Source organism: Gasterosteus aculeatus, chromosome X (assembly GCF_964276395.1).
Source record: "Gasterosteus aculeatus chromosome X, fGasAcu3.hap1.1, whole genome shotgun sequence".
In the NCBI taxonomy this organism is placed as follows: Eukaryota; Metazoa; Chordata; class Actinopteri; order Perciformes; family Gasterosteidae; genus Gasterosteus; species Gasterosteus aculeatus.
In genome coordinates, this window is record NC_135698.1 from 20,168,251 (window position 1) to 20,292,144 (window position 123,894).

General features: G+C 43.8%; 5 protein-coding genes across 15 annotated transcripts; 2 read left to right on the forward strand and 3 right to left on the reverse strand.

Annotated features, from left to right (window-relative positions):
* Positions 1 to 3,968: 3,968 nt before the first annotated feature.
* Positions 3,969 to 31,961, reverse strand: gxylt1a (glucoside xylosyltransferase 1a). 4 transcript variants are annotated; one of them, XR_013451280.1, is made up of 10 exons: positions 31,041 to 31,563; positions 30,425 to 30,517; positions 29,915 to 30,098; positions 29,552 to 29,683; positions 29,201 to 29,452; positions 28,114 to 28,237; positions 27,679 to 27,851; positions 22,519 to 22,631; positions 5,167 to 5,321; positions 3,969 to 4,504 (listed from the first exon to the last, which is right to left on the reverse strand). XR_013451280.1 is itself a non-coding variant. In XM_040163230.2 (8 exons), exons 1-8 carry the CDS (start codon positions 31,247 to 31,249, stop codon positions 22,620 to 22,622), a joined length of 1,179 nt encoding a protein of 392 aa, XP_040019164.2. In that variant the 5' UTR covers positions 31,250 to 31,776; the 3' UTR covers positions 21,524 to 22,619. The 4 variants fall into 4 exon arrangements, 3 of the variants coding, with proteins under 3 accessions (XP_040019164.2, XP_040019163.2, XP_040019165.1); XM_040163230.2 differs by lacking the exons at positions 3,969 to 4,504; positions 5,167 to 5,321 and having other exon boundaries at positions 21,524 to 22,631; positions 31,041 to 31,776; XM_040163229.2 differs by lacking the exons at positions 3,969 to 4,504; positions 5,167 to 5,321; positions 22,519 to 22,631 and adding an exon at positions 23,030 to 24,777 and having other exon boundaries at positions 31,041 to 31,961.
* Positions 31,962 to 32,292: 331 nt separating this feature from the next.
* On the reverse strand, positions 32,293 to 35,058 carry LOC120809432 (YY1-associated factor 2). The gene is made up of 4 exons (XM_040163232.2): positions 34,858 to 35,058; positions 34,407 to 34,532; positions 33,235 to 33,387; positions 32,293 to 33,119 (listed from the first exon to the last, which is right to left on the reverse strand). Exons 1-4 carry the CDS (start codon positions 34,881 to 34,883, stop codon positions 32,879 to 32,881), a joined length of 546 nt encoding a protein of 181 aa, XP_040019166.1. The 5' UTR covers positions 34,884 to 35,058; the 3' UTR covers positions 32,293 to 32,878.
* Positions 35,059 to 35,616: 558 nt separating this feature from the next.
* LOC120809214 (uncharacterized) lies at positions 35,617 to 52,525 on the forward strand. 6 transcript variants are annotated; one of them, XM_078083497.1, is made up of 12 exons: positions 35,617 to 35,809; positions 39,150 to 39,209; positions 39,544 to 39,617; positions 40,056 to 40,280; positions 40,434 to 40,495; positions 44,954 to 45,016; positions 45,113 to 45,258; positions 46,645 to 46,706; positions 47,161 to 47,511; positions 47,554 to 47,582; positions 47,673 to 47,826; positions 51,833 to 52,525. In XM_078083497.1, coding segments are annotated over exons 2-12 (1,344 nt in total). In that variant the 5' UTR covers positions 35,617 to 35,809; positions 39,150 to 39,208; the 3' UTR covers positions 52,010 to 52,525. The 6 variants fall into 6 exon arrangements, with proteins under 6 accessions (XP_077939623.1, XP_077939624.1, XP_077939619.1 ...); XM_078083498.1 differs by having other exon boundaries at positions 47,554 to 47,569; positions 47,690 to 47,826; XM_078083493.1 differs by having other exon boundaries at positions 47,554 to 47,826.
* Positions 52,526 to 52,672: 147 nt separating this feature from the next.
* Positions 52,673 to 74,504, reverse strand: prickle1a (prickle homolog 1a). 3 transcript variants are annotated; one of them, XM_040162890.2, is made up of 9 exons: positions 74,202 to 74,457; positions 67,043 to 67,079; positions 59,066 to 59,270; positions 57,350 to 57,463; positions 56,421 to 56,558; positions 55,574 to 55,777; positions 55,161 to 55,347; positions 54,198 to 55,067; positions 52,673 to 54,100 (listed from the first exon to the last, which is right to left on the reverse strand). In XM_040162890.2, exons 3-9 carry the CDS (start codon positions 59,252 to 59,254, stop codon positions 53,241 to 53,243), a joined length of 2,562 nt encoding a protein of 853 aa, XP_040018824.2. In that variant the 5' UTR covers positions 59,255 to 59,270; positions 67,043 to 67,079; positions 74,202 to 74,457; the 3' UTR covers positions 52,673 to 53,240. The 3 variants fall into 3 exon arrangements, with proteins under 3 accessions (XP_040018824.2, XP_040018825.2, XP_040018826.2); XM_040162891.2 differs by lacking the exon at positions 67,043 to 67,079 and having other exon boundaries at positions 74,202 to 74,504; XM_040162892.2 differs by lacking the exons at positions 67,043 to 67,079; positions 74,202 to 74,457 and adding an exon at positions 63,537 to 63,819.
* Positions 74,505 to 111,441: 36,937 nt separating this feature from the next.
* Positions 111,442 to 112,989, forward strand: LOC120809778 (T-cell surface antigen CD2-like). The gene has a single exon (XM_040163820.2). The coding sequence runs from the start codon at positions 111,593 to 111,595 to the stop codon at positions 112,586 to 112,588; it is 996 nt and encodes a 331-aa protein (XP_040019754.2). The 5' UTR covers positions 111,442 to 111,592; the 3' UTR covers positions 112,589 to 112,989.
* The last annotated feature ends 10,905 nt before the right edge of the window (positions 112,990 to 123,894 follow it).

A 123,894-nucleotide genomic window follows, 5' to 3' on the forward strand; every position in this document is an offset into this window, starting at 1 on the left:
TGTTCACTGGGCACACAGTCGCTACAGACATCTCCTGAAGAGGGACTTTGTTCTCCCCCCTGCGAGTGCGCTAAGTGCTTCAACAGAAGGAGATTTCAATTAAAATCACCTTACACTTGGATGGCTTTGTGTTCATTAAAATGTAGCGACCACTTAATCATTACTATGGCCCCTCGTATGCAGGGGAGAGCTTCTGGGATGCTCTGGTCTGCGGATTATCTCAAGTTGTCAGGGTGCTGTAGCTGAAATTGGAGTGTCATGGATACGTCGCCGCCAGAAGACTCGTCGGTGTTTCCGAGTGACTGAAAACTTGCCCCCTTTTTATGTTTCGAGCAGTTTCTTAAGCCGTCCTGAGACTTTCATACATGTTTTCTTTCCAGTGTAAAATGTTCCTGGTTACCCATCAGCGTAACGTCTTGTGTCTTTGTAGCCGAGCGTTTATTTTCACTGTAATATTGTCAAACTCAATGCAACTCCTGAGAAGATGCTTCGGCCTGGTGGGGTGCATTGGGATACGGGCCCATCGGGTGAGGGGGACGTGACACAAGACCAATAGGCCATCGCTCAGCGTCTCGTATAACTATGAACCACTACTTCATCTGCACGCAGCACTGTTTGCTAATGCCAAGGAGTCACATGCAGCTGTTTCACTGTCTTCCCCTTCCAGTAAAGTTAGCCACCAAACGTTAACGTCCGGGTTGCTAATGAAAAGGTAGACTCCTGCCTTCACCCGAGCCCATTGGCTGGCCCCTCATTTATTAATTCTCTCCCTCCTTATAGACAGAGACCATTTAAATGCCAATGAAAAGCCATCCAATAAAAAGCGGTTCGAGTGGTTCCAAATAACGCCTGAACTTGCCTGAGCACTCGCCAACTAATTAAGTTCATCCCTGAGCCCCTGAAAGACTTAGCCAGGTGTAATTAAAATCACGCCTGTGACAGCCGTGGCATTTGTCAGAGCGACCGAGCAGTTCAAATACCAGCACTGACAGAAATGTCAAATAGATAGTGGCGGCTCATCTCCTCTTCGGCGTTCCACGCAAACACAAGCACGGCCATTGTCTTGGTCATAAATGCTCTCTGATAACCTTTAGGATTCCCCCCGAACAGCAAAACTACAAATTCTCTCCTATTATTCATCCAAGGAGGATCATATTTATTGACGCGCTGATCCACTTGACGTGTGACGGTGTAATCTACTTCATAGTGCCTCCTGATCTCAGAGGCTTGTCACGAACTGCCGATAGCCTCGGATCCTGCGTCTCTCTCCACGTCACTTTAGAAATTGATGGCAGCGTTGATCTTCGATATGGTACCAACCGTTTTGTGATAATCGGCCCCATCATGCTACATGTAGCGGTGTGTCTGCGGGTGATAGACGGCTTCTGCTTTGCCAGCTGCTCTGAATTGATGTGTCCTAATCAAGCAGAAGACGACAACTAGTCCATTGAAAGGGAATTATGGGGCATGGGATCACTCGACGCCGCTTCCCAAAGTCACTACGCTGCTTTCTTGACGACATGTTGCGTCCAATCGGTGAGATATTCCTGTTCAGGACCAAAGCAGGGAACCAACAGACCGACTACCGTTCACGCAGCCGTGCTGCTTCCATTGTGAGGGAGAGACCTTTGGGCTTAAATGTCACACACACATTAAAAATGCACAGTGGTGACATTTTTGTTCGGACATTCTTTCTTTACATGTACTGTGAACTTTGGAGATTGTCGGCCGAGGAAAAAAGTGGAAAGCAAAGGTGTGTGTTGATCACTTCCGCCTCCTCTTGTTCGAAGACTTTCAGCGGCGTAGAAAGATACAGGGAAACACACTCTGCACTTTTGGTTATGCTGAGTTTCACTCTCCATTTGCATCATCGGAAAACTGTGCAGAAAAGCTGGTTTACAGCCAAGTCATTACAGCCGGCTCATAATGTGATACAAGAGTTATCCCAGTCAATAGTTTCATGGATTAGTTCACAACATCACAACTATGTGCAACTCTGGATGTCTTTGTGTGTCATTATTGGCAGACGTATTTTACTGCTTGTCTGAACCATTTTTTTTTTACACACCTCCTGCTTTATGTCATTCTTTGTTTCATTTTCACGTCGACCAAACACATTGAGGCACCTATTGAGCAAAAACCTGTCAATGTTTCAGAGCATAATTAGAGCTCGAATTACAAATCATTATTTGTTAGAGGGCAGACCAAACGGCAATCTACAGCAATGGTTTAAAACATTTACTATTAGGATCACATTTACAATATGATATTCCCAAAATCATATTATATTACTGTTAGAGATATGTTAGTATATTGTTTTAATAGATTTTAGGAGCTGTGTAAAACATGCAGATTTACTTCAGCGTATTCATACAAATGAACTAAATTCTAGCACGGCTTCAAACTACGACTTCCCCAACTCATTAAAATACTTTGGAACACTACGAGTCGTCTCTGCCCACTCAGCCCTGCATAGTCATTTCCTGCCACAGTTCTATTTAGTAAGAATTCAAAATAACGTGTTTAGAGGTAAACGGACTCACACCCTGATGTTTTTTCACTAACCTCCAAGATGGAAATGATTGACATGGGTGGTGAACCATGCAGAAATGTTGGATACAAATGTAAAACTTGCCCCTTTGCACATTTATTGTGAATGCCATTAGCATTCCTGTAAAGTTCCTATGTTCCTTATTCATGAGCTGTGGATCAGAGTCCGCATCCAATAGAAATACATATGTGATTGTGAGTCTCTGATTGCCTCGCTGGGCTCCAGAATTAATAAATGATGGCAGTCAGTGCATAGGCTCTGTTTTACTTTTATTGCACACCCCTTCCCATATAATCTCAGTGTTAGCACAGCTCCTGAAAAGAAACTATTTCATTAGTCACGGTAAACTCATCGGTTCCCATTTCAGATTCATGTGTATTACACTATGTAGTGCTGTCATTAAGGAATTAACTGCTTCTATCTTCACACAGATTTAATTGGCTCCTGGTGTGCTTCCTAATGAAATTGCAGCTTGTAGAGTGTGAAGCAAACTCATATCTGCACTGTCTGATGCTTCTAAAAACGTCGATGCAGTGCAGTGTCAAGCGGGAGGATACTTTGCTTGTTCAGTTGCATTGCGAGTAGAAGAACACCTGCACGGTGAGTAATGAGATTCTTGCGCCCTGCTGATCAGAGGTCAGCTCTTCTCTGCTTGCAGGCTCAGCCACAGGCCAGTCAAGATGGATAAGTTCCAGCTCGCCGCTGAACAAGGACCTCACTATATGTGCAAAGCATTCGACATGTCGCTAATAAGTAAAGCCGCATTGACTACGTTTGAACATTTACAACTCCCCAAGTAACTGATTGGATCCCCGAAGTCCCCGAATTAAATAATCATTAGACATCAGTAAACAGCAGCATTTTTTACCAGCCAACTGGTGTGTGTGATCATTTATATATAAAACAGGTTTGGGTAATTTCCCTGGCACATTTAATCTCTAATGCAGCTCCAGTTTATCATCATGTGTAAGTGAGTTCAAAGAATGCCAACCCAGTGCAGCTTCATTTAAATGTTATTGTGACTGAGAATGCATTATGTCCTTAGTAATGGCCAATATTGTCCAACATTAAATCCTACCTTTACAAATGGGGATGGCCTTGTGTGATTTACTTATGTGGAACTGGTAATGGACCCATCTCATCTTGTGCTTTTGGGACTGGGAAAATTACCCACATCAAAGCTAAAAAGGGCATTTTCTATATTAGCCACCAAAATTCAACAACTCAAAAGTTCCTCCTCGTTATGCGTTCTCCTCCAGTATGAAGTGCATTTACTATTCCATCACTGAAAATCCTTTGTCCGTATGGAAAAGATGGTGTCTGCGTCGCCTTTGAAGTGAGCCGAACCCTAGTGCTGCAGTCCAGAGGGAGGCTGTTTGCACTTGACTGCACAACAGTGAGACTTTGCACAGTGACTGACCTCGGGGCCGGAGTGCACCATTATACTTTATTACATTAGATTACAGACGTCTGTGCAGGCCTAATGATTCATGGCTATGTATCCTAACAATGAGACACCCCTTTGGTGTCGTTTGGTAAGAGAAGGTCACATTTTGAAGGAATGTGGAGCAATGCATACAACACGAATGTTATTAGTTTTAAAATAAACACGTTTTCTCACTGAAGGTAAAAAGTGGAGCAGTAGAATATTAATTGGGATCAACATACGCCACAAAATGTCCTGATGCTCCCGATGGCAAATAGGCCATTCGTCATTGTCACTTCTATGCTCTTTTTTGGAATATTCTCTCGGCGTGGCACACTGGTTGTGAAGGATTTGTCTACTTTGGATTGCTTCACCTCCCCAGGGTAGCTTAAGTATGTGTGCCAGTGTTGGATCATTTCCTGTTTTATTTTGTCGTTTCCTGCCTTTGGTGTTTGCGGGTTAATCTTCACTTCCTTCCCTGGTGTGTTTTCCCCCTGTGAGTGTGATTGTCTGCTGTGTCCAATCACCTGCAACACAGATAGCACAAAAATAAAGACATATTTAACTACTCAAAAAAGTCCACAAGCAAACGGGGACCAAAATTCCAAGCAACCAAAAAACTCTCTGTAACACGACACCAACATAGACAAAGAAAATGAACTTGCATGGGCAATATGCTTTTGGGGATTTCAATCTTTTATTAAAGCAATATTGATTCTAGTTTTGAATTGTTGGCTTCATATCTTCTGCCGCAATAGTTTTTTTTTTTTTTACTCTAAGAATAACTATCTCGGATACCCTTGAGCTCAAAACCCCTCAGGGTGCCTTGTGGTCTTCAGCCCTTTGGGAATATGAGCAGAAAGAGAAGAACAATCTCTCATGAAGTATGTGGCGTTATGAGCAATGTGCTGCACTGCAATGAATTAAAATAGCTAGTGGGGGGGGGGGGGGGGGGTTAAGGAGATTGGTGCGCACAGCCATGACAGAGTAGGTGTTTCCATTATCTAAAGTGCATGTGATTTTGTTTAGGCCTGCATTTTAAGGAAACTACAGATACCATTTGGGTTTCGCAGAACCTGCTTGATGCCAACGAAGGTCCTTGTCCACAGTCTACCTGCACTCCCCGACGATACCAACACAACGACTCAGAAGCAGTCCAATGCGCGCAGTGGAGTCCAACTATAAATACCTGTTTCCTCTCCGTCTCCGATTCCTTCCCCAGCAGAGAGGTGACATTCCACGTCCCCAGAGACAGGGACCTGACCCAATTCCTGTCCCAACGAGTGGTGGGCCCACACTCGGTAGATTCCTCTGGTGCGCAGTTTACATCCACATTTCACAGCTCTGAAAACAATTGAAACAATATTTTACACTAAAAGACCAGGGATTCTTTGAACCGTTAGACGGTTTGACTCTTGTCAAAGATAAGACACGGATGTGTCAACGGCCCGACCTGTTCATCATTTTAAAAGATTTGTTTACTGTCTTTTATTCATTTAATCTTACTCATACACACAATTTGGCGCTTTGTCTAAACCAGCAGCTGGGTTTTGAGTTTTTAATGCATTTTGTTTGTGTCTTGTTGAAAATCATCACAGCCTGTTGGGTTTTCTGTTTGTATTGAAGCACAATGAGCATCTACTCCTGTGCTGTATTTAAATTTACTGTGGCTTCGAGCTAAATCTAATAAGATGAAATACAATTATGTTATTCTATTATCTGCCAGGTATTCATCATTGACAGAACATGCTGCTGCTCAGACAAAAGACAAGTGGGTGTGCCGCAGCAGGCTTTATGGAGCAGCTCCATTCATCTTATTATTTGATCAAATGAGCACAGTGTATTATATTCTTCAAACAAATGGTAGCCCTCTCTAATATTATCTTTTATACTATTGCCTAGTTCTGGTTCTCACACATGAACATGCTCAACACATTCTATAAAAAGGGTCTTCTCATATTGCAAATTAGATTCCATTCAACAGGGACTGTTTTGATGATCAGAAGCACAGAGGGACCTGCTGGCCATTCACTGGCTCCATGTTGTTGGTCGAATTCATTGCATTAATTCTACCAATGATCCTTTTTTCATTTCCCATATTTTTGGAGGTTTTGGATGTGAATCAGAAAACTGTGCACACAAAACTGCTGCACGTAATGGTAGTGCTGTTAAAATAAGAAATATTACATACAAAATATGAGAAATCTACATATGTTTAAGCTTCTTTTTCAAAAAAGGAAAACAATTTTTTGCAGCTTACAGTTTACGGCTTAAGACAGACTAACACGTGTGAACACACTTCGCATGCACCTTCTTCTAGTCCTCGGATGTTGTGAGGAATATTGCAGTAGACTGACAGTCAGACAGGACAACACACACGTGGATTGACACATGCAATTTTTTCCCGCCTCATTTCGGGTGTTGGTTTTGCTTTCTGACACACACATCAGTTTTCACTCCCTGTTCCACTCCTCCCAAAAAGATGCGAAAGTCGCGGCTGATCGACGTCTCATGGACCAGTTTTATCTTTCCTCTGAAACAGACAATGCGTTTGCTTGAGCGAGGCCCCGAAGGTATCATGCTGGAGCAGTGTTGGGGGACAGGATGCGTGTTTGACATAGCGTATCCGCATACCCGGCTAAACAGTCGCTGCAGAGAAATAATTGCCTCTTTTGCAGATGACAGGAACATTAAGGCGGCATGGCGTTCCCTGGCGTTTCAATGTGACGGCCAATGTAAATTACAGGCGATGGCTGGTGATCCAGTCGTGTCAGACTCCATCTCAGTGTAACCAAAGGTCACACAGCTTTGGGAGAATTGTTCGCATTGTTCATCCCCTGTCATGTTGGTGTCGTTTCAAAGACAGGTCAAAGCCATTTCATTTCACCAGTTTTTTCTTTAATGTATCACAGTTCGGAATATTTTTAATACCAATAGCGATATTTGAGTGAATGGGGCATGAGATGTAAAAATGTCCATCATTCTCTGAAAAGACACTAGATGTCTGTTCATGCACGTCTAGAGGATGTGGGAGCTGAATGATGCCGTTATTGATGTTTGCTTCATCGGCCCCATCTCACCTGTCACCAGATTGCTTTCATTACACACACTCCCCACTGTGGGAATTGCCAGAGTTGTGCTTATCTACATAGCCATATTTCATATTTTCATATTACGAGGTTTCACTGATACGGCTGTCGGTAAACTCCAGTATGTACTTTTGATAAATGTATGTTTGTAGATCAAAGCCCATGAACAGTATTGGGATTTCTTTTCTTTTTTTTCACATTGTTGTGTAGATACCAATACAATGTGTCCCAGCATCTGTAGTGCAGAAAGGTTTGGAACAAAAGGGTGAAACACATCGAGGAGCAAGTAACAACAAGTAAGATGAGAACATTTTTTGATTTAATAGTTGTATGTATAAAAGTTACTTTATCACCAGTATTTCGAAGTTACATAGGATGGTAATAGCCTTAGAATGCCCCGATTATTAACATTAATAGAGGTGATCAGTTAAATTTGATTTCCTAGAAATTGTACCGTTGAATTAGCGAACTACACTGTAGCTATCGATGAACGCAGCTGTGAGATTAGATACATATTATAAATCTGCGGAGATGTCTGACCTCCACTTGCTCCCTTGCATGGCTCCTCCGATGTTGCTGCGTTGCTTCCTTACTTCCTTTGGAAAGGCTTGTGTCTGCCATGTTTGAGCTTTAACAAAAAACAATGTAACTCTTTGTATTCTACATGAGTTACGTCACCCGCTCACGTAGTGAGAAGGACGAGTGTCACAAATGCCCCTCAGTTTATAAAATCAACCACGGCGTGAATGGCAACACACCTCCATGCTGTCTTTAATGGAAGGCCGTGAAGTATTAATTTCACAACAGCGGTGTGGCGGACACCTGTTATTTGACGTGGGCTGTCAGCCTTCTAATAATCTTCCTGGGTTTTGTCTCATTTGTGTGTCCCTATCGAGGTGCCTGTAATCTCCTTCATTATTAATCTCACAGAGCAGAAATGTCATGCCTGCAGGCTGGGTGTACACTGCGCATCATTCAATTCCGGTTTACTACCCCCCCCCCCCCCCCCCCCCCGTCCCACCCGCCCCCGCTACAGCGCCATGCTTTCCCTAAAGAATTGGCTTTTCATTCTGTCAGGAGACGGAGAATTTGCATTGAGATCTACGGTCTTCATCCTGCCACACGCCCCCCCCCCCTCGTGTCGTTCCCCTAATGGATCACAACAATCATGGTGCCTCTGTTTGTGTGAGCGTGTGTGGCAACTGTCTGTGTGAAGATACCTTCAGAGCGCCCGAGGAACATTCCTAAGCTGATTTTTGTTTTCGCGTCGCACTTCCTGTTCCCGTACGTCTCTCGCAGCTTTAATGTGACATCACAGAGATGTGTACCTGGCCGGGACCCCCGTTGGAGTGAATGCAGATGGAGCTTGGCGGATTCGTTTTTTTTTGTCATTTATCTGGGTATTACGGATTGAGGCTGCAAAAAACTGGAGCAGGAGGTGATCGATGGAGATCTAAGGTTCAAGCAACAGTTTTTCCTGTGCTGATGTGAGGGTTTCGGGACAGAGGATGTCGTATGGGTACAGACTGTAAAGCCCTCTGAGGCAAATTAGTAATTTGCGATATTGGGCTACACAAAATAAAATGAATTGAATTGAATTGAAACAAGGGCCGATACTGTGTCCTTCTGGATTTGAGGCTGGTTTTGCCCTAAAAAAAAAATATATATATATATATATATAATCTTAAAGTTAAGGTTTCTCATGTGTTAGTCATGTCCATTATAGTCCATATTTAAGATGGACTAGCTGGTCTTCAGCCTCTGTACGGTTGCGTGTTCCTCAGTGAGACGGAATATTTCAGTTCAGTCGCAGGAGGGATTTAAATCAAATCCTTTGCATTTGATGGGGCCTTTAAATAATGGCGGGCTTACAATGTAGCATGAAACAGAGCGACAGCGGACTGCAGCATGAATGTAAAGAGAGAACTGAATGCCGGGATGGAGCCTTTAATTCCTATGAAAGCTACTCGGTGGCACATGAGGTAAAAAAAAAGGCTGATTTCTGAGTATTGAATTTAAATAAAAAAAACACTGAATCTTCCACATTCCACCCGTATTTCTTTTAAAGCCATCTCCCATGCATGATATAAAGGAAATAAAATGTCAATGTTATTTACATCTCATCCCTTTGCACTTTAGAAGGGTTTACAAAAACAAAGATACTGCCAAAAAGACGTTACTGCACATGATGAGTAGCTCAACTTTCTACTTCAAAAATCTCAATCCACCGTTTCTGTGTCCAACGTCTCTGCTCACTGCAATACATGTAGCTCATCATGTCTTTTTCCAATTACATAGCAGCTGTGCCTGTATGTTTGGCCTTAATCGGCGTTTGGATAAAAGTATGCCGACACAGATGTTGAATGTTTGAACCGAGACTTTAGATGAAGACGGGAAGCCTGTCTGGATGTCCTGAAGGGCTGAAATCTAAGGTTGAGCATGTCGCAGTGAGCTCCTTCGTGTACCACAGAGACCTTGGCACTTCAGTGGGCCCGTATATTAGCACTCACCAGCTGTTTCTTTCTTTGTTTGCTGACAGACTCACTGGCAGCTGCGAGTGGGATGAGGAAAGGCACCTGTCAGAATTATACACGGGGCTTCAGAAGCTCCACAAACAACCTAACAACAGATGGAGAATGCTGAAAATGTGCCCTGTGTGTTTTGAAGCTCTTATTTTGAAATGTGTTCTGCACACAGCGCTTTGGCACGTGCCACATGGATCAGGGAAATGAAGTTTGCACAGAGGTTCAGTGAGATTGATCTTTATAGTCAAACATCTGTTACTTAGTATATTGATGAGAGACATTACTGATGATGAGAGAACTTCACCCACATACATTTTGTTTTAATAGGATGCCCACTGTGGCGCAGGTCAACTATGTAACGCCACTCTCGCCCCAAAAAGTACACTTTCCTCTCTGCTCTTTGAAACAATACAGTATGAGCACAAAAGTGAGAAAAATGTATTTTCTCAATATGAAATAAAACATTTGCATTATAATAGAAGCAGACACGGATAGCGGTGAGACTGGAGAGGCGGTTTCATTTCCTGTATTATGTCGAGAAGATTATGTGAAGCTGATATCTCTTAGTTCATGTTTCTCCAGTCATGCAAACCACGTCAGGCAACCATTTTATCACATTCTGGTGTCTTCTCTGCTAGATGCTTCCTGTTAATGCTGCTTAACGCCGTATGCAGGTGTCTGTAGTTGGGTTCTTTTTCTCCAGAACCAGCCTCCCCGCGTCTGGTTTCCCATTAACCAGCTCCTCTGCATGTGTATTCCATATATCAATGGTATGCGGTGTGCAGCGCTCTGAAGGTCTCTGGGGAATTTACGTTGACATCTATTCTTTGATTGATATGTTGACAGGGCTTTTCTTAACTGTCAGTCTCCTTACATTTTTGTTTTTTGTTTTGGCATTTTAAATGCAGTATGCAGATCACAGTGGAAATTTTAACCAACCGAAACGGGTAATTTGTGCACAGCTTTCAAATGTCACAAACAACATCCTGCAAAACCACAGTGAATCTACTTAAACAGCGCACCATTTTTAATGAATTCTTTTCAAAGCATGGTCTTGATTTAAACAGATTATTTAAAATTGATTGCAACCCCCCGAGTTGATTTGTTCTCATGCATTCATCAGTTTTGTTTATAATTAGCCTGCTATTTTGTTGAATAAATTCATGATTAAATGAGATTATTTTTAAAAGGTATAATGGATCGTGATTTATTAATCAATCACTTCAGGTAAAAAGCTCGGGGGAGGAGTTATTAAGACATTCCCTGCTGACAAGCCTTGTGACATATACTAACAGTTAATCAGCACTCCCGTCAATATGCAGATTTGAGTGCTGTTACAGACTTAGAAATCCTCTCCAACATTCAGAGATGTTTCACACAATGTGTATGGTGTGCAATTGATGCTTAGTTTGCACTAAATGGTTCATAAACCTGTCATGGTGAGAAATGCCTGAGGACCTTTAATGTGATTCACTTGATTGATTTGTGACCTGTAATTAACAATTATAGTAAATGCTTTCTATTCTCACTGTTTACATCATAAATATCTAGAGCCTATTCAACCGCACATCCGGTTCTGAAAGGCCCGGCACACATTAATCCCATATAAGACTAAATATGTACTCCACAGAGACTTTCACATTTCCAGTACTGATAGAGCAGGATGTTTGGATCGGAACGACACCTTTTACAAAACATTTACTAATTTAATTTTGTCATGTGATGCAATTCCAACCTGGTTGCTTTTCAGAAAGTCTTCTACTACATGAGGCTGCGCGCGTTGCTCGTTTTTATTTTATACATTTGAATTGGTTTCAAATTCGTCGTCACAGAAATCTAAAAACAAGTTTTGACATTCAGTCAAAATGCGCATTTAACACACGACCATCTTGCTCTCAAAGCAGTTTCTATACGCATTTGGGTTTTTACAGAGAAACAGTGATGATGAACTTCTCAGACACTTACGCCTCACAATGTTATTTAATATCTGCGAATGATACAGAGAAAGCACTCTTATTACACCGTTATCCCATCAAACGCCTCTGAACTGGGTTTGTTGACTGTGCATGAAAGGGAAATATTAAAGGCCCTCATGAATAGGTCTGACACCATTTCGACCGAATGCAAGACAGCCAAACAATACCCCTTACAACAAGGACTGAGCGAGGGAATGAAAATACAGTGCAAATAATACAATTACTGAAATTGTCTGGAATAATGAGCCTTTTGATGAGGGGATGCGCTATCATCTGTTATCAGCCGTGGCTCTCAGAACGAGGCCATATTCATAGATATCATCATTTCATTCAACCTGTCTATTCATATTCCAAAAGCCCAGGAGGCAAAGAGAGCAGAGGAACACGAGTCTGAAGTAGAATATGCAGGGACACCTTTGTCTGTAAGAAACAAATACATTTCCCTGTCAAATGACTCTGAAAGCAGGATGTAATGAGACAGATAGGCAGTGCAATAAATCTCAGACAATAACCAAGTCACATCAGACATCTAGGAAGGTGTGTTTAAGTAAATATGGTAATGGCATGAGGGATTTGAGCACCTGAAACCTGCACAACAATAAACTCTGCTTTGGTATCTGGGAAAATTGGATAGATGAAATGAGCGAAACGTGGGTCCGTAGTGGTGACCCTGTGAAAGGCAGCACTGGTGATGCCACTGTGGGCCTCGCAGATGGTCTGCTCCTCTCCAGCCCCGTGAAGCCCACACAAACACAACCAGGAAATGAAAATGAAAGGCCAGGTCTATGCGGCTCGATTGCCGGGGCTGCTTTTATCGATACGTCTAATAAAAGAGTCACACCTCCTAGTGGGACACAACGGACCCAACTACTTTCATGAAAGTACAATCTGAATGCAAATTGCTGGCTGATTTTGCTGTTCCTCTCATTCAGAAGTAAGTGGTGGACTGAATAGGTTAGAGGGTCTTTTATGGCAGGAATAATTACTTATATATACCTGTTTTTCTGGGATCTCAGACAATTTAGAAGCAAGCGTTTGAAGGATCATGGACGCTTTCCTTATGTGGTCTAAGAGATAATTGGTGTGATCCACCAATTATAGGGAAGCACAGCTGCTGCAATGTCATTCTTAGCCTCACTGTTTTGGGGAGGACTTTGTTAGGACTTTTTCTACACTAACAAAAGTCATTAAATGCCCACACTAAGGCTAAGCTTTATGCACTGTGTATTGTGAATGTATGGAATATACCGTATAATTGTAGTCTGAGTGGCCCCAACTTGTTTCCCCATAAAGTTTTCCCGGCGCTCATCACGTCAAATACTGACACAAATGGCAAACAGTCTGCAAACAAGATTTTTTTATGGGCCAAATCCCAATTCCCTTACCCGATATAGTAATACGTAATAGTGGCGATCGAGAGGTAGACTTTGCATCATTATCCCTGCATATGGGTGTAAATACAAGTTGTCCATCTTATTGATGATTAAAAGGTATGGTCTATTTGGGACAACATCCTCCACATCACAGTTGAATGTACAGAACACCTCGCTGGATCTGTTTTGGACATGAGTATGTATCTCACCTCGGAAATCAGAAAACAGTCATTTCTGAGGAACCAGCAAAAACCGCCAAACTCCCGAGAGCTGTTTGTGACGAATGCGTGTACATGTTTTCCCATCTGTGTGTCTATTATAACCACAGCTTCCTCTAACTCTCTGGGGAGATGGCTCCATAAAACCAGCTACCTCACATGAGCACGTTGGTTAAGGTACTCGTCATGACTAACTCAAGCTAATTAACCTTCTAATCAATAAGACGCTTTGACCTTTTAAGACCTCTATGTTGTGAACCCATTTAAGTTAAACTCTAGGGAATACAAACACATTTAAGGAGGAGCAATTATGATAATTCTTAATGAGAAAATTGCTAATCAATCGACAGCATATGGAAAAAAGCTGTTATTTGCTGGTGCCACATGGTGTAAAGTACCAGTGAAATAAGCAAAGTGCTTCGTGGACTCAAGTCACGAGGTAACATATCAGAGATGCGTGATTACACAATGCACACAAAAGGTATATGATATGTATAAAACATACTATTTTTGAATTATTTTGAGTAGCCACAGGATAGACACTCATCAAAGCAGCAACTGGCCAATGAGAAGGCGGCTAACGGACAAACTCCTCAAGGAGCTAGAAGGTTATTGATCATACAAACAGAAAGTCTACAGCACATCACCTCAGTGACTTACAGCCCACAGTAATGTCGACCTTCATAATGCCTATGAGCTTCAGTGTTTGTGGGTGTTTTACACGTCTGTAGAGATGCTAATGAACTTATGTGTGTCTACGGGTTGGGCTCATATTTACTGGTGTTGAGCTAGATTGCATTATATATAAACACGGCTCAATACCCCCACAATGAAGTCAGTCATTAAGAAAAATATTTGACATACATGGTAGGAAGGAAAATCTGAATCTAATTCTATTGGATTAATAAAAGTATAATTGCTCGTAGAGTTTATACGTGCTGAATATTTAAGTATTGCGAGTGTGGTCATTAAGCCTGCACATAAGAAGCAAAGTTAATATTTCAGAAGTCAATTTTAAATTCCGGTGACGATTAAAATTATTATTCATTCAGTAGCTTTCTTTGCGCTTCCACAAGCTCAGTCTACTGAAGTTTTCATCGCCATGGGCATTTAAAGTCAGTGTTGTGTGTTAAAGGTTGAGAATCAAGCTGCTAAATGAGGAGCTCCAATCCAGAGCTCCCCTGCACCACGTGCACCTTTGCACGTTTGCTCGGGGCTTCATCGTTTTATGCACATTCTTCCCAGATTTCCTACACAAGCGTTGAATGGTTCTATCTTTAATATGTCGGTGATGTCTTGAATTTAGAGTTTTTGGAATTAATTCACCATGCTTCTATCCCCATTGGAGCGGTACAGTGAGAGTACAAAAGGTTTCCTGGCTTGAAGGCATTTGTACAGAGATAACTGCATCTCCATCTGAATGGGGAGCATTTGCTGTGCACATGTACCAAAGAAGAAAATAAAGCAACTCAGTAAAGTATACTGCTGGACTTTGCTTCCTGCTACGATGTATTATGTCTTCTATTGATTCATAGAGGGTCAAACAGATGAGGGAATAACTTTATTTCAACAAAGGTCTGTGGACATTTCAGTTGAGAATAAAGAGCTGCAGCAGATTCACTTTGGAATTGAATAGATTACTGCACATCACATCATGAATGTGCAGCCAGTCAATAGTGTTTATTTGACTGTTATTGCAGATAATAATCAGTGATTGGAATCCTGTGTTCCTGAACCTTTCTTCGTAGGTCACATCTCTTTATGTGCAGACTCAAACTTTCCCACAGACATCAAGTCTGTTAATCCGCCCATTGGTGTGAGCTCTTTGATGTGTAATTGAATTATACTCTGCTTCTCTTATTGCTTCCACTTATACTCAAAACCTCAATTGGTATTGTCACACAGTTGCATTGGAGTCCATGATTGTTCATTAAAGAGAGAAACTACATCAGGGTTGTCGATCAAAACCAAATGTGCTGCGTGATACTATCACATCAAATATCCCATTTTATTTTGTTGTATTTGGTCAGTCAATGTTATTTTCTCTGCATAATCAAAACAGCATTATTGTATTGGAATACTCATTTCAGTATTAACGTTTTAGTCATACTATAATCACATGTGTGGGTATAAATGTACATGTGGCCTTGCTACGTCCTCCAGCTGATGACGTGCAGTGTGACCACGACGATGCACTGAGAAATATCTGCTGTTGCTTCACAATAATCGAGGAAGGTTCCTACCCAACCACCCGTCACAACGGAGCCAAAACACTTTAAGTAGAAGGGATTATATCTTTTAGGCATTGAGGCCGATTGGTGGATTCCCAGAAGGCAACGTGGGTAAAACAGAGGTCTTAGAATTTGTGGATCCTTTTTTGCTCCACAAGATAATTGCACAAAGTGAGTGGGCAGAGGGGCACAGCTGGAAGTATATACCCAAGAGAATGTGAGTGTTTCTCATTTTCAGTTAATTCTAACCATAAATCCATATTAAACTCTGTTTGCTAACGAATGAATCTCCTCTCCTAATGAAAGCCGGTGTGCTCAAACTGTCATTTAGGGTTTCATGAATGTAATGTAATGTAATGTAATGTAATGTAAAACTCGTCCAAGAAACCAAGATCCAACAAAAGATAGAAATAAGTCAGACAAGGTTTAAAATAAAAAACAGTAGAATGAAAGGTCGTTCAACGTGGTGCCATGAAGCAGAATTATGCTTTTCTGACTGAGGAGGAGAGAATGAGAGGTGGAGAGGTGGAGAGGTGGAGAGGAGGAGAGGAGGAGAGGAGGAGAGGTGGAGAGGAAGAGAGGTGGAAAGGAGGAGAGGAGGAGAGGTGGAGAGGTGGAGAGGAGGAGAGGTGGAGAGGAGGAGAGAAAGAGAGGAGGAGAGGTGGAAAGAAGGAGAGGTGGAGAGGTGGAGAGGAGGAGAGGTGGAGAGGTGGAGAGCAGGAGAGAAAGAGAGGAGGAGAGGTGGAAAGAAGGAGAGGTGGAGAGAAAGAGAGGAGGAGAGGTGGAAAAAAGGAGAGGTGGAGAGGAGCAGAGGAGGAGAGAAAGAGAGGAGGAGAGGAGGAGAGGTGGAGAGGAGGAGAGAAAGAGAGGAGGAGAGGTGGAAAGAAGGAGAGGTTGAGAGGAGGAGGAGAGAAAGAGAGGAGGAGAGGAGGAGAGAAAGAGAGGAGGAGAGGTGGAAAGAAGGAGAGGTTGAGAGGAGGAGAGGAGGAGAGAAAGAGAGGAGGAGAGGTGGAGAGGTGGAGAGGAGGAGAGGTGGAGAGGAGGAGAGAAAGAGAGGAGGAGAGGTGGAAAGAAGGAGAGGTGGAGAGGTGGAGAGGAGGAGAGGTGGAGAGGTGGAGAGCAGGAGAGAAAGAGAGGAGGAGAGGTGGAAAGAAGGAGAGGTGGAGAGAAAGAGAGGAGGAGAGGTGGAAAAAAGGAGAGGTGGAGAGGAGCAGAGGAGGAGAGAAAGAGAGGAGGAGAGGAGGAGAGGTGGAGAGGAGGAGAGAAAGAGAGGAGGAGAGGTGGAAAGAAGGAGAGGTTGAGAGGAGGAGAGGAGGAGAGAAAGAGAGGAGGAGAGGAGGAGAGAAAGAGAGGAGGAGAGGTGGAAAGAAGGAGAGGTTGAGAGGAGGAGAGGAGGAGAGAAAGAGAGGAGGAGAGGAGGAAAGAAGGAGAGGTGGAGAGGAGGAGAGAAAGAGGTGGAGAGGAGGAGAGGTGGAGAGAAGGAGAGGAGGAGAGAGGGAGAGGTGGAGAGGAGGAGAGGAGGTGGAGAAGAGCAAAGGTGGAGGTGGAGGTGGAGAGCCACTGTGGTAACAAGAAAATAATAATAAATTGTGTTTATTTGTATTTACTTTACACTTTGATCTACATTTGATGTTCAGCCGACATAAGATTATTTATATATAGTATTATTACCATTATTACATCAACGTGTTCTCATGGAACACGTAGTTCTTTTTCACTGTCAGTCACATGTTATAAAATGTAACAACTCTTTTGTAATAACATCTCCAACCTGTTTAAAAGTCATTCTGCGTAGACGTGTTCATGGGTGCTGCTTTGCAGCTTCTATCAAGAATGACGCCAAGCGCAAATAATTGATCTTAAATTGACGATTTTTGTGTCAAATAGTGACACGTTGACATCTTGGGTAAGAGGTCAAACAATCTCCCAGCTGCTTTTATAATTCCAGGTAACGATGTGATGCTTGTCATGTAGAGTTCAGGGTGTTACTGTAATAACGGTAATCAATTAAAAAAACCAGGTTTAATCGTTTCACTGGGAATCGACTGCACATCACAGCTCTTCAATTGATTCCTCTTGGACCCTTTAGGTAGAATATTGAGTAAACTGAGCCCCGAATGGCTGGCGGCTAAAGGTAAAGGAAAATCCATGCATGCAGGAGGGAGATAATGAAAAAGAGAAGTAGGACCCTTAAGGCTCCGGGTCCCGTGACAATCAAGATTTTCCCCTTTAATTGAATTCTGGCTATTTTCGAGTCCTGATGGACAACTTCTTAAATAAAGGCCGCGTTTCTTCCCTTCGGCTGGTTTGCCTGTTTCCATCTGTTTTTTCTATTAAAACGCGGGTATTTATTTTGTTGTTGATGTTCTAAACTTCACTTTTGATGACTTTTCTCTTCTCTCAGAGGAAGACGTTGTTGGACCAATCGGAGTCGGTGGTGATCATGGGGAGTCCTCGAGGTGAAGCAGGTTAACACTTCTAAACTACTTCTAAACATGAACTTCAGTAGAGGATTTTGAATGGAGTGGTTTTACGTTGTCGTACTGGTTAAAGATCTGAGTACGATCTGCCCGTGGATTCTTTGGCCCATGGGAACAACTTTTCACAGAGTCCCGCTCTGTAACACCAGAGAACATCTTTCAAAGAGATAATACGAGCTCATAACGCAACAGAAGCCAACGCAAAATCCACAACCCAGAAGAAGTCTCTCTTTAGAAAAAGGATTTCGATGTAAACTCACTGTAGGAAAATTACATCTGCATCTGCTTTTTTACTTTAGTTTTCTTCCTTTTTGTGTAATTGACAGCCATCTAACATCATTCATTACACTGAATAATTAGGCCCCTCCATGCTCCATGCATGCATAAAGCACTTTCTGCTGTATTCCTTGATTGAAGCCATACGATGCATTTTGCAGTTTGGTTACCTTAAATTGGATTGTTTCTCTGATGAATCTATTTCAGTGTTACGAATGCTTTAGAGTGCAAGAAATGGAATGCTAAAGTGTTTGAGATTTCACATGAGGTGAATGCCTGTTTTTCCCTTTTCCAGAAACCCCGGCTCTTCTAAAACTTCCATCGCAGACAACAGTTCACGAGGCGGAGGGAGACTTGTGGTAAATTGTTGAGTTTTGTTTCCGTTGAATATACTTTCAAACTAAACCCTTCTAAAAGCAAGCTCAGAAATCTGCCCCGTTAAAAATCCATGTGCTGACCATTGACCTTTTCTTTTGTCTTTAAGCATTGTCCTTTTCCGTGTCACAGGTAAAAGCTGAGGTAAATCCATCACATGCAGACGGCTGTCAGACTCTAAGAAAAACAATTAAAGGATGCGTGCGCGGGTCGAGCCGCTCCGATAGTCAATGAAGCAACCCGTGCGTGGGCCCAGGGACGCTACTTTCATTGGGAAGAAGGGATGTGGAAGACAATTAAATGACTTGCACTTTATTAGGTTAGGTTGACTCAGGGGACTCAAAAGACGACTGCTGTGAAAAACAAGAGCACGGAAAGTTTTACTCCGGTCGCTGTAATCATTAAGCAATTAAATCAACTTGGGTCAAAAAGGGAAACGACAAGAGAGTGAAATTGAAGTAACTGTGGAGAGGGAGAGCTGTGAGCTGCAGGAAGTCCAGCAGAGCCAGAAGGTAACCCAGACTCTTCGGCACGGCTCCCAGGAGCCCACGGCGAAGCACAAAGACGCACCCGTGCACTCATCTGCATGCAAGCTGACAACACACACACACACACACACACGTGTGTCCCGGTGAAATGTATGGTCCCTGATGCTGCACCAATCCCAAGCATGGCCCATTAATGCCGCTTGTCTACAAGGCATCGAGAAAGTGCAACGTATGGAATCACGCCGCATGTCGTTCACTAACAACAACTTGGCATCGCATTGATTTCAGCCAATAGTCTTCTAGCCCTCAGGGACGCGGGTCATTGACGAGACACTTTATCAGGGGGGGAAAAAGGTCAGTTCAAGTGATTGATTTTCTCTTTTAGAAGTGGTAATACAGACAATATTACTTGTGCATTTTGAATGCTCAATCTCAATGACATTTGCTCCAGCTGGGCCATAAAACGCCAATGAAAGAGTGCGACTGAGTAATAACGTCCTTATTTTGTGTGTTTGAATGTTATACATCCATAAAACATGGCGTCCTATCTTGCATGTGACGGCAGCGGAGGAAAGAGCCCTCGGGGGTCAATGCGGAAGCTCTTTGCGCCGTTGTTTATGGCCGCTGAGTGAGAGGAGTGCAGCCGCCGCCCGCGGCCGACGGGTTATTTGTCGAAACATCGATCCACACAGCGTGGCTGAAAGGCTGCATGTCATTAATCTAGTTTACCTTCTGTCTTTGAGGAATGATCGGCTTGGATAGGATTTGGATTGCACGTTTAGAAAAGTAGATCTTGGGCTGCCCTGAAATGTAGCCGAGATGTGTGCGCCCCCCCCCCCCCCCTTCGGGATGGAATGTAACATCTTGATTGTGATGCTTTTTTTTCTTTATTTTTGGCTTTTAACCATTGTTATTTGTCCAACGCTATTATTTTCCAAATACAAGATTAGTGACATTTTTTGAATATTGATGCTCGTTAGTTAAACTGGATGGTGAACATGAAAATATTACACCTGCTAAACATTGTCATGCCAGAGCGAAGCGTTTTTGTCCTGCGCCGTGCTCGGCTTCGCTGCGTCTAGCGGGACAATATTCTCATCATGTTCAAACAAAGTTGAACTGAATTAAGGAAGAATCTAAATTTAAATTACAGTCTATCAGTAATTGTAAAGTGACAGGATGATATTCATACTTTACCACGGCCACTGAAATAGCGATTTCATTTCATTTCCATATGCATATTCCTCATCTTGTTTTGCTTACAGTGGCAAATTCCCTTCCGCATACATGGCTGATGCCTAACGGTAAATTACATTAATTGTATTAACCCCTGACATGTGCACAAAATACCTGTCTCAGCAGTGCTGGCGAATGTATTATTGATCAAAATGTTCTCTAGTTAAATGATATCTTTCTGCAGGAGTAAAGGCACAGCGCAGAGGAAACATTCACGAGGGGAAAAAGTAATAAAATACTTAGAATAGACCAGATTTATTCAACTGTGATCAAATTCTTACTCTCATCCTCATTCGGTTTTGTGTCAATTCAATTCACTCGCTGTCAGCTTCATATTTGATACATAGCAGCTTTCTTCCCCAAAACATTTGATATGGTATTTCGATGACAAACTATACGATGACTTTTTGTTACTTTAACTCCTCGGGTTTTTATGAAATATTAAATGATTTTGTGTGACAAACTTTACTACAGCCTTGTTGACATATTCTATGACATTATACATCATGCCTCTTTGACATAGAATATATGATGTGTTTCTTTTTTTCTGACATTCATACAATCTCTTCATGACACAGTTTACTATCACTTTTGATGACTTTTCTCTGGCACAATTTACAATGACAATATTTCTTGACAGCCTGTACCATTACTTTTTAAAACATAACATGCGTACTATATGCAATGACTTCTGTTTTTTAAATGCATGACATGATATACTGTGGTATGAGTTTGTAAAAGATTCAATGTTTTATGACATCATTTGTTTATTGCTGACGTTGTCTTGGGACTAACTATGCTATGAATTTTTGATACCGTTGCTTACCTTTTAGTAGTCTTTCGTAACACTACACTAACCTTTTTGGCCACGTACTGTTTACTGTTTTTTACATTTCTAAGACACCTTGAAAACGTGTGCAATTTTTTGCATTCAATAAGACTTTCATGAGATACCATGACAGCCGTGTTTTGGAGTTGTATTCCAGTGCAACGTTTGTCCTGTTCTCAGAAATCTGATATCTCAGGAACATAAAATAAGGCACAAATATCAACTTCAATCACGGATAGCGCTGCTTAGATTTTGGCGGTCAAAGGTGAAGGTCACTGCGACCTCACGTCCATCCAGCGTCTGTGAGGGAGGAGTCGGCAGGCAGTCAATGGCAGCACACAGGCAATGAGCAACGCCATTCACACAAGATCAACCTCTCAAAACAGAGCTAAATGATGTTTGGTAGGGACTAAAATAAGAGTCGACAGTATTGAACTTACGTTCAAAAGGTGGCGAGAAACATCCAAATTATTGAAAATATTGCTGGATGTGTAAACCGACAACTCATTCGGTTTTTATTCACGCTGCCCCCCCAAGCCATAACAAAGTCCATTATTGCAATATTTTCTATAGATTTTCCCGCTCAGAGATGTAGAGATACAGAAAGGTGAGTAAAGAAATGTGTGCATGTATTGTCTGCACACACATTCTTAGTGAACTAAAGTATGCATCGCTTCACCGAGTACACACGTGCACATGAAAAACATACTCCGTAATCTTAAACATTGTTGATGTAAGTTGCACTCTCCCCCTGTTAAGAGGATGTTGATGACTTGCTTGGCCTATAATTACATAATCCTTACTATCCTTCCTTCCTTCCTTCTTTGCATAATTCCTTTTTACTTTGTGTTGGGCCGTTCGCTTCTGACTGTTTGAATTTATGCCTTGCCCTTAAATTGCTATTGAACATTACGGAGGCCAAGTGGTGCAAGCAATAACATGAATAATCTATTGGCAGTTCCTGTTAGACCATAAGAAAATGAGCCCTCCATCACCATTATACATACTCCGGGGAACGAAACCAGGCAATCGTAGCATTAGCCTTTCCCCCTTAAAAACCCAATATGCATCGCATATCGAAGTGGTAAACATCCATCGGTTGTGTTCAATAGTGTCAGTGAATATTGCTCTGCTAATGTATAATCACAGCATTGGTGGGGAAATAAATTGAGATGGTGGTTTTTTTTGCTCACATAGCAAATCAACATAAGTACTAGTTTACTCCTAAAAGACACCGTTGTGAGATGAGAAAAGAAGTACAAAGAGCATTTCTCTGCAAGAATACTGCACACATGCATCCAAAAAGAGTCTTGGAATCGCGGCCACTTTAAAATCATCGCGCAGATCAATCGTCCATTCAGGCATCTGTCAATCAGACTGGAATGAAGAGCCGGCGGCTCCGTCCCAGACGCAGCGGCTTCTTTCGGCCATCGAACAAAACTTACCTCAAGGATTCACACCTGCACGCTCCTCTTATTTCTGGCCCGCGGGTCCCTCTGGGGACATACGGTAGATCGAGGCTCTCCTTGGAGGGAGTTGGTTTGAGTTACGATGGCTGCTGCGGACAATTTAATAAAAAACACAAAATGTAAGATACTGGAAACGAGAAGCATTGGCCAAAAATACTTCAGTTACTGCGGGATGAGTTTGCTCCATTAAAAAGACAGTTGTAATTCTCTACTTGTAATATGAACTTTATTTGCAGCGCAAGCATATTGTGCAATTACTGTAAAACCTAAATAGCTGTCAAATTAAAAGAATCCGTCCTCAAATTGGGTAAGAAGCTGACATTCTAGATTTAAACTGGAAGTAACATTTTACAAAGAAAGACAGGAACAATTCACAATTGTATTCAGACACAAAATCGTTAAATGGGCCTTTTGATTCAATGCAAACAATGATTAGGTTTGTTGCAATTTTTTTTTTCTTTAAAAGAAATAAACAGAGAAAGACATCTTTGATTCAGAGACTTCATCCTTTATTCACCGATTGTCTGAGCGCATCTTCCATCACAGTAAACAATTCTCAGACACCCGTAGCAGAGAAAATGAAACGCCTCGTATAAAAGGTTCATAAGAAGAAGCCATTTTTATTATAAGTATTATTTTACACACACACACACACACACACACACCCACACAGCGGGAGCAGTGTGCTGCCCTAAGGCTCCCAGGGAGCAGTTGGGGGTTGGGTGTCTTGCTCAGGGACACTTCGACACGGGACATGGAGTAATAGTTTTTGTTCACAAAATGTAAATTTCTGTGAAATTGAAGTACCTGAAAGTAATAACCCGTTTGGATGATTGAGGAGGCACAAAAACACGGGTACAAAACCTGTATGCAAAGTGATTAAAATAACTAATACATTCACGATAGACAAGAGTACACATTTAAAGACCATAAACTGTTTCAAAGTGACTGTAGGTTTTTCTCTAAAGTGTCAGTGCATTTTCCACCATGATGAGAACGCGTGAATCAGGTGGTTTACTGCATCACGGCCTCATCCAGAGCGCGTTGATCACAGTTCTATCCTCTACGTAATAATGCGTTTCTTTACAATACAAGAGAAGATATTTTCCGTTGGGGAAATGATGGCGTGTATGACAATTGTAGCCTCGCTCTTTCAGCTGCAACTCTAAAAACCATTCAAAGTAAGAAGGTTTCCGTCCAAAATTTGTAATTTTAACTTTTAATTTTTTAACTCTCGGCGCAAAGCATTGGCACTAAAGTAAAACATCACATACATGATGATATGACATGAATATGTGTTACTACAGGTGTGTGTTGCCTGCAGGAACCCAAACAGCTCGGTTTCTTTTGTACATCCGGGGAAATGTGGCAGAAATATTCATTCAAGCTGAATTGGGAAATGTTCATCATATGTTGAGCTCTGTAGCTCAGGTAGGAGGATACTAATAAGCCTCATATTCATCTGAATGTCGACGTTTCCACCTATTAAGTGAAGCCCTCATTTTAAAATGGACAAGAAAATGAGTCCACTCAGGTCTTGGAACAGTTCTGGCATGTTTCCATCTGCTTCGAAGTCCGGTTTGCAGTAAAAAGAATGAGGCCAAAATATTGTGATACAGGCCAGAAGAATGAAACTATTAAATTTCTTCACTAGAATACAAACATGTGAGATGAGAGGCAGTGCTGTTAGAAACTTTTTAAATTGACGCATTCACTCCGTTGATGTGCCAGCCACCTTTTCTGCATTTAGAAGTCGGGTCTGTTGCTTTCACCCATGATGATTGACTGCGTTGTAGTTGTGTAATATTACCTTCCCATCCGTACACCAGGCTTTGATCGCTCAGTGGCCGCTGCGTTTAAATAATGATCACAACCTGCTCTGGCGTTGCCTCTCAAACCCCAAATCCTGCTTCTTCGCCCCCAATAACTGTTGCCACTGAGTTGCAGCAGCGCTACCAAAGAGATCGCCTTCGGTCAGCGGTTGAGACCTGTGGATCCAGGACCCGCCTCCCCTCCCAGAGAAGTAAGCCGTCGATCAGGACGTCCGTGCTGTTGGGGGGGGGGGGGTGGGGGTCACGGTCTCCGCTCGGCCTCTCGTCGGACAGACGTGACGCTCCGTTTCAAGCTCTTGGTGAACAGGTGCGCGCTCCTTCCGCAGTAGGTGTGCGTGGTGCTCCGCAGCGACGCTTCCAGCGGCTGGAGCAGCGAGGTCTCCATGTTCTCGCCAAACGTGTACTGTGACGGGGAGAAAGGTGTGCGCACGTTACACTCCTGGTTTCAGAAACAGAGATCCGACTCCGGCTGTGAACACCCGTCGTTGAGTCACATTGATGCGTTTTACTGGTGTACTGTCCAGTCAGAGTGTTTGGATGACGAATGTGCGTTTCTGAAGGTACGATTCTACCAGAATGGGCTCAGTGAGGCGTAACGGCGTTCCACACACGCTCCATTATCGAATGCCTCCGTGTCAGTTAATGTAAGCGGCTCCGGCTTTTGTCCCGGGCAGTATGAAAACGGGGATGCAGGCCTTTTGGTTTTTATATATGGAGGTACGTGTGTATTTTACAGCTCTAGTAAAAAAGGAGCTCATTTGACTCCAGTTTGGCCGAGCATCAGGGAAGTCACAGCACACTTTCTTATCTTTCGTATACTGCAACAGGCAATAAAGCACCATTAGCAGCCGCCTATCGATCTTTATGTGGATGCTGCGGGTGCTTTGTCCACACAGCCATCATGAGGTCTCAAACCAGCATCAGCACTAAAGATTTTACAACTCTTCTGTGGGCTTGGCTGCGTAATGGTAGCGCGCTTTATTGCAAGCGCCTCTGCTGGCTGAGAGAACCCGGGCCGACTAAGGAGCTCTCGGTGGATGGAAATGAGAGTTTCCTCCCAAATTGCCTGCTCCGGGCTCAGGATGCCGTCCTCAAAGGACTGCGAGGGAACAAAGTGGGTGCGCAACAGGAAGCGGGGATAAGAGCGTCTGCAAAACATCACTTATAGCAACAAAAGGACGGAGTGCTCTTCAGTCGAGCCGTGCTCTCCTCTAACAAGCTAATTGTGCACCAAGGTCTTGTATCCCACATTTATTTACTCATTACAGGACTACTAATGACAAAGCACAGCCCTCCTCTGCCTCCTGAAGCCAGGTGAAGTCGGGCATTTACCATCTCGGATGCTGCACGCTTGTGCCGCCGGAGAGACGGGCGAAAGCAGGAGGGCCGAGTGCGCCGTAATGAAGGCCGCTCCTTCGCTTAATGGCTGAACGTCGCCCCGTCGGACCCTGTGGCGGTAATGAGGCTTCCCTTACTCCCCCGACGGACCGCTGCGGCGGAATCAACGCTAGCAGGTCGGTGCAGTGCACCAGGCTGCGATTGGTCCGGTAACTACGTCCTTTACGGAGTCTCACATTTCCGCTTTCATAGCCCGATGCCGCCATTATTAAAACAAAGAATGTTTACCAGAGAACGGATCAGATTGAAGAACTTTTGTAGGAAGAAATGCGTAAATATGAGCGCTTATGCAAGCCGTCATTGGCTGGTTTAGAAGCGGGTTGGATTCACGGAGGGAGATCGCCGCAAACGCCGGTTTGCCGGTCGAGAAGAACAAAGTCGTGGAGGAAAATACGGGACAAATGTGTCCTTGATGAAAAGCAGCAGTGTGATGCACGGGGCAATAAAGTCTATGATAAATTAATAAAGCAACCAGCGACTTCCACACACAAAGACGTGACTCTCTAGGTCGTCTTCAACAAAACACGTTACTCCGCCTGTTGTTCTGGAGGTGAATCGCTCTGCAACACACGCAAGACTTTTAGAAGCATGAATTGAAACGAGTGCGTCGACGCGACGGAGCGTAAAGACGCAGAAACATGCGGCGGCCTTTAACGGGAGGGGTGAAGATGCAGCCGGGCCCCTCCGGCCGGTGCACAGAACCAGGAGGAGGACATTACAGGATGAGATGATTGTCAACTAATCCAATGAAAAGACCAAAACAATAATGAATCCCCGTTGCGAACAACGAGTCTGTGTGCCTCCAACGGGAAACGGCGAATCTCTCGGTGCAAAAGAACATCAATGAGTAACACAATTCCACTGCCTTTTATGTTTCTTCAATTCATCTTCTTTTAGCCTTTTATCTCCCGATATCTAAAGCAACCATTAGACAGGCTGAGGGAAATGGAACCGGCTATTGATTAAGCACTGCTGGCTGCTGGGAGAGAACAGATGGCCTTGAGTGCCTATTGATAATGTAGAATAAAGGTGGAAATTAAAATACATAACGGCCCTCTAAATAAACAGAGGGGGCGGGAAAAGGAATACAAATGGTTGCTCCTCACTGAAGAGTAGGCAGCATACAGTCTTCATCAGTTACCAGTTATGGAGATGGCAATGCAGTCTTTACCGTGATGGGCCTGATGAACTCAGCACTCCCACGCGATTTATATGGTTTATGGTTATGGCCGAGCTACGGCAGTTTAAGCCTCCATTTGAACAGGTCGGCGACGCCACGAAGCCCGCGTGAGCTGTGTGTGTGTGATGTGCACAGACAGCGTCGCCCTCCCCGCCGGTCTATTTTTGCCAATAAAGAAATAGACCACACAATGAGTGTGTCTTTTGTGCGCTTCATTACATCAGTGTCTACTCTTTCTTCATGTGGGTTGAACGAAGTATGAACGTTGGTTTCTTATATGGCAAATTGTTTTAAGTGTAACTTTAACGGCTGTGGTGGAAAAGAAAAGTACATGCAGGTCTGTTCTCGATTGTCATCATTTGGTAGAAATAAAAACATTCGTTTTTAAAATATTATTGGTCTTTTTTGTTTCCTCACATTGCCAATGGAAGAGATCCCTTTGAATTTTAGAAGCATTACATAGCATAGCATTACATAGCATTATGTAATACAGAGACCACAAAAATCCCCCACAAAATATCGTGGTATGGATTGAAGGTCATATCGCCCAATCCCGTGCACTGTAGAATAAGCAACGCCTTTTAAAAGTGACTTCCCCCTACATGAAGTTCTCCAGTTAACGGTGTCTGGAACCCTCTGAACACCTTTGGAAGAATAAATCTACTTCATTTCAACCAAGGAGTTGAATAAGAATAAGAACGGTTTCTCATTAGAGAGGCGGACTACCTGTCGGATGGCCTCGTACACGGCTCGAAACGCAGGCTGCTTATCATCATGGTAGACGCCCCGGTTGCCATGGAGAATAAAGACACCTTCTTGATCAGCCTGCTGACAGTTGCTGCCGTAGATACAGTGGTCTGGCCGGTAGTTCCACTGGCAGGGAAACACATACAGGCTTTCTGTGGAAAAGCAACACACATGGTGGGATTGATGAAGTTCTGTTTTTGTGGCTAACCAATATCGTGGAGACTACAAGCAGGTAGTGACACGCCTCAGAATGTGCTCAGGTGAATTCTGGCCATGGTGGAAAAACTTTATTTCTCCCCTAGCGTGAAAAGAAATTAAAATAAATTCCAACAACCGTCTTGATTATTTCCAGTTAACACAGCACAACATTTTAATACTTGGAAAATAATATTCAAGGTAATTGATTGCACAAACCTGGATTATGGTGAAAAATGATATTTAGAAGGTCCTGGTCCCCCCAGGTGATGTTGAGTTTATATTTCTGGAGAAGGGGCATAAGTATTTCCTCCCACTTTAGTGCAACTGGTGTCATGTCGTTCTAGGAGGAATAATAAAGGGGAAAAGAACATTTGTACCAGTTTGCCAGTCAGGAAGTCATGAACCTGACATTTGTCTGAATTAATCACTTTGTCAACACTGTTACATGTTAATCTCAACAGAAACGGTTTTGTCTTTCAAGAAAAGAAAAGTTGTGACGGTTTGGAAAAGTACAAGAGCGACCTCAGCTGGTCGGTCGTGGTGATACAGCTGCTACTGAACCCTATAAAACTAAACTAGATTTAAATCTCTACATTTCACACATCAAGATGTTTCAATGACTAACTTAATGAAGACATTTAATACAAGTTGACATCATTTTTATCATTTTTCATCACTGAGCCATAACCTTATTAATTTACAAAAACATTGCTCCACATCTGCTTAGAAGGCTGCTACAGGTGAGAACTATGATGCTGTAATTCATTAATAAAATGTCCATGTCCTTTTGTAAATGAACTAGTTAACTGTTACTAACATGTTTTATTTGTGAAGAAGTATAATAAATGAAATTATATTTAAAAGATTTTCTCAATCTGGCCTTTTTATTATTAGAATAAGATCTTACAAGGAAAACCATTGAGCATGGATTAAATGCTCAGATGACAGCTGTGATGTGTAAATAATATAAGTATGAAACTATGGCAAGGTTTTGCTTTAGGCTTTTTGGAAGTCTCCATGGTAGTAGTAGTAACAATAATAATAATAATAATAATAATAATAATAATAATAATAATAATAAATGTGAAATCTCATAGTTTTTAATCAAACAGCCTAAAATTATCTTGAGGGAATCCCCAAATGGCAGAAAATCAGAAAGCAACAATGATTGCTGGTAGCGACAGACACACAACACCAGAAGAAAAAGCCACTTATATTTTTAGCCACTTCAAGCAGGATGCACTCGTATAACAATTTGGCAGCAGGACGTAGCAACGGCTGACAATAAATACCAACACATTACCTTAAAAGATTTCTCCCTGAGGCGCGTCATGTTCATGAGCATGACTCCTGAGTTGATGCCGGTCTTGCCATAGTACGGGTGGCGTGCAAAGCGGTTGTACCAGCCTATGCGTGGCTCCTCGTGCTCTGGAGCCATGGCAGCTATGTGGCTGGAATTGAACTGAGAAAGGAGGGCCCAGATTTCCTCTACCGGCTGCAGAAAAATGATATCGGTGTCCACATAGAGCAAAGAATCCACTTCCTTTAGAATCAGCTGGAAAACAAAATATATACAAGAAAAAAAAAAATCATGAGTAAGTGCTGCAGTGTTATTGCTTCAAGTTACACACAGGAAGGATGACTGTGGACCTACAGGCAGGAAGAGCCTCTGGGACGCACAAGGTTTGAAGAGCTTCTTCCACTCTTTGGCATTCTCCGCGGGAAAAGTAATGGGGTAGATGGTGTAGTTAAACTTGGTCTGAATGGTCCTGGGCCACGAGTCCAGCTTTACCAAAACAATAGCACAAAGAAAACTTTCAGATCAACAAAGTTGATATTTAAGATTTGAGCACCTCTGGAAAAGGAATACTACACTTTGAGGATATTCACAGATGTACTTGCACAAGTTGTGCCATGGTTGCAGTAAGGCCTCCTACATGTTTCTAAATGGCATTAGATGTAATCAAAATGAGCTATTGATTATAAAATCACTACACCAGTAAAGGCAAGTTCTTACAGCATTTCGGAAGTGCTCGTGCAGATCATCCTCAGCGAAGACGTAAAAGTGCAGAGATTTGTGGCTGAGGAGCACAGCAGACTTCAACATGGCGAGTGTCTCCTCTAGCCGGGGGCCACAGGCCACCACCGCCAGGTGACTGCTCCCACTACCGCGTTCCTCCAGTTCAGAGCCTGACCTCTTTCTAAGAGCCAGGAAGAAAAGTAAAAACCAGTCATCAACCAGAGTTTGTATTCATTACCACAGCGTGGATACACGGACGTAGCGAGGGATCAGCGGACTCGTGCTCAGCCACGTGGATCATATCTCTGCCAACGTGATAACATGCGATGCTTTGAGTTTATGACTTCAGGGTCAAGAGTGGTTTCAAGGTACACTGATAGTCCAGCGATGGGCCCAGCATTTACCTTGAGATGTTGATATTAATGTAGGTGAGAGTTGCAAGTTGAAGTCGAAGACTTGTCAATAACATTGATGTATATCAAAAAAGATTCACAAAATCAGTCATACCTAATGGATGATTCCAATAAGCAGTTCACTCCACACACACCAGCGGGCAGACTCCAATGTGGCTCCCAGTAGGAAACGGGCAGTTTTTTACACCTGACAGAATAAAAACATGATCTTAGTGTTAAATAAATCTCTTAAAATCAGACGCGTGAAGGGACGGTCTTCGGGTTGACGTTAATTGTTTAACAAGCGGCCTATTAGTTAGTCAACGTTAATTAGCTAAACTAATGTTAATAGTTAACGTTAATTAATTAAACCAGCCAACAGGTGGCAGCTTTACAATGAACAGAATAGCATTAGCAATGTGCAAAGCATAACCTTATGGACCGTGGGTATTTAAAACACCGCAATTAAAAAGGCTAAGTAACGATACATTTTCAATGGTACGTTTAATCATCAGCTCGGCTTCTTAGCGTTAAGTTAAATATTCTTTACCTGTTTTCCATTCTTTAAAACGAACTTTAGCATTTAAATTAAAGTTTCAACGGTAACATTATTTTGGTCCAATCCTAACAGAAGCTAACCTGTCGCTAGTTGCAAAGTTATAGAAACTAGCGAAGGTAAAATGTGCTCAGTCTAACGTGGCATAGATTAGCTACTTAGCCGGGCTAGCTACCGTCCAAGCCCTCGGTCGCGGTCTCGTAGGCCCGCCGATCCTGGGGTTCTCCTGAGAAGGTGTCCGGTGTCATGGCTGTGCCCGCCGGGTTTCCCCGGCGCTTTCAGGTCGCGGTCTTCCAAGGTGGAGGCTACTTGACTGAACACGTACATCAGTGAAAGCAAGGTGGAAACCATGCACGGGAGAAATGCTCGATGGTAGCATCGCATTTTGCATTTAAATGGTCTGCGCTAACTGGACATTTTGGTCGTTGATCTCAGCTAACGTTGCTATCTGACGGTACGAGCTAACACATGTTATCTAAACAAAGCTAAAGCAAAGAGCACAGCTGCGGTTTACAGGTTTCTGCTCCACCCACAACCGTGTTGTGCTCATTCTCCTTATTGTGAAAGGTCGCGTGTACCTGTGCGGTGACCTTTTGAGTCCCGCAGGATGGGAACCCGGCCCCAAACATTCTGATAAATGGTTGCAAAAGTCAGCCCAAGTCCCACTTCCGTGGCATGTGGTAACCTTAGTTAAGAGTGACGACTGTGGAAGTTGTACATGTACATTATTTCTCAGGATGATCTACACGAGCACTTCCGAAGTGCTGTAAGCGTTTTCCCCGTCGACACCAGGACTTGCATTTACTGGTGTAGTGATTTTAGAATCAATAAAAGTGCATCAAGGTTTCACTCATTGCTTGTATGGGCCTTTCTTTCTATAGCAAGGAACATGGGGCAAGGTAAAGAAAAGTCCACATACTAACCACTAACCCTCTTTATAATGTGGAAAAAGGTCAGCATTCAAAAATATGCCGTCCCTGCAGGACGTGTTCGCTTCTAGGACCCTGAAGCGAGCTAAAAAGATGGTAGCCGACCCCTCTCACCCCGGACAAAACCTGTTTGTGCCCTTTCCATCTGCAGGAGGCTGAGGTCCATCAGGACTAAGACCTCCCGCCACACGAACAGTTTCTTCCCGTCGGCAGTCGGGCTCATCAACAGAGCCGGTCCCCCACTGCCTGACTATAACATTCCACCGGTCACTTTATTTCATATTGCACACGTCACTAACTTTTATTATTTTATTTTAAGCTAACCCATAGCCTTATACTACTAATACATAGCATTATTTATTTTTTCTGCTGTTACGCACCAACCACCAAGTCAAATTCCTTGTATATCTGACATATTATGGCAATAAATGTTTCCTGATATAAACCATTCTCTAGATGAAACCATGCTTAACTCTACCAAGTGAAAGAGAAGCATACTTAGAACAAATATTTAGTATATTTACTCAGATGTTAGACAGTAAAAAAAAAAAATTATGGCATTCAAAGCAATAAAATGAGAGCTGGATAAAGCAAACAACCAGCAGTGTTATGATTTACTGATAATGGAAAAAAGGTCAACGCTAAAAAATGTTAAACATAGAACGCCATTAAGTGCAAATAAAACTCAACTGTTAACAAAACTCAAGGGTGAACAACACTTGTGAGATTCTCATTTTCTTTCACAATCCGTCAAGCAATCTGTGCAGCAACGACCGACGCAGTGTGACGCTGACGCAAAACTGAAGTGTTAAAACACAAGTAACTACAAAACGTGGCAAAAATCCAGGATTTAATGCTACGGTTTAATTCTTTCAGTTCATCGCGACAGTTCTTGTTCTCGAGCACACAGCAGACTCCTGAACTCTTTTGTCATGGAAAAGGCAGTGAAAGATATCGTCCTGAAAAGAGGTCAACGCGGTCATGTTTGAATTTGTACTTTCATTAATGCAAGTGGAGGTTGAATCTCCGGTTGAGGCCGTAGGGAGGGCAGGAAGACGGGTTGTGCTGCCTGGGAGCGTGGAGGTTAGTGTGTCTCTCCGTTCACCGGCGATCCTTCTGCGTGGGGCGTAGTGCATCTGGAGACTCCTCGTTCAGTGTTATCGGAGCTTGAGCCACTTTGACTGTGTTGGTCCGCTGAGGCGGCGCTTGTCGGCGTGGAGGTGGGTTTGGCTTTCTCCTTAAAGTCTGTGATTATTACTGTCAAGTCTCCAACTGTGACCTCCAGATGCTGCGCGCTGCTCCGGTCTATGTTTTTTAACCTGGGCCTGGTGGGGAGACAAACCAACAGAAACAAAACACATTTGAGATCAACTCGGTGACGCGATCGGAGACCACTGAATATGACGAGTGATTCCACCATTTACTTTATAAACAAATTACCTCATCTTTTTATGGCCTTTCTTTTTCAGTGTTGGTTCTTTATCACTTTTGTCTTTCTCTGATTTTTCTTTCTTCTCCTTTTTGGGGAGCGTGGGTGGCGCAAACTGCTGATTCGCTTGCTGTGAAACCAGCTGAGAAACAGGCCGTGGTTTTCTAAAAGAGACAAAAAAAAAAACAGTCAATGGGCTGATAGTTACTTACTATAGTATCCAGGGGCACACAGGTAGGGTGTGCGCCAATGTACTGTGTTACTATTCAAATTTGACTAGGAAGCTAAAAAGAGATCCTTTCCTGCACCACATCACTCACAATTCGAAAAAAGAAATCCATGGTTAATTTACAGTGTAGAATTACATTTGTAAATTTGAGGCTTCAGCAGTTTGTCAAATAAAGTGGGCATGTTTCAAAAATGTTCACTAGGTTTCCTTGATAACAGCAGGGGAGCTATAGTAACATTAAAAGGTCTTTGAACATGAGAAACCATTAGTTAACGAATTGGTCTCAATGTCCACCGCCTGCTGTTTTAAGACAGACTTGAAAACAAACAAATTTATCGTTTTTGAACGGATATTCTTAAAAAGGTATTAAAGCAAATTAAAATATTTCCCCTGCATTGTGCAAACCCCCCCATGTGTTCCCAAGCTCATGAAGACCCAGTCTGTTTATATTCAACCCATGCTTTAAAAACAGGAGGATCATTAGGTTGCGTTTGCCACTGGACTTTTATGCTGCAATACAAAATACAATAAATCATTTCATCACTTGGCTTTTTGTAGAGTGAACCGGTACTTTAGCTTGCAGTTATTTAGTTATTTTTAGAGATTTTGCACAATGAACTCAATTGGATTAGAATGATGAGGATTGGACAATACTGTGTGTAACTTTGGAATACACCCACAGAACACGCACACATTAAGTTTTATTTCGATTTTCACTTACTAACCCTTTTTAAGGAAATTGTAAGGACATGACCTGCGTGGTTCTACACTCAGCCACTATTTAAGCTGGAACAATAAAGCTCCCGCAGGCCTGCTGTAATCGCTCTGTGTAACGTTGCCCCATAAACCCGCTGCTCACTCCCTGCACTTCTTTACCGTTAATTCATGCAATTAGAAATCATTCTGCAGGGCTTCGGGGGGGTTGTACTAACGACCCGCTGCAGCAATCCTTACCGAGTGGACGTACCCTTCCTGACATCACACATCATGCACTTGAACGCCTCGGCGGTGTTCCTGAACGTGCAGACGCTACAGTCCCAGAAGCCATCGTCGGCGGGGGGCTTCGATTGCCGCTTTGGCCTTCAGACAAAAACAAAACAAAAACACTGTGATAACGCCATATTTTTTTTGTTGCAACGAGCGCAATGATTTCAGAGAAACCCCCCTCTGCCGGGTTGGGCACCGGAACAGGAAAGACACGACTCTAAAAGTTCTTATACTGCTCAGAGGTCAGTCACTGAGGATCTTGGGAGATTTCACTTCACGCAGGCAGTTTGCCCCTTATTAAAGCATCAGCGCGCCGCCATGAACAGTTTAAAAAAAAAAGGTCCATCCATTGAGCGAGCTTTCTGCTCTCAAACGGCCCGATAAAGTCTCCGTTCACAGATACTAACGGCAGTTTTACCTTGTGGGGCTCTTCTTGTCACCCATTTAACGAAACTTCGACTCAATGAGTGGAAAAAGGATCGATGTTACAAGTGAAAAAGACGCATTTAGCTGCTATTCAGCTGTCGTGGAAACTCCTGTCGAGCCCGGTCACGTGACGCGGGTTCACCCAATCGCCTTTGAGGTGATCAGCACGAACAGAAGCGGCGACGCGCGTCACGCGACCATAGACGCATTTGTACATTTGTACACTATTGATGACGAATGGCGGGGTAAAAATGTCCATAGCGGGTTGTAGATCGGAACTCTGTACAATGATGCATTAAAAAAACGTGAAACAATATATTAATATACAAATAATCTCAAGCAATGTAGAAATGTAGCTGTTTCAAAATATAATTTTAAAAGCTAGAATTATACTTTAATGATTCTCCTCGGTATATCTGTACTTTACACTTCTACTCCGCAACATTTTAGGGTCAAAGTGTCTTATTTGTGGTTTTATTTAATGTATGGGAGGGACACGGTGAGATACATGTCAGGCGTATACGATTGTGCACATGTATCATTATTTTAAGAAACTAAAATACGTTGTTATTTAATCAATTTCCCAACCGTGTGTTGCACATGACAAGTAACACAATTACTAAAATACAACACTGCATTTTATTGCTTTCTAAAGCATTTCATCTATTTAAGAAGGCTGCTGAGTTATTTTACATAATTTCTACTTTTACACAAGTATAAAGAATTGCTGGACGACATTCCCTCCCTTCGCCTGTAGGGGGCAGCACCGCGTGGTTTGTGTCGTTCAACGAAGAAGAGCAGACAGGAAACTGGTGGACGCTGATGCTTCTGCAACGCCATTGTAGATATTTTCTTTCACTTTTGATTTTTTTTCATTGGGATTACAGTATAAGTCCTTTAGCGTTACGAGAAATGTAACCGGACTATTAATTAATCTTCATTTGGTGAGTGAGCTTTTCTCAAGTCTTCCTCTTTGCTCGGTGATGCTAACAGTGCTATTAGCCTGTGGGCTTTCCCATCCAGGCAAACGAAAATCAAAATGCGCCCAATCTTTATCAAAGCAGCTTTGTCCCATTTGGGTACTTTGGTGTTGTAACGTTACTGAAGAAACGTTCAGTAACAGTTCCGAGTGTTTACGGAAGCCTTATGCAAGCCTTATTAAGGCTTATGAAAAGAGAGCAGCCCGTTGATAAATAACGTAAATAAATAATAAATAACAGAATAGATAAATAACTAGACCATAGATGGCTGCGCGTGGACAACGCGAGGCTCAGCGTCTCTCCAGAATTAGCAAAATAGTAGTTTTCTGCCTATTTCTTTCGAGTCTGTTCACTCAGAACAGTCTTGCGATTATCTCATATAGCCGTCAGCAACTTTTGGATATCGAAAAGTGGTCGATTTCGACCACTTTATCGACGGTCTCCGGCTCATTCCAGAGATCTCCAAGACAGCGGTAGTTACCAACCCGGCTACGCCGGCCGGAAGTGCTCACAGGCGGCGTCGAGACCGTAAACAAAGGCGGGGGAAGCGAGGATGGAAAATGGATGAATGCGGCGGCGGATCACCACTGATAAATGGATTATAGACTGCAACGTCATGATTTTCACGGAAACATGGCTCAATCTACTGTTGCTGCTAATGCTAAACTGGCAATGAAAGAACTGCATACTGCCATTAGCAAACAACAAACTTTACATCCGGAGGCAGCCTTCATTGTTGCGGGTGACTTTAACCACTCCAACCCGAAGACTGTACTCCCCAAATTCCACCAACATGTCTCCTGCCCCACGAGAGGAGACAAGACTTTGGACAAGGTCTATACCAACATGGCTGATTCCTACAAGGCAGCCCCCCTCCGCCACCTAGGACAGTCTGACCACCTCTCCTTGTTTCTTCTCCCGAAATACACACCACTCATCAAACGTGTGAAACCCACAGTGAGGACAGTTAAAGTGTGGCCAGAGGGAGCAGACTCTGCACTACAGCTTCGGTTCGAACACACAGACTGGAGTGTGTTTGCCACTCAGGCCACACTGGACTCCCACACGGACATAGACTCCTATGCCTCTTCCGTTCTGGACACCAACATCGACCGTGTCACCACACTTAAAACAAATTACCACCTTCCCCAACCAGAAGCCATGGATGAACAAAGAGGTCCACCTACTGCTGAAGGCACGAGACACCGCTTTCAGATCAGGTGATGCTCAAGCCTACAGTTCATCCAGGGCTGACCTGAAGAGGGCATCAAGCAGGCCAAGCACTGCCACAAGCTAAGGATTGAGGAGCACTTCAAGAACAACTCCGACCCCCGTCGCATGTGGCAAGGCCTCCAGGCCATAACAGACTACAAACCCACCAACACCACCCCCCAAAACAATGATGCCTCCTTCCCTGACGAGCTCAACAGCTTTTATGCACGCTTCGACAGGGACAACCAGGAGGCCGCCACCAAGGCTGCGCTCACTTCAGACCACCAGCCCCTCACACTCTCCTCCACCGACGTGTGTGCTGCACTGTGCAGGATTAATGCACGTAAGGCTGCTGGCCCTGATGGCGTTCCCAGACGCGTGCTCAGGGCCTGTGTTGGGCAGCTAGCTGAGGTCCTGACTGACATATTCAACCTGTCACTAGCCCAAGCTACTGTCCCCACGTGCTTTAAAACCACCTCCATCGTGCCAGTGCCAAAGCACTCCACCGCAGTGAGCCTAAATGACTTCCGCCCAGTTGCACTCACTCCAACCATCATGAAGCGCTTCGAGAGGCTGGTCCTGGCTCAACTCAAAACCTGCCTACCACCCACACTGGACCCCTTCTAATTCGCCTACCGCAAGAACAGGAGTACGGAGGATGCCATCTCCTCGGCATTACACTCCGCCCTTTCTCACCTGGACAATAACAACAGCTATGTGAGGATGCTGTTCGTAGACCTCAGTTCAGCTTTCAACACTGTCATCCCCTCCAAACTAATCACGAAACTCAGTCACCTGGGTATCAACACTTCCCTCTGTAACTGGATACTGGACTTCCTATCCAACAGACCCCAGTCTGTTAGGGTAGAGAACCACACCTCCTCAACCCTCATGCTGAACACCGGCGTGCCACAGGGCTGTGTGCTAAGTCCCCTCCTCCACTCCCTCTTCACCTACGACTGCCCACCTGCACACGGTTCTAATACCATTGTCAAGTTTGTAGACGACACAACGGTGATTGGCCTCATCAGTGACAACTATGAGTCGGCCTACAGAGAGGAGGTCCAGCACCTGGCGGTGTGGTGCGCCGACAACAACCTGGCTCTCAACACCAAAGAGCTAATTGTGGACTTCAGGAAGAAAACTGGCACACACATCCCCATCCACATCAACGGGACGGAGGTTGAGCGTGTCGCCAGCTTCAAGTTCCTGGGTGTCCACATCTCTGAGGACCTCTCTTGGACCCTCAACACCTCATCCCTGGTAAAGAAAGCACACCAGCGTCTCTTCTTCCTGAGGAGACTGAAGAAGGCCCATCTGTCTCCTCAGATTCTAGAGAATTTCTACCGCTGTACCATAGAGAGCATCCTTACAAACTGCATCTCAGTACGGTACGGCAGCTGCTCTGTCGTGGACCGTAAATCACTGCAGAGGGTGGTGAAAACTGCCCAACGCATCACCGGTTCCTCCCTCCCCACCATCGAGGCAGTCCAGAGAAAGAGATGTCTGCGGAGGGCACGCAGCTCTCACCCCAGCCACAGACTGTTTGCCCTCCTCCCCTCTGGGAGGCGCTACAGGGTGCTCCGTTCCCGGACCAGCAGGTTCAGGAACAGCTTCATCACTGCGGCTGTCACTCTACTGAACTCTGCCCCCCCACACACACATCTCCCTCAGTGACTGTACTCCCCCCTCCACCCTGGCTTGACTGCCACACCCTCCTCCAGCCACTGAACATTTGCACTGTTATTGTATATCCATTTCTTACTGTTCATATTGCATAACTATTTCTTACTGTACATATTTATTCACTTATTACACTTTACATATGCACATACTCTGCACTTTTTGCTATTTTGCACTTCTGGTTGGATGTTAAACTGCATTTCGCTGCCTCAGTACTTGTACCCTGTGCAATGACAATAAAGAATCTAATCTAATCTAATGTGGATGCTGGCTGGTTGCGAGCCCATTAATTGAGTTTGTGTGTGTGTGTGTGTGTGTGTTATTTTGATTCTCTAACTAATGTGTACATTCTAAAAACTGGTTTATATTGTTTCACTTAAACAACATATCATTTCCCCCCCTATTCTAGTTTGATCACTTCCAATTGAACTGCGCATACCAGACAAGGAACCACAATCATCCTCCCACAGTAAGTGAAAACAAGTTTTTTTTATGACATTTTGACTGTCATCAGAGGACAATGTCTGCGTTTTGAGTCATCACCACCTGTCTATGCAGCCTGCAGCTGGATACTGGACACATGGCCAATGAGTTTGATTTGCAGACTGTTGCTGCTGACTCCAGTAATCACTTTGTTGATAAGAATAACTATTTTTCAGAATGATTGCACATCTTGAAGCATTATTCCGTGATGACATCGCCTATTTTTGAACACACTCACTCAAGAAATGTTTAGTCAGTGGTTCTTCATAGCTGGACGTTGAACACGTGGTCTGACCAATGCACAACACTTTTCTTTGTAGTGGCATATCCGCATGATCAAAAATCGATCAGAAGGGTCTACGAAGAGCGCTTCCCTGCAATGGATTCCCGACAGGTAAGGGAAGATGTGATTTTGCATGGTTCCAAATATATTCGCTTGAAAAGCCCCTCAGATGGGTTAACAGCCAGTTGTATCATGCTGTTGCTTAAGCTGCATCCTTGGGGTTTTCTCACCTAGTCGGTATTCATAGCAGTTTTGAGTGTCCTTTCACTTTTTAATATTTTGGTAAATTAAAAAGTTATTTTAGGGGGTTATTGATGTCACATCCAATGTTTAATGTATCATAATGCTGCGGTCGCTCATATCATCGTCCAAATGATTTGGGTTGTGCCACGTTTTAATTAGACACATTAATTCTAAAGTTAATTTCTATCATATAAATGTTATTTTATTGTTTGAAATGGAGTTCATTCCCAAATTAATTCTTGTTTTTAAAGAGGAGGAGAGGCCATATCAATGTTATTTGCTCAATACGGTATTTTGTCATTTCAGGTGACTCTCCATCGGGTGGTCAATATTGTTGACGAGAGGAGCCCAATGCCTCGGCTACAAGTGGGATATGACAGACGTTTTGATGATGACCAGTGGTATGGCGGTCCTCAAAATTACCGCGATGCAAGAGAATGTTACGGAGATGAAGGCTTCCCGCCCAATGACCGTCGTCGCTACTTTGATGACAACCCACATTGCAATTTTCGCAGGAATATCTCACAAAATGTAAGAAAAGCTTGTTTGTGTCACATTTTCTTTGTGTGACAGGTGTAACAATTGCCAGAGCAGAGTGAAACCTTTTAGAAATGTCAATGTATCGGAGTCAGACTGACTCAGAAAGTTCACGAAAAGGGTGTTTAATCGTGATTCATTTTTCAGGAGGGTCCGTCCTCTCCACAGTGGTATGGCAGAGATGATTTGAGGCATCAGTTAGACTCGAGGTAAGTCCTAATGATATTTGTATTAATCTGATCATGTCAGATTGCAAACTGCTTGTGTAATGCATCTAAGTGGCCACATGGTGGAAGCAGAGTTCGGTCTTCATAAACCTGTTATTGGCCTGACATGTATTTATGACCATCATGTTGTGTGACCCTCCTTGCATGTGATATCATTGAGGGGGAAAGAATGGGTTAACCAAACTCATGTGTGTGTAACATCACTTTGGAACTTCTTTTCAAACAACTTTGTTGCCTTGGCAGAAAAGCATTACTTTAGGAGGAATTAGTATGTTTTTAAATGATCCGTGACCACATTGCGCTTGAGATAAGCCTAGAAGCCTACGACACACCACATACTCATCAACAGACACCTCGGCCACTTCAACAGTTTACGGGCCCAAGCTCCCCTTTCCAGGAGTCCTACCAGGCTAGAGAGGGGGACAAAGGGCACTAGTGTCTACTCACTCAGTCAAACAACCCCTCCACCCCCGCCTTCACCCCAACCTGAGAGCAGGTTTTTTATTTTTATGTTTTTCTAAAAATGCCAGCATCTTACGTACCCGTTAGATATGTAGTTATGCACAATGTGATATGGTTAAATGTTTGTACTTTCAAACATATACGATTTTTTGTGTTGCCGAAAACATAACCTCTGACCTTAAATATGTGGTACATACCTGATCATCAATGTTGTGTATCAATGCTGGCCTATTCAGCTGGTTGTCGAGCCTGTGTAGCATGTTAATTAATATCTGTTAAACCAAAATATTAGCATATATAAGCCTTGAGTAGAAAGTAAGAGCGGTCATTATAATTTATTATTTGACATTCTTTTTTTTTAATTGAGGGGTGTGACTCAAAAGCAGTGTGCTCTTATTTTATATTTGGGGGTGTTTTTTTAGCAAGTCATCGATGACGTTAGATAACAGCAACTGAGTGTATTTCTGCTAAACCAAAGATGCTTTTCGATTAGATGAAATCCTTGTTCTGTGATGCTTTGTTTACTGAAATTATTTCCTGTAATTAAATATTCACTGTGAAATAAGTTTCTAAGTACTTAGTTAATTCGACCATACTGCTGGACCGCTGCCCCAGTCAAACACCACGACACTTCAGGCAGTCAGAGCAAAGTGTGTCTTGTGTATGTTTTGGTCCTTTTCTGCACTGAGTTTATAAAATAGGATACATATCACTTCAGGCTCCAATCCTCGCACGTGACGGGCCTTCTGGTTATTTCTTAATTTCTTAGTCGCTCAGGGACTATCAGCATCAAGTGCATATTTCCAAGAGTATTTGTCATTTTTTTGGTTTTACAAAACCATGACTATGTTTTGATGTTAGTTTTGTACTGAATGGAAATTTAGTGCTTGTCAAAATGGCAGGCCGATTCTTGGTTGCTTCAAACAGACCTTGAGTCGTAAAGGTTTGAGGTCTCGTTAGACCTGCTCTTTGTTTGGGATGTGGCCTGAGTTCAGACAGAGGTCATAACAACCAGGTGCCTTTGGGTCATTTAAACCTCTGGACCTAAAAGGCTGTCGTCAGGACACACACACTAAAAACTGCTGGGTTATTTCATCTACCCAACCGCTGAGTTATGACATGTTCTACTCCTTATGGGTTATTTATAGGGGGGTTGGGGGTTTTTTGTGCAACTCATGCGCTGAGTCAAAATTCATCAACCCAACATACATCGGTTGATCCGGCAGCTGGGTTGTTTTGAACTCTATAATCAGGAAACATTTATTGACATAATATGTCAGACATACAAGGAATTTGACTTGGCGGTTGGTGCGTAACAGCAGACAGTACGACAATGGACGACAAGACAACAGTGCACGAGTAATAAAATAAAATCTAATGTAATATATAATGACTTATGTATATAAGTGTGTTGGAACTCCTGACATCACTTCAACGCTCCTTCACTCACACCAGGCTCTATGCACCCAGCCAACGTCTGACTGATCATCGTTCTAGCGAGGCAAATCCATAATAAAAGGTTTGTGGACACTACATATTTAACCGTTACCATCGAAGCCCACACACTGTAAACATTTTTTTTTTAGGTTTTTGTTCATTCAACTCATTTCCCTAATTGTACTTGAAATACCGAAGTTCAGTGATGATCTTATGAATACAATTGTAATGGTGTGAGCAATACAGATTTCGCAGTTGACTCAACTGTATGGCTGTGTGGCCCCTGCAAAAACGCGTAGGTAACCCCACACAGCCACCAACCTCTGACCCTACAGTGACACAAGAACAATCCATTTTGTATCAAGATGCCACGGTAAGAACGTTTTATCCTGCTTATATTCATCAGAATGTTTGTTAAATGACATCTTGAATAGGAAACTTGATAAATCCTACACATAGTATACATTGCTGCAGTAGTTTTAAGTGACTTAAAAAGCTATTGTTTATGGCTAAGTTTGGCTATCAGTAGTAAGCTAACCTTAGTTAGCTTAAAATAGCTAACGTTATAGCGGACTATAGACAGGCATGAAAATCCTGGGGGGGGGGGGTATGGCGGCAAATCACTGTCAAAATTGAGAGCGCAATTCAGGTTGATGCGCGCGCATAAATCAAACATCCGCGAGTAATCACTTTGTTGATAGGAATAACTATTTTTCAGAATGATTGCACATCTTGAAGCATGATTCCGTGATGACATCGTCTATTTTTGAACACACTCACTCAAGAAATGTTTAGTCAGTGGTCAGGAGGAATTAGTTTGTTTTTAAATGATCTGTGACCACATTGCGCTTGAGATAAGCCTAGGAGCTTAACCCCGCGCCATGCCGCTAAGTCCAGCATCAACACACCACGTACTCATCAACAGACACCTCGGCCACTTCAACAGTTTACGGGCCCAAGCTCCCCTTTCCAGGAGTCCTACCAGGCTAGAGAGGGGGACAAAGGGCACTAGTGTCTACTCACTCAGTCAAACGACCCCTCCACCCCCGCCTTCACCCCAACCTGAGAGCAGGTTTTTTTAATTATGTTTTTCTAAAAATGCCAGTATCTTACGTAACCGTTAGATATGTAGTTATGCACAATGTGATATGGTGAAATGTTTCTACTTTCAAACATATACGATTTTTTTGTGTTGCCGAAAACATAACCTCTGACCTTAAATATGTGGTACATACCTGATCATCAATGTTGTGTATCAATGCTGGCCTATTCAGCTGGTTGTCAAGCCTGTGTAGCATGTTAATTAATATCTGTTAAACCAAAATATTAGCATATATAAGCCTTGAGTAGAAAGTAAGAGCGGTCACTATAATTTATTATTTGACATTCTTTTTGGGTGAAAGCGCGACTGTAGCGCCGTTAGCTAGCTGGTTATGAAAAATGGACACCTGTTAAGTGTTTGTTGTTATGTTTATGTAAACAGGTGAGTTATAGCTCAGACTTGTTTTTGGTCCAGTAACTGTTTGCACATGTGTAGGTATGTATGTGGATATGTATCCATGCATGCTGGCACGCATGATTTCTTAATCCTTTATTACAATAAACTGTGTCTCTTTGGCTTGTGGACAAAACAAGAGATTTGAGGATGTCATCTTGTGGGTTTTTCAAAAATATTTTGACATTTTATTGACCAAAGAACTAATTGATTTAATATTTTACATAATTGACAGATTAATCAATATGAATGAAAATAATCGTTAGTTGCAGCCCTATTTTATTGATCGTGATTTAAACTTACAATTCATTTTATATTGTGGATATTTTATGATATATTAATTTTAGAATTCCAATATTTTTAAGTGTTAATTACATGATATGTGCTTTGCATGATCAAATATAGCATGTATTTTGTTACAGGTTTGTCGTTATTTTGACTCTGCATTTGGGTAGATTATATAACCAATGTATGTAGCAGAAATAACCCAGAATTGTAGTTAATTTGACTCTGCATTTGGGTAGAATATTTAACTCATCTGTTGGGTTGAAATGGACCAACCCATCGTGCTGGGTCAAGTTAACTACTGCTGGGCTGGTGCAATAGTGACCCAGCGGTTGAGTTATAAAACAACCCAAATTGGGTTATTTTTAACCCAACAGTTTTTAAGTGTGCAAGGTTGGCCTGGACTGAACACACAATGACCTTTCAGTGTTTTGTGCTCGACTATCATTGCATTAGTGCTTAGAGTGCTTTGTAACTTCAGCTTCATATTTAATCCCGACTCCGCCTACATTTGAAGACAAATATAGTGAAAGAAGACCAGTGCTGGTCCAACTGTTTCATGTTTCAAGGTGAAAAGAAACTTAATTCAACAAATTGATCAGGGCCTCACTGAGACTAAATATACGTCCCTGGGGTATTCTGTTTCTATATCCCATTTATTGCCATGACCTTTCTTTACCAATCAGTTGTCACCAGGCTGCAGAGCCATTTAGCATTTTGTATTTTTCATGCCTGCATTTTTCTTTCTGCACTTCCTTTAGAAACAGCGGCGGAAGCGGCCCTCATTTCCAAAGCTGCGGTCAAGTGTCGGGCCTTCCTCGGAGGTCAGTGCCTCACAGAACCAAGCAGGGCTTGAGATCAGGGGTCTGATTTGAGCTCTAAGGATAGGGCCTTCTAAACGTTTATCCTTGTGACGGCAGTCACAGTCCTCCGCCAGTAGCAGTCAAACGGCGGAGGAGGGCAGCCCGTCCGCCTGCACCTGTCCGCTCCAGATCGAACACCAGCAGCCGCAGCTTCTCCCACGACCGAGAGAAAGGCTTCCCCCCCCAGCCGGCCCAGCAGAGATGTAAGTATTAAGTCGTCTTCAAGTTTTTCCCCACGTGGCAGGAAGGGACCGCTGCCGGCCGAGCAGGAAGGGTCGTCGCAGTGTTGTGTTAATCACATCCGGCACATGGCTGGAAACCCGGAAGAGCATCGGAGTGCTACTCGGTGGTAAATTCATGCAGATCGACGACCGTGTTTGTCCTCGCAGCTGTTACCGTCTCTGTCCGATGGCAGCGACTGCTTCACCAAAGCACAGGTATAATTATAACGTCTGAAGGCATTAAACCTATCCAGGTGAAGCATCTGTTTTCAGAAGTGAAGGGTCAGGGTGTGCTGAAAGACGTTAAGACGTTAATTACACAAACACCACGCACACACTTCCTGAGGCTGGGAAAAAGGATAGCCTGGGTTTATTGGGGTGGCTTTGTTGAATATTCAGAATTCAACTTTTTCTGCAGGTCATGCGCTGGCTTTACAATGGCTTCAGAAGCCATTTGAGTCTCAACTTTTACCAACTCTCCCTCGTGACTTCTACAGGGTTTAAAACTTAAATGACGGATGCCATTTATCCAATTTAAAGTGATCTGGCAAAACCGGTAAGATGAGCCCAAGACTGTGCTCCCTTTGAAGACGCAATAAAAGTGTGAGAAAACAGTCGCACCCCACCACTCTGCTCCCATCTGGCATGCTAATTAGGCCACCTCTGCTAACTTCACAAAAATAGGGTTTTAGTCATCGGGGTCTGCACACACGGCTTTGTCCTACACCCACAAGCTCTAGTCTGTGTCTTTTAGCAGAATCTCGGCCTACGATGATGCTTCATTTAGGCAAGCAGCATGGCTTGCCTAAATGTGCCATAAAGGCACTCAGACTAGGATGGAGATTACAAGTCGTATCAGCTGTGGGAGATTCCTTCTGTTAAAAACAAACAACATGGTCATTATTTTTCTAGACACATTGGAGCCGGCAAGGGACAATATTTCAATCCAGGCCCAGCTGAACTCCTCAACCACTGTTGTGTGGGAGGCTCCAACAAGGGACTATTAAAAAAACCCATTGACTTATCCTTTTCAGCTGCCTCATAACGCCTCGGTTTCACAACGACAAGTGAGTCATTGTTTGACGGCTCACAGTACAGAGTGATTGCTCACCAGGGTATTAAAAGAAATGTACTATTTTCCACTTATTAGACAGCCCTGTGGAACTAAGTCAGGAACGTGTGCTTGTGACCTTTTCCAGATTTGAATCAGAGATGCTGCATTTATCTTGGCATGCGTCCCAGCTCACCAAACCAAGGGTTTATTTAAATACGCAGCAGATTTAAATCAGAGATGGCCTTGGTCGTCACCACTATTTTTTACTTGGACCTCTTTACCTTCTGGTGCATCTCATGATGCTTTCTCCATAGATCTGCCCAGTGTGATGATGAGCTCTGTGGAGGAGTCGACTCGCAGCTCAGGCTGCTCAAAGGTAAGAAAAAGAGTAAAAGAACCATGAAGTAAGCTATGAAGTTCATGCCACCACAGTTTTATTTCAGCGCTTTTAGCGTCCAACTTTCAGGTCTTAGTTTGTCCCTTAATTAATCAATATGTTTTTTTAAATGGTTTGCTTGACTTAATCCACTGTGTTGTTGTGTCAGTGCATCTCTAAGATAGAACACGACATCTAGTACATGTAAAGTGAACAGGACCAAACTACCAGTAAGCTACAGTAAAGACTGAAATAACACATGTGTCATGTGGGCATTGACTTTGATCTTTGACTGTACGGGTCCTTTAATCAGAGGGATCTGCGGCATACGGCGTGTCTTATATTTTTTCCGTTGTCATGCATAGCGAGCTTGCACATGCACCGAAACTTCAACACTTTGAAATCAGAACCAGTGACTTCTGTTCTAACCTTTTTTTAACCTTTGACCCACCAGGAAAAAGCTTCTGTAGCGGAGACTGAGGAGGCGGTGGCTGCCGGCGTTGAGACTGATGAGGCGGTGGGTGCCGGCGTCGAGACTGAGGAGGCAGTGGCTGCAGGCGTCGAGACTGAGGAGGCAGTGGCTGCAGGTGTCGAGACTGAGGAGGCGGTGGCGGCAGGCGTCGAGACTGACGAGGCGGTGGCGGCAGGCGTCGAGACTGAGGAGGCGGTGGCGGCAGGTGTCGAGACTGAGGAGGTGGTGGCGGCAGGCGTCGAGACTGAGGAGGCGGTGGCTGCAGGCGTTGAGACTGAGGAGGCGGTGGCTGCCGGCGTGGAGACTGAGGAGGCGGTGGCTGCCGGCGTGGAGGCGGTGGCTGCCGGCGTGGAGACGGCGGCTGCCGGCGTGGAGACGGCGGCTGCCGGCGCGGAGACCGAGGAGGCGGCGGCTGCCGGCGCGGAGACCGAGGAGGCGCCGGCTGCCGGCGCGGAGACCGAGGAGGCGCCGGCTGCCGGCACGGAGACCGAGGGGGCGCCGGCTGCCGGCACGGAGACCGAGGGGGCGCCGGCTGCCGGCGCGGAGACCGAGGGGGCACCGGCTGCCGGCGTGAAGCTGACACCGGAGGAAGCCTTTCAGGCTCGCTGGTCGGAGGCCGTTATTGCCAAGGTTCTGGAAATCGAGACGGTAGGACAATTTATCTCTGTGAAATGACCTTGTGTTGACCTCAATTCTCTCAACTCTACAAAATCCACCTTTTGTCCCTGCCTTCTTCGTTTGAGCTGAGCCTCTCAGAACGTTCTGACAGCAAAACATTTTCAGCTGCTTCAGCTTCATCTTCAACAAGGAGAAATCAACGTTCTAGTTGTTTCAGCATACGGGAAGAAATAATAAATAAAAGGCCTGAAATAAGAGAATCATCGTGCGACAGACGTGTCTGAGCAGCTGAAACCTGTACTGTGTCTTTACTGTAACATCTGCCCTGTCGCATCCATGGCTGCTGACGATTGGGACTGAGCCCATCTGGGGGGTGGACAGAGCTGCATCTCAGACCACCTGCTTTAAGGGAACGGCTCCAATCCGCTGCTCAATATACACCAAAATATTCCACTACATCCTTTTTAGTCTTTCCATTAGTTGGTACCAGCACGGTCTCAATAGCTCTGTAAGCATTGGGCCGCATTATTTGTTACACCAGCATAGTCCCACTCATTATATTTTGGCCTAGCACTTGATGTAATGAGTACTTTGAATTGGTGGTTCAGGGTTATAAATTACAATAGTGACCACAAATTCATGGACACAGTAAACACTTTGTTATGACATTTCTGTAAGCCATAGATGACCAATGGGGCCATTTATCAATCTCTGCACCAACCGCGGAACCAATCTGAGCCTGTAAAATGATAAGATCAACAACAGCATAGAAAATATCCAGTCAATACTGAGCTTAAGTGCCTGGTTGTAATTTTCAGGGGAGTCCATTCATCATCCCAATCAGCGCAAATGAAACATATCCATTTCAACTATTAGCCCCTCTGTCGAGAGGTCCGGTTTGCAGCTTGAGTGATTAGAATGGCTTTTAATATCCCCTAATGTGTACCAGCCCTCGAGTCATTACCCCACTTCCCCTGTTATGCAGGACCCCTGCCTGGAACAGAGCCTCACTAAATGTCCATGTGAGTGCCTTATGTATAATCTCACTCAAACTGCCGTCTTCTCATTGCCCACCCGGTACCCCAGCACCTTCCTGTGTGTGTGTGTGTGTGTGTGTGTGTGTGTGTGTGTGTGTGTGTACAATTTGGATGCAAACATCCGATTTGGGCAGAAGCCCACTTTGTGAGGCTCCTCCTTTCGGGCCCCTGGTGTTGCCGTTTCTCTCGGGGCTCCAGCCCATCCTGTGTGGCCCCATGGTATCGCGGTTAAAGATTAGGGCTGTGTGGGGCCGGTGTTGTTGGCGGCAGAGGCAGAACCTCCACGCAACCTCTTCTCACAACATAGAGAGCACTCTGCCGGTTTGCTAGTGTGACGTGGGAGCAGTTTGTTTCGGCGGTGGAATAAATCTGCAGCGGGGCTCCTCGTTTCTTAACCCTTCACATGCAGAGTCATGTGCATGCAAGCACATGATTCTCATCATCGTTCATCACAGGAAACCTTTCTCAGAGCGTTCTTGTGTTTAAAACCGTGCATACCGGAGTCCCGCTGTGTGTCCTCTCGCGTCTTCAAACCCCTGAACTGATCTTTGCTTCGCCTTAATGATTCTCACTCACTTCCGCCCTGCAGGGGCCGAGGTGTGGAAATCCTCCCTGTGTAGTGTTAAATGAGGGTCATGTGACTTAAAAGCAGCCTGGGAAGGGACTCTCACATATTACGCTGCAGATGAAGACTGAAGGTATCCTGTGTTGTTGAATGAGTTTGCTCCGGTGGCCACACGTGTCGTTGTTCCTTGCGGTTGGGGCGGCAGACTATCATCATGCGGGGCAGCGACTGTGCTCGACTTGACGTGCAGACCTTAAATCATCCGATCCAAACATCTGGGATATTTCTCTCTGAGTCCACTGGCCTTCCTGAGTGTTTACAAGGCGTGTTGTGGTACTGTGTAGGGCTGTCAACGAATATTCTATATATGAATATATTTCAAATATTCAAATATGTGAAAAATTAATATTCAAATGTAAAAAAAATAATTTAAAAACACCTGACTACTGTGTATTGCATGAATAAAATAGACTAGATCGACTACAACAGCTTCATGCACTACTTTGATTATTTGCCGTTTCATGCCAATGAAAGGTTCCGTGTTTACTGCACAGCTCGCTCGGAGCGTTCAATGCTGGTACTGTAAAACCTTCAGTTTGACATATATAAGAATCGCAACCTTAAATTTCTTGCACAAGACTCTTGATCATCACTCAGCCTTTGTTTACTGTTGTCGTTCATTTAAACCGCTTTGCAGAGAGAGAGAGAGAGAGAGAGAGACAGATGGAGTCCTATTGTCCTGCTTTAGTCCCGGTGTGACGCGCAACAGGTGCGCAGACGAGCCCTTGAGCCTCACTGAGTGGTTCCCTTGTGGATCATAGTTTCCCTCCTAACGGTTATTTCTGTTGCTTTGACCTTTTCTGTGTGTTCAGGGCTCCACCCAGCTGAGTTCCCGCCCAGGTTTCAATGGGAGAGATCATCGCGATAAGGACCGTGGCATTTCTGTTGTTTTCCTGACGTGGTATAGACTTATTCAGTGTCACATTGGATTTGCTGTCCTCTTTCCCTCAGTAGTGGCGGCCATTCCTTCCAGTGAATCCAATATTACCGCAACCTCTCTTTGGTGAAATTACCACCGCTTACAGTTGAGTCACTTGACAGTCCTATTACGGATATACGAAAGCGTGTGTATGTAGGCAAAGTAACAGCCGCTGTGGTTTTCGATTTCCCCAGAACTGACAGAACCCTGGAACAGTTTCACTGGTTAACCTCACATTCTGCTCAAGACTGGACTCTGATTTAAGTCGACAGGCAGCATTTTTCTTTTCAAAGTTAACAGCGCTTATGCATTTCTGTCTGTTTTTATTACATTTAACAGAAAATTCATGTTCGATGAGATACTGTCAACTGATTTTTTTTTTTTTTGCTAAATGCACACGGCCCACAATCCTAAAAGGGTGATGAGGTGATCATGACACGGATATACAACTCCTGATCTAAACCGTACTTTGGAGAAGCACGTCTTCTCTCCTGTCACTCCACTATTGATGAAGCGATTCCATCCGGCTGTTTGTACGATTAAAGTACGGCAATAGTAATTCGATTTGATTTCTGACAGAGTGATTGTCTGCAAGCCACAGAGAAGCCTTCTGTCCCCTGATTAGAGGGGAGAGGTGATTTGTGCTGCATTAAGATAACCCTGGAGGACCCCGATGTCCCAGAGTGCCTCTTGACAGGCGGGTGGAGCCCTAAACTTTGAGTGCACAGCCCCGCAGTTAGGGTTAGGCAGTTAGCTCCCCCCCCCCCCCCCCCCCCCCCCCAGGTGATAAAGATGTTGTGAGCTTGCACCTGGGACTCTAATAAAGGACTTAACAGCCGTTTTGGGTCAGCAGTAAATATCCGAGAGGGATGTGAGAGCTTGTTACAATGTGGTGTGAAAGAATGCTACGGCACCAGTAACATACTCTGACACCTCATGTCCCCTTTGTGATGGGCCCACATGCACTTGAATGGGCTCGCATACACACATTCACACACCTGTTTCATGGAATTCACCAATTTACCAGAGCTGGGTTCATTAAGTTCCCAGTTAGGCGTTGACATGGGGGCCAGGTGAGTCGTTTTTAATGAGCTCTGAGATGGAGGCGCTTACTTATTCGTCAGCCAATTATAATTCTATTTTGTATTCTGTACGCATATATGTTCTATGTTCCTAAAATACCAACAAACTCAGTCACATGAGGGGCTCAGGTGGCAAAGATTAAACCAGACGGCTTTGATTAACTTGAAGGCCCAATCTTTGTTGTAGCTCATAACCAAAGAGTTACCACTGTACAGAAATTCAAATCACTCGACTCTCTAAACATGTGAATAACCATTTGATTTATTCCATAACAGTTCTACAAAAATGTTGGACTTTGTTTACCACACTAATTACTTCATTGTTTCTTGATGATGGATATTGACATCCTGAACATGATTGATTTGTGTGCAGCAATACAGGAGCGACTGTGAGACCTTCTGCATTGTGGTGAAGATGTTGTTGAACAAGGAGCCCCGTTTGGGTACTTTGCTGGAAGTTCCATTGGCCGAGAACCTGTCGGAGCTCAAAGATCGCTACCTGGACGCCCTGAAGGAGTTTGTGGAGAAGCTGCCAGACACCTCTGCATAAACGATAGTGTTACAAAACAATGCTATGTGTTAATATTCACCTGTATTACTATGTAAAAAAGAAAAGAAAAAAGATCTGGTAGTGACACAATAATTGTTCAAATTGCTGTGTGGTCACATTAGAAACATGTAGTACTTGAAGTTGTAAATTGCCATGTTACTGTTTCTGGAAAGAATTATACTTTTTAATATCCAGCTGGGATTTTTACTTTTTAAATAGAATATAAATGAAATATTTTCCTTGTCTCATTGTTGAATCCTACTCATAGTTGCCTATTACAACTGTGTATGTTACTGTTTCTGGAAAGAATTATACTTTTTAATATTCAGCTGGAATTTATACTTTTTAAATAGAATATAAATGAAATATTTTCCTTGTCTCATTTTTGAATGAACTGTTGTATTCAGTCTTTTGGGGTTTTATCAACTGTTTTACTCTACCAGTAATTATATTTCTTGCAGACAAGGCTGTTCAACTAACGACTGCTCACAACTGTATTAAATGGTATTCAGTCCATGTGTGGTTTCTTCAGTGCAGCGCTATTTTATACAGACAAATACTTCTTATACTGTATTGTCAAATATCTTGCAAATATCAAGTATTTCCAATAAAAGTGTAAGCCTTGAAAAAGGAGTTCTGTGCAGGAAAGATACACGTTGCAAATTAGAATATATATAGATAGTTTTATTACAATTATCATCTATCTTAGCCTTATATTCCAGTTTGTACATTTATACAGATTACAATGATTTGTTAACATTACAGTGACCCATAAATACACCACTCAACAAGGCTTTTTAAACACACGCGGTCTCATGTCAGTGCTGCACGAGCCAGGAAGAAAACACATTAGAAGAGCTCAGTCCGCCTGTTGGCTTCTGAAAGCTTTATGGAAAAATGGCTCTACTGGCAATACTTGAATGTTAATATCATTAACGTAAGGGTATAAAAATAGCCATTTAGATTTTTTTAAAGTTACAATATATACATTAATAAATTTGCTGTTAAATAAGACCGTTTGGAAGGTGGTTTATAAATATACATTGAACTAAACTTTAATGGCAATGTCTGCAACGTTGGGCATCCCCCTATGGAGACCTCGGTATATTTCGAGTGCTTTAAAACATTAAAAAGCAAGCAGTGTTATTGCATTTTGTACAGTGTACATGAGAGGCAGAGGTGAGCGTCCGAGCGTTATCCAACGCAAAGGATCAGGCGACTTGTGTAAGTCTTATGAAATGATGCAGTTTTTCCCCTTGTGCCCTTTCTTCTTTTTGGACTTAGTCCGTAGGCCGTGAGGAGGAGAGGACATTCCTGCCACAGGGCTGGGCAAGTCTTCGGTGTAGTAGTGTCTTTGAGGCCTGGGCTGTGGGATTGGCTGACCCAGGAAAAAGCCTTCTTCCTCAGAATCCGACGAGGAAGAAGAACACGTGGAGCACCAGTCATCATCGTCCCTATACAGCTCCAAGAGCCTCCCCATGGCTTGGCCCTGTAGCCCGTACTCTGACACGGCTGCAGGGCTGTGGTGGCTGTGGAGGGCTTGCTGACCCCTGGGGCCGACGGCGGCCCCTCTATGGTCCGCTCTGTAGCACATTTGGGCCCTCTCCTTGGGCAGCAGGTGAAGAGCATTGTCGGAGCGAGACTTGCGACTGCGATGCTTCCTGTGGTGGTGGTGGCGACCGGCGTGAGGCTCTTGGCCCTGCTCCTCGAAGTGGTACGCTCGCCGGCGAGTCCGTTCACTCATAGGTGGTTGGCGCACTGGGAGATCGTAATAATGTCCATTGTCCACCACGTCATCGGAGAACTTCACTTGCTGCGGCCTAGATTGTGACCGTGTCCTTCTGAGAGCAGGGATGTGGAGTTTGGGTACGTCTGCCGGGAGAGGCCCTTTGTCTTCGTCTGGGACGTTTTCCTCCACCTCCCCTTGCTCTGACACAAGGCTTTTCAGGGAATTGGCACTTCTGTGTAGCATTGAGGAGTTGAGGGTTCCCATGTTGCTGCTTTTCTCACAATCTTCTGTCTCCAGTTCATGAAAGCCTTGCAGGGAGTATACCAAAGGTCTACCTTTACTATCACCATCTACTGAGGCCCCTGGAGAGAAGAGAGAATAATGATACAACGCTTGCAAAAGGAATGATCGATTCAATAACCCACCAATTGTCATCAAGATTTTGTTACAACTACTTACCGGTAATATTGGAGAGTGCCAATGAGTCCATGGAGTCTCGAACATTCTGATCCGTCTTCTTGAACTCGCCCGTGAGGCACTCCAAGGAGTCATTGTACCATTGTGTCTCCTCTCCCTGGAAGGTCCGTTGGGCCCCGTGATCCAGCTCCAACTCTTGGATCTTTCTGCTGCTTGCCGGACCCGGGTGGCTACCATAGGCCGAGTCCCCGAGCCCATCCTGTGACTGGGCCCAGTACATGTCAGCCTGGTACTTCTTACTGGCCAGACTCCCCCTTCCTCCAACACCACCAATGCCCACTTTTGAAGTCTCTTGCTTTGACTTGGAATCCTTTTCAGCTGTCCAGAAATCTGTGGGTCTGGAGTCATTGGCTTGCTGGAAGACCACATGTTCGCCGAACTTTAGTAGCAGCTGAGTCATGTAGTCCTCATGCTCGGCCCACTCCTCCTCCTGGTCCTCAGGTGCCTCGGTCTCTTCGCGGCGTTCCCTCCAGAAATGCTCGTCAGATAAATTCACGTGGGAGAGCTTGTTGGTTAGGGTGTCGTCAGTGTTCCCACTGAAGCCAGGGAACTTGTAGTTGACCGAGGGGGAGAAGAGGAGCGACTGTCGGCATTGGTCGGCTGATCGGCTGCTCTTGCCCATGCGCACACTGCGCCGGGATTCACGGGAGCGGGCCGACTGGAAGGCAGAGTCGGAGGAGTCGGAGGCGTGCACGTCTTCCCCGACACAGCAGGCCTTGGAGCAGTAAATACGGCCCTGGTGTGGCAGGAAGGGGCAGCCCAGGAGAGAGCCCTTACACTGGGCACAGCTGAAGCAGCTCTCGGTGGCGTGCCAGTGGAGACCATCGTAGGTCATCTGAGCGTGATCGACACCTGGAAATTGTCAAGGTGGTTAGTAGTGCTCCTCCAACATCTAGAAAATCATGACAAGTGTTTTATTTGAACTCTCGAGAGTCATATTCTCACCAATGTGTTCCCCGCAGGCCTCACAGTACTCTGCATAGAGAGACTCAAAGCAGCCACAACAGTAGGGTCTGCCATCCTTCATGATATAGCGCTGCCCTCCCAGGATTGTCTCACATTCAAAGCAGGCGAAATGCTTCATGTGCCAATGGCGGCCTTCGGCCTCTGTGCACTCATCAGCAAAGATAATCTGGAAACAAAGAGGCACACCGAATGAAAAGAATCTGCTAAGCTTTTGCATTCCCGGCTGTCATCGGCCCTTTTATTCATGTGGGATTTCTTCATGACAGCGGCGCTATGAATTACATTTCATTCCTATCCCAGTTTAATTCATAATGACCATAAACGTCAAAAACTCAATGTTTCATGCTTCACTACATTGTTTTGTCCCAGTTTTTCCAGTCTCGTGGTTTTACCTCGTCGCAGGCTGAGCAGCGCGGTTTGAGGATCTCAGCATGGTGCCTTCCACAGTGGATTTTTCCATCATGGTAGAAGTAGATCAAATCCACCAGCATTTCACTGCACGTGGAGCAGGCGAAGCATGCGGGGTGCCAGCACAGTCCAGGGCCCGCCCTCGAGGAGAACACTGCCATTTCTCCACCGTTGATCGTTTCACCACACTGCAATGTGCAGACACATGGTTGATTATAGCATTCTGTAATGACTGTAGTCAGAAAATAAACAGAATCCTGCCTAGTTGATTATATCTGTCAGACGACTGCACAGATATGTGTACCTCATGTAACCCAAAGCCTTGCTCGTAGAATCTACAGCACATGATGACATATTTGCATAATCAACTAGTCATTTTGAATAGAATGGACAGCAACAGTGGAAAGAGGGAGAGGAAAATAAGAAAAGCATGTATTTCTATGGCAGAGCTACAATCATGGGACTATGTTTTGATATGGTTGATGGGAACCCGCTGGTTGCTCAATCATTATTGTTAATACTGTGAAACACTCAGCAGGGATGTCTGCATGGCTACAAGCCCATTGGAAGATTGGTAAATCTTAAATAGCATAACTGTCACTGAGATATTTACTTCAGCTTTCCTTTTGGGTTCTAGCTGAAACTGGATTCAGATTAGCCAAATATCAAATGCTGTACACAAGAACGCACATAGGCACTAAATTGTTTTTACCGCAACGGCTTAACGATGCTTTTGGGTTTTTAACTTGACTTTAAAACAACTTTGAAGCTCGACAGCGATCCCAGTCCTCTCCACAGTTGTAAATTATATACCCAAGACGGGGAACTTACATGGCCACAAATGTTGTTCAGAAGATTACGGGGCAGAAGTTTCAAGGTGCCCCTTCCCAGTGCTTCCTTCTTCCTCTGCACACTGAACATAAGCAGCTCCTTCTTCTCTTCCTCGCTGAGGGACTGGCAGTAACGCACCTGAAAAGGAAATGAGTAAGTTGTGGATGCAAAGGCCAATTTCACTATCCCACATTTTTGAACTGCTACTTTTAAAAGGTCTAATACAAAAAAAGGAACTGCTGCAGTGCAAGTGACTTTTTCATGATACCCCCCATTGAATGACCCAAATTGCAAGACCGTCGGACCACAATAAAAGGTGGTAAACTCAAGTATAAGAGAGGGCAGAGTGCCTGCCAAAGGCAATTCTTGACCCCTGTTTGCCCTTCTTACACCCCCTAGATATCTCCACCCCACAGTCCCTGATTGAGGACATCGTTTTTACAACAGGCTTTTTTTTTTATGTCGCCCGGAGCCTTAACAAGAGCAAAGCAGACGTTTACACAAACAAAACCTGTGTTTAGAGGGAAATCAAGAGGACTACCAACAAAAGAAGGACAGCCAAGTTGAACTGTGGTGCCACTGCGGTGGTGGCATCGCATAAAGTCTCTCAACCGGCAGTCCTCCCTCCTGCCGAGCAGTCCTCGTAAAAAAAAACACTGCTATGACAGGAATCCTGCTGGTGGGGGCTCCCGGCAAACATCATAAAGTCACATTGTGCCCACACTGAACGTCTACAAGGTTGTGGAACAAAACTCCCCCTGTGTGATGTCAACGTGAATGCCAAGGGCTCGCTCTAGTGGGATCAATGGAGATGGTGAGGCTGTTAACAACGTGGGTTTGCGGGCAGATACGGCCGCTCAAGCAAAATGGAGAATACGTCTTTCTTGCAGCTTTCTTGGCGGACATGAGAGGACACAAAATATTCTCACCTCATTATCATGCGGTGGAAGTTGGTAGAGGAGCTGCTTGATTCTAAACTTCTCTCCCGGACTGCTCACATAGGGAATCTTATCCTCAGGCAGACAGGAGAAATATAACTGGACCTGGAGAAATCATGGCATGGAGTAAGGAAATGAGGCATAGAAGCGTTGCGTGGCACATTGCCCAAGGGCTAGTTACTGGCACTGGGACACTGGTGGAAAAATATGAAAAAGTCCAAACATTTAAATGATGAGGCAGAAACTTTTGCGGTATAATAAATCACAACACAAGACCATCGTCAATCTACACATAGAGTTTGAGCTTAAAACTCAAATATTCATGGAATTAGAGTTGCAGCAGTGAGCTGACCGGCTCATTTTTTAATGAGTTACATTCAGGGACAAATCTGTATAAAATCTACGGAAGACTGACTTTTAGGAATCGAACCCCCAGATCAGCTTTACTTCAAAAGCGCAGCATTGATGCTCTTCGCTGATGGCACTGAAATAATCTTTCTCTTCGTAAATCTGCACCAAACAAGTCAAAGCAGGTCAACAGGTTAAATCAGTTTAAAGGTTGTATGTTTCCAGTCATACGCTTGTCACTATAGGGACAGGACAAAGCAGCCTGTCGCTGTGGCGCTTTGACCCTTGGGGCTGACAAATGAAAACTAAAGTTTATGAGGGAGGGGCTATTACAGCCGCCCAGATAAAGAGGTGGGATGTGCCTGTCTTGTGTGGTGTGGGGGGCTTCCTGCAGCTTTGGCCGTCTAGGGGGGGTGGAAACCGCAATTTACCCTGACAATCAACCTAGCGTTTGCCCCCACGTCATAAATTATGCACATTTTCGTGCTGCTATTACCCCTAATCCAGCTCTCGAGGGGCTGGGGAACAGTCGGCCATCAGCCGAGCCTATCTATGTGTGCCTTCACTGTAATGATGACCCACAACACATTGACCATTCAGGGAAATGGCTGCAGTAAAGGCATCAAAGTTGACCCATGCACTTCTAAAACAAAAAGCCCTGCATGTTTAGGAGTCGAGGCTCTTTTTCTGCACGTCTCCCGCTCATTGCTTCCACGTGTGTTGTTTAACAAGGGCAGCAGTACGGACAGAGGGGCAGAGGGGGAGAGAAGAAAAGAAAGAAAAGAGAGAGAGATGAGGAAAGAAGAGGGGAAAAAATGCTGCTGATTTGGGAAAAGTGCCACATCACACCGACTGCCCCGCGGACACCACTAACAGCCCTGCCTGCGTTTGTGGGAGAGAAGACTTTTTAATAGACGGCCCCTCGGTTCATCATCCTGCCAGCAGCAATCGGAGCGGCCCACCGAGTCCTCTTCCTAACAGATCTCTGATAATCACAAGCAGACTTTGCTTTACCGCAGTAAATAAAAATACACACATCCTGCCTGTAAGCGGCTGCCTAGTGGAGCCTAGAACAAGCAAAGATGTAGCCTGCTCCATAAGCGCCGTTCTCCTGTCACCCTACATCGCATGGTGCTCGCTGATGAACTGAATAGTATATCTGGGCCGGGCAAATGGGCTGAAGTGAAAACCAGGTCAGATCTGTTTTTACTCTCTGTCAGGAGGATACAGAATGATGAAGGATTTACAAACCCATTTAATAGGTACCAGAACTGAATCATATTTTAAAGTAAGTTTTCTTTGCGATAATGGATTTTGTGAGGAATAAAAACAGTTAATTGAACCAAATATTTTCCTCACCTGTTCAGGCCGGAGGCCAGGTGGTACCCAGGCGTACTCCTCCAGCGCACAGCCCGAGTCATCGTCGGAGGTGGAGCTCCGCTGGAATCCAGAGGTCAGCTTGCTGACTTTGTGCTCCATCATCAAGTCTCGCTGGCGGGCCCCGCCCTGGAAGACCGTCGCCGACACTGCCACACTTGCCAGGCTCATCAGACTCTCCTTTTTACTAAACAGACAAAGTAAAGAACAAAACGGAAGGATGGAGATAAGGAAAGAAAGAGAAATTGGGGTGAGGAGGAGGGAGGATTGAAGGAGACAAGAAAATGAAATGTTCGTTAACAAGCTGTTACATCAACCAATCCCTGCATAACGCTGTCCTCACTCCATCTAATCTAGTTCTCTAACGTCAGAACCCTTCCACTAAATCTCAACCACTGGCTGGATCACACCATGGCTTTCTCTTTCATGAGGCCATCGGCCCCCCCTCAAAAGACCATTAATGTATCTGAGTACGCTTTTCTTGCTTCCATTCTGGTGATTAGTCTGCTTTATGATATATATATATAATGAGAACTATACCCTTCCACTGCTATTGTGGTGGCAGTTAAACATGTGCCCTCCTTGTGTGGCTTTTGAGGATATGAAGACCGTTAATTCCCAGGCAGTAAATTCCCCAAACCTCACGAGGTGACGTCTGATCTCATTATAGTGACAATTACAAGCGGTTAGCTATTCATACATACACGGCAAATCCACAGACATTCCTTTCTTATACTGTGATTCAGTGTGCCAACTGCGACAACACCAGACGCTAACTGTTCAATCTTGAGTGAGTCATCACTTGGCCTGTTGAGGTGCTGTGTCCCAAGACGGGACACCCTATGGGAGCCGATGCAGCCTTGATCAGTTGAGCCTGAGGTCTGTTTAAACACAGGCCTGGCCTAAAACAGGGCCACCATATGGGGAATGTCCACCAGACTGGTCTCTCCCTTCATCTCTCCTTTTCCTTTGGACTGTTTGTTTTCCAACCTGCTGCAGCCAGAGTCTGATCATCCTTTCATCTTTCAGATGGAGAGAACAAGACAAGGCAGGTGACGTCGTAGAGAGGGATTGATAGAAGGGGAGATGGATGGATGGGGGTCGACCGATACTCGGATGGACACTGACAATGCCACAGAGGGTGAAACATAGAGCTAGGAGATCAAAGACGGTCCGAGTGTTGATCTACGTGTGTGGTGGCCCAAGTCAGTCGTGCTTGTCTTTACAGCCGCACCACACACGGCTGAGCTGCTGAAGTAACAAAGACAAGAAACAAAATAAACCCGCGCAAAAAGACTAATCTCTACTGTCAAGTCAACATCGGTTAAGTAGCAATATTGGTCTTAAATTGGATAACGTTAGCCACAATGCTAATGGTAATTCCAGACCAAGGAAGGCTGTAGCTGCGTGCATGTTTTGTTCTATGTGACAAAAGCAGCGACATCAATTTTGTAAAAAGCTTTATTGGTTTAGGTCAATTACGAAATTCCTGTGCTGCTGTTAGCTTTGCCGGAACCAAACAGACATGTAGATGATGAATGTGTCTCCAGTTGTGGTCATCTCTCCCAGGCCAACGGCTGTCGCTGAGATCAAATGGGAGCCCAGCCAGTGTCCAGCAGCCTAACCCTTACACCACCTCCCCCAAAAAGCCTCTACCCCCTATGGCTGGCAAGGGCACCGGGGGCCACGGCGAGACAGCTGAGAAAACCAGGCACACTCGAGTGCGGCCTTTGAACACTGGCGTGACTGTGAAGTGGCCTGAAAATCATCTCTCTCTTAGAATGATATATTTGCTGGGGTGGGCGCGTGGGGCTCCTGTGCACACACGAAGACACAGAGAGGGAATGCGCACGGTTTTGCCAGAGCCAACACTCAAGCAGGAGCGCAAACCATTTGCTAAGCTGATCCACACACACACACACACGTGCAGAACCATTAACACACCCTCTTAGAGTTTGCTGTATGCTTGTCGTTTAGTGACAACTCTCTCTGAGACAGTGGCCAGAGACCCAGACCCTCCTGTAGATGATTAACTACCGCACACACACTGCCTGACAGGAGAGCTGGCTACTGGCTATTCATATCAACTCATCTGTGGCATCCGACTGTCATGCCTGAAGACAGCCAAGCGTGATGGATAGCGGTGGCAGAGGACTCATGTGTTTGGGGGGGGGGGCCTGGATTACACCACACAGTGTCAAATCAGGCGGATTGGCTTATGACACGTCCCATTAAAACGCCTCTGATGGCCTGAACAATGGCGTCTTTGTGAAGACTTGTTCCATCAAGAGCCTTATCTCCCTTTAAGTTTTTTTTTACCTCCTGAAGATGTGGTGTGTTATCTCCTTTTGCATGACAGTTAAAGCCCTCACACACAGATAACCTGTCTTCAGATGAGCAAAGGGGGTGCAAGAAAGAAGACACTCTCTTGTTCCACTCACATCTATTGACTTGCAAATGAGACCAAAATAACCTGCAAAAATGTTTCCTTGTTTGAGAACAGCTTGGGTTTCACGTGGAGATAGCTGACTACAGGCAGGTCGAGTCAGGAGCCCAGAGACTCCGACTTCACAGCCTCACAATTTATCAGGTGCAGACTCACTCGAGCGCCGTGTTTGTTAGAAAGATATTTGATATTTTTCACATGTTTGATATCTCAAACAGCCAAACCTGACTCGCAGGAATGTCAGGCTTGAACTTTGCAAAGACGCAGAAAGGATACACGCGTTCGGCAAGGCGCCTTTCCCATGCACCCACCCATCAGACCTCATGCAGTTTGTGTCCTCTGACTTTACCCAGAAGGCTTTTGTGACTTTTTAAACGACGGAAGCAGTGAGCCAACTAACTTGACCACGCTGAGTTGCCAACTCGCTGACTCATCACTTGTGCTGGCCTTTTAAGTTTTCTCCCAACAAGGGTTCTAGTTTTACATCTCCCCCGTCCCTCCTCCCCCACACACACACTGCCCTCCTCCCACACTAGCCAGACCCCTGTAGTCCTGAATGTTTAACAGCCCCTCACTCTTTTGTAGAGGCGCTTGTTAACATGGCTGTGGGAGCTGTGGGCCAGCATATCTGACTGATCTGCCCACAGAGGGCCGGCGGGTGGTTGGGGGTACCGTTGGGCAAACAGGGTGACTGATGTATTAAAAAAAGTGAATGTGTCCACAAAAGAGATTCAATATAAGTCGACGCAGGTGAATGAGGGAAGCTGGAACACATTTTGGGGTTTGAATGGTTCCAATGCAAAAAAAAGGAAAGTGCACAACGATAGTCTTGTTGCGCAGAAGGTTGATTTTCCAGCGAGTTCTATACAAAAGGAGCTCAATGAACAAGTGCGGGCCGACTTGATTCATTAAGTGCACTGCATAGACTTGTTAGCTGGATTACGTGCTGACTACAGTTTAATGTTATTTATGACTTTGTGAGATACAAACCTCTCACAGGACCGCTTACCGTCACTGCCCAATACATGCAGCCATCAGGGACATTTATAGAGAGTGTTCAACAACACTTAGACCAGAGTCCCCCTAAAATCCAGACACCGGATCGTTGGATTAACAACCTTTGAGAGAGTGCACAGGGGAAATAAGACATTACTGTCTATGTTCCTCTAGGAAGTGGATGATGGACATGCACACAACCCAACACAGTGCTCTCTGTCAGCTCGGACCGACCCGACGTATTTTACTTGGCTCCTGTGAGCTCAGCGATGCAGGATATGTTCTACTTGAAGAGAAAAACAGGATTTTTGGGTTCAAAGTCCCTGCTTACTGGAGCGTGAACCTTTCTTCATGTCAGAAGAGATGTGTCGTGACTTTGAACATATTATTTCTCTCCGCCATCCCTGTCTGCAGAAATATCTTTAATTGACTTTTGGCACTTAATGTGCGGTATCACTTGTGAATACACAAAAACGATGCAAACAAAGTAATGTTCATCGCCAGATGAACGGCTGTTTGGACCCAGACGGGAGCTCGGCTTGTGCTGCGTCAAGGTGCTGCACGGGCCGGAGTTTGGTCAGCTTGTTGAAGTGTTTTCCCAAAGCCAAATGGATGGAAGTGACATCCACACACAGGTCTTCCCTATAGAGACCACCTGTATGAGCTGGCCAGCCTGTACTGAAACCAAACACATACATGTGCTGCTGTCACAGACATCCAACACATTTGCATCAAGGTGGATTCCGTTTTCCATATGGGAGACTTAACATCAACTCACCCTTCACACCTCATTGATGGGAAAATGTTCCTCATATGATGCTCTGTCTTGTGAATCATGCAAAGTTAATAATGAAACCACCCTCCCATTAAACTGAATAATCCAAGAGAAGTCTTGACTAGAGATCTGCATCACAGTCAAAGAGGCACACCTAGTAACTGAAACGGTTCATTTTACAACTTTCTCCTCTAAAAAACAGATTACATCTTCAGCCATTTCCTTGTGGTTCTTACCTCAGAGTTGGCAAACTATCCTGATGCCGCCAGGAAAATAGGATCTTGTCACCACTATATCCAGACCTAAGTTCTTCTTCAACCTCTGGGCTCCATGAACTTCAGAGCGCTACTTCCAGGACAGAAGCAGTCAGCCTTCTCTACCGGATGCGTGAGCACAGTAACAGCCCATATCAAAGCTCCGACTGAAGAAAGCCAGTGTCTGAGTGCGTGGGAGAGAGTCTGAGAGGGGTGTGTGCATGTGCGGGTACATGGAGGAGCTCAACCAGATGGTCATCCCACCCTTCTGTGCCGCCACCAGCACCACCGCCTCCTCCCTCCCCCAGCCTCTGCCCGGCCCCTTAACCCCACAACAGCCAGTCACGGCAGGGTGTGGGAGAGCCAGGCGTCTCCCCTCCACTGACCCTCCCCGTGTGCTTCAAACACAGGAAGTGCACTTCTAAGTAGCCCATCAGTGATGGCTGCGTTCGTCTCACCACACCGACCCCCTCCATCCCCTCCACACCAGCTTTCACATGACATTCTCTTCGCTTTGCTTCCATATCAGCGGCTCAAAGATGCGGGATCTGGGATTAGCTGTGGCCTTTAGGTCACAGAGAGCTGGTCGCTAACTACAGCTTTGTGATTACGGAGTAATTGGCGGATCAAGTGAGCAAATGATGCCGTCTTTGTCAAACTTTGACAAAATGCTTCCATCCTGGAGCGTCCGCACACAAACCGTCCCTCCTAAAGGAACATGATGTCCACGAGTCTATATGTGTCCATCAGGGCTTTTCTATATGATTTAACCGAGGGCTTTACAAAGAAATCCCTTTCAGCACAAAGCTGTTATTATCTGTGAACATTTTTCAGCTCAACTTTGTGAAGCCATGCAATATGTATTAACTTAAAATGCTTTTTGGTCAAGTTAGGGCATAAATTGACTTTACTTTATCAAACATAAAAAGCTTGCAAAAAACACCAAAGGAGAGCAGTATATATGTCTAGTATTAAAACATCATTCACAAATTCTGTTAAACATAGTTATTAGGAGTTTCTATAAAACCTAATTATACATCTCCGCCTGTCCAGTAAATCTCCCCGGGACGCTGACCTCCACCTCTCCTTCACCTCTGTAGGAATGTCACAGCCTGATTCTCTTCCTGTTGCCTCAGAAAACAAAAGTGACCGCTCAGGCCGAACTCGGGACGGTTGGAACTCTTGTGGTTGTTTGGTTGCAATTTCATTTTAACCCTGTTACTTACAATTTTGTTTTCTAAGAAAAGCAAACAGTCCATCCATCCATCCATCCATCCATCCATCCATCCATCCATCCTAGCTAAAGCGTTACAGTAACATACTGTCACACTGTAAAACAAAGCAATAGAGCATTTTAAGAGAAGGCAATTCATCTATTAAACAGCTAGAATTACTTTCTTTATTAACATTTTATAAGCTGTTTCATTTTGTGACCATGACGTCAGGACGTTATTCTGTGAACTCAAACACGTGTGTTTTAAATGTATTTAAACAGTGGTGAGAACGCACAAAGTACAATATGATTCGTGATTTACAGGAAATCTCAGTTCTGCCGATGATTTAAGGTTGAATCCAGATTATATGTAAAGCTACCTTGTTCTAAGTCCACAGTCTCCTTTCATCAGCTCAATGCCGCCATGTGGAGCTCAGTCCAACAGAACCTGATTGTCTACATGTTAAGTGGTCAGAAGAACAGTAAGTAAGCATTTATGTTTCAATCAAAAGAATGATTTGTGGCCCATTTCTTGATTAGCACACCTTTGCATGACTGACAGCATGTGGCTTGTGACTCAAACAACTCGCCCACACGCCTCACTTTCACACCATTATGTGTTAAAATATCAAAGCGTGGGTGGTGAAGGGTGAATGTCAATGTTATTCCAATCTTTAAAAAAATGCAGCTTGTAGGGTGTTGATGAAGGTGAGTAGAGTTTTATCAAAAAAACAAACAAAACCAGGACTGAATAAGTTGATTGACATTCTGGGGCTGACATACAACTATTCCAGCGCCTTCATGTTGCATACGATGTGGGAGTGCGTGGTTCCCATTGTCGCATCGAAGGCCGTAGAGGAGAGGGACCCTTTCACGGCAAACCTCGGGCCTTTGTGCCGGTCAAAATGACTCTGCACCCGGCTCCATTAGCAATTCTTAGAGGGGAGGGTCAACACGGCATCCTGCCTTTGGGGAGACATTCATGAAATGCAAAGCTAAGATGCTAAAGTAATCTCGACAAAAGTTGCCATGCCTATCCATCAACGCCAGTGAGTCTAAAGCAAATCTGCCTGACGTCATTAAAATGTAGAAAATAAGCTTTTTATTCATTGCAAAGTTTTGCCACAGTTGACCTTCGTTGGTTTTTCAGCAGATTTTGAAGAAACAGATTTCAAAAGTCAAGGAAGTTCACCTTCACATGACACAAGCTGTCAGTGGCCTTTGACAATGAACTTAGTTGAGGACGCCATTAACAGGGTCATCTTCAGAGTGAGAGATGTTACAGCTCTACAGTTACATGTAGCTGGCGGCTCAGTTCAAGGTTTGCCTCAGACGGCTGAATAATATAAAGTTGGACGTCCTGCATCCCTGACCTCTGACCTTAGAGAGCACCAGATGACCCATAGACCAGATGACCCATAAATCCATAGCCCCGGGGCTTTACGGCCCATTCTCCTGTCACAGCCACAACGACCTGAACAGCATCTCACACCTGGTCTGCACCTTCTCACCGCTGTAAAAGGAGGGAAAAAGGGCCGTGTGCTGGCGGCAGGGTACTCGCATGCCCTGACAATGACAGGACAGAGGAGATCACCATCAGAACCAACGCCCCGTGATAACGCTGCATTCTTCTCTGGTCCAAACACGTCCTTGGAAGGGGGTACCAATGAAAACAAAGAGCTGAAAGCTGGCTTGACTTGTAGGCCTGTGAGCCCCATGTGAAACACGGTGCAGAGGTGGACAATAGCACAAATAAAAATCTAAAGTAACCTGTTAAGAGGACACTAATTTGAGTGCCGTAAATTGGGGTACCAGAGGGGGCAAAGGGAAGGTCAGGCTCTAACTCGCCGTCATTGAGGACCATTGTTGAGAGCAGCTCTCACTGCTGTGTGAGCTGCCTTATAACAAGTAGGCTTTCTCAAGGTTTAAATGACCTGCCAATGGTTATTAGCAGGACACAGGCAAAAACAAAAGCCCCAGTTAGAAGGGCCAATAAAACCCTATCACCGTACTGTAACGACAATCCTTTCTAAGCCTTGAAAGAGGGAGGAAAAGGTCAACTGGTGGAGCAGTCAGCGCATTGATATTGACTTAGCTAGATTGGCGCTGACAAACTCAGGTCAGACCGCGGGCTTGTTAGCCCCATAACCCTCACATAACCCCTTTTACTGTTTCACCCTGACACATCGGAGGGGGCTGAGGACAGAGCTTAGATCCAAGCTTAGTATCTGGCGAAAGACATTCGTGAAAAAATTAAAGACAAATATCTACTCACTTGACACCGACTCCAGATCACGTGTTTCTCAAGAGCGCTGAATAGGAAACAAAAAAAGAAAAAAGGACAGGATTCAACATTTCTTGGACTGAATCAACTCTGAACTTTTCAACTCCATAAAAAAGTTTTGACTTCCCAAGATGGAACAATGAAACGTCACTATAATAAAACCCTGAGTCCGAAAGCTGTGTGTTTGATTATTAAATGACAGAATGCAAAGAAGACGATTTCATGGAAGAAATGTTTGAACATTTAAATGAATTTCTGCTTTGGGGTTGGGGCTCATTGCATGATGGTCAGTTTGCACGGATTACCCTGTGGCTTATGACATAACTTGTCTCTGCCGAATTGACTCTGCTTCTTTCTTCACTCCATCAAAACTACGCTGCTGCTCAACAGCTTTGCCAGACATTACAGAGATGCATTATCAGACGGCTCATATTTCACCCTCAATTTGACACCCTCTCACCTAGTTGTAAAAGCCGAACCTCATTGGGAACAATAGGAAGTGGAGCGACAGAGCTCCTGAGGCTGTTAAAGGGAGGAAGCCCCTTTATTTGAGGACACTATAACTCAACAAAAGCCTGTGGCTGTCTGCACGCAGAGCGGGCTGAGGATGAATGGGCTGCTCTCACGCCAGTCACTTGCACTGACAAAAGCACTGGATCAGCAAACGGCAAAACCCAAAAAAAATCATGTGTGGTCTCTGAACCGGACAGGTCTCTGTTGTTACCTTCATTTTTTCCCTTCATTTCCTAAATGGCATTCGAACACTTTCCACGTGACCGTCTTTAGCGTGAGGCGTGAAAAGGTTCCATCACTCGCACGCTGTCGATGTCTGGCTTCAACACTGCCACCGTTAAGGCTGCAGCATTTTTAGCTTATGACCTCACGCTTCCACAAGGCCTAACTCACACATCTGGGGGGGGGGGTTCTCCTCACCTTTCCTTGAAGTTCAACCGTATCTCCCTCTTACGGCAGGAGAACTATTTCCTGTGTGTTTCCAGCCCCGGGCTCCAACGGACAGCCGATACTCGGGCAGCACCACTCCTATGAAGGAGTCTTTTTTTTAATAGGAAGAGAAAGTCGGCGATTCCCACACATGGAAGCGTTTTCCCGAGCCGCACGGCTTTAAAGAGGGCAGGCCGGGGGATCCGACCATACTCAGTTAAGAGTTGCTCAGTCAGGATCCCACTAATGGTTAACATTCCCGGAGAACCACTCTGTTACACTCTTTTTAGAGCGTTCTAATTAAACACATGCTCCAGTGCCACAGCACAGAGGGAACTGTGACGGCCGAGAGCACGGACGCTTCTTTCCAGCTCTGCTTAATTGGACACAATTAAAGTCATTAAGGTGGCAGTAAAAAAAAGAGCAGAAAGAGCCGAGGAGAGGCCCAATGATCTCCTATTGAAGGCTCCCTGGTGCTCTGATGTTCTTGACCCTTTCACCTCTTCTCGTGACTCACATTCAAAAGTACAGGAAAATGGTCTCTTTCATTATGAGATGTTTGACTTTGAGAACGTATTGCTTCTGTTGTTTCTACGGGACGCAGAGGTTAAACAACAGTAGAGCTCCTACTTGTTGGGAGGCGTATGTTTATCTCATTATTCATCTGTTGGTGCTTCTCTCTGGGTTCTTTAAATCCTGCAAACCTCAGTGCATTACCTTATTTACAGTAACTTCCATGTAACGTGAGGATGGCTAACACTGAAAACTTGTTGACTGAATAAATGTTACTGCTCTAAAAAATAATTATTGTTACTTTTCATTTTATTACTTATATTTAAAAAAAACACTGTATTCATTGTGAGTCTGTTACATTACAGCACATCAGCACCACGGCACAGATTGTGAGTGGAACATGTGCGTGAACTGAGGCTGTGTGAGTGTCTATACTATGTGTGTGTGTGTGTGTGTGTGTGTGTGTAGGCGTGTGGGTGTGTTCGCACAAAGTATGTATACCATGGAAAAAAGGACACAACTGGCCGCCTTATCACCCCCCAATTAATGATAGCGGCCCCCCCTGGGCAGAGCTTATACCAGGCCCCCCACATGTTTTTGTCTACATCACTGTGTTATTTTTGGAGCTGCTAATTCTGAGGTCACTAACGACACCAAACCATTTTTCAGGAACACATGACACGGTGTGCATACGCGCCGTGAGTAACAACCATTTTTGGTCTCAATCTGAGATGGCGTTCCAAGACGTCGTCACTTCTCAACACCATCAAACATTCTGCCCCATAATGGTCAAGTGTGTGTGTTTGGACAGGACGCACGTGCACAGATGTGCACATCTGGTGAGCCACTGCCCTTGTTTTCTTTGGGAGCCCAGCCCCTAACAGGAAGACAGTGCGAGCCTAGCAAACAAAGCCCGGCTCTTTGAACCGGCCTCTCACCAGGAGCTGCCGCCAGGTTGTTGTGGCCAAACGAACTGTCTCTGTGTCAGCTCAGTGGGCCCTTTGTGGGCCCTTTGTGGGCCCTTTGTGGGCCTCAGGCTGCGGCTCTGCAAGACGTGTCCTCAGTCGGCCTTTAACAATATTGACCCATCTGCATGTCGTCCTACCGCATCGACCTTTACTGTGATGCGTTTCCAAAGGACAATGAAAACATTCTCTCGATGTGACGGGATAAATTAGATTCTAAAACTCCTGTGACAGTAAACTTAGTAACAGCAGGAAAAACCAGAAGAAGCCAGAAGTCAGTTGAAGAGGAAGAGACCGTTTGTCACTCCTGATTTTCACTTTTGTAAATTGACAAATGAAATAAAATTCAGGATTTGAATAATGTTTTGTTAATTATAATTAATAATTATAATCCTGCTACTAACAGTTAGAGCGGAAGTGACTTCCCGAATGGATTGAGAGAGACAGAGAAACAGAGAGAAGATATTTGGATTTAATTATTTTTGGCCAGCGCTAAATTGTTCTTTTTAATGTTTGCATCCTCCTGATTTATGTAAACTCAATTATTTGTTTGGATTCTAGATTGTCAAGAACATTTTTTTTTATATACATTATTTTGAGCTGTTGCACAACTTCAGTTTGTGCTACAGCAGATTGTGGGGCGATATTACAACAATTGGGGACGTTTACAGCACACTTGAATCATTGTATCATTATGAATGTAAAGCATATATTAAAGTATAGGTCTGGTGCTATAAAGAGCACTCGCTATCCCATTAAGGAATTATATTTGAATTAGCTCGCATAAAAAAATATCTCCATTGAAAAAGAAAGAAAAAAAAGGCTTGAGTTTAAACATATTCCTGAGACAGGCTCAAGGGGATACCGGATTAATTGTGTAGTGAACATTTTTACATAGAAATGTTGTAAAAGGATCCTTCCTGAAGACAAGCAGCACCGTCTGTAACTGTAACCTGAAACCATGATGAAGTCCAAAAATCCCTTTATAAACTCCGTTGACCTTTTCCACATCATCCACTCTCACTGATTCCACCCCTGTGACAATGCCAACAGGGAAGGAGGAACGAGAGCCACAGGAAGTGTGTGTGTGTGTGTGTGGGGGGGGGGGGGGTTCCATATTTCCAGCCGTGGGTCCGGAAAGCTTTAACTAAATCCCCCGTTGTGTGCCGGGGAAATGAGCTGGGATTCGTAATGACTATCTCAGAGTAATATGTTTTCTTTTAGTTCTGGCTCTTGATGCTGTGATTACTTGGATGGATCCCCATGGATGAGGACAGAGCAGAAAACATGGCCTCCTGTCCTGCAGTCGGCCGTTCTGCTGTCGGGTCGGTGCAGATGAACTCTCCCCAAACTCCTTCTGACACTTGGCATCTCCACAACCACGGTCCCCGTTTATTAAATGCAGACATGTCGGCAATAACCAGTTTTGTAGCCCTGCAAAGTGGTTCATGTGCAGTACCTCCAGAGCTGAGCATCCTGCCTATACATGGCGGTGATAATGAAGCATGTGTGTCAGGCATGACTTTCATCATGGCGGTGGTCTGACGGTTAGTCCCGCAATTATGCCGTGTGGTCACGAGAGATCTGCTGCGGTATTCAACTCCGGTGTGGGAGCCAAACCCGTTTTCCCCTCGCATCGCCCCCCCCCCCAGCTCCTAATAAACAGATCAGTGTCTGGAAGCGCTAAATCACCGGCTACCTTTAATCACTTTATGCTTCGCATGTGGATCCAACGTGTGCTGCAGGCGCCGGCTCCCATACGTGATTATGTTTAAAAGTAACAAGAGGGGGGCTCTGCGCGTGCCACAGACAGCAGCATCCACAATGGTCGCCACTATTGACGCAAACAAAGTGCCCGAAAATGGATCTTCCAGGCCAGCGTCCATCCAGCCGGGCCCGGTGACCGCGCATTCAGGGACCACCGGCGTTTTAAACAGGCCGTGTTTCATCCGGCCTGCTGCCAACCTACCGCAAACAGTTTACAGTGGAGAGCGCCTGTGGCAGCCCGACTCCACGCCACATCTCCCCGTCCAGAGCCACCCGAAGACGGCCCGTCCTCTGACAGCTCCTCACAACACGCGGCCCTGTGCCGCTCTGCTTTTAGCCCCGCTGCGGTGAGCTGGACCACGTCTGGGGATAAAAGGCTGCCAGAGTGTTTGGCTTGCAGGCGATTTACGCGGACGGCGAGGGTGATTCATTCTGGCTTCGCACAAACAGGCCTCAGTGTACGTTCTGCTGGTACCGGGCTTTTACATCAACAGTGGGGAAACGTATACACACGGGCACTGGGACTCCCATTGGGCTCGTTCACACTCAGCTGTGTTTGTGGTGTCCGTCTGTAGGTGTTGGAGAGTGCATGCGTGTGTGCTGGTCATAAACACGTATAGGTGACCGCTTCGTCTTTGTCCATCTGCTTCTCTGGGACAGACACACCACGACGTGCCCCACTGTTTATGTCTGAGACTGGCTTCATGTCTGCAATTTGTCTCCATTTCCAGCGCTCTTGCCTGTGCCCTGATCTAGTGGCTCACACGGGGGCTGATGCTACAGTCTCCAGCTTAAAAGGGGAGCTCATACCAAAAGGCTTTCTGCTGCCAGGCCTCAAATGGTCCCGTCTCCATCCTGGGGTTCAAATAGGCCATAAACACATCGGACAACGAGCGCTCGTAAAAGTCAAGTTGGCAGAGGAGGATCAAAACTTTTTTTGTTGTGTCCTAATGTGCAAATGTATGACAAGGGCAGCTATTCTTCCCCCCCCCTCGCTTTCACATGGCAATGCAAAACAAAATGCTCTTTAAGTCTTTTGATTCTATTAATGGCACCTTTGAATCACTGTGAGGCTTTGGAAATAAGACGTGGAAGCCTATAAATAACTCACAGACGTAAGTAAGAGTTCAGCTAATGTCTGCTGGGCCTTAAATAATCCAAAGGTTACATGACTGCAGGATGAGGCGAGATGTCCAACTTTCAGCAGATGACCAATATGTCGATGCGTCCAATCAGAATTAGAAATGGAATGTCGGTATGACAAGACAGAACTTGAGTTTCTGCATTACACACTGGGTCTCAGATGTAAACCTACATTTGATAAAACATCTGTCTACTAAGCCAACCTACAGCCTACTGTAGTTCACTCTGGCTTTGTGAATGAATTCATCTTCATTGCCCCCAAGGCGTCAACCTGTATTCCATCCACTAGGTGACACCACCACCTTGGTTCCATGTCTCTGTCCTGCCTCAATCCATGTCCACATCGCTCACACTCTGCACCCGTATTCCTTCACCGACCAATGGCCATAGGAAGAATAAGTGATGAGATGTTTCAAAATCGGTGTTAGTGACCATCATTTGAACCACTTTTTGGTGCATTAAAGCACGAGTGTGACCCGGTGTGTCCCACTGACGGGCGGAACGCTGACATTGTGCAGAACCTTTAGTTCCTCCTTTGTACTGTCAAAGAACTTAAGTATGATTCACATTTTTATAAATCAATTCTCCCCTGTGTTGAATCCCTTCCACAATCCATCCAATGTGTCCAAATAAAGCTCCAAGGCATCTCGTGAGCGTGTCCTCTCACCTAGCTGTCAGCCTGCAAGCTGACCTGGGATCAGCAGCACTCTGTTCTGGTCAGCTGTGGCTGTAGTGACAGATTTAAGGCTTCTGCCACTCTGTCAGCCTTCGGCAGGGCGTGCACGGGACTTAATGGCTTATGGTGATGTTTGACATGACATGGTCAAACATAGCAGTAACTGCTCTCCTCTGTCTTGTGGGTTAAGCGCTTTCTATCGCAGCTCACAATGGAAATTGTTTGAAAGTGGTGTGGTGTGTCGTTGTTCTCCAAAGGAAACACTTCGTGGCATGTTTAGCTCTGCAGAGCTCCACAAGGAGGGACTCTGGTGTTACTAGCGTGATTTAAAGAGCAGGCTGCACAGCAGACATGTCTAACCTAATCAGTCTGTTGGGCTCATGCTCAGGTCTGAAAAGCAGTTTTCATTGTTTTAGATGGAAACAATGCAGAATGGTGTTGACGAATCCCGACTCAAGGATGCTCTCACAGTGCAAACAAGTTGCCAGACGTGTTCACTTACTTTAACAACAACACACTGAATGTTCCCCCTTTGCAGCATTTCCCACCTTATTGATAATTGAATTGTAGAAAGTGAAAAAGACTTCTCATAGTGTGCGTGTGTGTGTGTGTGTGTGTGTGTGTGTGTGTGTGTGTGACCACATTCTCCTTCACTCAACGCTCTTGACAGCTATGGAGCCCCGCAGTGGCGGACAAGCAGCGGTCACTGAGCCGACCAGTTGTCACCAAAGTGACAGGCGACAGCTGAGTCCATACATCTGGAGGCCGGGTGTGGGGGGGGGGGGGGGGGGGAGGGAGGGGGGGGGACTCCCCTCTTCCATCCGACCCATGTCTCTGACTCAAGTTTTTTTTTCTGCTACACGCAGAGAAAGTGACATGTTGAAATGCTGCGTAAAAGCGCAACGCGGCGTTGGGATCCGGATCAGAACCGATTGGAGGACTTTGGGGCACGAGACACGAGATGACTTGTTAACGGTGTCAGTTTGACTGATGGATGTTGCATTATTCAGATTCCAAACAGAAAGACATCTACTCTTTTTTGTCACCTGTGCATCATCTTTTAAAACAAGAAATAAGACAATTGCCGATAATGACACGAGTTTAAACGGCACTTTTTAAAGTATCAAATACACCGTTCACTCACCCCAAAGCGTTCAGTCGCAGTACGCAGAGTATCCAGAGCCGATATTCCCCAAGTGAGAACGATTCACGCTGCGTCTCATTGGCACAAGATGAAAAGTCCAGAGACGGTGCGCCACTGTGCCGCAAAGCCTGGACTCCACTATGCGGTGGAGACGAGCGCTAAATGGGAGGAGAGTGAGTGAGAGAGAGAGAGAGAGAGAGAGAGAGAGAGAGAGAGAGAGAGAGAGAGAGAGAGATTGATTCGTCGGACTTCCCGCTATCACCACATCTGCGGCATCGCCGCGGCGCACGGTTTGCTGGCGCTCCTCTGCGCGTCACAGTGAAATGACACTATAGAGTCGCCCCCTGCCTGTTGGCTTAAACGAGCAGCGCGCACCACGACTCCCAGGGACGCACCAGTGTGGAGGACATGGGACAAACGCTCCTGTGAGTCTCCTGCTGCTCCAACGAGGCGTTCACGACCTGTTTGCGTAATTAAGAGCTTGGTAACTAAGTTAGAGTTAATCGCCCTCTGTTGCCTATAGGGCCCATACCTTCATATTAACTTCAATGTTAGTAAATTCACTTAGTTCTGTACGTCATCACATATGGAAACATGATCCTTTTTCTGTTGCAAACTGATGTGTCCCTCCTGCCACTAATATGAAATGTTCTTTATGTTCTCCCACATAGACTGTGTAACACTACTCCTATTGGCAGCGAGGAATAAAAGATAAGTCTATATGCATACAGTGAATCTATTGACTTAGACAGAATGTTCTGGGATCATCAAAGATTTGAGGATAATGACATGGACACAATACAATAATAGGGACTGCTATGCATTGAAAATCACACAAAGGGTCGTTTTTAATGGCATTATTCACTAATTCTAAACACGCGTCACATGTTCACTTGCTAACAACCTACTGTAAATACGACTTACATACTAATTATGAAGGGTGGACCTTTAAGGAACTCTCTGTCCTCCTCTGAACGACGTAAGGCTCAACAGTGCTCAACTAAACACGTCAGCTCAATCTGGATTGTTTGGTTGGGTTGGAAATTGGGATCCGACGGTGTTTTGCAAATCTTCTGAAACATGAAACATAAATGTGACAAACGCATCCATTCACTGCCGTGCCCTTTGACCTCCACCATGGCTCTCTTCCCTCCCCGGAACAGACGCTACATCTCCGCCTGACCTCGGGTACGACCCAGTGACCGCCGCATGTCTGAGTGTGCGAACGCGTCTTAAGTAACAACAGGTTTGGCGAGCTCAAACCTGTCAGTCATTCTCTGCACAGCCCTGGCACTAAGTAAGGGAACTGCCCCGTGTCTTATATGGACCAGATGGATAAACGCTGCTATTATCGCCCTTCGCCGACACCACTAACTGTGCAGAGAGCACAGCCGCAGATATGAAGATTTGATTGATACTGAGCAGCAAAAGTTACAGAATAACATGTGAAAGGAGGATAGTTAAACAAATCGGGTAAGTTTCTATAAAAACAGCCCTGGAGTAGATGTCGTCTTAAACCACTGATCATTTTAAAGAGGCCATTTTGCCTTAAACAAGAAGGTTTGAGTGGCCAGACCTGAATGTTAAAACCACTCTCGATCACTTATCTTCCCTCCTTTCAGAGCTCATTGGAGCAGCATCGCTGACATGGATCAGGACCGTAAAGAAGCTCCGCATACTTTCCAACGTAGGTCTCGTTTCTGTGGCATGCGACGTTCCCCCATGATTTTAATAACATAGAACTTAAGTCTGATTGCGGTGTATCAAATGTAATCCTGCCAAATTGCTGAGCATTAGGGTCTCAATTGGTCAACTAAGCAACAGATTTTTTACCGTCACAGCTGTTTTGTGTTCGTTGTCCTGTGGGACAGTAAATGTGTTGGCTAAAGAGCACTCAAACAAGATTAGCAGCTTAAGGCGCTGTAACCCCTGAAACGGGAGCTCACACATAAATCTGCTTTAATTACAGAAGGTTTCTTTATAAGTGCTATTTACTGTTTGCATGTAGATCCACCTCAGGGTGCCATGACTTCACACCTTTCTTTGTTTATCTTTACCCTCCTCTATTCCCGTCCTGCAGAATGTCTTTCCTTCAATGGAAGCTTTCTTCTATTAATCATTAAAAATGAAAATCTCTAATTTGCATTTCTCACTGACTTTTACAGGAATTCTGCATTCGTCTTTACAGAATCCCATTTCCATCTATATTGTTGAGTGGGGAAAAGGGACATACATTCAGGAATACATTTTTTTTGGACTTGTTTGTCTAGGAGACACAAGTCTCAAGCCACCAACAGCAATGCAGTTCTAACCTTGGTTGCCATGTTTGGTGGTGACATTTGCATCAGTGTTCGTGTGGTCTTAACTAACCGGGCTTGCCTTCCGTGTTTGTTCCAATTTTTATGTGTTGCTGCATATTTGCTTGGCTCTCGGTGAGAGCCAAGCAAATATTTTTAAATATGTAAAAACCAGGTTTCCCTGAGATTTTTATTTTTAGATTTCACTGTGCACGTCATGGGTTCTAACCTACTGGCTATTTGCATATTGGAAAATATAGGATAAAGGAGTTACAGATGGAAAGAGGAAACTGTATTCGCCCCATACACACATTTCCCCCACCACGCCATTTGAGATATGCATTGTTATTTGCTGGTACAGTACTCCTACAAGTCCATCCACATTGAGGGTCATCCAAACAATTCAGAGGGGAGTCTTTTCCTAAAGGGATCTTGTTTCTTTGAGTTTACACAGGAAATCTCCAGTACAAACAAAGGCAGGAAAACAAACAAACAAGTGACTGGGGCTGATTGCTGGAGGAAAAAGGGGAGGGGGGGGGGACCAGTTGACACAGAAGCTCTTGACCAGTCACATAGCTGTCCATGCTTAAACACTGGTGGCCAATTTAAGAAAAACTGGTCCACCCCTGAGCCCCAAGGGACCCAACTTAACTTAGTCTGTTGACTCGATTTGTGGTTGGACAGCTTGTCCAAGACTGACAAATGGGATCACTTTAGGAAATCAATCAAGTGAATGTTTGAGCTGGAGATAAAGTCAGTCAGTCAGTGGGTGATTGGTTGCCCCTGTTTCTGTAGAATTCCATGAAGAAGAGCAGGAGCACTCAAGCCTGTGCAAACGCTGCTACAAGAACAATAGACTATCGGCCTGTCGTTCTGCTTGGTTTGATAATCAAGCATTCTGTGAATACCACACTATTATAATTGTTATGCAACGCTTTCTCTTTTGTAGTCTAATTGGCTCACTCAAACTCTCCTAAAATAACTACAAACAGCAACTGAAACAAGGGAAAGCTGTTTATCTGACATTGGGCTGATCATGGAATTGTTGGCGGTGTTTGCTGGCCTCCATCCTTGTATCTCCATCTGGGTTTGCTATCATTAATCATACATTAATCCAAATTCAATTCCTTATGTTGGAGATGTTCACTAGAACTAGTCGGTCAAGTGTTGCTTTTATACTTCAGTTTCTGTAGGTATGACACATTTACTAATGAGCTAATTCGTGTTTGGAGCTGGATTTTGTTATCTTTATTCAGAACCCGGCCAGCCGCTTCGCCGCGCTTCCAGTCTTTGTGTCAAGCTAAGCCAAACGTCTTCGGTCTCCAGCTCAATATTTATAACAGAGCCGAGACAGAAAAACCAAGAGAATCATCCAACTCTTGGAAACATCATGAATAAGTGTATTGTCAATACTAGCAAGCATCTTAGTGTTGTCGGAGAGGCTCCTTTGACCAGTTATTCAAAATTAATGTATTTTCCTGCCACTGTATCCGCCATCTGCGATCATACTTCTACTTTTCTCTCAACAGTAACTTATAAAAGAGCTACATCCTTTGGATTCCACTTTATGATTTAAGTGTATCCCGAAGGAACAAAACGAGGTACTTCTCCAGAACTTTACCTGTCATGCAACCAGCCGTTCTCTATTAGAGGCCTGAGCAGAGGTGGCACTTCTGCATCTGCCTAATACCTCTTTGAGCTTTGGCCAACTGGTGGGGCTTTATTTGGTGGTATTTTGGCTGGGAATGGGTGCGTGCAGGCTGGACGAGCACACTATTGAAGTTCACAGTGCTGTCCCTGTCCAAGGCAAGCTGACTCAGGAAGCTTTATGGGCCTCCAGGCAGGAAAACCAGGAAGCTGGGCGAAAGACAAACAGAGGGTTGGACTGAGCCTCGCCACCAAACGGATCTGACTTCAACCCATTATCTTCCATCCTCTAACAGCTCTGCATCTTTGATGGTGTGGCCGAGCGTCCCTGCTGAGCTGTTACGCCCCTCTAAATGTTATGCCTCAAACTGAAACGGTCTCAGGCTCAGACCGAGATGTTTCCGTTGCTTTCCTCCCTCGGCCTTTCATTCTCATCCCAGACACTGCAATGCTTCGGCTCTTCATTTCCCAGCTGTGGATTGAAGCTCCTTTAGGCACGCTGCATTCCCATCTGTGATGTAGCGCAGAGCACACAACCTGCACTACTATTAAGATTCCTTATGTAACCCAGATTAGGCAAACAAGAGGACCTCTGCTTTTCGTCCGGCTCTGCTTTGTTTTTGTGTCTCCGATGTCTTCCTTCCTCTTCCCTGTCTTCAGCGACTGGACCACTGATGCTCCTGTGTTTGATTCATCGTCTACTCCCCCGTCTTCTCAGAGTTCTCAGACCTTCTCCAATCATAACTAGCGCACTGGCTCTGGTGCTTGGTTTCCGTATCACTGCTGGTGGCTCTTTGACGCCCTGCTTTTCGGGCACCCTAGACTGTAACCAACACCTCCCGAGGGACCCCTCCCCCAGCAGTTAACCCCCTGTCAAAAGAACTATGGAAGGCTGACATAACACTTCAGGCCCTATTTCATGAAAAGATACACCCCAAGTATGTGATTGCATGATTGCAACTCCAGGAGAGAAGCTGACGAAGAAATTCACACCCTTAAAAGGCTGCTGTGGTCGAGAGATTCCCACCTTGGAGCTATTTGTGTTATTTGTTACCCTGCCGTATATAATTCCCCTTTCAGAATGATCCTCTATTTACTTGGCAATGGAAACCATTCGCAAAGGGTCGACCCAACGCATAGTGTCTGCTTCCCTCGTAACGGGGGCTTCCCATCTTCAACTGTAATCCTGTGCAGCTTTCAGCAGCACTCGGCAGTAATTTAATGCGTGCCTGTGGAATTCAGCGACGGGTCATATTGCTTCAATATAAAATACCATCAACAGCTTTGTTCCGCCACAAAAACTACACCAACAAAATGAGGTCGGCCACATTTCCGGATGACACTTTACGTATTACCCTACCCTTTTTACTGACTTGTTAGAGGCTGAAAAAGGCCAGATAAACAGATTTACAGCACAGGTTCTTGGATAAGCACTAGCAGTCATAGGTCCCTGAATTGGACTTCATCCTTAACTTGACCGTGGCGGTGGAATTCGCTCTGATCGCAGGCGTCTTTCCATGCAAGGCTTTTATGTATTTTTGTAGATCAGTATCCTGAGGCTGACGGGGCAATGTTTTTTCGAGGGGTGGTCTTGTAAAAGTAGTTTTGAGGGTAGCACCCTCTGAAAAAGGAATCTGCACCATTCCCTAAATTCCTCGGAAGGCAACCTGCTTTGGAGGTGCATCATGTTTCCGTTGGAAACGCCTCCTTGCTTATTGATTTTTTTCTGCAACTCTAGAAAACTCCGCAGCCCTTTCCACGTAAACTCTCCTTTCTCCCTTGCTCCCTTCATCCCTCTTTCTCTCTCTCTCTCACCCTTCATCCCTCCCTCCTTCCAGCCCTCTGTCTCGTGGAAATGCGCCATTGACAGATCTTTATCAGCAGCCCCATCCCTGCTCAGGCTCGTCGCTTGCCTTTGTTTTATTTCACCGACCGAGCGCTGAGCCAGGGTGAGGGATTTGTGTGCGCTTCCCTCTCCAAGCTCTGCAGCCCGAATGTGAAACTGGTGTATTTGCGGTCGTGACAATCCTTTTCCACTCCGCAAATCTCGCTCCGGATGATAATAAGAAGAGTCCGTGTGCCGGGGGGACAAGGCGGTGTGGTCGGGGGTCAGCCGCAGATGGTTGTGATTGTAGAGGATATAAACAGCGCAAACGTCAAAACAACCCTCGGAACAAGTAAAAGGAGAGGAAGCTAAATACTGAGAAAGTGAGACCAGAAGGAGGTGGAAAACGTGCCACTGAGGAAGAGTTAAAGGTGGACGTGAACAGGCACGACAAAGACAGGGGCTCTAAATATAGCACACGGCGAAGACAAGAACTGCCCGACAAGGACGAGTCCTTGTTGGTGTGATTACACGCTGCTGGTGAAAGGAAAGTATTCTGAGCAGTATATAAAAATACAAGACTGTGGGCACGTGGTGTCGCCTTTCATCCCTCTGGGCTGGGGACAAACAGGCTTGATGAGTCTCAAGAGAGGACCAATTCCACTCAGGCCCCTTTGTACTCCGAACTATACTACGTAACTCAAAAGGCGCTGCGACCAGCGCTTCTACAGATTGGAAAGAAAAGTGTTAATCCGCCTCAGTCGGCAGCAACTGAATGACACCAAATTTGAAATTAATTTTTTTCCTGTGCTTTTACTTACTTTACCCAAACATCCAACATCATGTGAGCATCAAAATAGGCCAATAATAGCCAATCTACAAAAATCTACACTTAAAGAAAATGTGGTGCTAAGCTGTCTGGTTCCTCCGTAACGATCAAATGCCCCTTTCTCATATCTTTGTGTGCCCTAGATGTGCTTTTGCCAACCAAACACCGAGGAACAGATGTATGATTTGAAGGAAGGAGACCAGAATAGAGACAAGTGAAACAGCACCAAACAGTCGCACCATCTGTCAGTCTCCGTCCTTTTGGCTCGCTCGCTGTTTCATCAACTGCATGACTGGGAACGTCTCATCACGGAGCTCTCCTGTCATTCAACCCTTTCCTAATCACACACACTATCTGTGACTGCGGTCTGCTTTCATTTGAACCTCTTTGCATTATTTTGAATTTCATGATGTGGGGACAATGAAAGATTTCCGTACCATGTGCACGGCTTCCGTGCCGCTCTTAATGACCCAGCTATTACCACTGTCACAGACCATCATTACCATTTCCACTGTGTGATGTCTAGAATGTGCTCATTGAACGTGTCACAAGAGAGATTTGGCTTGTTAAGCCTGAAATAAGCAGACTTTGAGGGAAGGATCTGTCTAATTAGCCCAGAAACCAGATCTCCCCCTGGGATCAAGCTCTAAAAACACACACTTGACTTTTGTAAATTTGGAAAACAATCCAACACCTGCGCTGGGCAAGGAATTAGTTAAATCTGAAATATCCAAAGAAACAGTAATGATCAGTGATCTCACATGTGTTCGTGGTGTCACGGTCTATCTCAGTGCCACACACACACACACACACACACACACACACACACACACACACAGATTTGAGGTAATACTGGCCCATTAGTAGCCAGTCTTCGGTGACATTCAGAGCCAAAACAATATTACAATATTTATGACTTATTTTCAAAAGTTACCATGTGTTGAAAAATTAAATAAATGTTTTTTGGGACATGACATGTCGATGGGCCGTGACTAACTGGTAAAACAAATCAATCAAAGCTGAATATTACTCATGCAGTGAAGCCTGCAAACACAATGGAGGGACTGCTGTTAATTCTCTTCAAACAGAGCTGATTGTGACTGAATGTGAGCTCATTATTTGTTGTTTCACATTGCAAAAAAGTTTCTTTACACAAGCGTGCTAAATTACTTTTGCATATCAATTGAAACCATCACAAAGAAAATATAGATGGTTGAATTACAGAAGTTCAAAAGACCAATGAACACAAATCAAACTACCAGATCCTTTGCTCCGCGTTGTCACATCACACACTGTGTAGTTGTAGAATCAACTTCCAAAAATCATTGGTCCTGAGTTTTTTTTGTTTTTATATGCTCGTCACACAAAAGAGGCGACAGCCACTTGGAGATGAGTTATAGCGACGTCTGAGGAGCAGACATGTTAACAAAAGGTGTTGCCACTCAGGGGCTGTACCATAACCTCTGTGTACACCCCCCCGTCCACTGCCCTCTCTCTCTTCTTCAAGTGCTCATCCATCAGTTCAGCCCAACACCACCTCGCCCGTCTCGTGAATGATCAGCGCGGCGCCGAGTGATCAGCCGTGAGCGGCGCGCGGTGTCATCGCCCTGCTTTTGCTGCTTCAGGCTGGAGGCATGTGAGACACAGTGCTGTGGATCACGCAAACACACAAACGGCCACACAAAGTTACAGATACACACTCTGGGGTCAGTGAGGTGACGGTTGGAGCGCCGGAGCTGTGTGCATCACTGCGGATATGTTCTGTCACCATCCTAATGGCTCGCGATTTGAAAAATAGGCCTGCAAGAGAGCAAAACAGAGCTCTCCACAGCTCGGATGGAGGGTTTAAGGGTTCACATTTTCTGCAGGCCGATGAAGACAAATGGGCCTCTTTCAGCCAGCACTGAAAGGGCAATTGAGTTGGACAATGGGGCCGATCAGGCCAGTACGAGGATATAAATACAGGGTAAACTAGGAGCATAATTCATCAGGGCATTCATATTGTTCTGGGTTATATTAGGCACCGGTTTATTCCAGAGAGTGAGGATCACGCTGCAAAAGATATCCGTCCTTGCAAAGGCACTTCTAAAAACCCAATTGATCAACCATTTAAACACTCGCTTGAAGGGAAACACCATTTTTAGACTAAGTCCAAAATAAAATCCCCCTTTTGTTGCTTTTTGAAGTCCTAAAAGCACTGAAGCAATGCAGTGCTTCAACTGAGCATCTTCAAACTAGGACAGGAGTCAATTATTTTACAATAACAATGGATATTTTGTGTGAACTGAGGTGCTTAAAGGGACAAATCAATGTAGAAAGTCACTGAGCAGTACTTACTTTTAGAGGCAGTTAAGTGTCATCTTTAGTTTAGTTTTTACTGCCCACAACTTGGTTCTTTCTCAGTGCTTATTTACGACGTTTTCAGCTGCAGCTACATCTTGTCTGTCTAATCATGTCTGCTAAATGTTACATTATGACAGTTACCTCAGTCAACAATATCATATAACTCAAACATGAGCAAAATGCTCACAGCTAGTTTCCACTAGAGTGACACTCATGTTGCTTACCTGCACATGAGAAGTGCTATTTATGACTTCCCTTCCGGGCAGAGACACTGGTGAGGCATCACAGGGAAGGGAACTTGTTCCAGGCTGTTTTTATGTCCGTACCACAGAACAACGGCAGACAGATGTCCCTGAGAATGAGACAAACTATGACGAGAAGATTGAAGCCACGTCATGAATGACACAGTTTAAGAGATGTGATTCACTGTTTTCCTAACCGAAGTGGAGGGGTGGGTACATACAGTATGTGAGAAGCAGAGACAACAATATAGAAAAGAAGAGGGGACTGTGTTTCAACTCAATGCTTTCACTGTCATTTGTTCAATCGTTGTGATGACTAGACTGCACCTTATGCTTTTTTTAATCCAAATCAGCAAAACACTTTGGACTTTTGGAAACAAGCGGGAGTTTTTCAATGAGCAAATGAAAACGTATTTTAATGATTGAACTTAAATGACCCTTTCTGCGCCAAACCCTCCAGGATTTCTCTGCTGTCCATATTGAAATAAATATGACTGTGTCATAAAGCCAAATTGGAAACAAGAAGGTCTGACATTGTACAGATTCATGTTGGATTCTTTTGCCTGAGGACAAACCACAGCTGAAATAACCCCAAACGGTCCAAATCCTCTGGCAGTCAGAACCACTTTATAGCACAAATAGCATGAATCATATGGAACACTGTTTTAATGTGCCGTAACATATGAAAAAAATAATGTCTTAGAGGAGCTGGCAAAAATACAGCAATAATGAATTATTCTACTATGTAGACCCAACCAAAGGAGTGAGTCTTGTTTCCCCGAGGAAGGGGCCCAGTGGCTGAACCGGTGACGCTTCATTCAATCTGATCTTCATCAGAGCCCGCGGGCCGTCTGCCAGCTGTGTCCAAACCAGCCACACTCAACCTGCTCCCTGAGTCTGGGAGCTGGTGGGAGGGAGGCGAGGGGGTGGGTCGTCTCGGGGGTGCAGAGAAAGCTCCCCCTCTCCATGCCACAGTAACTTCTGCTTTTGAAATGGGGAGGCCTCGAACTCATCCGTCCTCCCCGACGGTTCAGCTGTTCCTGCTGACGGGAAGGTAAACTGATTAGGTGCAAGCCTGCTGCTTCAAAGTCATATTCTGTGACATTTGAAACATTTTTAGGGATGTAATGCTTAGCGCAGCAAGCGTGGTGGTCAGTATTGGTTCCCATACCCAGCAGTTCAACTAGGTTTTTAAAATACAAATAGAAAACTTGAAGAACATTAAATGCAGAAAAATGGCTTTAATGTAGTAATAAATACTAGAGCGCTGACAACTATTAACCAAAGGTGTCAAGGTGGAAAAAGACAAGAGGACTGGAAGAAATAAGTGAGACGTTGCACTGCAGATGGTGTATCTTATTAGATACGAGCCCTGCGAGCTGCAATAAGGGACCAATGTCTGCTTTGAGCAGAGAGAACAGGCAATCCCTGCTCAGGGGCTGTGCAGCATCGGCAGCCAGATAATAACAGATGACTGTACCAAGTGCGTTGACAAATTGAATGCCACCGATGAGTAATGGCACGGGACTGAGAGAAGAGAGATTGTTACAGGGAGACGATGGACTCAATTGTTCCAGAAACGCCCTGGTGGACGTGCACACTAATCGAGACTGAGCATCTAAGACACTCCCTAATTGCTACTTTGCAATTGAATCAGAGGTTGCAATTATGGTGGTGCAGAAAAACACTTGATCAGCCGATCCCGAATGTTGGGACACGTTTTTTTTAACCTTTTTTCGTAAAAATCCATTGAAATTTGAATTAAATCCTAAAGGCAAACCACAACAAAAAGAGTCTGATACCAGACACAATCATCGCTGCAATGAGCCACAATACTCATTTATCTCCTTGTTGAGCTTTACAGCCCTAAAATGAACTCATTTGATTCTCACTCAATAGTGTTGTTCACAGCAGAAAGCTAAAAGAATTATCTTAAAACCCCAAATTCTCTACCTGCTTGGTGCCAAACAATGAAGCTAGACATATAAATGTGGTCCAAATATTCACATCAAACTCAACGAAGAAAATAAGCATATATTCCCAGTACCATTAGCATTGGCTTTCTCCAAACAACTTGAAACACCCATGAGTATATTCGCTACGGATAAGGCCGTGTAGTGCAGACACCCTCTGGTCATGCATTTGTTGAACATACATAGGCTTTGTCCCTCTATAGTGTTTGACAGTAATCTGTCATCGTCTTTGTAAACTTTGCAAACACAGAACGCTGTGGCTGCACGTCTCTCCTCACAGCGCCATCTATAGCGATGCTGTATGATAACTGCCAAGACGTAAAGGGCCGAGCTCAGCCTGCCTAAATGGGACCATAACAACCTCTCAGCGGTCTGCAGAGAGCTCATGTTTTCCTCAACACCTTTTTCCCTGACTGCCGGCGTTGCAGCTCAAAACATCGAATCATCTGGTTTCACTTTGAGTAAATAGACTTTCCAACATGCTCTCTGAAAAGCTCCCGTTTCCATTTTTGTAGGCGTGGTCTTCTATTTAGGTCACAACAGAACTCAGAAGAGAGGAATCCCCTGTGTACTCACGTGAGGGAGGGTTTTAATAAACTGCGCAGTGGTTGATATGGGGCGAGTTGGCTTACTCTTACACGGAGGCACGACTGCGACAAAAGATGCTTAACTCGATACATTCACCAGGGGGAAGGAATAATATGATGGTTTTCATGTTGAGAAATCAAAGGAAATCTGTGCCTCAAAACCAAGTTCATCCACATTTCCACTCGTCATCAGGTACATCAGTACAGCTACGTATTAAGTGGAGAACAGAGGATCGGTGATTTAAGGCCAGCCACAGCTCCCAATCATGTCAAAGGACAGCTGAATACAAACGTCGCTTAATGGCGTCTGGCCCTGCCGGGTTCTGGCCATCCGTGCCCTGCAGCACTGTGTCTCGTTCCAAACTGCAGAGAGCCAGCAGTCTCAGCAAATTACAAATGTTTGGTGAGTTTGTGAAATGGTACCACAGTCTTGGGGATTTAAAAGTACCCTGCAAAATGTAGGACTTGTTGTAATTGTTTTCACATTGTGAGTCTGTGTGTGTCATCATGGAATATGTGGTCCTGGAGATGCCTCGTGTACCGGAATTACCACAGAAGCGGTTTTGAACATTTCGCCAGCATTCTTTGTCTTTTTCTGTGGACGGATTTTGTCAAAACAAAAGCATCACAAGATGCAAAAATGAATCTTCACAGGTGTGTAGTGGAGATTTCAAAAAGGAGGGTGTGGTCCGAGCTGCCACGGGCCGCCAAACACCATCGGCTCAATTGTGCGTTTGGGCTGTCTGGTGTCACCTCTCCGCAGGACGGTGTCGTCTTTATTTTACACAGAAAGGGAGAGATTCCGTTAATTCATTTTATTTTGTAGAGCCCAAAATCGCAAATTACAAATTTGCCTCAGAGGGCTTTACAGTCTGTACACATACGACATCCTCTGTCCCGAAACCCTCCATCGGCACAGGAACAACTCCCCAAAAAACGAAAAAACTCTTCCAAGAGGGAAAAAAGGGAAGAAACCTCAGTGAGGAGGATCCCACTCCTGATGGACAGACTACAATGATGCCATGTGTACAGAATGAACAATGTATAATACATGCAATTATATGACAGAAACGATTCAAGTAACTGTGAGTAGTAAACCAGACGCACAACAGGACCACTGCAGGGGCAACCACCATCACATAGAACCACCATCACATAGAACCACCATCAAATAGAACCACCATCAGATAGAACCATCATCACATAGAACCACCATCAGATAGAACCACCATCAGATAGAACCACCATCACATAGAACCACCATCACATAGAACCACCATCCACAGAAGCCTGTGGGGAGGGAGAGCACACAGACTTTAGCAGAGGGTAATGTTGGTTTACGAGTACAGTAATATGATTAATATCTAAAATAATAATGATGGTGATGATGATGGCAGCAGCAGGTGTCAGCAGGGCCACGGTAGGTGTCAGGACCAGGGTCCAGAAGGAACTACGGTCTACGATCATTACTACATGAATATTGAAGTTCCTAATTTGTCATCCTCTAAACATCCCGTCGCTGGAATGCTTGAAATCAATCAGTAAATGAAAAAACTTAACATAACCTTAAATACAATACTTGAGTGCATGCCTTGTTTGTTAATTACCAAATGAGCTTGAAGAATGTTGGTGGCATTGTTTCCTGCATACCCTTTAAATGTTTGTAGCATTAGCAGTTCTCTGGGGTGTTTGTGCATGAGTAGGCACTTTTCTGCCTGTATGCACGCGCTTGTGTTCGTCCGAGCCGGGCGAGTGGATTAGGTCTGGGCTCTGGCTCTCGTCAGCACATGCCGGACGCGGCGCTCTGAGGCCCTGCATTCATTCCACGTTGTTTTCATTCCCCCACCTTCGCTAGGTGCACAAAAAATGTTTTCTCAAGACTTTGCATTCCAACCCCCACAAAAAGCGCTAGCTTTTACTTCTGCACACACCTGCATTGCGGCCTCTCATTTGATACCCAACTTTTTACAATTATGCAGTACAGCACTGATTTTTTTAAGCATTTCTTCGTTTTGGCTCACAGGCCAAGGACATGAACGGTAGGGGAGACTTTAAATTAAACACACATTTCCTCATCCTTCATTTATCAGATCAATCTACATTTATCTTGGCAATTAATGCTGCTGAATAACTGGACTGGAGCGTGATTCCTATTAAACAGAGAAGCCCTATTACTCTGTTAGCACCGGGGCAGGAAATATCAATGCCTGTAATTAGAGTCAGATAAAGAAGGTAAGAAAGTGAACAAACATTCCTGATCAGAGTGCGGCCTGGATGGACGACTTCCAGTACACATCCATTTATAAGCTTTTCATTAGGAAACTCACCCTCAGTTTGATCCCTCTCAAAATGACACAACTTCCAAGAGGCATTTTAAGGTCTACCTGCTCCTCGGGTCAGGATTTAAACCTCCGCTTTCAGTTCAAAGCTAACGAGAACATTCATCACTAAACACACACACACACATGATGGTTTCATCCACATGGAACAACCGTGTCATTCCGTGTTGATGGTAATGACCCTTTGACAGCCCTTTGATCCAGATAACAGCCTTTGACACGTGGGACCGGGCAGCCGACAGGAAGCGTTTGCAGATGGTTTGAGCTGAACGTGTTGTGTCATCTCACAGCCATTTTTACCGGAATGGGACTTGGCTGAACACCTCCTGCCTTCAGCAAACCGTACCACCGCATTCTAACCGGCTACAATTACAGTGTCATTCTGTTGGGTGATTTTTGGATACGCCTGTATTGCTTTTGGGACATTAGCATTATGCATCTGTCTGTTTCAGTTTTGATACTTTGAATTTTAGTAGTAGTTTACATTCAATACAATGTTTCATTGAAACAAATCTGATAAGTGTTAATAATGAACAATGTGAGCAATGTTGTTGGCTTCTTTTGGGGTTACTTACCTTTTAATATCAAGGCTTCAACAAGGGCTACATTTAGAATGGTGACTTACATCGTTTAGGCGCCACAAACCCAAACTCGATTTGTTTTTAACTCTGCATATGGCTTCTGGGATTGCAATACCATGTCAGTCTATCCATCAATATGGGAAAGACCTGTGATCGCCCAACTTTCCTTCTGCACCACCATGAGCCTCACGTTCATGGTTTTGGGTCAAAAAGCTATATCGGCAATACGTCACGCTTTCGACATCATTGTAAGCAACTTAGTGTGCTTATGATAGAATTTAGATCAAACTGCTTTTGTTCTTAGTTTCTAAAAGTTGGTGTAATATTGCCCTGTAGCATCAGTAATGATACATATTTTTAGCTCTTCTCTAGAGTAAAAACAAGCTATTTTAAAACTTCAAATATTCTGATCATAAAAGAATAAACTATTTTAGGTCCGTGGTTTTAATCTACTTCACTGGATACAATCAAAAAGGTATCTAATCCTTTACAACTACTGCGAAGCCACTAAATCCTGATATCTCACCACGAACCCATGAAAATACCATTTCTCATTGTATAACCAGGTTGTCGGCTGTTTGTGTTATACGAGCATATTTACTGAATGATTTGTATGATTGCTGGTGCGATAAAGACGTAAAAGCCTTTTCATATCACATTTCCACAAGCATGGATCACTGCCTGTCTCATAGCTGAGTTGTTGCCCCTATGGCACCCGAGACCACACAGATGACCTCATGCCACAGAGATGTGCTGTACTGACGCGAGTTGAGATTCTCGCACCACACAAACAGCCCTGAACAGGTCCGGCTTCCGAAAGAACAATTACGTTTCCTTTTACTGTGAGTTGCATACGAGTTGTCTCCACTGTACCAGCAAAAGATTGAGGAGGCCAGACCTTACATCACACAGTATATGTCTTCTTCCACTATTCCAGTCTTTACTTTTCCATTTTCTTGCCTGAGCTTGGCCACTCTTCCACATATCATTGAATAGTCAGACTCTGGGAGCTAAAATAAATCCCTTTTTTTACAAGATCTTGATATGCTTCACAGCTCCGTTTCCAGCGGATGTGTGCTTGCACAGTTCGGCCTTTAAGCAGGAGGCCCCGCAGTGCTTTGTTGCGGTGGGAAGCAGCACTGCTATCCCTACACAGATCTCTGTCACATGGATTTCGGATGCAGGAAAGCCAACAAGCGGGGCTTTCATATGAGATCTCCTGAACTGGTTGCTACTGTACCATCGTACATCCCTTACTCAGGAGGAAAGAGATGCTATCTCTCCTTATCAGTGGGGTAACTTAACCCATATTTATTTAATTCCACCGGTTGACTGTCTGCAGAGGCAACAGTGAATCACATCATGGCGTCACACGTGCAGATAGGGAGAGAGATACTGTACATAATGTAGCTCATCAAATGAGATAATACAAGCGTGAACACACCGCATCCCAAGACTCCGTTAACCTTTGGGCTTCACTGGAAAGAAAAATACCCAGCGAGCAGAGAAAGACAAGCTACCTTTCCTATTGACCAGAATTCATTTCAGACACTTACTTGGCTCCAAAAGTCGGGCAAACTGTTGAAAGCAAGTTAAAGGGTAAAGCAGCGGTTCAGAATGAAGTAGAAATGATCGCGACCGCAAGGACTTTGGCTTGAACGCCGACGGGTTGTTTGCTGCCAAGAACAGGCACTCAGCCGGGGAAAACACCCGGACACTCCACAAACGATTAAGTTAGTAACCCTTGTGGAACGAGCTACTTACTGACCAACTTTAATTAAGGTTGCATCAAAGTTTAACATGATTGTAACTTGGATGAACTCACGTTGTGATACTCGTGTAACATAAGTCGCTGAAAGGGAAGCTTTCCCACATGAGATTCTTTCATAAATACGGACCGTCTGTAGCTTTTTCAAGAGTCTGCTCTTGACAAGATAATGTCTGAAGCACAGACATGAGTTTGAGGGGTTGCATAAGGGCTCAGATAAACATCACAATGCTGGAGTTGGCTCGTCTTTCAGTCAGCAACAACCGTCCGTGCGGACGTGAGAGAAAAGTTTGACCTCCTATTAAGTCATTTCAACGTATCAGCAGTGTTAAACGTGTGAAAAGGTGGAGCTTGTTTCTGTCTTGATGTTTATGTGGTCCCAACTTCTATGGACACAAAAGCTGACGTGTTCCTTTGGTCCTGGAGGCGTCTGCCTGGTTCCCAACTAGTCGTGGAGGTTCTGCCCTCGGGGTCACAAGGTTCAGCACTCAGTTAAGTCCGTGCCTAGTGGTCAAGGGTCAGTAGCCCGGGGACAGGCCACAGCCTCAGTAGCTGAGAGTTATGCTTTAACATCATACTCAGCGAGGCGATTTATGAGGTTTACATAGAGCACAGGCGGGATTGTCAAACAAAACAGTTTATGGCCAAAGTGTTTACCTGTGCCCCACCCTGGAACTTAATTTATAGGCTATTATAGTAAAACTACAGCACCAAGAATATATCCCAGGAAGGGACAGGACGTTTTAAAAATATGTTAGGTTGAAATAATGTCATGTTGAAATGTGTTATGTCAAAAAATATTTTGAAAAAAAAGTCATAATGGATTTTTAGGCCGAAATAATTTTTGAAAAAACAGTAAAATTAATATGTTAGGTCGAAAAATGTTTGGATAAAAAGTAAATGTTAGGTCGAAAAAATTCCTCGGAAAAAATGTAAAAAAACATTTTGGCAAAAAAAAAGTCAAAATATGAGTGGAAAAAGTCAAATAATATTAGGTTATATATTATCATATGTTTGGTGCAGGTTAAAACATTTAATTGAAAAGATATTAGGTAAAAAATGTAAAGGGAAAAAAGTAAAAATAGTTTGGAAAACAACCTATAAAAATATTAGATCTCATAAAGAGGACCAACTAAGTGGTGCATTGCAAATCTTTTCAAGGGTTTTTGAGGAGCTCTCAAAACGCTTGCTGACCCCGGGGTAGAGAGTACACATTCCATTTGGCCTTCATGACTTGCCAGTAATTACCCGGACTGCCTCGGGGCCTCGCTCCCTGCTCGGCTAGCTAAATGACTGGCTGTCTGGCTGATTTTACTCGTAAGAAGAGATAGAAAGTAACATGCATGTGTTTCCTAACAGGTTTAGCCCACATTATTGAATAAAGGTGCACCCACAAGGGGCTTGTAAACTCTCATTTAATAAAATACTTGACTCAGCAAGTATGTGCTTTAATGGACTTCTTCAGATCTTTCTTTTCTCATTCAACTACACAATATTTTTGCACGAGTAATGCAACCAACCCAGATGTGCCAACTCACGGATTGGCAGTATTGTCGCTTCTATACCTCCTCGCAAACATTCATTAAGATGTGTTGACCGCTGAAGGCTGTTGTATGTTGCAGTCTGCCAGCCTTAACGCTGGGTTGACGTGTGTGTGCGCCCACACACACACACACACGTCTGATTGTCCTCCGCCCGACTCCACTCCCTCATTATCTGTATAACTGCATGTCTGAGACCTTTTGCTCAGCAACCAAGTTTCTTAAATGCGTACAAACATCCCTGCCATGGCAACTCACCGTCGGGTTATGCACGTTTGTCTGGCCTCACTAGTTTGTATAAGATGCTATGTTATCGCGTTAAGTCAATTCAGTGGAAAACCAATCAAATCTGTTCATTCAAATTTACTTTATTGCAAGGATTGCAATTATGTAGAGTTGTGGAAAAGCACATTCTGCGAGGTTTACAAGACATTTCATGTCCATGTACAGTATGCACAGTGCCACTTATATGTGTTTGTGTGCACGATATTGTGACTCGAGCAGGTGATTCACAGTAGGGGGATTGAAATAAAGAATGAATGCACCTGGAAAGATGCTACTGTAAGTCTAGGTGGCCAAATTAAAAAGCACACAGGAATTTAGTTTTTGACAAAGGAGGGGTGTGGACAGAAAATAAATTATGTATTTGCATAATCTGCTGCTCTAGTGTCCTAAAATGTATGTATTTATAATGATTTCACAATCAACTATTGCAAGGACCAACTACTATTAAATACGACTTGAGCCCTGTATTACAATAACAGAAATCTTCAGCCTAAATGGTAAATGAAGCTGTTGTTAGGTTGATGGATGTGAATTTCCTGAGAGCCAGTCCTCGTCTTAACTTTAAACCATGTATCATTTATAATTGGCTGGGGTAGACTCAAACTATGCAAATCGGCTGCTACCAAAGCAAAGCCACACAATCCTGTTACGTTCCGAGTGTTTTAGCAATAAACTAAGCATGTGTGAGCCTTCAAACATAACTATCTGTTGAGAAAGAGAAAATAGTTAAATTCCTGTTTTGAAAGGTTATTATAAAATATTGAAATAAGCTTCAAAACTTCGAACAGATGTCATAGTGAGATGGCATGTGACCATGTGTTATAGCAAGTGGTTAAAGGAACTGGGGGGGGCGGGGGGGGGGGGGGGCTGCTGGGCTGAATGCAGGTACTGTTCATGCAAGGCCCTCTCTGAAGACATGTTTATTCAACCGGTCACATGGTCAAATCTAAGCAGAAAAAACCAACACATTACCGTTTCCAGACAGATTAACCCGAAAATTCAGGTTAACAGCACTCCAGCGTAGGAAATTCCTGCTTCACGTGGCGTTTAAGTGTTTGCCACAATATGAAATCTGATCTGGGCTCTAACGACATCTGAGAATGTAATTCTTAAATAAATAAGTTAAGTTAGAAATTTAAGGTATATATGAAATGAAGTCTTGCAGAACTGAGGGTTCCTCTGGTGTTTGGCAACATGTCAGACATTTGCCGTGTGAGAGATACGGAACCCCACACACGCAAAAAAGTCTTTTTTTTAAGGAACGGCAATGAAAGAGAATGAACTGCCAAAAAAATCAAACACAACTTTTATTAAATTGTATTCATCATCTGGTTGAAAATTGAGAGGAAAGAAAAAGAAAACTATATATACTGTATGTGTATATATATATATATATATATATATATAGCAGTGATAGGTTGTGCCACATCGGGGGGGGCTGGACGGGGGAGGTTATTTGACAGGGTTCCTGGGGCCTGTCAAGAAAGTGTGATAGAGTGGATTTTCCATGCTTGTGTGCACCCAGAGTAAATAAAGAGAGAGGGCTGGTAGGGATGACTCAAGGCTGTGCTCTCTCTGCTCCGTCCTTATAAGGAGGCTCGCTGTCCCTAGGACATTTGATCCACAGAGACAAATGGAGGGCACTTGCACTAGAAACAGTGGGCAGACCGCCGGGGGAGGGGCAGTTTTCATGGTTAACCATCCCAAAGGTATCACTTGAATTTCTTAAGGCAATTTTAGACTGATTGTGTGCAGTCTGCATGTTCTCCCCGTGCCTGCGTGGGTTCTCTCCGGGTTCTCCGGCTTCCTCCCACAGTCCAAAGACATGCTCTGGGGATCAGGTTGGTTGGGGACTCTAAATTGCCTGTAGGTGTGTGAATGTGAGTGGTTGTGTGTCTCTGTGTAGCAGATTATTCAATTATTATTTATATTATTCAACATAAACAAAGCGTTCTTTGGCCGACAGGCAGAAGTTGCTGATTGACTGAAGCTGAAGCTTCACTGAAGGATGTTCTGTCCATTTCACAGAGAGATGAAAGGGATGAACATGTTCGTTCGGAAGAGCTGTTGACAGCTGAACTGACTTCCTGGTTAGAGTGGGTGAAGATCCTCCACGGGGTGCAGACCTTTGCGGTAACCATTAGGAAAACAGCTGGTCCTTGGCTCTCCTTCCACCCCTCTGGTACTTGCCCCATCTAGCAAGTGCTGAGTCATCTACGCCGCCAAACACAAACCCGGACAGCGTTTTCTCAAGCTTATGGAAGCAATGGGAGCTTCGACAGTCCTGGGCGATTGTGATTGTGAGGTAAATCTGAGGACACCTGTTTGGGCAACGTGATCTCCAAAACCTTTTCGTAAAAATGTATACGAGATATTTGACATAGAAATTCGTAACAATACATACTAACTGGCGGTGGTTAACCACGCCCCTTGAGTGAACGTCTCTCCGCCATGTCGGATTTTTTGAGGGGGTTAGGGTTAGTATTCTATTCTTACAATTTAACATTGATTTCTCGTTAAAAATGCAATCATAACACGTTTATTTTACATGGTTAGACTTCAGGAAGTGTGTTTACGGGGTGTAGGTCCCCGTTCACTTTGAATAGGGTGACGTCATCAGTTGCCAGTCCGTATTTATTTAGTGTGTATCACTACGAATTTGTATCTTCAAGATTTTCGTATACATTTTTACGAACAGGTTTTGGAGATCAGGCTGGTTTGGGCGAGATCCTCCTGTTGGTGGTCCTTTCTTGGCCTGTAGGTTGAACCCAACAGATTGACAGTGACACGACTAATCATGCAGGCGCATGCGGGATCTCGGGTGCCACGATAAGATGTGAAGTAGTGAGAAAAGTCAAGCGAGGTGTGAGGGGTAAAAGGAAGGGAGCTCCACCATTTGCACTGCAATGAGGCGAAACAACACACAATGGCTCCGTGGGTTCGTTGCTGCGAGGCTTTAGCGATGCAGCTTGGTGACCCAGCTCCCTTATCAGAAAGTGTGTGTTCTGATCATTGACCAGGCCACGGAGCCCCCCTCCCCTTCCCGCCGGTTCCACATCACATAACCCTAAAGGGGAATACCTGTGATGCAGAAACACTCCTAAGGCATGGCGTTAAGTGAGCGACAGTGCTTTGGTGCAGCTGTGTGGCTGACAGGTCCAGGATGCAGAGGCAGGTGTGAAGACCAGACCACCTACAGTTGGAGCTGAGAGGACGCACTGTTGAACATTCCCCTCCCAGTCGCCCATAAACAGTGCAGGTGTACCATGACTCAGCTCCGAGTCGTGTGAATTCCTCCTGGTGTTCATCTCTTTCTGTCTTTACTTTTCCATGCAGCACTTAATTATTCAACCTGTCGTGTACGTATGTGGCTGAAGAGAAGTGTTTACAAACCGTTTTGCTGCGTGACCCGTAGACCATAATCAGAAGGTATAACTGACTTAAGAGTTTGATACATTGCACACCTTTTTGACCAGAACTACAATGTTTTCAGTGCTTTGGGTGTCTAATCCTAAATCATTAATCATGCTTTGGTTAGGTATGAGGGGTGAGGGGTTAATTGGATTGGAAGAGTGACAATTGTTGAGAAAAGCATTAAAAATGCTTTGTCACTGCATGCTATGTGTTAGCATTGGGTGCGAATGGTTTGGGAGGCTAGAAAAAAAATCACTTTTCTTTAGTCTCCTTTATAAATATCAAAAGTATCCTTTATTTTCCAGCTTGAAACGCCGCTCCGCCCCAAAGATGTGATTTGCACAGCAAGAGGCCCCACAGTAAACAGAGGGAGCAGACGCACTGCTCAAGGGCTCCTCATTCATCTCGACATCCCAAGGACACTGACAGCTGGCCCTCGTGACGGGACAATGAGTCTGTGAGGAGCTCCAGCCGAGAGACGCTGGCTGAGGGCCCTTTTCTGACTTTCTCTCTGAAGGGGTTAAAGTCTTAATCCTCCTCTATTCTCTACGGCATAAGGATCAGCCGGACAAAGCTGATACGCACACCTTCAGGTTAGGGGCAGAAGGCAGAAGGAAGATCTCGGCTCTGCGGCTGCGAGGCCTGTCTGCTGTTTCCAAACAGCGTGCTGCCTTCACTGCCCTCATTGGCCGAGCACATTGTGACCAGAGGGTGACCACCCCAGTTTCAAAGCCCTTTATGCAGAAAGAACAGATTGTTTGACTTGTCCCTCTGCACTTTATGCCTACGCATTTTAGCAACACTTAACCCCATGAGCCGGGTTGTGATTTTAATAGAATTTGAATTAATTTACCATGACAACATTGTAAGAGTTGTGTAAACAAGCACATAAATTGTCCCATTTCGCAGCTCACACTGCTGACCGTCAAAAGGGGGGTTGTTTGCCCCCCCTCAGCAGTATATAAATAATCAATTGCCTGTTAGCTGCGGCTGCTGCTAATCCTCTGCAGAAGTCTCTGCCAAGTTTGAACATATTTAAGGCAGCTGGACAATAAATCATTAGAACTATACCAAAGAGCTGGCTTTTTATGTCTTTTGTTCCGGAATGATGAGGGTTCTGACAGCATGCAAGAGCTTCAATCTCCATATAGAGCGTCTGTGCTCTAAAGCAAGTCAGATGAAAGAAAAGCACATCATTGCACAGCATGCATTGATGCAGAATGAAAAGTGTGTAAAATTCGTAAAATTGTCCAAATCGGCTGTTGGGAAGATGCTCAGAGAGTTTTGTGCGTTTTCAATTGTTAGGCCCTTATTATTGACTGGTGCAGGTATCAGTGCTGCATAAATGAGAAAGTAGCAACCGTTCATTTCTCCCATGCTGCACACGTTCACACAACAATGGTCATAAAAAGATGTAGCTGTTAAGGTTTTTAATAAATAAAATACAGTACAACGATTCACTCAATGTGTTTATTGGCTTAAGCAAGTGGATACGGGTGTGTGTGTGTGTGTGAGTGAGAACAGGTGTTTAGTGCTGTGGCTGCTATGGAGACATTGTGTGTGTGTATACAGACATGTCGTGCATTTCTCGGATCACATATTTTTATACTCACTGTAACTACATTTCTGCATAAATGCGTATAGTACACTGCTTAATACAAGTTTGGCAAATTGTTTGCGGATCTACAAACTGTAGGTCTCATCGGAAAATAAGTATATTTACAACATACAATGGTATGTATAGATTGTAACTCATGCTACACAGATTAAAACCATATTACACAGAGAAACATAGTGATATTAGACACAGTGACAGTGTTGTAGCATATTTGTGACATTCAGAGTTGTAAATGTCGATCATATCAGATGGCCGGTGAGTGAGAACGTGTTTGCTGAAGCACAGTCTGACTCAATAACATGTTTCCACTGTGGGAGAGATGATCTATTGGGCTTCTGCAGAAAAACAGCTGGTGTCACTGAAGTATCTGTGCTTGATGGCGCATGAAGGAAAGATTTGGTTAAATGTGATTTTTTGCCTCTCAAACCTACTTTTTCCCTCATTCCCACAGTTACAAACACTTCCAGCTGGGAGCTGCTTGTTATGACGCAGATCTGTTACAAATATTAATAAACTAATATAATACATATAAATAAACCACACAGTCACCTTTTTTTGTCAGAATGGAGAAGGCAGAGTTACACAATTTCACCCCACTGGAACTCACTTTGTAATGAAACACAATTCATTAGGCACCACGTTGTGAACTGGAAGCCACAGTGCACCGATTAAGCTCCCTCTGGGATTGTGTTGGTGTCATCGATTGTGTAGCTAAAATGGAAGAATCACTAGAAAAACTCCTTTATCAGACTTCATCAGACCTTGACATTTTGAATCAAAGATGGTGTTTCGGACTCATTAAACATCTTGTACCCAAATAATCAAATGTATCTCCCAACGGGGGAAAACGCCTCTATCTACACATAACATGGTCATTTCTCCCCAGATATCAGTGGAATCTTTGGAATGGCTAAACTGCATGTTTAACTTTTCATGAGATTGCCTTAATCCGTCTGTAATCCAACTCAGATAACATTCCCTGCCATCTCAGGTGATACAGAGAATAGAGCCATTCATCTTGTTAATGACAGAGATTCTGTGTAAAGTCCCCATGTGGACCACGGCATCCGTCATTGGTCTTTAGGACAATGCAAGTTTAGGACAAACTTACATTGGCTCAGACCAAGGTGGGACTTGACTGCTGGTCAAGTAGAAGCAAATTCCAGTGTTCAGATGGGCTGAAGGCCGGGATATCGGTAAGGTGTGCAATCTTTGGAGGGCTGCTTTTAATCCACAGTGAAACCAGAGCGGCCTCCATCCCTGACGGTACTGCTCGGTTAAGGGCAGCTTTGATCATGACTGCTGGCTCCTGGAACGCACAAAGGCCTGGGCGTAAGCCATGGCAACAATTACCAGCCGACAGTGGGTCATTAGACAGAGGGCTGCTGCCCACGTTCCAGACCGCCCCCCCCCCACCACCACCCCCTTTCCAACCATCCAGGACCTTTGATAACATCAAACCTACTTCCACTTCTCCAAGCTTTGCCACAGTCACGACAGGCAAGGCTCCGAGGACCTCAGTGGAATCCAGTATCCCCCACAACTGACGAAGGGAGGAGTGGCCCGGCAGGAAGTGTCCGGGGTGCACCATAGCGGGAGGCCGGAGGCTTCGGGGTGGTTAGGTCTTTGGAGAGCTGCTCAGAACTGGTTGGACTGCAATGACGTCTCTGGTTTGCTCAAATTAATTTTGTCGATAGATTCACCTAAAATAGCTGCAGGTTAAGTCTTAGTGAAGATGTATTACAGATTTACTGTGAATATTATTCCCAGGTGATTTTCTAATTTCGTAGATTAATGGATTAGTGTTTAACACAGAAGTCTTCAACAGGTGGTCCGCGAAATTTCCACGAAATTTTTGGTTGATAAGACAATTTTTTTCTCCACAAATGTAAATGTCTTCAGAACCAGAATCAGAATTGTATTTATGGTCCTTAAATACATATTAACATGAATCCAACATATTGAAGCGAACGGATAAATTGATGGAGAAGACGTTATCTGTCAGTGCGCAACACACACACCCAGCTTCCCTCAGCAGCTCTCAAGCTGGGCAACGGTTCACTCACTGCTCCTTTCATGCTGATACGACAGCGCAGGCACCAGCCAATCAGATCGCGTTTATGCTCACGTCTAAAGAGCGTGAAGCTCAAAAATAAAAGATGGCGAACCAAACTCCGTAGAATAGGGGGTCCCTGCTCCACCTCGCCATCAGTTTGGGGGACCTTGGCTTGAAAAAGGTTGAAGACCTCTGGTTTAACACATTGATAGCACTGCACCACTACACAAATGTTTCAAAGATGGTCAGGATACGGTGTAATTATTTACCCCCTGACGTATTTTGGTGTCACTGAGTGTCTTTCATCAATGCATATCCTGTGTGTGAGAAAATGACCCCCACCATTTGCCACGCCGGCATTCCTGACCAAATGTATTTTATCTTAAACACCTGAATGGGTGGAAAAACCTCCAGTGGAGATGGAAATAGTATAAATAGTTTCAAAGAGAGACAGCATCTCAGATGAAAGTGCGAGCTAATGTTGCAGTGTTTCAGATGGCCTTCTTTGAAGTGCGACCTTGTCACAGCATCTTTTCTGTCCGAATGGATTTGATTACAGGTATGATACAGTTACACATATGATGGGTCACAAGCCATTCTGAAGGAGAAATAATCAGAGACAAGTTTGCTTAAAGTTTACTTTCTTGTTATCTCCAATCACAATGTGCGTGACAGTCTAAATTACAGCTTAAAATCAACAAGATGACCTTTGACCCATCTTGCTTTTGGCGGTCTTAACCTGATGTAAACTAAGGCTACTCACCAAATGTCTGCAAGGTCACAGCAGGGTCAATGTACCTGTAAACATGGAAGTGGAAAGGATCGCAGAGTAGAGCTTAGGAGCCAGATAACATTTGACTTTTATTAGAGCGCTGAGGGTCAGGCCACTGATTCACTGACTCTCAGTCAAAATGCATGGGCCCAGGACACCCTGCTATACGTTTTGATGTTCCGCTTCCAGTGCAGTTTGTGCAAAGTAGAGGACTGAATCTAAATCTGCCACCAGCTGCGTTGAGTTAAAAACATCCTGCCAAGTTTGCTTGCTAATCAACCAGCTTATGGAGCATGTTTCTTCTATTAAATATGCCTGTGCGAGATACTTATACTCTTATAAGTTGATTATGCCACAAAGGTTTTCAGTCCTGTCCTCTTTTTCACTCATCTGGAGTGAGTGCTTTCAGCTGACCGAGCTTCATTGATCCCCGAAAAAAACGCATGTATTGTTCATATCAACAGGAAACAAAATCAGCAGCAATCAGAACCACAGTGTTTTAGTTAAACTCAAAAGACTGTGAGATGACTGGCAGAAGATATGCAACAAATAGCTTTATATTTACACATAAGCATCAAATAGTTGACAGTTTGGCAAAATTGGAATGTAAATAAACAGTGTTTGTTGACAGTGGTCCATCAGCGACTGCATGAGTGAACATCTTGAAATTGTGTTCATATAGGGGGAAAATACAGGAAGTGCTGATTCGATCTTTGAACCAATTCCATCCTCCTGCACTTTTCCAATGACGAATTGGTGCGATAAATTGCCTTTTCAAGAAGCCTTCAAATGAGACCGTCTGAACCACAAAACAGAATATTAACAGATCAAATATAAAGCATTTTACATGCACTCAGGTAGACCTAAATGGGCAAGCTTGTTTACCTCCATCACTTACAGACACGTTCTTTGCTATTATTTAAGCCTTATAGTCAACGTGAAACCCAATATGAGTTGGCTTCAAAGGTAAAATGGACTTATGACCAAAACAAGCATTTGGCTAATTTGTTTAGTTCGATGGGTTCTCATTTCCAACTCGTTCCATGGAGACATATTCTCCAGTTTTCCTTGTTATCTCTTTTAAACGCACTATATGGCACCTCATCAAACTATAACCCTCCACTGTGGTAGCAGTAAACACATTTCACGCTCCGGGAATAAGACTGGCAGAATTGCTAATTTTTCACATGACGCCATCTACTGATCTCCAGTACTTCTTCCCCATTGACTGATTTGATTTCATTCACCTCCTATAGCCACATGATAGAACCTCGGCCTACATGGAAAACCCTGGAGACACAGCAAGTGCAGATGCATCTACTTGCTGTTCAGTATTGGAAAGAAGTTGGCAAACCTTTACAAACATCCCAGATGTGATTACATTTTAGGTGTCCTGGGAGCTGTAGTCTTCCACAATGTCCAATGAAAAAAGATCCAGGCTGATTTTGTAATTATAAGCAATATTTTGTCAAGGCTTTTGTGAATATTATCATAAACAAAGCACGCTGAGAGTTTTTAAAAGCCCGGCTATCCCCAGATAATCCTTGAACTCTGTGTTACCTGTGGTTGGTAAGCTATACTTGGCGGCTCTGCCTGACAGATGAGAGATGCTGTATGACACTCATTCTAGGCCTTTATTACATTATTATTCCAAATTAAAGAGGGATTTCCCTTCATTTTCCGTAATTTATTTAATTTTGACTATAAATGCTGAATGATGTCTAGTGACGTTTGGTAATTCTAAAATTTTGTTATTGGATATTGGATATATATTGGATGCAGATATATCATGTGTTGCTGCAATGAGCTTTCGAAATTGCTAAAATGCTTTTCTAAGGGGATTTTCCTTTTTCAAACTTCCCCCCCCTCTCCATCTCGCTCTCTTTTGGCAAACGAGCAAAGTAAAAATACAACGTATCATTAGATCAGCGGTGGTTCCTATGGCTCTTCCACCAAGGCATGTTCAGGCGTTCCAGTGCATGGCGGATGTAGTCACGTTCAACTCTCCATTGACAAGACTAACTATCTCTGTGGTTTGTAGTTACAATGCACTTTGAAATTCTACTTCTGCTCCTTCTGGCACAGCACAAGACTGAAATACGTTGAGAAATTTGCTCGGTGTTAATTTTGTGAATAATCGGTCTCATCAGGTTTGATCTTTGAGTCTTTAACAGGCCAAATGGTTCACAGGATGTCTCAATATCAATCAAGAATTACTACCTTCTACCTTATTCCAAAGTATTTTGCTACAGCAGTTTCATTTCCAAATTGTAGTTTGTGTCTAATGATTTAAGCACAAGCAGAATAAAGCTGCACACAGTTTTCATGAGAGAATTGATGCGGTTGACTAGTAATCCATCTTGATCGTGCTGACCTTTGTGGGAGAGCGATAAAGCGGTTTGCAGCTTACTGGTTGTGTTCACGCCCGGGGGGTGATTGACATTCTTGGAACCAGCCGTTAATGGCAAATCAACTTACGTAACCTTCAAGAGGGTTTGTTCCTCCTCAGTCCGGCCCATGACAGCGCAATCAGTTCGGAGGATTTGGGTTATTTTGTACTCAAACGGCAACGTTTTTCTAGTCTCAGCAACTTACAGGAGGGAACGTGGAGTCTTGCCTCCAACACTGGATTTGGAAGAAGCAGACTAGCGCACCGACTTCTTACATACATTATGTCTTTAATGGAAATAGATTGTTGGAGCGGAGCTCTTGTCCAACAGCTTGCTACGCCTCCACCCCGGCTCGGGAGAGGAGGAAGGCCCAAGACCACGCACACTGGATGCTTATGAACCTGTATGCGAATGCACCAGCTTGCTACCACAATAAGTAAAGCACGCTGCTACAATGGATGGCTGTGGTGGGTTTATTTTCCACACAACAACAATACAAACATTTCATCACAAACAATTACACACAAGTAAAAAGACACGAGGACTAACAGGTAACAAGGCCGGTGGAGTAGGGCGGTGCCAGCGGTCTGTCAAAGCAAAGAAACAAAACAAAGGACCCTGAGCTTCCCTGATCCTCTAAACCTACCTACCACAATCTAACCTATCACACCACTTACCTCACTGCTACAATACACTGGGTGACAGCCACTGGCTTCTAATCTAGTGTATCTAACAGAGGCACCTACGGGTGTATGTATACCCCAGGGTATCTTACCTAGCCCTGCTCCACAGCGCTCTTGGGGTAAGTACATAAACACAGACCCGGATGTACAATAGACCACAGTTTAACAAACAACATACACCATATATTTTTCAAAGTCTAAATCAATGTTTCAATCAATGTCACTGTCAATCTCTCCCAACACAAGCTTCCTCCAGCTCTCACAAACAAACGTTTGATAGAGCAGAGCTGCGCTGGATTGGCTGGAGGAACAGCTGGCCACGCCTACATCGTCAGCAGAAACTCACCACACCTGTGAAGAACCGACTGGAAACAAAGACACGGTGGAGGAGACAACACTAACAGAGCAGCCGGACGTAACACAGCTCTGTAGTCACGTCTGGCCGGTTTTCTTTGTGTGTTTTGATTCTGCGTATGTGGCAAGTTACAGAAAACTCCGGACCACCAGAGTTCTCGAACCGGGCTGAATGGCAGGTGTGGAGCTTAACGTTTGCACCTATTATGAAATCTCTGCTTTAGAACACAACATCTTTGCAAAGACATTGTGGACATTTCTATAACACCAGGCCGTGTGCGTTCAGCTAGTTCACGAAGCAAATGGGATGTTCTGCTGTTCCTTGTTTCTGTTTGGCCAAGGACCAACAAACTATCCTCTTTCAGGCAGTTCATGCAGCCAACTGGCTCTTCTTCGTTCTTTTGACTTCGGCCACCAGCGGAACAGAAGCTGCAGTATTCGAGGAATGTTTGGCGAGGTCGATGTTTGGCGAGGTCGATGCTTCGGCACGATTACAATCCATGAGTTAAGGAGCACGAGGATTACAAGGAACTGACAGAATGGCCCTCCTGCATTTAATTAAATCCCCCTTTTCTGTCTCTCTTTGTATCCACGGACAGCCAGAGGCAGGGCACCATACCATGGCGCGGTAAGCTGTTTAACCTACATGAAAGTGTCATGGCTGAATAGAAAGGATGAACCCTTCTTTCTGCTCACCATATCCTTCTCAAAATTCATTTGAAGTTAAGCTCTGTGCTAAATGAATCTCTGGTCTGCCAAGATAAGATGTACTCTACAGGAGACTCTTTGCCGGGGTGGTTATGAAAATGTTATGGGATACGTTAAAGCGCAGGTTAACTTTTCTGATAAATCACCTAAAACACAATACAAGTTTGTGTGTACACTTTGGTTGGAGTACAACTGGACGGACTACTTTGTGTTCAATAAACTAAAACTGGGTTCACAATTCTGAGAATTTTTATAAACCTTGATTTATGAAAGGTAACTTGAATTTTCTGTTATGCAAAGTAATAAAATAAGATAATATATAACATTTAAACCCCAAAAAATGAGAAAAGAAAAAAAAACTGGAATATCTTACTTACTATTTCTATAGATGATGTTGAACCTGATACAAACTCATTTCTGGAAAGGCCTCATCCCTCTTGTCCTAACATAAAAGACATTGGACAGACACATTTCAAAGCCAATAATCACTTTCAGAATAAGCGGTTTCCTTTTGGCTTATCCCATTCCCTGAGACTTTCTTCAGCATTAAAAACAGATTTGATCAGTTTGGACCACACCATTTCATTGCACGAGCTAAACTGTCGCGTCTGACTGAAATCCTTGCAACCTTATCAACAAACCACAAACTGTTTTCTATTAATCGGACAGGTTCGACTGAAAGACACGTCCGACAGCTTCATCTCTCTTGGATGCGAGTAGGTTTTTGATCTCTTGATCTTTTCCCACATCTGCGACCCCATCAAAGGCTTTAAGCCATTCAAAGAAGGTTGAGAATATGGCATCCTGTCTTCATGTGACCTAATCCGAGCCAGGCGGAGGCCGACAAGAGGAATAAAGGCCAAAAAGAAATGAGCTCACATACAGATGCAGATGGTGGCATTGCCAGATCATTCATGCCCTGTAGACAATAACAAAACCTGTCAATTTGGTATTTTACGTCCACTTCTGTCTGTCTAATGCTGATGAATTCTCTTTTGTTGATTTTCTGAGCATCTAAAGCTTCAATTCAGACATAGACGTCCCAATTCCACTAATTATTATGAAAGCAACATGTTTGTTGAGATTTGGTTCGTATGAATCAAGTGACCGTAACACAACCTACAGTAAACATTTAACCTCACAGCCTTTAGTCACATTTGACTCCTTTGTTTGAGTTAAATGGTTTGCACAGATGTTATAGCTCAAAGCTTTCCGGATGAAGCCGACTCAATGCATAGGTTAATCTCGGTGACTCATGTTCAAGCTGCTCAATGTAAGATTTAATTGGACATTATAAAAAAGGAAAAGTCAAGAGAGCTGTAATCCTCATGGACATAACAACAAACTCAAAACACACACCGATGTTATAACAGTAGTCGCGGAGATTTGAGTTGTATAGATGCTTAAAATTAGAGGTTGTCAACATGAGATTGTCCATCTTTCATTGCACTTAGTCAGGCTGCTGTTTCTCACCTCCAGCTGTGCAGTGATTTACGGCCCGTACTGTGTCTACTGCGTTTAGTCTGACGCGTTGCGTTTTAGTTTGTTCAACAGAGACATTTAAACAGATACATACACATTTAATCACGTTTCCTGATTTATTCCGTCACGCCTCCATCACTTTATCACTGATAATGCTTGTGTGGTTTTATTAGAAAGTTCCAAAGCGTGACAGCATTCATCTACAGGTAATTCATATAATTGAATTTATTATATTAATGGTATATTATTATTTACAGGTCAGTAAACAAAGGTTAAGTGTGTTGTGCGTAATATAGAATGATACAAAACCATTTGATTTTACACTTAAAGGAAAAAGTGCAGTCAGAGGAATAAATGGTGAGATGAATGGAACATAAGTCAATGTCACTGGGCAGAAGAATGTTCCTTTTTATAATGTTCAGGTCTGGCAGCATTGTTAGCACGCAGGACACACAAGGAAAGGCCCTAAAACAAGTGGAACGGTTCATCTGTGGTGGATTAGTGGTTCATTGGTCAGAAAAACAGTGCAGAAAGCAGGAGACCTTCAGGCAGATACAAATGATGTAAACTGTGAAGAAATCGTCATTTGCCCCAGCTGTTGAACAAATATTGTTTTAACAAAATGTCTAGTGTTGGCTTTAATGACCTAAATATGTTCCGGTCCATATTTCTTAAGGGTTTGTTTTGGTATAAACGTTTGTAAGGGATGTCGTTTTTTTTCTGATTAGACTTAATTGTACAGAATTACATTAACTTAATGGAGAGTTACTCATGTTTTATGAGCTTATGGTCAGCCACAAAGCGGCTCACTTAAATATCCTCCTCGATTTTTATTTTCGAGTAAGACACCAGAGAACAGATTTCCTGCTGCCATAAAAAAAAAAAGCAGAAAAATGGGAACAAAAACAATCTTTCCCAGTTGTTTAAACTTGAACTCCAGCAGGCTGACGGGAGGTGGGTTTTGGGGCCATCGGTGACGGAGTGATTCCCCTCCGCACAGGCTGCATGCATACATCAAAGATTCTCAGCATCAGCAGATAACTGGTCCGTCCAGTGAGCAAAAACAGCTGGGCCAGAACAAAACAAAGATGATATAAGCGGCTTCCTCTTCTGTGGCGTCAACAATGATAAGCCCCAGCCTACAGCCTGTGTTTGAAGCGCAGTACCCCCCCCCCCGCCCACCCCAGCACCACCAACACCAGACAATTTAGAGACTCGCGTAATGCAAGAGGAAATAAAAATGGTGATCTCTTGAACCCTGTCAGAAGAAAAAAGTCTGGCTTTTGTCGCTGTAGCCATTTTGGGGAAGTAGTGGGAGTGACTTTAAGTTGCCGGGACTGCGACCTGTGAAAGCATTCAAACATGCCTCAATGTCAGCAGGGGAGAACTGGGGAAACGCAGTGGAGCCATGACGAATCGAATCGGACATATAAATGCTAAACATGCGAAAAGGTTTCTGTCTTGAGCTAAACGTCTGACACACGGTGTCCTTGTTCTTCTGTAGCCTGTGTTGAAGAGACGGCTTGACAAACTGCACAATGACTTATGCGCTGTGAGGTGGTACTGAAATGAGGCAAACCCTGAACATTTCATGTTGACGGACATAACAGCCAAACCAATGTATGTTTCTCAAATCACTCACAATGAGCAAAACAGCGCAGGCTGTGGTGGATGCAGACATATGGAAAGGACTATTTCCATTTTTTAAGATGAAATTTTCCTGGACACTACCCAAGGCGGAGGTAAACATTTTCGTGGAATGTACAATTTCCCTTTGCATTTCGCTGACATTGCTCATGGCCCGACCAAGGATCAAACTTCAGCAGTTGCCAAGAACAAAAGTTCTTATTTTTGAAGTCTTGGTTGCTGACATGAGATATTTACTATATCTACATAGGTATAATCTTCCTTTGGCCTACTAAGTATATTCCTACAGCCATAGTGACCAGGATTTCAAGGCAGGTTTTGTAATGTATCACTAGGGTTTCACAAAAGACAGGATTGCTGGGAATGAATTGCACGGAATCAGACAGGATCATGCAAATGAGAGGGTTAACAGGATTATAGTGTGCACACGCTGATGAGATTACTTTTAGTGTTGGATGGTGAATTATTGTTATTACGTTAAAGCATTTATGAAATAAAATGAAAACAATCCTTTCTTATTCTGTCTCTGTCAGTGATACGCTGAAGTGAAGCTGCACTTAGAACATTAAGAATGATCTTTGGAAAAGTGTTTCTACGACCAAAAGTGTAAAGTTTTCCTTAATTTAAAGCAGCGACATGTTAGCGATTGAGTAGCTAGCGCTAGCCCGCCTCGTTAGGCTCAACAAACCATAAACTTCTTCTGTGACGTAGTATATCATTTCGGGGAGCTGTGGCATCGAAAACTATGCAAGTTAGTTTCTTTACATGATACACATTTGGAGACCTGACAGGTGATTCCCCCCAATGAATGTTCTTTAGTGATCTTTAGTGATCTTTAGGGACGGCTGTACTGTAAAACCCAGCATTCAAAACCCCCAAATGACAAATAGCATGTTGTGTAGTGTAAATATAAACAGCGTTCAGACATTAGCATTTGCCTCCATAGTAACAAATTGATTTCGATCCATTATAAATGTTACCATGGCCCACAGAAAGCATCTGTTCATCCACTTCAAAGTACTTTCATGACTCAAAGCGATGTTACCGTCCGCGATTATATTGACTTTGGAGAGCAGCGGGGGCCAACCAGACCCCCTTCGTCCCCCGGGGCCATCCAGAGCCAGAGCCAGAGCCACGTCTGGTGAAAGTGTGAGTCAGGGATTTCACAGCAAGGCTGCTACACCTCCATCTGGGCCCCTGAATTAAACATCAGCTACGCAGACAGGCTCCCCGCTGGAAAGCTTCAGGGACCAGGAACAGGGGCCAATTAACCCATGTGGCTCTTCAGACCTGACTTTGTAGCCAATTAAGAGGGCATTTTACAGAAGGGGATCAGAAGGGATGATAAAAGGGATGGGTTTGATATGACATCAGGCACAGAGCTTAAGGGAAGCCCTTGCCAATCATTGCAGTCACCATATGCAACACATTCAGAATGCCCTGGATAATTAGTAATACTAATAGAGTCTACATGATCTATTGTTTCCCTTAAGCTTCCAAAAGCACCAACTACATTTGCTACTAGTGATCTGTGAATAGTTGAGGTCCTTTTGTTGAACCATTGCACAATGACTCTGGCCAGGTCACATAATGTCACTGTGGCATCGGACACAAGTTTGTCATCACTGCAGCTTAGTTCCTCTTTCTTTGAAGGAATACTTCTGTATTCTGTATTTGAAAGGAGGACAGGAAACATGAAGTGGATTAAATCAGGAGAATGCTTTTCTTTCACCAAAGTAAAAGATGGAAATGATCACAAGATTCCACTCCAACACGCTTGCTATATTTCTCAAATGAAATATTATGCAAATCATGTCTCTAAAGAAGCCTCATCATTTCAGTCTGTCATGAAATATTTGAATATATTTGAATTCTTTTTATAGAGGAACTGGGATGGAAACAACAGTTTCCACAAAATTGTTAAAAGGAAAACACGTGTAGCTTAACACGATGCAGGCTGTGGTTCATTTTGATTTTGCCGAGTGGTGTTAGAAGAGGGTCCCATAATAATATGTCTAGAATTTATTCCCATACAGTGCAGGCCTTAAGTATTAGAACAGTGATGTATTTTTGGTGTTTTGGGCTCTAGTCCAGCACATTGTATTTGAAATGAAACACTTGCTATGAGGTTGTGGGTGAACATTGCAGAGTGTTTTACCTTTTGGCAAAATATGGCTTTCTAGATGGTTTATCAGATATGGATGTAAAAAGTTTAGTGTTGGCTTGCATATGAAATTTTATTACAAAACACAATGCATAGGATTACAGAGGTGAAAATGTCGCAATAATTACAAACTTTCCTGGTTGTGAACCATTTTTGGGGGATATTCAGCTCCAATAAGAGTCTGAATTTTGATCTTCTGCAAAGCAAATTTCCTCTCAATTAGCAGTTATTTTTCTATGAAAAAGGTCTTCCTGTGGTTCTTATTTATCACAAAGCAAACAGTTAAGGGGAAAAAGGACCATTATTGCTGAGACAAGGAATATAAAAGTTGAATTTTTAAACTATTTCCGCTCACTGTCATAAATGACTTTCAACGTAGGTTTCTGTTACTGTACTGCAAAATTTGATTAAAAAGTGGAGAGTTGGGAATACACGCCTTCTTTGGCTCATGTCAACTATGATATAAAACACAAGCACCCCATATGTCTGCTCTGCTTATTTCCTGCATAAACCTGCTTCTCTCAGATCAGCACACACACACACACACACACACACACACACACACACACACACACACACACACACACACACACACATTAAACAACGTTGTGATTTGTGAACTAGCGGTGAAAATTATTTGAAATATAATCTTTACAACATTTGTAACTCAGAATTCATTGCATTCAGCTCTCCGTACACCCCCTCCATCAACCCTTTCCCTCAGGGTGGGAAAAAGCGTAATGACGGTGAAACTCAAAGGAACAGGTGTTCCTCTCGCTGTGGGGATCTTTGAAGGTGCTGAGGGTTACAGGGAGATTGTGAATCACTGCTAATTGCATGCAATTATAGTTGTGAGGTGTAAAATGAACTTATTCTAGTGTTGCAATGAATTATAGAATGAGGGATATTTCTGGATGGTAACTGAACAATGACTGAGGCTGAAGGGGATTCACAGAGAACGTACTCCATTATCATGATTAGACTGTAAGAGCAAATTGTTTGATTTATTACTATAAAAAATGCCAACTCAACTTTCAGATCCATCAAATTAAAATCCAAAATATTATGTACCAGTAGGATTAAAACCACAGAGCCAAATTAAGTCAACAGGGTTCGGCTGCAGCCTTGTTTATTGTTGTTAAAAATGAAGCACGGCTTTCTGATCATCAGTTCTTCTCTCAAGAGGGCATTTATTGAAATTATTTAATTACATTTTTAATTGACAGCGTAGTCCCATGTCTAATTACAAAACTCTAGACAAGTTGCTCCACGAAAGGGAGCAAAATAAAAGCATTTGCAACAGATATCTAGAAGAGCTTGTGTTACTTTATGAGTGAAGGCAACCTTGACTAAACCAATTTAGAGGTGACAAATAAACGTCATTTGTATTCGTTGACAGGGAAAAAACAACAACATCCAGGACGAATAACCTGAAACCAGCAGGGAAATATCTGACTGATGCTACATCTGGAACTCTTTTCATAAAGTCTACTTAGCAAAGTTTTGACCACAATCGTTTTGCTAATCAGATTGATCATCATGTTTCCATCATGATTGCACTGTAAGACACATATTCTATAAATGTATTACTGAGATTTCTTCATATGTCAGTTGCCTCATGACTATGACAACGCGTTTTGTCATCCTAACAGCAGAACTGAAAGCAGACTCTTGACTAAAAAAAGTTTCCTTCCCACTCCAGACTCACTTCTCTTGAGACTGTCATTTACGTCTCAGCTTCATTACGAGTGGCTGGTAGTGCTTCTGAAACAGGTCTTCAAAAGGTAAATCAAAGATTAAACTAGAAACGAGAATCCTTACACCGCTAGGACTGCCGCTGGATACCATGGCGTGTTTTGCCGCCACAGTTGGTGTCATCATTCTGTCGGGACTTATCAACCTCACAGCAGCAGACAAGGACACTTGTGATCTTCATGCTGCAGTTGGACAGAATCTAACTCTGCCGTTTGTCCACGAGGTAATGGCAAAGTCAGAGGTGTTGAGATGGACTCACAACAACACGATCATTTTACTCAGACAACGAGGCAAAGTCTCTGTTGGAAGGACGGAGGACATATCTGCAACAGGATCTCTTCTGCTGAGGAATCTAGGATTCTCAAGTGCTGGGATTTACCAAGTACATGTGCTGAATGTCAACGGTACACTGGCTAAAGCGTGGACCGGGCGTCTCTGTGTGATGGACAAGGTACCAAAACCTCAAGTCACCTACACGTGTGACCTCAAGTCTGGCGCTATTAATCTAAAGTGCCACATAGCAAAGACTCAGCCTTCACTCTTCTCATGGACACTCAACGGAAAGACCTTGAGCAGCGAAACCAAACAAACACTGAGCCTATCGCTGGCGCAGCTGGAAGGGGAGAGGAGCTTCGCATGCAGTGCGGCAAACAGAGTCAGCCGGGAGAAGAGTGACACTGTCCGCCCGACGTGTGAAAGTCCACCGCCACCAACCATCTGTTTGGCATCCAAAATCGCTGCAGCGCTGCTAGCAGGAGGAGCAGGTGTGATTGTGGTTTTGCTCATCTTTGTCATCGTATTATGTCGCAGTCACGTACGCATCAAAAGCCAAATGCAACGCGGGGACGAAGGGGAAGCGAGGATGATTTCTCTAAACAAACGAGAGTCCGACTCCATCGGCCGAGAATACGAGACTCTGATCCCGACGGAGGACTCTGCACCCCGGGGACCCGATTCCCCACCTGGAGCCTGCTACGAGACGGAAGCGCAGACTGAAAACCGTCCCGAACAGTCCACAGCTGTTGGAGGACAACTTACACCTGTGCCAAAGCCGAGGACGAAGGGCCCCCGGACACCGAACATCTGAATCTGCAAAAAAAGAAAATGGCTTCAGAAACTTTCCTTTTGATGTCCCCATTTTTAAGCTTCACTTATTTGTATTACTTTATTAATCCAGCATGTTGTTAATCTCTAATTTAGCTTGTATAATGGTGTTGGTAGATGGTTGGAGGGGAATATAAAGGGGACAATGCTAGAAATGTTTAAATAATCATGTATTGTTCTTTTATGTTACCGGTGGTCTCATCCTCTTTACAATGACTTCCCTGTATGCACTTCTGTTTTATGAATAAACCAATTTCCCATGTAAAAGAGAGTAAAATGTAGATTATAAATAGATTAAACTATATACTGTAGCTGGTTGTATTCTAGATCTTATTTTTGTAAATGAAAGAGATACAAATAAAAAAGATCTAGTGTGATTTTCAACCCTTCCACAGTCATTAAATCCGTCTGTTGCACTCATTGTCTGTAACTGAAGATATAAAAACCAAGGTGTAGATGTAAAATCATGATCATTTCATAAAACAGCTCGTCAACAAATTGTTTGGTACTGAATTCAGCAGTGTATTAGTACACATTGGCTGCTCTAACAAGTCTTGGCCGCACTAGGACTGTGCGTGTGAGATCCATATCACGGTAATGAGTGAAAATGTCCCTCAGTGTGACGGTGTGTCACACTGGCGTGTTTTAACAAAAGTTTTAAAACCAAACAATGATCTATGGCACAAAGACAGAAGCTATTTCAGACTTTTTAAAAGAAAATAATTTGTTTTTGTCAATTTACTTGGAATGGTATGAGAACTATTATATCTTAACCGCAATAATGTCTTAAATGACATAATGGACAAAACTATAACTGAGACACAACTATTCACCGTCTGATCCCACTTAAGCATTGTATTCAATGAAGATGAACTTTTCCACTTTTATCCAACAATTGAGTTTCTGTAATCTATTTTTTGTGGTTTAAGTAAATGGCATTTATGGAAGAAGAATGGACAACCACAGTTGACAACCAACTGTGGTTGTCAAGTTCAACTTGAGTGTCATATTTGTATGGAACAGTAGAGCTGTGTCAAAAACAGCCTTTAGTTCCAGCTTCTTACAAGTCAGCATTCTTGCACGTATTAGAATTTGCTTGCTTGCAAGAAGTTATTAATAGAAACAAAATCAATAGAGCAACGGCTCGGCTAAGGCAAATATCTATTATCTCCAATGGGTAAATGGTAATCCACACATGAAAGTGTTTGCTGCCTTCCCTAATGCTGTGTGACAGCCACATAATGGAATCCCCATGAGCGTCATAGCCCAAAACCTACAAGCCAATGTCATCTTTTGTCAGTGCCCTGCTCCACTCCTGCTCTCTTTACACGGCTCAAAATTCAGTCCAGCCGGCAGGGATTTGGCAGTAAAGCTGGTATCTGCTCCTGGAATAATGCCACTTGTCTTTCTTGAGAAACGCAGAGACTTGGCTGGCAACACGCCACATGACTCCCCCTCCCCTCCCATCAGTCAAAATGTGCTGCATATACATAGACAGACCAACACATGTCCACATACAGTACATAAGGATACTGTATTCTCACTCACTGTACCCACACACATGCAAACACAAGGGACTACATTTCAAAATACAGCTTAATGAAACACATCTCATAAGCCTTTGCCAGATCTGCCCTGGAAATGGAAGGGAAATACCTCTGAAATGTGTTTAATCAGTGCTCTTGGAGTCCAGAGGATGTAGTCCTTTTGATCTGGGAGTGTGTGTGTGACCAGAAAAAGGGTCAATTACCCAAGGAAAGTATTTATACTCATGTCAGATCCTTCCTATTACAGTTATCTCATTGGCACTGGCTGCCATTGGCTGCCAAGTCTGTGGAAGGCAGCCTGACAACCAAATCAGAGAATCAGAGAAGTTGGCCAGTGCAGTGGCCTTTATATCAGATATGACAGAAAATGCAGAGATAATTAGGACCGATTTAAATTCTTGAACCGCCGTGACCTTAGTCCTCTTTCTGGATCATAAAGCACACTAAGCAGTGAGTGAGTTAAGACACAATCTCCCAATCAGTCCAAAGTTTATTGACAAAGCAACGGTGCTCATTATTCTTGAAAATCCAACATGAATATAGCGACTTTGAAAATCACAACGTTGTTTAAAGTAACAGCCTTTTAAAAGTCTTGAAATGTAAAACGTGTGGAGAGATTGTATTGTGGCCTTGCTCAGCACATTGTCATTAAACAGTGCTAAATGATCCTTCAAATGTCCCAGTGACAGTTTTTTCTTCTCCATCTGTTCATCTCACATTTTCTTACACATTTTTTTCACACTACACCATTTGTGGACTATCTCTGCGTGGTCTGTGTCCGTATGCAACACACCAGATGAACTTCACAAATTATCAACTGATTTTTAATGGGGGCGGAATTCGCAGCGATGTTCGGTTACTGGCTGTGAACACTGAGCAACCACTAATCTCCATTTAAGAACCAGCTTTTGATATGAAGTCGTTGCTCAGCCCTGGTGCCAATTTGCCAAAGAGGGCACTGGTAGAATTGCCGCACAAATAACGGCATTAAAAAAAAGAACCCTCAGCAGGAGATCTCGAAAAGTCTTCTATATGGATTTTTAATTTGTAATCCATGAAAAGATTTATTTATAAAATTAAAAAAATGGGTGTGTTCAACAACTTTTTGGGGGAAATGTATTGGTGCCGTCTTTGAGTCCTATATGCGTCCACCAAGGATTATGATTGTTGTCTTTACTTCTTCGTCATAATTAAACGCTTATTGATTGCTGTTAAATGAATCAAATTATTTATTTTACCGGATATCCCTCGTATAGCAATGGTCCATCATTGTCTACTTTGACATGGTGAAAAAGGCCTAACAATTTTATAATTTCATTATGGATAACTTGAAGTTGCAGGAAGCACACGATTTGAGGTTCGAAGAAGATTGGAGGAAGAAGGTTGATTGGGGAATCATTTTTGTGTTTTATTTCCAAGCCCTTTCTAATTTCTGCACTTATAAAACAGCTCATTGAAACTGCGTTCTTGGGTTTGCTGAGGTCCTGGAGGACAAATCTAAACACTCAAATGTCGTATGCCCAAGAAATGAAACATCATACAAGAAGAAAAGACGGACATAATTAATGTTGGGACCACATTGCCGTCGTCAGTCTGTAGCACAAATATTCCCACCATTTCCTTCTAACGCCCATCAGCAGCTGCTCTGAGCCAAAGTGGCTGGCGTGTGAAGCGAAAAGGCTGAGAAAAGACACAGACAGGAGCACTGCTGCCATTGTGATGGACTGTGACAGCACCCACGTCCAGAGACATGATGCAGAACATCACTGCTCCCAGCAGATACTTCAGGACTCTCAGGACAATGTACGTCAAGACACTCTTGCATCCTCTGGGAGTGCTGAGTAACACGTTTGGAGCTGTGGAAATACCAGTGTGGTCTACTGTTCAGCTACAAGTAAGGAATGAAGACAACGGGCCTTGTTCACTCATTGGCTACATTTGTAAATTAATGGATTTTGGTGTTTTAAGCAAAACATGTGGTTTGTTTTGTCTTTTCCATTTGTCAGGCACATAAAACTTTTGATTAATGACTAAAACTGGAATGGAAGCGCATGTATTATTTGCTTCATAAAGCTATGCATGTATATACCTGGGAATGTTTTATAAATCTGGATAAATGTGGAATCCCAATTTAAGTCCAACAGTTATTCCAAATAGATGTAGAAACATCCACACGTGGCTCATGCTGTAGCTGACTGCTTGTCTCCATCTTGGCAACTGGTCCCGATTCCAGGTGAAGCTCCCGTTCAGGGGATGAGTCCTAACAAACATTCCAGGAAGAGTTGTAGATGAAAAAGAGGGCTGAACTCGGTGAACGGTGCACAAATGCTGTTGAGCAGACCTATCATTTCAAATACAACCTGAGCTCTGTAATAAAAATGCTTGCGTCAGCCAAACTATGCATCCATGGGCTTGCACCTGATATAAATCAGACGGAAGAAAGATTCCACCTACTGCTTTAATAAGCATCTTGAGTGCACAGACTCAACATTCATACAAAGATCAAACATTTCTTTAACATTCTTGCAGATGCCAACACAAAATTGCAACCTGGCAAAAAAGAAACAAAACATGTTTTACACTCCGCTGTGATGTGCATATTGCAAAGTAAGACTTTAGGTTTCGACATAAGTATTTAAGATGGTTCTCCTAGATAACTATGATGCCTTTTGAGGAACACCCAGAAGCGATCATCTGGATAGTTTGAAGCCTTTGTCCCGGTCTACGGGTCTATCTCCACTCGGAGAAAAGGATCCCTTAAGCCTCATTGTGAGTGTGAATTCACACAGCGATAACAGCACGGCAGCGACGGGACCTGCAACACTAGCTGAAGATGAGGGAGTCGTAAAAGTGCGACAGAGGGATCACCACACAAGGTTTTGCTGTGGCTATGCCATGTAGCATAGCATCAACACAACTCTCCAAAGGCCTCTCTGTCTTTGGGTCCTCCAAGTGTCTAGACTGCCTGGAACATCGTTTCTGCTTTTTGCGTGTCCTTTTTTTCCATGTAGTCTGTGCTGAAAGCAAAATGCATGGGTGTGGACATTAACGCAAAGACGTGAAAAAGAAGACTTATGTGAGGTGGAAGGGGAGGAATATAGTTACATCCGGCATGTTTGCAGTGTTTTACGTACTTATGTTACGTTGTTTCTGATTTGATTATCTAATATACTTATCTTAAGCCCAACATTTTTTTAAACCACCATGGTTTGGTTGCCTTAACCCAACTTTGGACGTTTTGGCAATGTTGGGTAAAATGGCACCCTGAAAAGCCTAAAAATGTAAAATCATGATATATAGAATATCCTTAAAATTACCTGTCAATTATAGAGACTCTAATGATATTGGTTTGGTATAAGACACATCATACTTTCAATCTTTTGCATTGGGTCCTAATTGCAGCATTACTAGGTACAAAGTGTCAACCTAATTGAAGCGTATTTTTAGCTCCGGTGGTCGGAGGTAGAAAGATCGAAAATATAGTAACAGTAAGAAATGTGTATATCACAACAGCACATTTTATGTATCACAAAGGGATTGTGGTGACTTACAAAGAAAGCCTGCCATGGTTGCCACCAAGATACTTAATTGTAATACATCTAATCATGTGTCTAACGAGTCTTCTGTGCCAGTTAATCTGAGTCAAATCTTGTCCTTATGGCGGCTGACAGACAGTCTGGTCTAAGTGTCCGCTCACACTCCACCGTGTGCCAATAAATGTGGAATAAGCAGCTGGGCGGTGTAGCCTACGTTGTTGAGCTTTGGTACCATGTGGTGTGCTAAAACTCAAAATCAAACATCCTGCTGCCATCATAGCATGTGATAAGCAAATCATCTTTCTCATAGGGAAAAAAATGGGAACAAAGGCAATTAGTAAAAGGCATGCGGCTTGAATTTAAGGTTGCTTTGAAACGGACAAGGCATGTTTATTACTTGATTGTTTCAGAGCTGCTTCCATTTGGGTTTCGCCTAATCTTTGTTTCTGTTGAACTGTGCCACTAAGGAAACACAAGCTTATTAAAAAGGAACAGTGTTAATCCCCTTAAAAGAGGCAGTCCCCAAGCAACAGGCTACAACAATGTAGCATCAAGTGCAAATGCTGTTTGATTAATGTAGAAAATAAGCTCAGTGCCACACAAACATTCGTTTAGCAAGCATTTTCAAATCATTTACAATTCAAAGAGAAAGGGTATTAGAACAAAAGATTCAAATAGTGTTGACCTTATTTCATCTTATCTGATCAAATACCCATTGACATTGAGAAAACTAATATCCAGAAGAGTTGAATGCATTCCTTACTTCGTCTTCACCGTCAAGTTAAGACGTTTAAAGCAGCTCGGTTTCAGAATTCAGAATCAAAAAGCTGCTTTAAACACAGAGATGTGTTGGGTAACGGTGTGTGGTCCATAGACGTGTGTAGAGCCTCTCTGTCTTTCCATCACACACGTTAATGAAAATCATCTATTGCTCCAAAACGCCCTAATCTCAAAGCTCGTTTTTTAAAGCCACTCTGGACGGCTAAAGATGTACTTGACGATAATGTAACGTTTTACTCTTTGATTAAACATGTTGAGATGCTAAATGGAGCCTGGAGGGCTTTGTGAGTGTGATAAAATGGTCTCATTGTACTGGTCTATTGAAGTGGTTGGTGTGTGTTGGAGTAGCACTACCACCAGACAGAAGGGATGGAGTGCCCCTCTTGCCACACCAATAGGCCACAATATTTGAGGGTGTTTGAAGAACACACACAATGACACATATAGGCATATACAAAGACAAAACACACACACAGTCTGTAGCCCAGACAGGAAGTAATGCTCAACCCAAGAGAGCAGCACTTCGACTGGCTCTTATTAATTAGAGCAGGTAGACAGGGAGGGTGGAGATGTTTTGTTGGGGTTTCCTTTTGAAGGATGAAGAATAGCTGGACAATTGTGAGCCTTTCTTGCCACCGTCATGTGTAAAAAGGAAATGACTGAAAACCACAACAGAGGTTGTTTTCTTGAGTCTAAGAATGTCCTTTTGTCCAGAGATTGTATCTCCCCTTGAAAGAGGAGGACTAGTCTGCAAGGAACCAGAAACTAGAATTTAGCCAAACAGAAGAAAGTGTCTCCGGATGATTGATTGAAGTGATTGATGTGAGTTGACCCCGTCAAATCTAAAATGGTCTGACCTGCCTGTGTCAGATCAGACTCATCACTCTTTGCTCTTGCTGCCTCTCAGTCTGGAATATGTCTTCACCATTTTTTATATTTTTATGCAAGCTGTAAAGTTGCAGAGCTGAGTTGATTATGTACAACAAACAAAAGTCACCATTTCTGTTTTTCTATTTATTCTCTAAACATTCTGACAGTAAAGGGTAACATTAAAAGTATCTGCCTCAACTTACTAATTGTGTTTTGTTGACATTGGCTGGTTCCACATCCTTGTTAATTAAGGGGAATACACCATGTGTTAAAGTTAAAATATCCATATTATTTTCAATTCAAATAAAAACACAATATTCTGAAATGTAATGAAACCCTTCTCTGGACTTGAACAAATAAATAGAGAATTGTTATTAAACCAAATAGGGAAATATCTTACCCTTCTTATTAGTTATGTAGCTGTTATAGAGGGCCTGTGTCTGTAGCCCCCAAAGCAACACACAGTAAGTCTTCTGCAGGAGGAAGACAAATGGGTACACAAAACATAATCTATTCTCATCTATCTTGACAATAATCCCTTCATGACAGCCAACATATTTATTTTAGGTCTGCAAACCGTTCCATTGAATAAATACTGCCTGTCACTTTTTCGCACACCATATAACCCCCCCCAAAAGCTGAAGCCACATGAAAGAAATCGTATTGACGGTATTGGGGAGGATTTTCTGTTGCTCTAATGTCTGTCATCAACCGACAGTGTGTGTGTGTGACTGAATTGTACCGTATTACTGTACTCTACAGTAATACGGTGTAGTGGGCGAACAAAGGCGTCAAAGAGGTTTGATAAACCGAGGTCACGTGAGCCTCGGCAGTGTGTAAAAAAATCTCCAGAAAGCTCATTTGATTGGAGTGTTAAGCTGTTAAAAATAATTACCGCCCCACCCCATCCCCCCCCCCCCCCCCCCGCCTCCCTTGTTATCCTGAACGTTTCACACACAAAGGGCCGACCACAGCTCACATCTACAGCTGCTACACCAGCCTCATTCATCCCGACACCGGCAACACTCACCAAACTGCTAAGCGCCATGAAGTTTTACAAAGGGAAAGCATATTTTGCAAATGGTCACTAGTCGTAATGTGTGCACTGACGGACAGAAACTAAGGGTACTTAAACAAATTAATACCTACAAAATGTGAGCAATCCTGCCTATGCTGCAAGGAGTTTTACCAAAGACTCCTGAGCCCCAAACTATCCACACCAGAGTGTCACATTCATGGATCAAACAATACAAGTCCATTTTTCCACACAGCACATGTGCTTATGAGCTGTTGGCGCACACGTGCGGACCCTAGGGGCCCAACACCAACCCCCCCACCGCCTTCTTTCCCCCTCCAGTTGGACCATGTCCGTCTCTGAAAGCCCGGCCAAGTGCGGTAAAGAGGTGGACAGCTTTGGGCCGAGGCTGCAGGCGGCCACACATCGCATGCAGCTGTTACAAAATGGATACTCTGCAGATGCAACGCAATACCTAAAAATGACATCACTCAGTTTCAGACAGTCAAAGTTAAAGCTGACACAATCTTCCTTCAGAAGAACTTTGAGCCCGGCCGAAGGTCCAGTTAATGATGCCTGTACAGCAAAAAGCCAACGGCTTCTTCCCCAATACTACTGACAGCCCAGTTAACTGTGCAATGGTGTGGTTTTCATATTTTGAAGCAGACGTGGTGCATCAATGGAGGAAATTGACACTGTCTGAGGCCAACTGTTCCACTATAGGATGCATGTAAGTGAGCGACTGAGGGATGGGACGGAGTGGGAGGTTTGTGTGCGTGTGTGTTTGTGTGTGTGTGTGTGAGGTACACAAGGATTTAAGTTTGCCCAAACAACCCTCTCTGACTTCCCACATGAAAATGTCTAACAAGGAAGTTAGATGCTTCTGCCCACTGGCGTTCATGCAGGGGTACACACAGCACAGCTTTGTTAGGGAATCACAGAAAAGGCTGCAGTGTAGAAACATGAACAACTTGCAAGGTGATATAAACCACAAAGTCAGTGATATGACACATGGGGAACACGAGATGCTGCATAACACACTGAGCGAGGACATTGGTTCTGTGGTGCTTTGCCTCCATCTACTGGTTAACAACAAAGACGCATTCGCCAAATTACTAAATTAGTTCAGTTCAATGGAACGTAAACGCTACTGTGTTGAATTGAAGTGAAAAGTCAACGTAAATCACAAGCACGTTTGCTTTTAATTGTATTGATTAGCCTACATACTCAAACAAAAATGAGTGTAATAGGAAAAAAGCCGTAGCTACAATCAAAGACCACAGGTACACAGAGGGGGGTAAAGCAAATAACACAATAATACTGTATACAAACACAATGTCATTATACAACGTTGGGGTTGTCCAAAGGCTCCTGCGTCAGTTATCAATTAGGGATTTAATGCATCTGCCCTTTATAATACCTGCTGAATAGCTTACAAACTTCAGTCTTTAGTAGTTAAAGTACCTGCTTATATCCACGCTTGCATGTCACTCTTTTAGTAATTCAGGAATAAATGTGTATGTCAACAGATCATAATCCTATGAAACAGAATGTGTTATTATTTTAAATCCAGGACAACATATTGCACATGAGTCAATCAGGCAGAGGGAATGTACGATCTTGTTAGACACAATAGGGGTCACTCTTTGCTCAGTTGAAATAAATACACATTTTATTGGGTAACTACTTGTAAATCTTTCTGAGCATAAATCCCCAGAAATATCCCTGTAATGTGTTATGAGATGCACAAAATGTGAACCAGTTAGACTCATACAGCTGTATTTTAGATGTAATTTCGCTGTAGTAGTTTGATAAAAATGAAGTCTGTAGATTCTACACATTTTGCTGCCAGATATGATGCAATTTAACTAGTCAAGCAGGTCAGTTAAGTTAGAAAACACATTTCACAAGTTGAAAGCAGAAACATGCATAACATGAGTGTTAGTTTCAGTATGGTGGTTTGTGGATAGACTCTTTAGTGCAGTGATTCTCAACTGGTGGGTCGCGGACCCGTTTTTAATGGGTCGCGGGCCTTTGCCTGGGAAAATACAAAATGAGAATTAACAGCTGGCTGTTTTGTTTTTTCATTAAACTTGTTTTTGTGTCGGCATACGTATTCTGTCTCCATACTATCTCAGGTTCAAACTGCACCATATTTTCATTAAATAAATTTGAGGAGTTGAGAATGTTCCTCGATTTGGGTCGCGGCTTGTCATTAAGGGGTGATGGTGGGTTCCGGAGGCAGACCAGCTGAGAACCACTGCTGTAGTGCATGTTGCAGCTGCATATTGCACTGGAATGTCGGCCCTGTTACCTCAAAGTACTTCATGGTAAACATCAATCATTAGTGTCTTTTATGAGGAATCACTGCGCAGGTTTGTGTTTTTCAACTCAGTCATTAAAGGTGTCTGGTTTATGCTCACAGCAAACAGGCCAGCTTTTTTTTCTGACTTGCCTGGAGAGTCCGGAAGTGCCTTAGCTCGGCTTCGTCTCACTGCAAACTGCTTTGGAGGGGAGTTATGTCATTTTTTCAGGATCCTTCCATATCCTTAGATTACATTTTGGATACCGAGACAGTTTCTTGGCAAGAAATCAAAGCACTTCTTGAGGGATCCAAAGTATCTGTTTTCATTTTAATGTACAAAGCTATCTCAGTGCAGTGAGTGCTAGAAAAGTGGTTTAAACCGCTTGCTTTTCTCAGAAGTACCTGCACCTTTATCTTCAGCTCATTGTGGTGACGTAATTACTTTAAACTGGTACTTTCCAACTCCTGATGACGTTTTCTGAACATTACTTCATGAGTTCATTGCACATAACAATGTGTTGAGTTAGTGGGCTGTTGACAGCTTCAGCTGTTTCCAGAACTCCACAAAATGTACTTGAGTGAGAAATGGATTTAAAGGCGTTCGCTCTGTTTATGTCTCTTAAGTGGAGCTGAACTTGTGTTGTAGAAATGCAACCTGCACCACTAAGTGAATCCACACGGAGCCACAATCTGGCGAGCACAAGCACTGACCTGATGCCCTCCTTCATTAACCAACCGGCCTCTCTGTGATTAAAAGAAACTTTGCTGTGGTGATAACAAAGACCAGAGGCTTTACTCTTCGCGTGTTCTCGATGTAATGTAATGGCCCCCTCCGTTCAAAACATTTTCCTTATTGTGACATCACTTGGATGTTTGACCTTTGCTGTGCAGAATGATGTGCGTGCAGTGTTTGGACCAAAAGGCTGTCTGTCACACGTGGTGTTGGGGGAATTTCTTATAGTTTGGAGATCATCCGAATATGGTTTTGTGACATCACAACTATACTTGATGTGCCAATATGCAATTTACACAAGTTTCAGTGAAGCAGGAGGTTGTGCCTTGTTAAAACTTTTGAAATAGTCTATTTGTATGTTCAAATATTCTTATTTGTGAGGAAAGAGGAGATGTTAATGTTAAACCGTTTTCATGACATGAGTGCACATTTTTGTGTAAAAAACATACCAGACACACATCATTATCAAGCACTGAATTTTGATGTTTTTTTAAATCAAGTGG

Coding starts and splice junctions, on each gene's coding strand:
- gxylt1a (XM_040163229.2), bottom strand. CDS start 31,249: ATGCGATGCTACCATCGAGCATTTCTCCCGTGCATGGTTTCCACCTTG. Junction 30,099..30,424: donor TTATTGGAATCATCCATTAG/GTATGACTGATT, acceptor CCTGGCTCTTAG/AAAGAGGTCAGGCTCTGAAC. Junction 29,684..29,914: donor ACGAGCACTTCCGAAATGCT/GTAAGAACTTGC, acceptor GTTTTGGTAAAG/CTGGACTCGTGGCCCAGGAC.
- LOC120809778 (XM_040163820.2), top strand. CDS start 111,593: ATGGCGTGTTTTGCCGCCACAGTTGGTGTCATCATTCTGTCGGGACTT.
- LOC120809214 (XM_040162863.2), top strand. Junction 46,707..47,160: donor GCAGCTCAGGCTGCTCAAAG/GTAAGAAAAAGA, acceptor TTGACCCACCAG/GAAAAAGCTTCTGTAGCGGA. Junction 47,827..51,832: donor AGGTTCTGGAAATCGAGACG/GTAGGACAATTT, acceptor ATTTGTGTGCAG/CAATACAGGAGCGACTGTGA.
- prickle1a (XM_040162891.2), bottom strand. CDS start 59,254: ATGAGCCTGGCAAGTGTGGCAGTGTCGGCGACGGTCTTCCAGGGCGGG. Junction 57,464..59,065: donor CTGGCCTCCGGCCTGAACAG/GTGAGGAAAATA, acceptor TGATTTCTCCAG/GTCCAGTTATATTTCTCCTG. Junction 56,559..57,349: donor TTCCACCGCATGATAATGAG/GTGAGAATATTT, acceptor TTTCCTTTTCAG/GTGCGTTACTGCCAGTCCCT.
- LOC120809432 (XM_040163232.2), bottom strand. CDS start 34,883: ATGGGTGACAAGAAGAGCCCCACAAG. Junction 33,388..34,406: donor AGGAAGGGTACGTCCACTCG/GTAAGGATTGCT, acceptor TGTCTCTTTTAG/AAAACCACGGCCTGTTTCTC. Junction 33,120..33,234: donor AAAGGCCATAAAAAGATGAG/GTAATTTGTTTA, acceptor TCTCCCCACCAG/GCCCAGGTTAAAAAACATAG.